This window comes from Chiloscyllium plagiosum, unplaced genomic scaffold (genome assembly GCF_037043375.1).
Source record: "Chiloscyllium plagiosum isolate Xiang-an unplaced genomic scaffold, Cpla_swu_hap1 HiC_scaffold_51, whole genome shotgun sequence".
NCBI lineage: Eukaryota > Metazoa > Chordata > Chondrichthyes > Orectolobiformes > Hemiscylliidae > Chiloscyllium > Chiloscyllium plagiosum.
Genome location: NW_028270189.1, coordinates 15,973,437 through 16,117,615, shown reverse-complemented (window position 1 = coordinate 16,117,615; position 144,179 = coordinate 15,973,437). Strand labels below are relative to the sequence as shown.

Genomic DNA, 144,179 nt, shown 5'->3' with positions numbered 1-144,179 from the left:
AGTCAGGAGCTGGGGCACAAGATACACCAGGAGATTGAAAAGAATGTGTAGGAAAGGCAAAGCACAGTAATCATGGGTGATTTCAGTATGCAGGGGAACTGGGAACATTAGATGGTAGTGGTTCGCAAGAAAAGGAATTTTAGGAATGTTTATGAGATGGAAAACTTACAAAGACTAAAAGAGGGCAAATATAAGGGACAGAGAAGATGAGATATGGAGCAAGCTAACCAGTAGTAGAAAGGAGACTGTAAGAGGTTCTTTAGATATATAAAGTGCAAAAGAGACGCAAAAGTGAATATGGATCACTGGAAAATGATGCTGGAGAGACGGTAGTGGAAAACAAAGAAAAGAATGAGGAACTTTGCATCAATATTCATGGTGGAAGACACGAGTAATTTACCAACAACTGAAGAGAGTGAGAGGGCAGAACTGAGAATGGTGGTCATCACCAAGAAGAACATGCTAGAAAACTGAATGGCTTGAATTTGGATAAATCACCTGAACCATATGGACTACACCCCAGCATTGTAAGGGGGATAGCTGAAGACGTAGTGAAAGTAAAAGTGGTAATCTTTCAGGAATAATTGAAATCAGGAAAGGCTGGAAAATTGCTAACTTGACACTTCTTTTAATAAGGGAATTAGGCAGAAGATGGAAAATTACAGACTGATTAGCCTAACCTTGGTTGTGGGTAACATCCTGGAATCCATCGTGAAGGATGGGATTTCTGAATACTTGGAAGTATTTTGTAAAATTGTGCAAGGTCAGCATTGTTTTATCAATGGGAGTTCATGCCTGACAAACCTGCTGGAATACTTTGAGGGAGTAACCAGCAGATTTGACCAAGGAGAACCAGTAGATTTTATCCACCTGCTTCTCTAAATTCCATTGATTACGTACCACGCAGGAGGCTATTGAGAAAGCTTAGGGCCCCTGGTATTACAGGCAAGGTGCTGGCTTGGATAGATGCATGGCTGTCTGACGGAAAGCAGAGAGTGGGGATAAAAGTGGCCTTCTCAGGATGGCATCCAGTGACAAGTGGTATTCCTCAAAACTCAGTGTTGGGACCATAACATTCGCTTTGTGTATTAATGGCCTACACGAAGGAACTGAGGGCATTCTGGCTAAGTTTTCAAACAGTGCAAAGATGGAATAGAGGGATAGGTAGCATCGAAGAGGTGGTTCGGCTGTAGGAGGGTGCAGTACCACTCTCTAGCACCCCTCTGATGCTCGCCTTCCAGACCACCAACCTCAGGATACAACGCATCATCCTCCGCCATTTCTGTCACGAACAGTCAGACCACACCACCAGAGATATACTTTCCTCCCCACCCCAATCAGCATTCTGCAGAGACCATTCTCTTCACAACTTCCTCATTAGGTACATGCCCCCCCCCCCCCCCCCCCCCCACATCCCAACAAGCTACCTTCCACTCCCGGCACCTTCGCTTGCCATTACAAGAGGTATGAAACCTGTGCCAACAACTTCCTCCTCACCTCCATCCAAGGCCCAAAAGATCCTTCCACATCAGGCAGAGAATATCCTGTGCGACCAAACACCTCATCTGCACTGTCCATTGCTCCTGGTCTCCTCTACACTGGGGAAACAGGACGTCAACTTGCAGAACGGTTCAGGGAACACTACCCGTCACACACCCAACAACCCCCCTTCCCCTCGGTGCTAGGTTGTCAGCAGTTGGAAAGGCAAATAAAATGATTCCATTTATTTCAAGAAGGCTTGAATATAAATGCAGGAATGTACTACTGAGGCTCTATAAGATTTTGGTCAGGCTACAGCTGGATTATTGTGCACAGTTTTCGGTCCCATATCTCAGGAAGCATGTACTACTCCTGGAGCATTTTCCGATAAGATTCACGAAAGTGGTCCCAGTAATGAAAAGCTTAACATATGAAGAACATCTGAGGGCTCTGAGTCTATATTTCATCGAGTTCAGAAGAATATTAGGAGGTCTAATTGAAACTTACAGAATATTGAATGACTTGAACAGGGTGGATTTTGGGAAGATATTTCCAATGGAGGGGAGATTAGGACCCGAGGGGACAGACTAAAGAGAAGACCTTTTCAAACACAGATAAAGATGAACCTCTTCAGCCAGAGAGTGGTGAATCTAGGGAATTCACTGCTACAGAAGGCTGTCGAGGCCAGGTAATTGAGTATATTTAAGAGTAAGACAGATAGGTTCTTGATTGTAAAGGCGATGAAGGGTTACAGATAGAAAGCGGAAGAATGGGGTTGAGAAGCTTAACAGCCATCATTGAATGGCGGAGCAGGCTCAATGGGCTGAATGGCCAAATTTCTGCTCCAATGTCTTCTGGTCGTATGGTTAATATTGGCTCTCCTCACTCATCATTGGAGATGTCTCCTGGAATTTGATTTTCTTATGATTTATAAAGAGTAACATCCCAGGACTGATGACTCGGAAATATCATGTTCCCTCCCTCCAGTCTCTGCAACCATGTCCCCAGTAACATAAACACACTCAAATTGAAAACCAGTGCATGGTACTTAATCACAGTTGATTGACATCGACAACATTAACAGCATGACACTCACATGCCCTCTCTGATCCTCGACTAACCATCTGAATTGTGTGTCATATCATATTCTCTGTTAACATATCCATGCCATTTGTCTGTTATAGCTCCTGTTGTTGAAGGCAGTGGGCCTCTCAGATTATGGACTAGAAAAGTTATCTCCATTTTTTACTGACATTATAATCACTGATCAGTAGTTACAGACTGGATGTTTCCATTTATAAACGGCGAATCTTGTTTATGTTCTGACAATCCTTTGACATTATTCCCATATCCAAGGCAGATTGAATGATTTCACGCAATCAATCTACCATCTCCAATATTCCCTCCCTCAGCCACCCCCACATATCCCAACCTAAATGAGTAAATTTTAAACGTTCTTTTGAATTTTAATAAAATCAATATTGAACTCAAAGAGGTTAAATGGAGCTATTTGCTCAGTGACTGTGATTAATGTCAATCTCCGTGGATCCCAATTATCCCAGTGAAGAGTTTCCATCGTTGAAAGATAAATGGGCTTTGTTCAATGTGCTATCCCATAGTGTGAGTAGGAGCATCACTTACAGCACTAACAAGGATCAGCAGCTCGAGAGAGAGAGAGGGAGGAGAAATCAGAATCTGAGAACATTAGACATGAACGTTACAATAATGGTTCATATCTGAGGACCATAGATTAGAATGTTCCAACAATGGATCCGAATCTGAGAACATTAGAGTGGAATGTTCCAACAATGGACAAGAGTTTATCCTAGGGTCTTCACTATCTTTCTCAGCCTTGGATATCATTAGCATATCGGATCCAGGATATCCTTTGGATTATTCAAGGTGGTTACTATCCCATCCTCACGAGTTGATGTTCCTGGTAAGTCATTATATTTGTCTACTAATCTGGGTTGAACTGAATTTCGGCTCATGATATGTATATTTTGGAAAGTGCAAGTCAATATCTTCAGTTCCAAACAAATATTAATTTCCTTATATATTATAACTATCAAACTACGATTTATAAATTACTCACTGATATGCGAGAAGGAACCAGACTCTTCTCAAACTCCATAATCCATTTTGTCTTTCACATATTTATATCTCCATGTCCTCCCCACTCACCAATCCTGTCCAATACCACCACTATGATATCCCAGTCTCGTCCTCTGTCTCAGTGCAATATCTGAATAAACCATTTGTGCCTTTGTTCAATCCGGATGCAAAAGTTTCACGTTCTTAGTAACCATGTCCGTTACTAAATAATTGCTATTGAGAATTTTTAACTTGTTCTGTGCACATAAGGGAAGACAGTTTATGGTGGTCAAGCCATTGACTCATAATCTAGAGCCACAGAATAATGGTCTGTTGATATCTCATGAAGGAAATTGGGGAGTTTAAAAGCAACCATTATCATTTGTTATAAAAACCAATCTGCTTGCCTCAAGACCTTTAGGGAAGTCAATGTGTCATGATTCCCTCCTCAGGTTTCCGTGTGACTTCTGTGAAGAACACGTGGGTGTACTGTATCTTTGAGAGAATTAAAAGCCAACAATAACAACCTGACAGCACTAAGAGTTCTGAAAAATAGATATAATGTAACATTTGGTCGAACAACCCGATTAGCTCATTGTCTCGAAACAAATTCAGCAAAACATTTTAAATTATACCCCAAAATACCCACCTCCAACCAAGTTTCAATTTATTATATTGACAAACTTAACAGCAAATGATACAATCCAATAGTTTGGCGGTACAAGACCATGGAAAATTGAAAAATTGAGAGAAGAACTGCCGAGCTACCAGCGTGCAAAGACTGCCTGAAAAATAGCTCTCCTATAGATACCTTTATAGATTCGTGGCTGGTGAAGCAGAGTCCCCAAGAAGAAAAGAAGACAGGAATATGGAGAAGAACCAAAAGCTTCCTGGTTTTTAGATAAGAAGTTTTGTTTTGTAAATCTTAATGAGGACTCTTATCGGACTAGTATTGTGGAGGGGGAAGGTAAAAGACAGGTTAGAGGAAGAAGTTGTAAATAGTCGTTCGTTTATTATTCTCTGTTATACTTTAAGAAATAAAGTTGTTATTTTTTACTTTAAATAGATTTGGACTCTAGAATTATCACAGATTACTGCATGGGATAAATCTTTTCTCTGTTGCTGGTTTTAATTAAGCAGGAAGATGTATCCTGTGTTGTAACACTACAAACCCATAGCTATGCTTTTTATTCTTTATGGTACTGTGGAACAGCTGAACTAGCCACTCAGTTCAAGATCTGCATAACGTGCTGCCCTGACCAGGGCTTCATACATCCTGTGAGAGATGAATAAAGGTAAAGATAGCTCCCTTTCTCTGCCTGTTTTCTGTATTGCTACATCTCATTTCCATTCAGTTGCATGATCATCCCCTATTTTAGGTGTATTCAATCTCATTGAAATTCTCCCCGAGAGTGATGCACATCTCCATAGGTATCTCTGGTGCTGGCTTTATTGATGCTGACGTACAGATGTAAGGGACATATAAATTCCATGTCAGTCGTAGTCCATAGAGAAGGAATGGCTTTTTGTGGCACATGAAATAAATGGAGATGTCTTAATGAGAGAAAATATGTTTTTTGACAATCCCTGAGAGTGTTGTTGAGGCAGTATTTGGGGTACTGGGGATAGACTTTCTCCCAAGTTTCACCAGACTAATCCCTGGGATGATGGCACCATGAGCAGTGACTGAAGATCAGTGAGAGAATAAGAGGTGATTGCATTGAACCTTAAGGGGGATGGACAATCACTCATGATGTTCTAAACAGACACTGAAATGGTGATAAGTTCCATGGCTTTTTTTCCACTCAGATTACATGCTTCTCGATAGTTTCAGTGCCTCTGAGAACGTTCCACCCAATCACCCCCAATCCCTATTTCAAATGAGACAGAGAGAGAGAGAGAGAGAGAGAGAGAGAGAGAGAGGTTCGGCTTTTGAATAAACTCTCCCAACATTAATACAGTTCAGTTGGTGCGTGATCCTGCCATGAACGTCATGTTATCCATAATCCCGACAGCAGCAACAATACTGTCATTATAGAAGTGTTAACTCTTTCCAGCATTGTAGAGAGAAGGAAAGTCTTTTTATGCCACAGGAAAGAAACGGAGATGTCTAAGAGGAAAAAAAGTTATTGTGATCATCGCTGAGAGTGTTGTTGAGGCAATTTTTGGAATATTGTGGACAGACTTTCTCTCCTTTATAAGGAATGATCGCCTTGCCACAGAGAGTGTGCAATGGACTTTCACCAGACTAATCCCTGGGATGTTGGTACCATGAGGAGACAGTGAAGATTAATCTCTGGCGTTGGGAGAGAATGAGAGGCGATTGCATTGAAACTTGAGGGGAAGGGACAGTCACTCACGATGTTCTAAATAGACACTGATACGGTGAAAAATTCCATGGCTTCTTTTTTACTCGGGTTGCATAATTGTCGATAGTGTAAGAGCCTCTGAGAATACTCCCCTCACTCCACACCAAATTCCTATGACGCATGAGAGAGACAGAGGGCCAGTCTTTGAATAAACTCTCCCCGCATTAATACAGTGTATTTGGTGCATGGTCCTGCACTGAAAGTCTCGTTAACCGCAATCCCTACAGCAGCCACATAACCTTCATGCTAAAACAGTTAACTATTCCCACCAGATTCTGACTTCCATGGAGAACATGGGTGTGACATCTCGGCGATGGAAAATATCTCCTTGAAACTTGGCACAAATTATTTAGCTTCCCTCCTCATTGCCAGCAAACTATATTAAAGCAGCACACGTTCTACAAACAATGGAACCATGATTAACATAATGGAGTCCTCTATCAGTGCAGTCTCAATTTCATTGGTTTGTCATATTGGAATATCAATGACCCCCTCTTATTCCTGTATAACTGTCTCGTGGGGATGAATAGCCTCCTCCTGGTCTCATGGAACAGGTTAAAATGTCTGATTGGTTCTGTATGCTCCTATTTAAGAGCTCGATGCACTGAACAGACCACTCTTCTTCCTGTGTATCGGCAGAAGTATTGAACGTGCTGTCACTCTTCCTGTTCCTGAAGCTAGCTCATACCCGTGTGCAACCAGCTTGAGATGCTGAATGATCTCCTCTTTTAACTGTGAAAATGTGCAGTGTCTGGCCGTGCTGTTACATAAATGTTACCGACACTTTAACAACACAAACCGGAATGCTGTCCGGGTCATGCTGCACATGGACACAGAATGGTTCAGGAGCTGATGGGGTCAAAATGTTCTGAACATTCTGTGATCTTCAGTCATCATACCTACTTCCGATCTTATGATGGGGAAATACATTGATGGAGCAGCTGAAGATGTTTGTGCTGAGGAGTCTAACCTGAGGATCTCCTGCAGAGTTGTCCTGGGACTGAGGGGATTGTTGGCGACTGACCCCAAACCTCTTTATTTGTGTTCTGAAAGACTCTGTCCAGTGGGAAGGTTACACCTGATCCACATTCAGCTCAAATAAGTAGGTGCTCCCGATGCCATCCTCAGTCAAATACTGCTTTGGTATCAAAGCCATTCGCTCTTTCCTGAGCCCCTGTGTTCGCCTCTTGTTCATATCAATAGGTGACGGTGTATGTGTAGGGAGGGCTTTCCTCTCACAGAAGGTAATCACTGTGAGGAATGATCTGGGCTGGAGACCTAGGGGAGCTATATCACTGAAAGCATTTCAGGAGGACGTAGATGGATTTTTGACCTGTCAGAGAGCTAAGGGGTGAAGTATTTGGGCATTAAAGAGGAGTTAATGACAACTGTAGATCAGCTATGATGTTATGCAATGGCTTGATCATCAGAATTACCTGATCCTGTTTCTTTTGTCCGCATATTCAGCAATTGCAAAGTTAATGGCTGTAATTTTCCTGAATGTTCTTTTATTGAACGTTGCAATCAGAGAGAGTAAAGTATTTTGTGAGTCATCTCTTGTTGAGGTATGGGGACTGTATTCACAGTGAATCTGGGTCTATAATATCACCAACAAATGAACCACAAGTTGCAGAGAGGAAACACTCTGTAATGAGACCAGAGGCGTCTTTTGAACCAAATAACATTTTCCAACCTACACCAAACCATGTGTGCCAGTCTTGAGGACTGGATGAGATCCTGTGTTACTGTTGACCAGGTATTTGGAGCAAGTGGCCTCCATCTGCTCCTTGCAGGAGCTGTGAGAGGTTGAAGAGAACATAGCAACATAGGATTGAGCAGCAGGAGTGGGCCATTAGATACTTTATCACCGCTCCATTTGCTTTTGGTCACAGCAGCACGTTTCTGTCTGTATACCATTTTACTACATATAACAACAACTTTGAATAAATGCAAACATCTAGGCACGACAATCCTCTGGGGAAGGGAATTTCCACTTGAACAGCCCTTTGATAATTTCTCATTTGTGTTCCAACAAATGTTGAAGGGTCACTATGTTATTTTCCAGTCCCACTCCTCCATTGGTTACACCCATCTTAAATACAGCCAGTTAAGTGAGGTGGTCAATGATTTAGATCTTAGACTAGGCCATTTTCTAGAAAAATGTGAGACACAGAAAGTTGAATTCATAACAAATGGTAAAATGATAGAGTGCCCCAAATGTTATTCTGCCTTTGAAGTCATTTTGCTCACACAAGCTACTGGTAGTGGGATTTCTTTCTGGAACAGTGGGATTTGGCAGAATTCCCTTCGTTTCAGGCAGTGGAGAGATTCCAATGAGTCCTCACCAGGAATCCTTCACAAATGGTAAAGATGACGCAAGGATTTTATGATCTCACACTTTGCTATCGGGCGGAACAAAGTAAGAGAGAGGGATCAATCGGCTGCTGCTTCTCAGGCAGGGAACATTTTTCTCCCTCTTTGTGTTGGAACGTACAATTTTGTCAACTGAACACCAAACTGGACCATTCTCTGGAAAACCTGGTTATGGATTATATGCAGGTGCGTCATTGCTCTTGTTGTACACAATTCCTTCCAATCGCAAATATGTCCCCACTTTATAATTTGATGACATGCTTACATGTATCTGTGTAATTTGTAAATATTGGTAGGTGTCTTCATAGTATGTGCGTTAATATCAATGCAAAACTTTTTCTTAAAGTTTATTCTCTAGCTTTAGTCTCCCTGACAGGAGATAATACGCATCCAGCTGATACACTTTTCAGAAAGTCATGGATGGTTCAATACTATTTCTCAGCTAAGATCAAAACTGCTAATCCCCTATAACAAAAGACCTGCATTCCAGGAATGAGTAAAGGGAAACCTCTTTGAAAATCTTCGAAAATAATTATATCTTTTTAATTAAGTTTAGGGGATCAATCCTGCACACAGTGCATCAGGTGTGGTCTCAGCAATGCCCTGTACAGATGCAGTAAAACATTCCTGCGATTAATCCTGATACCTTTTGACAAAACAGCATCATTCCACTTACCTTCCAAATCACTTGCTGCATCTGCAGACTGACGTCATATGATTCATGTCGCAAGAACATGGAAACCTCCTGTATCACAGAGTTCGGCAATCTCTCTCCATTTAAATTTTTTACCATTGTTTCATCCTTCATGCCAAAATAGACAACTTACCTTATGTTATTTCTGCTGAAGGTTTGCTCACTAACCTTCCCTGCCTGTAACACATTGCAGACTCACTACCTCCATTTGTCGACACGTTGAATGACCATCTTGGTGTACGAGCTAATTGAACTCTAAGCCACTCGCTCCCCTTCCTCCAGATTTTTGATACAGATTATTGATCACTGATGACCCCACAGGGATCTCTGAGGCACTCCATCTGTTACAGCCTGAAAATAACCATTTACCTCCACTCTCTATTTCCTGTGAGTGACAGCTTCCCTGTTCCTGTGCAGCGGCTCAGGTGGGTTGAATGGCCATCTCCTGGACTGTGTAGTGTACTGCTCGAGCTGAATTATTTCATTCTATATTCCTGTGTAATTCCTTAGAGGGTCGGAATGGTCTCCTCCTGTGTCATTGTAACGATCCTGTCTAACTGAATGGTGTGTTCCCCAACCCTGTTGGATTGAGGGAACAAAACATGGGATTGGGGCAGAAGTTGCCCATTCGGCTGCACCATTCAGAATGCTCATGGCTGATCCGAGTGTGTCTGACCATCCATTTCCTGTCTGTTCCCAATAAACACTGACTCTTCTGTCCAGTAAAGATCAGTCGAGCTCAGCCTTGAATATCTTCAATAACTGAGTCTTCACTGCTCCTTGAGGATGAGGACACCACAGGTAGCACAACACTAAAGTGAAAGGGACATCCTTATTTCATTGTGGGACTGTTGTTCTAAAACTGTGTTAACTGAACAGCAAATCACTACCTCTTGTCAGACATAAGAACAGAATAATTTGGAATAATTAGGAACATAATCCATTCCAGACTCCAAACCTATCCCACATTCCCACTGTCCCTTTCCAATCAAATATGTATCGTACCCAGCCTCTGCTGCTGTTTCAGGAAGAGAATGCCTGATAGCAGAAGACCGCAGGAGCATTAAGGAAATGAGCAGATTGAGGCCATTCAGCCTATCGAGTCGGAAATTCCGGACAATAATTTCTTATATGTACCTCGACCTTATTCTTCTGCCTTCTCCCTAGTATCTTTGATCCCCTTACAAATCAAAACACATCGATTTATGTCTTAATGACACTAGTGTCTGTGCCTCTGTGTATCTGTATGTAAGTGTTTGTGCGTGTGTCTGTGTGTATGTGTGTCTATGCCTCTGTTTGTGTGTGTCTGTATGTGTGTGTGTGTGCCTGTGTGTGCGTGTGTGTGTCCATGTGCTTGTAATCTGTGTGTTTGCGTGTCTACACCTGTCTGTCTGTGTTTCAGCTTGTGTTTCTATCTGTATTTATGTCGATTTGTATGTGACTGTATATGTATTTTTGTGTTTATACGTTTATGTATACCTATCTCCTTGTAGGTATTGTGTGTGTTCGTCTGTGTATTTCTGTGTCTGCGTCTCTGTGCAGTGAGGTATCTGTGTTTTTGTTTTTGGAACTGGCAGTGGGTTTAAACTGAGAATTGTCTTTCATTGAACATTGCTCCGTAACTGGTCAGTAAGACATGGTTGTTTCAGATTCTCCACAGGAGGCGTCCTGGTCCTCTCCAGCTCTTTAAGAGTCCTTCCCACATGACGGGGGGAGGGGAGTGAGGGAACGGATATCGGGCACTCCACTACCCGGATTGGCCCTTTCTATCCTATTCCAGGCTGTTTCTCCTGGAATGGGCAAAAGGGATGGAGGGCGAGTGGGAATGGGTGACCCTGCTCTTTGTCCTGGTGTAGGTGGGGGGAGTTGTGAGGTGTCTGGAATGAGTAGTCGACAGTTTTTAATCCGTATGGTATTATTGGTTTCTGAATTCAATAGTGAGAGTGGTACTGCCTGAGCCTTATTTGGAGACAGAGCGTGAACCTTGTTCTGGGTTAGGTGCTATAACAGATATACAGTGAGTGTGAGGGAGCAGAGAGTATATGGGAACTCATATCCTAACAGAGCGAGGAGGATATTGTTGCTTGTCCAGTATTGTGGGACATTTCTTCAGATCATCTCAGCTTTGAGGTGAGCCTCCCTGAATGTCTTGTCCAAGTCTGTCACTCATAACGACACAGATGTGTCCCTCAGGTTCCACAGTATCAGTTGAGGTAGAGTTTACAGATAGCAAGGAGAAGCAAATATTGGTGTATTATATATCGACACCAAAACGGTAGCAGAAAATCTGAGCATCATATGTTCTGGAAATTAGATAGGCAAGTATTGTGGATACCGCAGTCTTATTGAATGGTCTCAAGTTGTATCTAAACTGCGTTAAGTAAGTGACTGCTGAAGCTGTGAAAAATAAGTTCTGTAAGTTTATATGAGATGGGTTGAAGAGTATGTTGCGAAGCAAACTAGAGGGCAGGTTATTTCGGATTTGATGTTGTGTGGTCAGAAGGACGAATTATTAACCTTGGTCTGAAGCAGCTTTTGAGGAATAATGGCATTTAAAAGGTGCATTTTACAAGGTGTCTGCATACAATATAGAATGCTTGAATAGTCCAGTCAAACATCATTGAAGATTGGAGGCTAGAGTTCAAGATATCTACAGTGAATTTGGAAAGTACAATATAACATTCAGTGGGAGACAAGCAATGGTTGTTAGAGTCATAGAGTCCGACATCACGGAGACAGGCCCTTAAGCCCAGTTTGGTCCATTCCGACCGAAATGCCCATCCACGCTAAACCCATTTCCCTGCCATTGTCCCGTATCTTTCTAATCTTTTCCTATTCATGTATTTGTTCAAATGCCTTTAAAATATTGTCAATGTATCTGCCTCAACCACTTCTCATTCCATATGCATAACAGCCCCTGTGTTAAAAAATTGTTCCTCAGATTCCCTTTTATTGTGTCCCCTCTGACCTTAAACTGATGCTCTCTAGTCTGTGATTGCCCAACCCTGGGAAAAAGACTGTGTGCATTCACTCTATCCATGGCTGACATGATCTTATAAAATACAATATGATCCTCATCATCCTCATGCACACAAAAGTAAAAAGTCCTAGCTTGTCCAACCTCTTTCTATAACTCAGACCATTGAGACCTTGGCAACATCATTGTATTTTTTTTCTGCACTCTTTCCAGTTTAATAAAATCCTTGCTATAGCAAAGTGAACAAAACTGAACATAACGCTACCAATATGGCCTCACCAGCATCCTGTATAACTGCAACATAACTCCCTAATTTCGATACTCAGTGATATAAACCAATTAAGGCCACTGTGCCAGAAGCTTTCTTCAATGTCTACCTCTGAATCAACTTTCAGAGAACCATGCACCTGAATTCCAAGGTCCCTCTGTTCCACGACACTCCTTAGGACCCAACCATTCACGATTAAACTCCAAACTTGATTTGACTTTCTAAAATGCAAGAACTTATACTGATCTATATTAAAATCCATTTGCTATTTCTCAGCCCACTTCTCCAGCTGATCAAGATACTGCTGTAATTTCTGAAATTTCTGATAACCTTCCTCAGTCTCCATGATGCCGCCTGTTTTAGTGCCGTCTTCAAACTTACAAATCATGCCTGTACATTATCATCTAAATCAGAGGTATATGTAATATGTAGTGGTCGCAGCATCAACCCCTGAGGCATTCCACTATTCCAGTCTGACCAGCATGTTTCCAGTATTACTCTCTGTTTCCTACCCTCAAGGCAATTTTGTACCTAATTTGCCAGTTCCCCCTCAATTCCATGCGACCTTACCTTCCAGAGCGGCATACCACGTGGAACCTTATTGAAGGCTTTACTGGAATCCATTCAGACTACGTATACCACCCGGATCTCCTCAACGTTGCTGGTTACTTTATCAAAGAACTCAAAAAAAAATGTGAGTCATGATCTCCCTTGCACAAACTCCTGTGCTGAATTTCATGAAGGGCTTTTGCCCGAAACATCGGTTTTCCTGGTCCTCGGGTGCTGCTTGATCTGCTCTGCTTTTCCAGCACCATTCTAATCTTAGTCTGAACCACACCCTGTCTTTCCAAATGCATGTATATCCAATCTCTCCGAATCTTCTAAAGTAACCTACCCACTAGATTTTAGGATTACTGGTCTTTAGTTCCCAGGTTTATCTTTGTAGCATTTCTTGAACACGGGCTCAGCTTTCGCTCTGCTCCAGTCGTCCGGGACCTCACTCGTTGGCCAGCGATGATAGAAAACAGCCAAGTAGTGCACCCGCATTTTCTTCTCTATCCTCCCGCGGTGTTCCTGAATATAACTGGTCAGGACCAGGAGTTTTTAGAAATACTGTAAAGTCTGCAACATACATCTATTTATTTCAGGTACAAACACCAAAGAGTGAGCAAGTGACTCAATGATGGTTAACATAACAAATTAGAAAATATGTTAATCATAGGAAGTGACTTCAGAAGAATTCCAGCTATTGTGGAAACCTGAGAATTCTCAGAAATTAACGATCCAAAAAAGGAAGGCCATGAAACTGAAAAGGAAATCAAAAAGCGAACATACATGCTAACAACCAGGAACACAAAGACTGCATCAATCTGCGATCTATATTTCAAATGAAACAAAATAAAAGCAAGGTCAAATGTGGAAATTTGTAATTGACAGAGGAGAGGTGATTGTTGAGAACAGGGAAATGGCCGAGAAATAACCAGTTACTTTGCATCTGTCTTCATGGTGGAAGAGCCAGAAAGTCACCCAGTAATACCAAGTGATCATATCGGACTTTTGGAGCTAAAGACATAAAGTCAATTCATATCAGAAACAAGGTAGTTCTTGAACATGGAGCTGGATTGAGCATTGCTAAGTCTGACGAAACAGATGTACGTCCTATCAAAATGTCGGAAATAAATCACCAATAGCAGTATTAATTGTGCTGTCGATGACTGTGTTTTATTTTCCTGTACATTCTGCAGAGACCGGAAACTGTTGTGGATAAACGTGATCCAAGAACGACCGACGAATGGAAGGGATTCAAACAGCTACAAAGGGAAAAATACATTATGTGGATAACTGCACACCGGTTAACTTGACATTTGTAGGGAAACTGTTGGAATCTATTTCACAGGATGGCATTTTTGCTATTTAGAAATTAACAGCAACAATGGAGAGAATCAGCATGCATTTCTGATAGAGAAATCATACTTGATAAACTTTGGAATTGTTTGAAGTTGTTCCTAACAGCATAGATAATGGGGAATCAGTAGAAGTGGCATAGATTGGATTTTCCGAAGGGTTTCTATAAGAACTCAAAAAATGAGGTTGTAAATGCAATGAATGTGAAGGGTATTTGGAGGAATATATGTAAGTGGAAAGTCAAAGTTTGGTTCGCCTTCATATAAGATAGTCAGAACATCGATGCAAAGACATTTTGAAGCAGATTCACAGCGTGTTGGTGGGACTGTACCTGGAGTATTGTGCACAGTTTTGGTGACTGAATCTCAGGAAGGTTATACTGACCACAGAGGAAGTGCAATGGACCTTCTCCAGATTAATTCCTCAGGTGGTGAGATTGCCTGATGAGGAAACTCGGCCTGTGATCTCGAGAGTTTGAAATAATGAGAGGTGGGTCACAGTGAAATTTAGAAAATTCACAAAACATATGACAAGTTGAAAATCAACAGAACGCTTCCCTTGCTGTCTATTCCACGTTCAAGGCAAATAATGGCAGGATCTGGGACAGGCCAGTTAAGACTGCAATAAGGAGGAAATTCTTCACTTGGAGGAGACTAACAAACACAGGGTCATGGAAACCTACTGGCAGGCAAGATTATGGAGATGTCCTGATATTCTACAAGTGTCTCCAGTAGAACAGAATAACCAGGGAACAGGTAGGACTCATTAGTGACTTGACAAGTTGCATCCAAATCAACTTTAGTGATAGGAGACAGAGGCTAGTAGTAGAAGGTTGTTTGTGTGATTGGAGGCTAGTATCCAATGGTGTACCACAGGGATCAGTGTTGTGTCTCTTATTATTTCTGATTCAAAGGTGTTGGTGTTGGACTGGGGTGGACAAAGCTAAAAATTGCATAACACCAGGTTATACTCCAAAAGGTTCATTTGGTGGCACTAGCTTTCGAAGCGCTTTATCAAAGCGCACAACCACCTGATGAAGATGCAGCACTTTGAAAGCTCGTACCTCCAAATAAACCTGTTGGACTATAAGCTGATGTTTTCCGATTTTAAACCTTATCCTAAAGGATGCATCTGTGAATATGGACGCGGGGTGGGGAGTGTCATAAGTAAGTTTGTTATTGATACGAAGATTGGCCGCGTGGTTGACAGTGAAGAGGAAGGCCTTATGTTTCAGGAAGATACAGATGGAATGGTCAGGTGGTCACATCAAGACAGAGAAAATGGTCAGATGGGTGGATCAATGGCAGATGGAATATAACTCTGATAAATATGAAGTGATGTACTTTGCAAGAAGGAACCACACAGGGGAGGACTCAATGAATGACAGCACACTAGGAAGCTCAGAGGGTGTTTCTCCACACATCCCTGAATGTGACTGGACAGGTTATTGCACAACTTGGGAACGCATAGGGGAGCGTAAACACAGCCTTTATACATCGAAGCATAGATTATAAGAGCTATGTGGAACTTTGGTTAGGCCAAGATGGAATACTGTGTGTAGTTATGGGGGCCACATTACAGGAAGGATGCGATTGTACTGGAGGGAGTGCAGAGGAGATTCGCTAGGATGTTCCCTGGGATGGAGTATATCAGTATGGAGAGAGGCTGGATAAGCTCGGGTTGTTTACTTTGGAGCAGAAAAGGCTGAAGGGGATGTGAATCAGAAGGATAAGATTCAGGGTGGATAGACAGCAGCTGTTCCTTTTAGTCAAATGGCCACATTTTTAAAGTGAAGGGCTTGAGGTTTAGTGAGGATTTGAGGACTGTTTTTCACCCAGAGTTTGTGGGGTCTGGAATGCACTGATTGAGAGGGGAGTTGGCATGGTAACCTCAAATTCTTTAGAAAATACATGGTTGTGCAGTTGAAATGCCATAAGATTCACAGGTATAGGTCTTGTTCGGAAAGTGGGCCTAATGTAGACCGTACTGTATTTCTGAAGGAACAGAGACTGTGCTTCTGTTATTGTATGGATGTGGGAGGTCAATCATTGAGTAGCTTAAGATAAGAATTGATGGGTTTCTGAAGAATATCTTACCAAAGTATGTAAGAGGGAACTTGTAATATCTTCTCAAAATATGTCAATGGCAAAATTAACAGAAAAAGTTGCAGCTTTCTTACAGTCTGATACCAGAGAATTGAGGACAGGGAAATAGCAGATCAGTGGAGCAAATACTTCAGTTATGCCTTCACAGAAGATAAAAAAACAAAACAAAATCTTTCTAGAAATACTAGAGAACTTTAGTCGGGTGAGAAAAAGGGAATAGCAACTAAATTAGCAACTAAACAGTTTTAGAGAGAAATATTGGAGTGAAATTAATGGGCATAGACCAAGTCAACAGAGATTTATGAAATGGGAATCATATTTGAGAAAGTGGCTTTTAACAAAATTATGAGAAGGTATCAATGCAATACGATTGGAATCTCAGAAAGATTTTTGATAAAGCCCCAAGCCTATTTTGCTAATTCGAATTCTGTGGGACTGGGGCAAATATATGGTCATGGTTTTAGAATGGGAGAGCTGGCAGGAAAGAATGAGTAAGAATAGAACCATGTTTTTTTCTGAATGGAACACTTTGAGGATATAACAAGGATACATCGAGATTTGACATCCACCTATTCCCAATACACATCATATCTTTGGTTGAGGGGCTCATATGCTATATTCCCCAGTCTGCTGACAGTACTAAACGATGTCAGCTTGTGAGTGGATGAGGAGGATGTAAAAAAGATTCCAAGGTGATTGAGATATGTGGAGAGACTGGGCAAGTACGTGGTAGATGGAGAGCAATGGGAGAGATGAGATGTTGTACACTTTGATGGGAACAATAGAGTGGCATCCTATCATTTGCAAAGGGAGTGGTTGAAAAATGTTGCTCTATAAATGAACTTAAGCTGCATTTTTATTTTATTTCTGCGCAGCCCTCCGAGTCCATGTAAGGCAGTGAGTTCTGAAGCCAGAAGTCAATACTAGGAATAGCATTGGCACGTTGACCAGTGTATATATACCCAACAAGTGGGGAGCTGTAACGTTGAAAACGATCTGTATGTCCCTGTCCACCAATCAGTGAAAGTAATATTGCAGGAGCAGAAAGCAGGTAGGCAGATAAATGGTGTATTCACCTTCATTTCAGGGAGATTTGAATACAGGAGTAAGGGTGATTTACTGCAGCTGTATGGAGCCTTAGTGGGGCCCCATCTCGAACATTGTGCAATATTGTTCGCAGTTTTGGTCTCCTTGCCTAGTAAAGGATATTGAGGGAGAGCAAACTGATCTCTGGGATGACAGGCTTGTTGAGGGACCAGCGATTTGGGGTGACTGGGCCTGTATTTTATGGGGTTTAGGAAAATGAGTGGATATATCATTAGACAATAGACAACAGACAATAGGAGCAGGAGTAGGCCATTCTGCCTTTCGAGCCTGCACCACCATTCATTATGATCATGGCCGATCATCCTCAGTCAGTATCCTATTCCTGCTTTATCTCCATAACCCTTGATTCCTCTATCCTTGAGAGCTCTATCCAACTCTTTCTTAAATGAATCCAGAGACTGGGCCTCCACTGCCCTCTGGGGTAGAGCATTCCACACAGACACCACTCTTTGGTTGAAGAAGTTTCTCCTCATCTCTGTCCTAAATGGTCGACTTAGTATTTTTAAGCTGTGTCCTCTGGTTTGGCACTCACCCATCAGCGGAAACATGTTTCCTGCCTCCAGAGTGTCCAATCATTTCATAAATAATCTTATATGTCTCAATCAGATCCCCTCTCAGTCTTCTAAACTCAAGGGTATACAAGCCCAGTCGCTCTAGTCTTTCCGCACAAGGTAGTCCCGCCATTCCAGGAATTGACCCCGTGAACCTACGCTGCGCTCCCTCAATAGCCAGAATGTCTTTGCTCAAATTTGGAGACCAGAACTGCACACAATACTCCAGGTGTGCTCTCACCAGGACCCTGTACAGCTGCAGAAGAATCTTTTTGCTTCTATACCGAATCCCTCTTGTTATGGAGGCCACAATGCTATTAGCTTTCTTCACTACCTGCTGTACCTGCATGCTTGCCTTCATTGACTGGTGTACAAGAACACCCAGATCTCTCTGTACTGCCCCTTTACCCAAATTGATTCCATTTAGGTAGTAATCTGCCTTCCTGTTCTTACCACAAAGTGGATAACCATACATTTTTCCACATTAAACTGCATCTGCCATGCATCTGACCACTCACCTAACCTGTCCAGGTCACCCTGTAATCTTCTAACATCCTCCTCACATATCACCCTGCCATCCAGCTTAGTATCTAAGCAAATTTGCTACTGTTATTACTCATACCATCTTCTATATCATTAATATATATTGTAAAAAGCTGCAGTCCCAGCACTGATCCCTGCAGTACCCCACTGGTCACTGCCTGCCATACTGAAATGGAGCTGTTTATCACTACTCTTTGTTTCCTGTCAGCCAACCAACTTTCAATCCAAGTTCGTACTTTGCCCCCAATACCATGCGCCCTAACTTTGCTGACTAACCTCCTATGTGGGACTTTATCAAAAGCTTTCTGAAAGTCCAGGTACACTACATCTACTGGATCTCTCTCGTCCATCTTCAGAGTTACATCCTCAAAAAAATCCAGAAAATTAGATTTCCCCTTCATAAATCCATGCTGACTCTGACCTATGCAGATGTGTCGTAATTTCGTCCTTTATAATAGACGCCAGCACCTTTCCCACCACTGAGGTCAGACTAACTGGTCTATAATTTCCTGTTTTCTCTCTCCCACCTTTCTTAAAAAGTGGTACAACATTAGGTACCCTACAATCCGCAGGAACTGATCCCAAATCTATGAATTTCTGGAAAATAATCACCAACACATCCACGATTTCTCAAGCCACCTCCTTCAGTACCCTGGGATGTAGACCATCAGGCCCCGGGAACTTATCAACCTTCAGACCGAACAGTCTCTCCAACACCAATTCCTGGCAAATATAAATTCGCTTAAGTTCAGGTCCTTCAGCCACTGTTATCTCAGGGAGATTGATTGTGTCTTCCCCAGTGAACACAGATCTAAAGTACCAATTCAATTCTTCTGCCATTTCTTAGTTCCCTGTAATATATTCCCCTGTTTCTGTCTTCAAGGGCCCACTTTTAGTCTTAACCATTTTTTTGCCTTGCACATACCTAAAAAAACTTTTACTACCCTCCTTTATATTTTTGGCTAGTTTACCTTCGTACCTCATTTTTTCTCTGCGTATTTCCTTCTTAGTAATCCTCTGTTGATCTTTAAAACCGTCCCAGTCCTCCGTTTTCCCACTTATCTTTGCTACCTTATACTTTTTCTCTTTTAACTTTATATGTTTCTTAACTTCCCTCGTCAGCCACGGCCACCCATGCCTCCTCCTAGGATCTTTCTTCCTTTTTTTGGAATGAACTGATCCCGCAACTTCTGCATTATACACAGAAATATCCGCCATTGCTACTCCACTGTGATCCCGACTAAGGTATTGCACCATTGAACTTTGGCCAGCTCCTCCATCATAGCTCCATAGTTCCCTTTATTCAACTGAAATATTGTCACTTCCGATTGTACCCTCTCCCTTTCAAATTGCAGATTGAAGCTTATGGTCACTACTTCCTAATGGCTCCTTCATTTGGTCCCTTCAAGAGGTCCCTGATCAGTTCTGGTTTGTTGCATAATACCAGATCCAGAATTACCTTCTCTCTGGTAGCCTCCAGCACCTGCTGTTCTAAGAATCCATCTTGGAATCACTCCACAAAGTCTCTTTCTTGAGGTCCAATACAATCCTGATTCTCCCAGTCTACCTGCATGTTGAAATCCCCCATAACATTTGTAGTAACATCTTTGCAACAGGCCAATTTCAGCTCCTGATTCAACTTACATCCGATATCCAGACTACTGTTTGGGGGCCTGTAGATAATTCCCAAGAAGGTCTTTTTACCCTTAGAATTTCTCAGCTCTATCCATACTGACTCTCCATCCCCTGATTCTAGGGCACCGCAAGGGACTGAATATCCTCCCTTACCAGCATGGCAACCCCACCCCCTCTGCCCGTCAGTCTGTCCTTATGATAGCACGTGTAGCCTTGAATATTCATTTCCCAGGCCCTGTCCACTTGAAGCCACGTCTCAGTTACCCCCACAATATACGGTGGCACAGTGGTTAGCACTGCTGCCTCGCAGCGCCAGAGAACCGGGTTCAATTCCCGACTCAGGCGACTGTGTGGAGTTTGCACGTTCTCCCCGTGTCTGCGTGGGTTTCCTCCGGGGGCTCCGGTTTCCTCCCACAGTCCAAAGATGTGCAAGTCAGGTGAATTGGCCATGCTAAATTGCCCGTAGTGTTAGGTAAAGGGGTAAATGTAGGGGTATGGGTGGGTTACGCTTCGGCGGGTCGGTGTGGACTTGTCGGACCGAAGGGCCTGTTTCCACACTGTAAGTAATCTAAACAATATCGTATCTGCCAACTTCCAAAAGAGCCTCAAGCTCATCCATCTTATTTCTAATGCTTCGTGCATTCATACATTGTATTTTTAATTTGTTACTATCCTTACCCTTCCCAAAAACTCCTATTTCACTCAACCTTACAGCATGATCCCTTTTTGAGTTTTCTGCATCATTGATACAGTTGTGTTTCTTGACTTCCCTTTTTCTAACTTTCCCTTCAATTTCCTTCTTAAACATCCAGTTAGTCCCCTCCCCCTCGCTACTTAGTTTAAATGCAGCTGTGTTGCAGTAGCAAACCTGCCTGCCAGAATGCTGGTCCCCAACCTATTAAGGTGCAAACCGTCTCTCTTGTATAATTTATGCTTACCACAAAACATACCCCAGTGATCCAAGAATTTAAATCCCTGCTTCCTGTGCCAGTTCCCCAGCCACACGTTCAAGTCCATTATCGCCCTGTTTCTGGCCTCACCAGCCCGAGGAAATATATCAAATACTGACAGTGTGAGACAGCTTGGAAGGAGGATGATAGTTCACTTTAAAGAAAACAGTCAAATCGTATTTAATACACAAGCGTTATCAAAGAACCGCGTGTATATTGAATGGAGAAGCAAACTTGATGGGCCAAAAGGACTACATCAGTTCTCGGTTTATATTTCATAATGTGAAAACATATTATGGGATATGAACATTGTATGGGGAAAATTGCATTGAGGAGATATTCGGTCATGAACTAGCATGAGGAAATCTCAATTGAATGACCTCCTGCTTTCCCAATATTTGTGTGCAGTCTGTGGGAATGCTCTGTAAATGTTGTCACAAGCTCTCAGATGTTAGGAAGGAGGCCTCTGCAGGATCGATAGGATTGTGTTTCCCGTTCCATTTTCTGATAACGAGGCTGGTGCCAGGTGTTCAGTCCGGTTTTATCCTTTAAGACCTCAGAGCACTTTGATACAATTGAGTGTCTTACTTGGCCGATTCAGAGACCATTGAAGAGTTGATCACATGTCTGTGCGTCTGGAGTCACTTTTAGGCCAGACTAGGAAAGCACAGGAGATTCACTTCCTGAAAATACATTGGGGAAGGAGATCAATGTTTAAAATCAACATTGGGCACGAGATCACTATTACTGACACCAGATTTTCGGACTCGATATTTTATTAATTACTTTTAACTTCCACCAGCTGCCAGAGCATTATCCTGGTCTGGATTCGGAATACAATGATATTTCCACAACAACATCATCTCCACATGGAGACCTATCGGAAACCATACTGACCTGATTATTTCGGTGCTACTTGACAGCTCTGTCAAAAATATTCCCACCAATTTGACTGTCGTGATGGGAGTTCGAGGTGGCAATTGGTCAGATTGTAATTATTCTCCTCTTCGGGGACTGGACATAGCTGAGTAATTTTCCACATTGCCAGGGAGATGTCACAGTTGGAGCTGGAATGAAACAGCTTCCCCAGGGACGTGGCTTGTTGTGCAGCACATGTCTTCAGTCCCATTGCAGGAATGGTTTCAGGGCCCATTGCCTTTATCGTATCTACTGTGTCCAGCTGTTATTTCATGTCACGTAGAGCAAATCGAATTGCTTGAATACTGGCATCTGTAAGTCTGTGGTCATCATGATGAGTGTGAGTTGGATCATCCAGTCAACACCTCTAGCTGAGGGTAGTGCAGACACCATATTCTTGACTTCTTTTTCACTGATTTAGAGTTGTTCCGATATTTAGAATGAGGATATTTGTGGCGTCCTCTGCTCCAGTAAATTGTTTAATAATCCATCGACATTTAGCAGGATTTAGCAGGATGACAGAGCTTAGATCCGATCTGTTAGTCTTGGGATCATTTCCCCTTCTCCATCAGAAGTTATTTCTGCTGTTTGGAATGCAACCAGTCATGTGTGGGTTGTCAACAGGTTTAGGTGCACATGATTCCAACCTTGGCATCAGCCCTGTATTCAGTGACCTCACCTGGTTTCTGATGCGGTAACACTTCCATTTTCATATTCTCATTCTGCTGAGGGCATCTCCCTGGTGTCACGCCTCCAATTTGTTACTTTATCTTAATCCATTTAAGATAATAATCTAAATCGTTTCTTTTCCACAATGTCAACTTCGACATTTGAAGTGAATGTGTTCCCTCTGTTTTTCTCCCTGACATGATTAAAAGCTCTGAAGTTTCAGTGATGTCAGTCTCATGCAGTTTCAGAATCTAGTAACTTGTGCACCACGCACTATCATTCAGACCCCAGTGTACGGCGCTCCAGGTTGGACGGGATGTTTGAGCATCATTGACGTCCTCCTTTGGAAATTGTCCAAAAACAGAAAATGGTGAAGAAATTACTGAAAATGTTGCAGCATCTTCTGGAATGAATGCAGAGGTAAACTTTCATGTCCAGTGACCCTTTTCAAAGCTCCCAGTTTATCCAGAAATTCTTGTATTTTTATTTCCAGTATCCATAGTTATTTGTTTTAGTGAAAATTTGTTCTGTGCCTATTCATTTCTGGAGAAACTCACCAGGTCTATCACCATCTGCAGAGACAGAGAAACAGCGTTAGCATTTCAAACCCAGTGTGGCACTTCTTCAGAACTGAAAAGGATTGGAACCTGGGATTTTTAATCCCTTGTCAGAGGTGGGGGAATGGATGACAGGGAAAATAGGGTATGGCAAAGATAAACGGGCTTTTAGCACTGCTGAACGAGTGGATGATGTAAAATGTGTTTAAATTAAGGTGTGAATGAGGGAAAGGGGTTCTCTGAATTGAGTGCAAGATTAAGAAGACACAACCACACAAGGTCATAGGGAGGCCAGGAGGGAGAATGTTGACTCTGTGGCATTATATAGATCTGACCATGGATACGTTTTCACTGACGAGATCATCGCCCCCTTTAGACAAAGGAATCCATGTGTTTGACTTCTTATTGGCACTAGTAAGCATTTCATGCTGCCTTAGTCTTGTAATATGGAGAAAAACAAATCACCATATGAAGTTGATCTGAGTATTGTTTACCTGTCATGTTTAATATTGTTTAAATTTGCAGTGCTTATCTTTAAATGCTTGTTCTTAAAATTAGTATCAGATGGAGTGTAGGAGGTTGGGTGGTGACATTGTAAAAGCTTCAAAAATCATGAGAGATATGGATAGGGTGAATAGCCAAGATTTTTCCAACGGCATGGAGAGTTCAGCCATAGAAGGCATAGGTTTAAGGTGAAAGAGGAAAGATTTAAAAGGAACGAAGGGGCAACTTTTTTATACAGAGGGTGTTGTGGTTATGGAATAAGCTGTCAGAGGAAGAGTGGTAGATGCCAGTACAGGTACAACATTTAAAACTCATTTGGACAAACATATGAATGGGAAAGATTTCGAGGCATATGGGCCAATTGAAAGCAGGTGGGACGCGCTTAATTTGGAAAACTTGGCCAGCATGGACATTTAGAAAAGCTTCACGCAGGGTCCGAGTGTTTTGTGAAAGAGAAATTATACTTTGCCGTGTAAAATTAGGCAAAGTATTTCTGGAGATGCCTGAGAATGTAACAATCAGACTTGATAAAGGGGATCTGGTAGACATCAGGCTTTCCAGAGATTTTCCACAAGGTATTACAAAATAAAAGTTCTTACACATTACAGAAGGTCGTAGGATGATGGATAATGTATTAACATGGGATGATGATTGGTTCGCACATAGAAATCGGAGAGTCAGGATTAATGAATCTTCATGATAAAGGTGTATCTGCTGGAGTACCACAGCTATGAGTCCGATGGCATCAGATATTTACAATCTATACTGATAGCCTGAAAGAGGGAGTTGAGTGCAACATACATCCGAATTTGTGGATGACACTGAGAACCAAAGGCAGGCTATTATTTAATGGAGAATACTTCCAGAAAAGGAGCAGTACAAAGGGATTGGAGTCTTCCTGTGTATGAAACATAAAGTCAGCATGCTGGTGCAGCAAGTAACTGGGTTGTTTCAAAAGATGGGTTCCTGGGACGAAAGGTTTGTGTTAATGAGAATCTCTAAAATGGTGAGGCGATCATTCATTGTCGTTTAAACGAATGAGGAGTGATACTGCTGAAAAATACAAGACACAGAGAGGGGTTGACACTGAAGATGTTGAGAAGTTGTTACCATTCCTGGGTGGAGTCCCGAACTTGAGGACATAGATACCGAATAGGGAACATCGATTTCAGTCTGAGATGCAAAGTGATGTCTTCTCTCAGAATGTCTGGAATTCCTTAACACGGAGAGGTGTGGAGGGACAACAAATTTGGACTACACAAACACCCAGCGGGTATATATAACTCATTCACTCTCCTCAAGGAGTCGGCAAGAAAGTGGAGTCGAGTCCTGGAGTAGATCAGCCATGTCCGTATTAAATGACAGGGCAAGCTTGAGGGGCCGAATAGCCGACTGTTCCTACTGTTATTAATTTCACATGTTATGCTTTTGGAAAGTAACTGGTCATTTTCCTGGAAGTTGTGTTCTGTAATGCTACATTCGGATGAGCAGAGGATTTGTTTGAGTTTATCCTGGGTGGGGTATGGGGGGTTTAGTCACAGCGAATCTGGGTCTGGGACATGGCTTAAATTTGGAGCAGAAGTTACAGAGATGGGAAGCCTGGAAACAGGGATTGAGGGTGAGGTTCACTTCCTGATCCAGGCTAGATTTTCCAAGTACATTTCCAAAACTACACCTAACCATCGGAGTGGCCTCAATTTGCAGGTCCGAAGGGCTGAATGGAACATCAGAACACAGGGCTGAGGGATAGGAGTGGGCCATTCGGCCCTTTGACACTACTCCACCAGTAAATGAGATCGTGGCTCATCTTATTGTTGTCCCAGCTGCACTTTTCTCTCCAAGTACCATTATCCCTTATTCACCGGTCTATGGAAAATCACATGAAGCCAGCCTCGATCTCATATCAAGATTCAGCCATCCCAAACTTCTGGGAAAGAGGATTTCCACTCGACTGAATTCCCACTTTGTGAATTTCTTCTCACTCCATTTGTGACTGAAGATGAAGGGTGTCACTATTTCCTTTTCTATTCCCACTCCTCCACTGCTCACAACAAATTTTAAAGGTAACTAGGTTGGTGATATGGCCGATAATAAAGGTCTCAGACTGGGTTAGGTTCAGTGATAAGAAGTCAGGCCGATTTCTTTAGTCAGCCACAAGTTACTAACAGAACTAACAGAGGAGTATGGTGGATCTGTGGGTGGCACTGCTTCCTCACATCACCAAGGAGCTGGGTTGAATTCCAACCTCGGGCGACCCTCTATGTGGAATTTGAACATTCTCCCCGTGACTGTGTGGGTTTCCTCCCAGTGCTCCAGTTTCCTGCCACAGTCCAAAGATGTGTATTTTAAAGTGGTTGCCCATAGTGCCCAGGGATGTGTAGGTTAGGTGGGTTAGTTATGGGAAATGTAGGGTTACATGGATAAGGTAGGGGGCCACGTCCAGGTAGGATGCTGTTTGGTGCATCAGTGCAGACTTAATGGACGGAATGTCCTGCCTCCACACTGCAGAGGTTCTATGACAATTACAACAAATTTGGCCTATACAAACACCCAGCGGGTATATACCTAATCCACACTTATCAAGGTCTTGTATGTTTCATTCTCATTCCAAGAGTACCCTGTTCAAGCCTTCATAATGTACTCCCTTCACCCCAGGAATACGTGAAATGAAATATCTCTGAACTGCTTTCAATGTAATTATATCCTTTCCCAGATAAGGAGACAGAAAAAAAAATACTCTCACACTCAGATCATAAAGTTTATATTTGTTTTCTCAAAGTGCTGAGAGTCTTTGGAACACTCTTCCCCACAGATGGATTTTCCCCACAGAATTAAGGACTTTCGAGGAATGCGCAACAATTTGCAGCGTAGAGGAAAATGTAGACAGTGGTATCAAATTACACGGGTCCGCAAACTAGTAGAGACTTCTTCTGTTTTTTTACCAGATTAGAGATTTGATTTTTAAAAAAAACAGAGACCGATAGATCCGATACAGAGAAGTGGATACTTTTTGCTAAGAATACACTCTCTGTCAGTCCCCTTTGTCATCAGTTGGATAATGTCCCCTCAGATAAAGCTATGCAGCTTCGTGACGTCTGTGCGAGAGAGTTGGGGGTTTAGATCTCTTCGGAGACATGGGAGAATATTTGTGAAAATGCTCAAAGGATTTTGATCTGTAACAGGACACATTCCATGCAGTTGTAAATTCTTCAGAGGGTGAATCTGACACCAGTGTCAGATTCTCTCAAAATTCAAAGTAGGAGTATCTTCAGCATGTCCTAAATGCAGAATGACTACAGACACTCTTGCTCATTGCATGTGGTCCTGCTGCAGGCTTCATATATATTGGAGCACTGTGTTAGGTTTGACAGAGTGGGCTTTGTGGACCGAATTGGAGATGGACGCGGTTTCCCTTTTCCTGGGCCTGCCCAGAGTACCTTATGCATGGGGAAAAAAATCCTTACTTTTTGTGCTAGGAAACTTATTGTGTTGTGTTGGATGTCTGAAAACTCCTTGGGGCTGTTGGTCTTTGTAAGCTCCTCATGGAAAATATCCGTTTGGACTGTCTCACCAGTATGGTGCACCAAAGAACAGAGATTAGTATAAGTCATAGAGTCATAGAGATGTAAAGCATGGAAATCTTCGGTCCAACCCATCCATGCCGACCACATATCCCAAACCAATCTAGTCCCACCTGCCAGCACCCGGCCCATAACCCTCCAAAGCAGTCGTATTCATATACCCACCCAAATGCCTCTTAAATTTTGCACTTGTATCAGCTTCCCCCACCTCACCTGGCAGCTCATTCCATACACGTACTACCCTCTATGTGAAATAATTGCCCCGTAGGTCTCTTTTATATCTTTCGCCTCTCACCCTAAACCTATGCCTTCTCTTTCTGGACTCCCCGACCCCAGGGAAAAGACTTTACCTATTTACCCTATCCATGCCCATCATAATTTTGTAAACCTCTATAATGTCACCCCTCAGCCTCGGACGCTCCAGGGAATACAGCCCCAGCCTGTTCAGCCTCTCTCTGTAGCTCAAATCCTCTAACCCTGGCAACATCCTTGTAAATCTTTTCGGAACCCTTTCAAGTTTCACAACATATTTCTGATAGGAAGGAGACCAGAATTGCATGCAATATTACAACAGTGGCCTATCCAATGTCGTGTACGGTCGCAGCATGATCTTCAAACTCCTGTACTCAATACTCTGACCAATAAAGGAAAGCATATCAAACGCCTTCTTCACTATCCTATCTACCTGCGACTCCACTTTCAAGGAGCTATGAACCTGCACTCCAAGGTCTCTTTGTTCAGCAACACTCCCTGCGACCTGACCATTAAGTGCATAAGTCCTGCTAAGATTTGCTTTCCCAAAATGCAGCACATTGCATTTATCTCAATTAAACGCCATCTGCCACTTTTCAGCCCATTGGCAATTTGGTCCAGTTCCTGTTGTAATCTGAGGTGACCTTCTTCGCTGTCCACTACACCTCCAATTTTGGTGTCATCTGCAAACTCACTAACTGTACCTCTTATGCTCACATCCAAACCATTTATGTCAATGACAAAAAGTAGTGAATCCAGCACCGATCCTTGTGGCACTGCACTGGTCACAGGCCTCCAGTTTGAAAAACAACCCTCCACCACCACTCTCTATCTTCTACCTTTTAGCCAGTTATGTATCCAAATGGCTAGCTCTCCACGCATTCCATGAGATATAACCTTGCTAATCAGTCTCCCATGGGGAACCTTATGAAAACCCTTACTAAAGTCCATATAGATCACATCTACCCCTTTGCCCTCATCAATCCTCATTGTTACTTCCTCAAAAACTCAATCAAGTTTGTGAGACATGATTTCTCACGCACAAAGCCATGTTGACTATCCCTAATCAGTCCTTGCCTTTCTAAATACATGCACATCCTGTCCCTCAGGATTCCTTCCAAGAACTTGCCCACCACGAACGTCAGGCTCTCTAGTCTATAGTCCCCTGGCGTGTCCTTACCACCCTTCTTAAACTGTGGCACCACGTTATCCAACATCCAGTCTTCCAGCACCTCACCTGTGACTTTTCATGTTACAAATATCTCAAGCAAGAGGCCCAGCAATCACTCTCTAGCTTCCCATAGAGTTCTAGGGTATACCTGATCAGGCCCTGGGGACCCGTTTCAAGACATCCTTGGGTATTTATCCACCTTTACCCATTTTAATACATCCAGCACTTCCTCCTCTGTAATATGGACATTTTGCAAAGTGTCATCATCTATTTCCCTACCTTTTATGTCTTCCACAATAAATACTGATGCAAAATACTCGTTTAATATCTCCTGTGCTGGGAAAAATATTCTGTTATGTTGGATGTCTGAAACCCCCCCGGACCTGTTGGGTGGTTGTAAGCTTGTCATGGAGAATATCCCTTTGGACGTTCTCACTAGTATGGTGCACCAAAAAGCAGAGATTTATATAAAATATGGCAATCCTTTTTGGATTACCGCGATACAAGCTTCTCTGCTACTCTAAAAGGGGCTTTTATATAGCCGTGAGGATATTGTCTCATGAATCTTTTATGAAGAATTATGAACATATGAATGTGTAATGCTCTCGAAGAACGAGAACTATGGTTTTGTCATGCTGAGCCGTATTATTTATTTATTATTTATTCTTTTTTTTTTTTTTCTTCTGTCCATTTAGAGATTTCAACTTGTTTTGTATGTACATGCATATGGGTGTAATTTTGTTCAGTTATTTGAGTTGTTTTGTTATTGGTTTAATATAATAATAAAAAAAAATCTTTTTCAATAAAAAAATGTTTGTTAAAAAGTTAAAATGCCAGAATTGATAGAATAGAGTCCCGAAGAACTCTCATTACAAAGACTACTCATGGTGGTTCACCCTGAGGGTCACCACACCCTAGTGACAGGGTGAGGTTGAGAGACCGTCCCCTTCATGGTAACCGCTATCAGTGTGGGGAATTGAACCTGCGCTGGTGTCCTCCCTCTGCATCACAAACTGTATAACTGTTACACACAGAATCAGTCACAAAGAGCAAGAGAAACTTTCATGACAAGGTAAAAGGTATATTTGAGATAAACGTCATGATAACGGCTGAGGATAAAAATGTTCTCTGCCAGAAATTGCATTTTATAATGAGTCAAGTTTTTGGAAGCTGCCTTTGGCTGAATACAATAAGGCGAGTGAAATAACCAGAATGACTAATTGTGGTTTGATACCGATAACCATAAAATAAGTGTATGTTTTTGATTGGTCTGTGGAAAGCATGATGACTGTTGCATGAATTTATAAAGTAGATGAAATGTATTGTAAGGAGAGTCCGTCCCCATGGGAAATGCCTTCTGAACACATGCTAGAAGAAATCCGGGGTAAAAAGTGTCTGAGAATCGTCTGCTCAGTAACAGGAACCTGGGGGTTGAATGACTGAATGTTCCTCTAACACAGAGCTGAGAAAACCATCGGATCACCCCCGAACGTATTGAATGTTGGAGCATATTTGAAGTACTGAATCCGGATGATGGATTTTAATTGTGTGTGATTTGAAAAACGTACATCTCTACTCCACCATTTTACGTGATACACACTGGGGCACAGCCATTTTTCTGTAAGTGGGAATAAGTTGGAACATTATCTGGAACATTCCATAATTGGCATCCTCCAGAATATTTTAGAACTGTGTGGAGGGGCATTAGAAAGGCAAGAGAGAAAGAGAGGAAAGGTGATGCATGCAGTAGTGAGAGTGGTGGAGCATGAGCCTTGTTCGGGGGCCGGTGCTATAACAGATATACAGTGAGTGTGAGGAAGCAGAGAGAATACGGTGACCCTTATCCTGACAGAGCGGGGAAGGTTATTGATGCTTGTTCTGTATTGCTGGACATTTCCTCAGACCGCACACTGCACTGAGCTGGGTGAGGAGTTCAGACCATGCTTGGTGGGTCTGTTGGTGTGAACCCTCTGGGAAGAGAATGGTCCCCCTCTGTACTAGCCCATCTACCAGGACCTCTGTGCCCCCGTTGACAATCCGTGGTGTAATTTCCACTTAGCTGCCATGCTCGAGGTAAACTGTGCAGGGCAGACCTGAATTGAGAAAGCACAACCGTGTACCCATTGGCCTTTTTAAGATGGCACAAGTGCCAGGCATCACAGAATATCCGGGGCCTCCCGGCGATGGTGAGTACCTCCAGTCATGATGGGTTGGAGAATCGGGATGGCATTGTATGAGGGGGACACTATGGAGTGGGGTGGGTAGTTAATGAAGTGAGTTTGGTAAGATACCACCAGGAAACTAGCTCGGCCTTGTGCAGACAATCCCTCTGTCACACTTAATGAAAATGTAACTGCGACAGTTTTTTTGTCAGATTCAGTCCAGTGAGGCAAAGACCCTGCTGTCCTCACTCCCAGTTACAAAGCTGCAGAACCAAATGCTCATCCAAAACTCTGCATCGCCTGAACTCACAGCAATATCCCTTTCACTCATAATTCTTCGAAATACTTACCCATGTTGCAGGATACGATCGAAATGTCTTCATTTCAGCATTCTGAAACCTGTGAACATATCCTTGCATGACATTTTTTCTCAGTCTCCCCCCGACCCTGTCTCCACCCCAAAACACACTCATTTACAGTCATACTGCACGAGACTGCCAGTGTAACTGGTCATTTGGTCCAGCTGGTCCATGATAACCAAAATGTCAATCAACACTCACCCCATTTCCCTGCCTGTGCTCTGTATCCCTCGAATCCTTTCCTATCTGTGTATTTATCCAAATGCCTTTTCAATGTTGTTATTGTACCCACCTCAATCACTTCCACTGGCTGCTCAGTCCATATGCGTACCACACTCTGTGTAAAAAGGTTGCCCCTCAGTTTCTTTTTTCTATTTTTTATCCTTTCCAATCATTAATGGATGTCCGCTAGTCCTTGATTCCCCATCCTTGGAAAAAAATTTGAAGTATTCACCACATGCACGCCTCTCATGATTTTATAAGAGCTACACTTCTATAAGAATTCCCTCAGTTTCCTATGCTGTAAAGAAATAAGTTCTAACGTGTCCAACCTCTGCCTATAACTTTGAGCCTTTAGCCCAGGAAACATCTTTCGAAATTTTTTCCACGCTCTTTCTAGTTCAATGATATCCTTTCGAAAGCAAGGTGAACGAAACTGAACACAATACTCCAACTGCAGCCTTACCAACATCCTGTTCAACTGCAACATAACGTCCCAACGTCAATACGCAATGTGCTGATGAAGACCACTTAGCCAACAACCTTCTTCATTGTCCTGCGTACTTGTGACTCAAATTTCAGACAACCGTGCACCTGATCTCCAACGTCCTTTTGTTCCACTACACTCCTTAAGGGTCTCAAATTCATCATTGAAATCCTACTTCGATTTAACTTTCCAAAATGCAAGACGCCACACTTCTGTGTATTAAACTCAAATTGCTATTTCTGAGCCTACTTCCTCAGCATACCAAGGTACTGCTGCAATTTCTGATAATGTTTCTCATTGTAAATGATGCCTCCTAATTTAGAGTCATCTGCAAACTTACTAACCTTGCGTTGTGCACTCTGGTCCAAATCATTGGTATAAGATAACGAACAGCAATGGACCCAGAACCGACCACTGAGGCACTCCACTAATCACAGGCCTCCAGTCTGACAAGCATACCTCCACCATAGCCATTTGCTTCATGACGTCAAGCCAACTGTGTCACCAGTTTGCAGGTTTAAATTGGCGTCCATGCCATCTAACCTTCCAGAGCGACCTACCATGTGGAACCTTATCAAAGGCCATACTGAAATCCATATGGACTATGTCCACCACCCTGCACTTGTCAGCGTTCCTGGTCACTTCCTCAAAAATCTCTAACAAAATTTGTAAGGCATGATCCACCACGCACAAAGCTATGCTGACTGCTCCAAGTCAAACTCTGTCTTTCCAAATGCATGCATATCTTATTTCTCAGAAGCTTCTCAAGCGGTTTACTGAAAACAGATGCGAAGCCTACTTGTCTATCTTTCCCAGGCTTTTCTTTGCAACCCTTCTTCAATAAGTATTACAGTAGTATTACAGTGGTGGAAAGGACGATGGATGAGGACTTGCCATCTGAGGTAGTTTGGGCTGAGGTTCGGAATAGGAAAGGTGAGGTCACCCTGTTAGGAGTCTTTTACAGGCCTCCCAATAGTCCTAGAAACGTAGAAGAAAGGATAGGGAAGGTGATTCAGGAGATGAGTGACAGTAATAGGGTGGTGGTTATGGGGGACTTTAACTTTCCTGATATTGATTGGGAAAGCTATAGCTCAAGTTCGTTAGATGGGTCAGTGTTTGTTCAATGTGTGCAGGAGAGTTTCCTGACACAATATGTAGACAGGCCAACAAGAGGTGAGGCCAGACTGGATTTGGTTCTGGGTAACGAACCAGGCCAGGTGTTAGAATTAGAGGTAGGTGAGCACTTTGGGGATAGTGACCATAATTCGGTGATTTTTACTCTCGTGATGGAGAGGGATAAGTGTGTACTACAGGGCAAGAGTTATAGCTGGGGTCAGGGAAATTATGATGCGGTGAGGCATGACTTAGGATGTGTGGCTTGGAAAAGTAGACTCCAAGGCAAGAGTGTAAATGATATGTGGAGCTTGTTCAAGGAGCAACTATTGAGTGTCCTTGATAATTATGTACCTGTCAGGCAGGGAGGAAGGGTCGTGCGAGGGAGCCGTGGTTTAATAAGGAATTGGAATCCCTTGTTAAATGGAAGAGGGCGGCCTATCTCAAGATGAGACGTGAAGGTTCAATTGGGGCGATTGAGAGTTATAGGGTAGCCAGGAAGGACCTGAAGAGAGAGCTAAGAGCAGCAAGGAGGGGACATGAAAGGTCCTTAGTCGGTAGGATTAGGGAAAACCCTAAGACTTTCTATAGGTATGTTAGGAATAAAAGAATGACTAGGGTAGGAATAGGTCCAGTCAAGGATAGTAGTGGGAAGTTGCGTGTGGAGGCGGAAGAGATTGGGGAGACACTGAATGAATACTTTTCTTCAGTATTTACTCAGGAACAGGGCATTGTCGTCGATGTGAATACTGAGTCACAAATAAGTAGAATGGATGGCTTTGAGGTATGTAGAGAAGAGGTGTTGGAAATCCTGGAAAAGGTGAAAATAGATAAGTCCCCTGGGCCTGATGGCATTTATCCTAGGATTCTCTGGGAAGCAAGGGAGGAGATTGCAGAGCCATTGGCCTTGATTTTTATGTCCTCTTTGTCTACAGGAGTAGTGCCAGAAGACGGGAGGATAGCAAATGTGGTTCCCTTGTTCAAAAAGGGGAGTCGGGATAACCCTAGTAACTATAGGCCGGTGAGTCTCACTTCTGTTGTGGGCAAAGTCTTAGAGAGAATTGTAAGGGATAGGATTTATGCACATCTGGATAGGAATAATGTGATCAAGGATAGTCAGCATGGTTTTGTGAAGGGCAGGTCGTGCCTCACAAACCTTATTGAATTCTTTGAAAAGGTGACGAAGGAGGTTGATGAGGGGAAAGCGGTAGATGTGGTATATATGGATTTTAGTAAGGCGTTTGATAAGGTTCCCCATGGTAGGCTACTGCAGAAAATACGGAGATATGGCATTGAGGGTGAGTTGGAGGTTTGGATTAGGAATTGGCTGGATGGAAGAAGACAGAGGGTAGTAGTTGATGGCAAAGTGTCTTCATGGAGTGCCGTCACTAGCGGTGTTCCGCAAGGATCTGTTTTGGGACCATTGTGTTTGTCATTTTTATAAATGACCTGGAAGAGGGGTTAGAAGGTTGGGTGAGCAAGTTTGCGGATGATACGAAAGTCGGAGGAGTTGTTGACAGTGAGGAAGGATGTGGCAGGTTACAGCAGGATATAGAGAAGCTGCAGAGCTGGGCAGAAAGGTGGCAAATGGAATTCAATGTAGCTAAATGTGAGGTGATTCACTTTGGGAAGAATAACAAAAAGATGGGGTACTGGGCTAATGGTCGGATACTTGGTAGTGTGGATGAGCAGAGGGATCTTGGTGTCCATGTACAGAGATCTCTGAAAGTTGCCACCCAGGTAAATAGTGCGGTGAGGAAGGCATATGGCGTACTGGCTTTTATTGGTAGAGGAATTGAGTTCCGGAGTCCTGAGGTCATGATGCAGTTGTATAAAACTCTGGTGCGGCCGCATCTGGAATATTGTGTGCAGTTTTGGTCGCCATACTATAGGAAGGATGTGGAGGCACTGGAACGGGTGCAGAGGAGGTTTACCAGGATGTTGCCTGGTATGGAAGGAAGATCGTATGAGGATAGACTGAGACACTTGGGGCTGTTTTCATTAGAGAAAAGAAGGTTTAGGGGTGACTTGATTGAGGTGTACAAGATGATTAGGGGGTTAGATAGGGTTGACAGTGTGAACCTTTTCCCGCGTATGGAGTCGGGTATTACAAGGGGGCATAGCTTTAAATTAAGGGGGGGGGTAGATATAGGACTGAAGTTAGGGGTAGGTTCTTCACTCAGCGAGTCGTAAGTTCATGGAATGCCCTGCCAGCAGCAGTGGTGGACTCTCCCTCTTTATGGGCATTTAAGCGGGCATTGGATAGGTATATGGAGGATAGTGGGTTAGTATAGGTTAGGTGGGCTTGGATCGGCGCAACATCGAGGGCCAAAGGGCCTGTACTGCGCTGTATTCTTCTATGTTCTATGTTCTAATAAGGGCACATTTGTTACCGCCCAGTCTTCCGGGTCCTTGGCCCCTGAACTGTCTTCTCTCGCCTCTTGCAGTGCTCTTGGATATATCTGGTCAGGACCAAGAGATTTGTCTGACTTTATGATTTCTAATATGTCCATCAGCACCTCTGCTGTGATATGGACTTTACCAAGATATCACAACTAACCTCCCAAAGGTCACAGGTCTTCATGTCTTTCTTCATGATAAACACAGAGGAGAAAATGAGGACCTCATCCATCTCTTGAGGTTTTACATATGCGTGCCAATTTTGGATTTAAAGGCGTCCTATTCTCTCTCTGGTTGTTCTTTTTCTTTACTATAATGAATTTGGATTCACCCTAATCTGCTCAGCCAAGGCTATCTCATACCCCACTTTAGCCCTGCTGATTTCCTTCTTCAGTAAACTCCTGTATCCCCTGTGTACCTCCAGGGATTCCCTTGGTCCCAGCTGCCTGAGCCACGCCTCCTTTTTTTCTGGTCAGAGCCTCAATATTTCTTGTTATCCAGGGTTCTCTCTTCCAGCCTCACTTTCCCTTCATCCTCACAGGAACATATAGGAACATGTCTCACTTTTGAAGCCCTCCCACTTTCCCGGGATCCTTTTACCTTGAAACAAACTACTCCAATCATCCCCTGCAATCCCCTGTCTAATTCCAACAAAATACGCCTTTCCCCTATTTAGAACTTGATTCTGTGGACCAATTTTGTCCCAACCATTACTATTTTAAAACTAATACCGCTCTAGTCACTCTTCCCAAAATGCTCGCCCACTTTACCTCTGTCACCTATGCGACCTTATTTCCCAACAGTAGGTCGAGTTTGTCCCTTTCCCAATAGGAACCTCTCTATATTGCTTGTGGAAGCTTTCCTGAACACACTTAAGAAATTACGTTCCATCTAAGTTCCTAACCCTCTGGAAGGGTTTAATAGGAAAATTTTAATAGGAAAATTAAAATCACCTATTATGACAACCCTATTGCTCCTGCAAGTCTCACCAATCTCCCTGAATATTTGTTCCTCTTGTTCCTTTGATTATTTGGAGGCTTATAGTGCAACCACGATCACATCACCATCCCCCTCTTACTTCTTTGCACCGTTCACATAACCTCATTGGATATTATCTCAGTTATTTCAACTTTAAATACTAGAGTGATATGCGCCTTAATCAGAACTATTGGTATTTAAATTGTTTCCATTTATATCTCTTCCTCACATTGATTTTCACATTTGCAGCACCCCTTGTCAAGGTACAGTGCAGATATGGAGCTAGAAATGGATGGGAACTGCACATTCTGTCACTTCCAGCATTGGTTACTTGTTTCTGCACACTGGGCAGTGATCTAACACAGTGTTATCGAACAATGCAACAGCCTGGGTTTGGATATGAATGAACCAGTTCGGACTGCACAGCTCCCCACACCGAACATTTAGTCCAGGATTATAGAACATTTAGTCCAGCAAGGAGGGGACATGAAAGGTCCTTAGTCGGTAGGATTAGGGAAAACCCTAAGGCTTTCAATAGCTCTGTTAGGAATAAAAGAATGACTAGGGTAGGAATAGGTCCAGTCAAGGATAGTAGTGGAAAGTTGCGTGTGGAGGCGGAAGAGATTGGGGAGACACTGAATGAATACTTTTCTTCAGTATTTACTCAGGAACAGGGCATTGTCGTCGATGTGAATACTGAGTCACAAATAAGTAGAATGGATTGCTTTGAGATATGTAGAGAAGAGGTGTTGGAAATCCTGGAAAAGGTGAAAATAGATAAGTCCCCTGGGCCTGATGGCATTTATCCTAGGATTCTCTGGGAAGCAAGGGAGGAGATTGCAGAGCCATTGGCCTTGATTTTTATGTCCTCTTTGTCTACAGGAGTAGTGCCAGAAGACTGTAGGATAGCAAATGTGGTTCCCTTGTTCAAAAAGGGGAGTAGGGATAACCCTAGTAACTATAGGCCGGTGAGTCTCACTTCTGTTGTGGGCAAAGTCTTAGAGAGAATTGTAAGGGATAGGATTTATGCACATCTGGATAGGAATAATGTGATCAAGGATAGTCAGCATGGTTTTGTGAAGGGCAGGTCGTGCCTCACAAACCTTATTGAATTCTTTGAAAAGGTGACGAAGGAGGTTGATGAGGGGAAAGTGGTAGATGTGGTATATATGGATTTTAGTACTCGTTTGATAAGGTTCCCCATGGTAGGCTACTGCAGAAAATACGGAGATATGGCATTGAGGGTGAGTTGGAGGTTTGGATTAGGAATTGGCTGGATGGAAGAAGACAGAAGGTAGTAGTTGATGGCAAAGTGTCTTCATGGAGTGCCGTCTCTAGCGGTGTTCCGCAAGGATCTGTTTTGGGACCATTGTTGTTTGTCATTTTTATAAATGACCTGGAAGAGGGGTTAGAAGGTTGGGTGAGCAAGTTTGCGGATGATACGAAAGTCGGAGGAGTTGTTGACAGTGAGGAAGGATGTGGCAGGTTACAGCAGGATATAGAGAAGCTGCAGAGCTGGGCAGAAAGGTGGCAAATGGAATTCAATGTAGCTAAGTGTGAGGTGTTTCACTTTGGGAAGAATAACAAAAAGATGGGGTACTGGGCTAATGGTCGGATACTTGGTAGTGTGGATGAGCAGAGGGATCTTGGTGTCCAAGTACAGAGATCTCTGAAAGTTGCCACCCAGGTAAATAGTGCGGTGAGGAAGGCATATGGCGTACTGGCTTTTATTGGTAGAGGAATTGAGTTCCGGAGTCCTGAGGTCATGATGCAGTTGTATAAGACTCTGGTGCGGCCGCATCTGGAATATTGTGTGCAGTTTTGGTCGCCATACTATAGGAAGGATATGGAGACACTGGAACGGGTGCAGAGGAGGTTTACCAGGATGTTGCCTGGTATGGAAGGAAGATCGTATGAGGAAAGACTGAGACACTTGGGGCTGTTTTCATTAGAGAAAAGAAGGTTTAGGGGTGACTTGATTGAGGTGTACAAGATGATTAGGGGGTTAGATAGGTTTGACAGTGTGAACCTTTTCCCGCGTATGGAGTCGGGTATTACAAGGGGGCATAGCTTTAAATTAAGGGGGGGTAGATATAGGACTGAAGTTAGGGGTAGGTTCTTCACTCAGCGAGTCGTAAGTTCATGGAATGCCCTGCCAGTAGCAGTGGTGGACTCTCCCTCTTTATGGGCATTTAAGCGGGCATTGGATAGGTATATGGAGGATAGTGGGTTAGTATAGGTTAGGTGGGCTTGGATCGGCGCAACATTGAGGGCCAAAGGGCCTGTACTGCGCTGTATTCTTCTATGTTCTATGTTCTAGATCAAGCATTGGTGTGGGCTGCATAGTGTTTCACTCTGGACATTGCTGGGTTGCATACAGCTGTACACGAGCCGGATCGACACAGTGCTCCATCCTGAATATGTCATGGATGGGCTGGTTATGCGAGTTGGATTGTGAATGTGAGAGTACGAAACATCTGACAATACCTTTACGTTGTGTTTTCATTCTTGTCATTGGACCCCTCAAATCCTGACTCATCCGGTTAGACCCATCCTTCTGGATGAGTCATGGTGAGTGTTGTTGCAGCATCTGAGTCTGCAACATGACCAAGAAACGGAGCAGAGGCTGCAGAGAGGGGCGTCTCCGTAAAATGGAATGAGGGAATCACAATCAGATCAGCCGTGGTCTTAGTGAATGTTGGGCCAGGATTGAATGGACCACTAATGCAACCTATTCATATATTTCTATTTGTTCCAAGCAAACTCCCCTTCTCTCCCAGTGTCCCATACTGGAGGGGAGTGAGTCACATCCTGCTGTCCTTGCACAACAGGATGCTGGGGCCTCACTAACCTCATATTTCCCTGTACCCTAGTTTCGAGCTCTGAGTGACTCCCTCCTGTCCCTGTGTCACAGTCTCAAGCAGTTGAATGACTGCATCCTGTTCCTGTGTCCCAATCTTGAGTAGCTGTGTGACTGCCTCCTGATCCATGGTTTGCGAAAATAGACGTCCTCTTCCTGCTACTGACTAACAGGTTCCAATAGCTCTGCACTCACCTGCTGCTCCTGTGGAATGGAGTTGAGGGCCTGAATGGCCTCTTCACATTCCTTACAGCTTCTCTTGACTAAAAGCCTTTCTCCTGTTTTTGTAAAACACCGTCAAAATTTGAATGATGTATTTTTGTATTTTACTCTCAGCAATTGAACAAACAAGCTGACTGACAGAATTCAGAAGCTGAATAGCCTCCTCCTGTTCCTGTGTTATACACTCAAGAGGCAATAGAGTCTCAGAGATGTACAGCACGGACAAATACATTTCGGTCTGGTCGTCCGTACCAATCAAATATACTAGATAAATCTCGTCCCGCTTGCCAGCACTTGGCCCATCTCCCTCTAAACACTTCCCATGCATGTATCCATCCAATTTCCTTTTAAATGGTGTACTTCTACCTGCCTCCACCACCTCTTTTTAGCTGTTCAATCCATACACACAGTAGTCTCTGTGTGAAAATGTTGTCCCTCATGTTCCTTTTTAAATCTTTCTCCTCTCACCTTAAACCTTTGTCTTCTAATTTTGGACTTGCCTATCCTGGGTAAAAGACGTTGACTGTTTACCTTATCTATGCCCCTCATGCTTTTATAAACGTCTTTAAGGTCACCCCTCAGCCTCAACGCTTGAAAATCGTCACAGCCTATTCAAACTCTCCCTGTAACTCTAACCATCCAACACCTGCAACATTATTTTAAGTCACTTCTGCACCCTTTCAGATTTCACAACATCTTTCCGACAGCAGGGAGACCAGCATTAAAGGCAGTATTACAAAAGTGGCCAAACCAATGTCCTGTACAGATGTAACATGTAGTGAAAATGTTTAGACTCAAAGCACGGACCAAAAAGGGAAGATCACCAAGTGCCTTTTTTCACGGCGCTATCTACCTGTAACGGCAGTGTCAAGGAACGAAGAACCTGCACCACAAGATGACACAGCAGCTCACTGACTAGCATTGCTGCTTCAGAGCGCAGCAATCTGGGTTTAATTCCATCCTTGATTGGCTGTGTGGAGTTTGCACATCCACCCTATGTCTGCATGAGTTTCCTCCGGATGTTAAGTTTTCCTCTGACAGTATAAAGATATACAGGTAAGGGTAGGTTGGCCATGCTAGATTGCGTGAAGTACCCAGGGATGTGTAGACGAGGTGGATCAGCCATGGGAAATGCAAGCTCAGAGGGATAGGGTCGGGGGTGTCCAGTGGTATACTGTTTAGAGGTTCGGTGTGGCCTCGATGGGCCGAAAAGCCTATTTCCTAACTGTAGGAATTCGATAATTTCGATGGAGTTCTTCTTGATTGGCAGCTTTCGTCATAACCCTACCTATATGTCTTGCCTTGATTTGTCTTGCCAAAATGTAATAGTTCACATTTAACTAAAATAAACTCCATCTACCACTCCTCGGCTCACCTAAGCAAAGTTCCGTTATAGTCTGAGAGATCATTCTTCACTGTCGACTACACCACCAAATTTGGTATTATCTACAAACTTACTGACCATACTTCATATACTCAAATGCAAATGATTGTATAAGTGACAAAGGGCAGTGGACCCATTAATGATCTTTGCGGCACGCCACTGGTCACAGGCCTCCAAGTTTAAAGAACAAATGTCCACTGTCACTCCCTGTTTCCAATATTCAAGAAAATTTTGGATCTAACAGGCGAGCTCTCCCTGGATTCCAGGCAGTCTGACCTTGCTAACCAGTCTACCATGCAGAACATTTTGCTTTTCTTACTGAATTCCATAAAGACAACATCCACTGTCCTGCCTTCATCAATCATCTTCATCACTTCCTCAAAAAATTCCACCAAGTCAGTGGGATGTGATCTACAAAGCCCTCTTCAGTCCATGTCTTTCCAAATGCATATCGATCTTTTTCCTCGAAATCCCCTCCAACGATTTCGTCACCATTGACGTCAGGCTGATCGATCTATGGTTACCTGTTTTTCCCTTACTTTCTTAAATAATAACACTATGTTAGCAGCCCTCTAGTCTTTTGATGCCTCACCTGTGGAAATCAATGTTACAAATATATCAGCAAAATGCTGAGCAATCTATCTTCTATCTTCTCACAAATATGTGGGAAGCAACTGATCAGGTCCCAGAGATTTGTTCACCTTTATGTGTTTTAAAATGTCCACCACGTCCTTGTAATATAGACACTTTCAAGGTAACACTATATATTTCTTCATTCTCTCGCTCTTGTAACCTCCTCCACATTAAATACTGAGGACAAATACTTGTTTTGTATCCCTCCAATCTCCTGTGGTTCCATACATAGGTAGCCTTACTGATCTTAAAGGGGCCCTATTCTCTCCCTAGTTAATCTTTTCACATTAAAGGATTTGTATAATTTCTTCAATGCCTCGTTAACCGTATTTCTAAAGCCATCCCTTGTCCACATTTTTCTGGCCTGATATCCCCATTGACTGTACACTTGCTGCCCTTACACACCTCTCCGGATTCACTTGATCTCAGCTCTGTTTATCTGACATATGCCTCCTTCCTTACCTTGATCAGACCATCAATATATCTAGACATCCAGCACTCCCCGCACCCACCAGCCTTGATCCTCTCACTAATGGGAACACGTTGGCTCTGGACTCACTGAAACCAAGTTTTGATGGCCTTGCGTTTTCCAACCATCCCTTTACCTGTGAATAGGGTATTCCAATCAGCCTTTCACAGGGCTCGCCTCCCTCTTTCAAAGTTGGCCGTATTCAAAGTTAGAACCTTAATGTTTACATCAGGTCTTTCCTATTCCAAAACTAATTTAAAACTAATATTTATGCGTAACAGACTTGAAAGTTACATTTACACTTCCTGCCCCTCTATAACAGGGTCGAGAGGCTGAATGGGCTCCTCGTGGCCCTCTGTAATAGACTGGAAAGCATGAATGGCCTCCTCCTGTCTTTGTATAACAGACCCGAGACATTAAATGACGCAGCAACCCGTGGATTATGAGCAGCCATTAAACTGTATCTGATGGAGGTCCATCCCTTCTCAGTTACAGAAACACAAACAACACAATGTACTCCAGGTGCCCTCTCAGTAACACCTCATACAGCTGCAGCGACACATCTCTTCGTTTTGAATGATTCTGTCGGCAAAATGTGCCAATATTTTAGATTTCCATCTTTTCAAGTAGCAACAGGCTAATATGGGCTGAATGGCCTTCTCGTATCCATTTGTAAGAGGCCCATAGAGACAGAAATGCTTCGGCCTGTTGCTGAGCAGCAATCTCAATGCTCTGTCTCAAGGTAATAAAAGGATTTGATAACAGGGCACTTAAAACCAGGAGCAGCCTCATACTGGTCAATAAATATTATACTTTGGGGTAAGGTATCTAGAAACTTGCCTACCTGACTTCTTTTTATGCAACCGATCTGTTATTTTATAACTGCGTCCTTTCATAAACAGAGTGGAACATATATAGACCACTGCAGTGCCTTTTAATACTCTCATATACAAGTTTTAAAAAAAGATGCAAAACATTTTAAAATCTTTGGTCTATCCCTCAGCAACCCTCATCCATTCCTTCCAAACCCGGTAAATGTTCCCTTTTATAGTGATATGAAAAATGATGTGTGGAACTGGTTAACTGAGCCTGTTTGTTTAGTCATGATTTGGAGAATCCGGTGTTGGCCTGTGGTGTACAAAGTCAAAAATCACACAACACCAGGTTTTCATCCGACAGTTTTAATTGGAAGTACATTAGCTTTCAGAGCGTTGCCCTTCATCGGGTGATAGTGGAGGACACACTTGTAAGGCACAGAATTTATCGCAAAAATTTACAGTGTAATGTAACTGAAATTATACATTGAAAAATACCTTGATTGTTTGTTGAGTCTTTCATCTGTTCGAATATCATGATAGTTTCATTTCTTTCATGTGTCTACCACAAAACCATTTTCTTTTAAAGTTTCATTCTCAGGTTAGCAGTAACAACGAGTGTTAGTTAGACAATATTTTGAAGCTGTTAGCCTCTGTGTTCTCTGTCTATACCATAATCTTTAGATTGACTCTAATCTAAAAAGTAAGATAACAGAGTTTTACATGAATTCATGCAGCTTTTGAGTTCAGATTTCTACAGGAATGCATGCAGTTTTTGAGCAAAGTACAATGTAACTCTGCAAGTACAAATTCACCCCACAAAATATATGTTTGCATGTGGGTCTTTGTTTGTATGTGTGTGTTTGTCTTGGTTGGGGGTTGTGAGTGTGAGAGGGAGTGTATATGTGTGTGTAGTGATGTAGAGTGTCTGAAGTCTGTGAGGGGTGCATGTGTGAGTGTGGGAGTGTGAGTGTGTGTGTCTGGGGTGGGGGGACTTGAGTATCAGTGAGAGAGTGTATATGTGTGTGCATGAGTGTAGAGTGGTCTAAGTCTCTGAGCGGATGCCTGTGAGAGTGTGTGTGTCTGTAAGGTTGCGTGTGTGTCTGTGTGCGTGTCTGCGTATATATATGTCCGTACGTATGTGTGTGTATAGGAGTACGTGTGTGTGTGTGTGTGTGTGTATAATGCAATGGTGGTCACCTGCAATGTGACATGAACCCAAGGCCCCAGTTCAGGCCCTCCCTATGGGTACCGAAAGTTGTAATCAGCTTCTGCTCGGCCACTTTTCTATGCTGCCTGTCCTGAAATGCGCCTTGAAGGATGGTCACCAGAAGGTCCGAGGTTGAATGTGTGGGACCACTGAAGTGTTTCCCAACTGGGAGGGAACACTCCTGTCAGTTGATTGTTGTGCGGTGCCCATTCATCTGTTGTCGTAGCCTTGCTAATTTTCCCAGTGTTTGTTCAGTGACTGTGCTTAATGCCAATCTCCATGGATTCTAATTATCCCAGTGGAGTGTTTCCATCTTTTAATGATAAATGGGCGCCGTTAAATGTGGTATCCCATAACATGAGCGGGAACATCACAGACAGCACTGATAGGGAACAACAGACCCAGAGAGAGGGGGAGGAGAGATCAGTATCTGAGAACATTAGACTGGAATGTTCCAAACATGGATCAGAATCTGAGAACATTAGACTAGAATGTTCCAAAAATATATCATAATATGGGAACATTAGGCTGGCAAGTTCCAACAATAGACAGGAGTTTATACATTTATGTTTGGCGTCTTTCTGCATATTACTGGTTGTCATTATCTAGGCGGATCTATTACGCTCTTCTCATTATTCAAAACTTTTATTATCCTTTCCTAGCTATCGTTGGTGTTCCTGGTAAGTGTCAACGTCCAGATTTTTTTGTTCTAAAAACAGGTTGTGACTGTATTACTGTTCTTTTATATAGTCTACACTTCTTGTCACTATTATTTTCCTGTTGAAATTCTCATTCCAGATATTTACTCTACAGACCACTACTAAATACAGAAAGGAATGTGTTCAATGACTGTCTCCCTCTCTGAGCTGGCATTGTTACTCTCTATGTTGACCTATTCTGTTCCAGCGGAGAACTGCAATTTACTGTATCATTGCCTTTGTTATTTAAATATTAAGAGCATGGAGGTCACTCTCTACTGTTCTGGTTACAAACTCCACTTCCTTCCACTGTTTCCATCTCATCCCTGGCCAATATCTGCGACTGAAGCAGACAAGTCACAGCTGTGGGAGATCCCTTTGACCATGAGCTGATTCATGACACCATATCCTGACCATTTCTGACTTGAAATTCTCACCACCCCAGACTATATCTCACTGGTTTATTCCATCTGCTGTTTGAACCTTGAGCTATGAAGCCACAGTCTTAATGAAGCCAATAATCTGCTGCTGACGCTCCCGGCTTCAAACCTGCCGAAGCAAATCTGATTCGAACTCACACCAAACTCCCATCCGTCTGTCACTCATGTGCACGCAGATGTATATTGCTGGTTTTTTTCTGGCAATACCTTTATTTTGACATTCTCAAACTTTACCGTATCTGTCCATGAAACGTCTCTCGTTCTCTCTGTTGATTAACAAAAAGCCTGCCAGTTGTTCTTATTTAAAATAGTTTCCTCCATGTGCGTTCCTTCTCAAACAATGAGTTTTGCATTCAACCACGCCAATCGCGCGCAAACACACACTCCCTCAGTCTCTGATGAATACACACACAGCAGACCTTCTCATTGTCGACATTGTAGCAATTTGATGCGAGTATAGTTAGCATATGATAGTAAAGTTTGCAATACTCTTTATGCTGGACAGACAGTGCAGTTTACTGAGCAACACACTAGCATGGTCTGCACAGCTCTCCATGCTGGGCTGTCATCTTGTCCCAGTTTATGTTGTTTCTGGTGTTCTGTCAAGCAGATTCTGAATTTGATGTAACAAACCATTCCAGCTGATCTGACAATGCCTTTATTCAATGTTCTCATTCTTTTCAGTTTACTCTCGAAGATTCTCACTTTTCCAGTTAGTCCCACTGCCCTGTCTTTTTCCCCATATTTCCACAACATCTTTTCAGTTAATTAACTGTCTCTTTCTGTCTTTAATGTGAATCTTTCTGTCCCTCTGTTTCTTTCCCTGGCCTTTGTTTATGGTTCTCTAGTGTATCGAGTGCTGGCATTGTGCAGCTCAGAAACAGTGAAATGGTGTGTGTCAGGCTGTTGTTCACTTCCCGGTATGTCCCATGTGATGGTCCATGGACAGGGGTGTTTCAGAAGTTATGAGACACATCCTTGTAACTGTATTTGTCCCTCTCATGTGATCTTCCGATCGCTGAAACCCCTGAAGTAAAGGGCCAGGGATCTAAAGTGTGTGACAACGCTGTCACTTGAAAAAAAAGATTATTTTCTCCTTTCTTTAAATAAGAGATCTTAAAGGCCAAACTGCCTACTGAAAACGGCTCAAGTAAATGACTTACGACACTTTTAGAGTTTATAATAAATAGCAGTAACGACGGCCGAGTAACTTATCCCCAACTCCGACTCTCTCTGAAACCTGACTTGATGCTGTTTCCTCCTGAATTGGAGAACTGTATGCAAGTCTGAATGTATATCTGAATGTTCTATTTTTCCAAGAGATGTGTTGATGGGATGTTGGTATGTTGGAAGAGTTCATTTGTAGAAGGTACCGTATCCATTATTCGGTTATGGTTTCCAATAGTTAAATTATTCTAAATTCCTCTTCATTTTGTATTGATTTTCATTAGATTCTTTAAGTATGTTGTGTTTTGCTTAATGGTGAGTGGTTTAACTAGTAGCATCACATCTGGAACTCCCACTTCACATCTACCTTTAAAATAAGGAAAGTTTGGCATCCAGCTTCTTAAAATAGTTTGAGGCAGTCTGGTTGGTCTATTGCAAACTGGGGTCTCTTGTCTGGTTCTAAATCAATATTACCAAACTGGTTTAGAATTACAATCCCTACAGTCTGCAAACAAGCCATGCGACCCAACAAGTCCACACCAACCCTCCGAGAAGTAACCTACCCAGACCCATTCCATTACCGTATTATTCCACATTTACCCCAACTAAGGCACCTAACCCACACAACCCTGAAAACTTTGAACAACTAACAATGACCAATTTACCTGACATGCACATCTTTGGACTGTGGGAGAAAACCAGAGCATCCAGAATAAGCTCATGCAGACACTGAAAAGTATGCACCAAGAAACTATTGGGTTCAAAGGTCACGTATGGTAGTTGTTAGTGTCTTTGGTTCCGGATGTTGAATCCTGTTGGTTTAAAGACTGTTTTGTGTATAAAGATTCTTTCAGTCACTGAGAGTTCTCTGGGTGTGGAAGAAGTGAAGTTGGGGGTTTTACAAAAGGTAATGAAGACAAAGCTGTAGGAATTGACAGACAAGCTGGAGTTGGGGATGCGTTTGTCTGTGAGAAAATGAGAGATGATTACAGCTAAAGCTCAGCAATTACATTTGGTGGAAGCGCCATCAGAGTCTTTGGAAATGGCTAGAATTCAATTTCAAATGAGGCGCCTTGAACATGAGAAGGAATTGAAACAGTTTGAATTATGATGAAAAGTAGAAATAAAATAAAAGGAAATGAAGAAGAAAGAAAGAAAAGAGAGAAGAAAAGCAGAGAGATTCAACTTCAAAAGTTAGTGATTAGAGAGGAAAGTTGACATATAGGGTCGAGATGAAGGTAGACGATAGGCTGGATGAGGAGGATAGTGAGGATGAGCAACCCCATAGTAGCCAAAGGCTTGATGGGGATCTGTTTAAATACAGTCAGGCATTATCTAAATTTGATGAGAAGATTGGGGGAGCCTTTTTAATTTCAGTTGAGAAAGTGGCTAAACAAATGCAGTGCCCAGTGAACATGTGGATTTAGTTGATCCAAACAAAGCTGATAGGTATTTGCATCCCTATCGCAGGCAGTGTCTGAGGAGGAGGAGGTGAAGAAAGCCTTCTGAAGTGGATATGAGCTTGTGCCAGAAGCCGACAGACAGTGTTTCAGGATTCTAAAATAGCGTCCATGATTAAATGCACATTGAGTTTCAAAGAATCAAACAAAGTAATTTTGAAAGGTGGGGAAGGGTATTAAAAACAGAGCAAACCTATGACACTGTTAGAGAGATTCTTATTTTGGAGAAGTTCAACAATTCACTTCCTGCAGTCATGAGAACTCGTGTGGAAGGGCAGAGAGTTACAATGGCAAGATTAGAAGCTGAAATGGCTGATGATGATGATTGAGTTCCGAAATCAAAGGCTGGTTTCTGTGAGAGATGGAGAAGAATGTGCGAGATCTTCTTAAAACATATCCCTGTGAGAGTAAAGTTTATTGGCATAGGCCAGGAGTAGCAGTTAAAGGGGTTACAGCATTAAGAGGCAAAGAAGGACTATTAGAGAGATGAGAAGTGCTCCATTACGTAATGTGTGGTTGGAGCGTCCAGTGGAAACATCAACAGATTTATTCCACAATGGGGAAGGAGGCCTTGAGCTTGGTGTTAGCGTTACAACGTTTCAGCATTTCAATTGCCAATAACATACCTGAGACAAATCTTTATCACTGATCGTGACCCCTTAAAGTTTTTTGGAGAATTTTAGGGAGAGAATCAAATCTGCCATTCAATTTGAACTTTTACAGTTGACAGGGCAAGAAAACCTAAGATTTGACACGTTGTGGAGACTTGGATGAAGAAAGACAAAGGCATTCTGTGGCAGGAGTAAAATGACTGAAATCGAATCTAGTTGTGAACATTTGTATGCTCAGAGTCAATGAAATATATATGCATTTCAGTCTACTAATAGAGGAAGGTGAGCAGGTCTAAAATTAATCCATTTTTGTATCTTGATGGATCATTTTATTAAAGCTGAGTTGTGAGTTTACTATCACTGTAAAGAGGTTATGTTCTCTTAGGTTGTTTTTGAAGGGATGTTATTAAGGCAGAGATGCAGAACTGCAGTCTGCACACAGTTTAAGTAAATAACTGAGGAGGCCTTTAGGTTTCATTAAATGGTGGTAACAATCGAAGGGCAGTGGCCAGCTCTCCCAGACCAGATTTTCTCGTTTTCTTTTTATGTGCAGTATTCAGAAGCTGTTGGAGATCCTCGAAGGGTTGGAAGTATCAATACATGATCCCCAGCTGCTTTTCTCTCTGGGATCTATGTTGATGTTGTTTCCCCCTGGATCAGAATACTGCAATGTAAGGATCTGTATTTGAGTATATCTTTGTGCCAAGCGGTGTAAACCAAGTAGGTACGGTATCTATTGTTTGTGCAAGTGTTCCAACATATAAGCTATCCCAAAATGTTCTTTTCTTTGATTGTATTTTAACTAAAGCATTTGAATAGATTATATTTTGCTTAATGTCGAGTGGTTTGACCAGTCACAACATATCTGGAACGCACACTTCACATCTATGTTTTAAATAAGGAGGTTTGGGTCTAAGCGGCCTTCTTAAAATACTTTGCGGGGATCTGGTCTGGTCCACAACACTTGCACAGAGGGGTTTCTGACTGACTCCTGTTATTGAAAATTTAGTGCAGGGGCTGGGGATGGTTTGCTGGAGGTTGTGCTGTGAGCTGCCTCAGACATTCAGGGAGACCTGAGGATTTGGTGACTCAAATCTGGATGGAGCATGGGGACTGTATTTACAGCATCTGAGCCTGCAACATGAACAACAAATGAAGCAGAGGCTGCAGAGAAGGCAAACTCCGAAACCACGGAGTGAGTGTGTGTGGGGAAAGGATCTGCTGTATCCACCCCAAGTATTCCAGGAATAGCTTCCCAAGCTACACGTAACCCAGGAGCAGAGAGTGAGGGGACCCTGACTGAAAAAGGAGCTGGTCACAGAGTGGTGTCACCTCCTTCAACACGACCTGCAGCTTCACACCAGGGGGAGGATGGTGCTGCCAGTGGCTGTGAGGGTCACTGTTTCATTCAGCTTCCATGATCCATAACTTTCCAGGCAGGACTAGGTAACATATCCATCATTTCCCAGTATCTCAACATCAAAGTCACCATTCGGTGATGGAGGATATATTTGGTGGATGAGGTAAATAGATTGTTTCTCCCAGAACAGGAAGCTGCCGGGTGTATCCAGTATAGTGGTATTCACGATGGTGTACATGGCATCTGCAGAATACCCATGTCAATGGGGAGAGGTAGAGGAACTGAAGGAGCTCTCTCTCTATTAATGTTACAGTGTGCCCATGCACAGTACATCATGTTGGTGAATACCCACTGTCCTGGCAGCAGTCACGGCCTCTTCATTCAGAAGCAGTCAGCCATTCCCATCGTCATCGGGTCTCCACGTAGAAAGAAATGAATATATCTTGGATAGTTGCAGAATGCACATTTCAAAACACCATCCCCACCACCAATCAACCACATTAAAGTATTCCATGTGTACGGAGAGCAATTGGGTCACTTGGAGTGTCTGGGAGCAGAGGATCAGGGATGGTGCAAAACCTGCCATGTCTGAACGGGTTTGAGTGAACCCCTTAGTACACAGTATCAATAAGTCCTAAAATCCCTCTCCATTTCAGTAACATACTGCTTTCCATTATTCCTGTAAATGAAATTACAGATTATATCATGTTAAATTCCACCTGCCAAACTATTATCTATTGCTTTTACCTCTCTGAATCTATTTGCAGACCCTCCACCCTCTCTTGATAATTTAATCTCTTGCTTACCACAGCGACATCACCAAACGCAGCATCTGTATGTCTGTTCCATCCTCCTGATCATTAATATAGATTGTAAATAGTTGAGAACCAAGTACTGGTCACTCTGTGACCTCACTGGTTACGTTCTGTCTAACTGATTGAGACTGGTTTATCCTGAGTGCCTGCTCCTGTATGATACACTCTCCTTCCCATTCCTGAGCAACACAGTGGAAGGATTGAAAAAGAACAAGGAGCATCTGTGAGGAATCCAACCCCTCGATGAGGCTGATGTCAACGCGGCCTCTTTTCCACTTTCCTGCTATCTCTCCATCCTAAAACTCTAGTCTCTTGTTGTAGATTGCGCCACATGAAAAAAAAAAATCCACTCCATATCTACACATTCAATGAATTTTAGCATTTTACAGGCCTCAATGAAATCTCCTTTCATTCTTATAAACTGGAGAGTATAGGCCTAAACTGCTCAATTTCTCTTCATAAGACAAACACTTCAAATATGGAATCAATCTAATGAAGTTCTTCTGAATTGCCTCCAATGGAAATACCTCATTCTGCAGAACACCCAAACTGTACTCCAGTTGCAGCCTCACTAATGCCTTGCATAGCTGCACCAACACCCCCTACCTTCCTACTCTATCCTTTTATAAATCACCACTGAAATTATGCTTGCATTTCTCATTATTTGCAGTATCCGCAGGCAGGTTCTCTGTGATATGCAAGCAGACACCCAGATCCCTCTGCACCTAAACACTTTGAAGTTTATCTCCAATTAGATAATAATTTGTCTTTCTATTATACTGGCCAACTTGAATAGCCCCATATTTATTCACTTTAATTTTCCATGCCAAATGTTGGCCCATTCACCCAACCTATCCATATAGTTTTAAAATCTCTTACATCAAATTCCGAAGTAATTTCCTACCAATGTTAGTGTCATCTGAAAATGTGGCATCGTATTTTCTATCCCATCAACTGAGTACAGTACTACCATCGATCGCAAATGGGTGAGGCATGAGTACTGAAATCAATGGCACCCCACAAATTGCATTTGCTAAAAGAAAATGACACATTTAATTCATATGACTCCATTTTGTTTGTTAACCAATCCTCCATCCAAGCTAATAAATTACTCCTAAACCCATGTTGTCTGATCTTACCACTTATTCTTTGGAGAAGCGACATATCCGATGCCTTCAGGAAGACTAGATATGTTCTATCTCCAGGATTCACACGCTCCACTTTGTTTATGACATCTTCAAATAACTCAAGCAAACAATTCAAACACGATTTAGCCCTCGTAAAACCATGTTGACTCTGATGGATTGTGGTTTAACTTTGCAAATGTCCTGAGCAATGGACTCTAACAATTAGCCTTAAATTACAATAGTTTATTGTTACACTTTAGTCCCTAATGTATATCATTATTATAAGTTCTTCCCTTTCGAAAGCCTTTACGTTTTCTTTGAATTCCTATTTAATGGGCACAAGAATTTAAGAGATCAATTGCTGTGTAAGAGCCATGTGTGACTGAATGGATTCATCATCCTGCTGGTGTACAAATTGGATGGGCTGGCGTCTTTCTGGTGCTCCCATGTTGTCATCTCCAGGGCCAGAATGACCTGCTCCTGTTGATGCTTCAGAGGATTTGGAGATTATGGAATCTTCCTGTTGCTGTGTAACATTTTGAGGAGCTGATGGGGCTTCTCATACTTCTCCATAACAGATGGAAACACTGAACGGTCTCCTCATGTATCCCGGAGATGGGACCGAGGGAATGATTGGTCTTCTCTTGTTCCCATACAACAGACATGTGTCGAAATTATATTTTCCTTTCTCATGAAAGGAATCTCAGATAGTTTTTATTCTTATCCAATTCCCTTGCAATAGGCTCGGTGGGTCTGAATGGCCTCCTGTTATCCCAGCGTAACAAATCTCCAATCACTGTGTGACCTCTTCCAGTTCCTATGTTACAGACTTGAGGAGGCTGAATGGACTGATCCTGTTGCTGTTTAACAGTATACTGATGCAGTATGGTCTACTGTTATAGGCTCGAGTGGTTGATTGGCCTCCTTCTGTAAATGTATATCAGGCTCCAGGGGCTGAATAGCCTCATCCTGTTTTGGTGTAACAGGGTCGAAGGCCTGAATATCCTCCTGTTGTTCCTGTGTAACAGGATGGAGAACGGAATGGTTCCTCCACTATCTGTGTAATTCACATCACTTGTTGACTCCTTCTGTCATCTATGTCCAAGTAAGATCATCTTTATTTTTTGTAAACTCCAATGGCTACTGGGTCAACCTGATCATCCTTTCGTTACAAGCTAGCACCTTCATTGCAGGAATCAGTTGAGGGAACCATCTCTGAGCTGCTTCCAAAATAACAAAACATTTTCTTCATTGAAGAGATTAAATCTGTACACACGACTCCAGATGTGATCTCACTAAGACCCTGTATAGCAGCAGCAACACATTACCAGCCTGCTGTAAAGTTCCCACCCAGGTTAGAGCTGTCTCAGCTCTCTGGGGGAATATAGAGCATTGTTGGAAGATCATTGTCCTTCTCTACTCCATCAGCATAACTGGAGATCTGGAGAAATTAACGTTTGAGAAGATCATAAATGATGTGGCAAGATGATCTCTACCATTAATCTCCCCAGAGCCCACGTCGCACAGATTCTACAGAATCTAGTAAAGTGAAGCGCAAAAACAGCAAGGAGGAGCAAACATTGATGGGAGTTATATATCAAAGTGAAAGCTGCAATACAAATGCTGGAGATGTTATAAAACAGGAAATGAGCTATACACATTTGTGGGTACTGCAGTAAAAATGTACTGTTTATGTTATATCTGAACTGTGTTAACCCAGTTGAATGCTAATGCTGAGAAAAATGAGTTTCATGACCACGTGTGCGATGGTTTACATGAATATAATGTTGAGCACTGAGCTCGAGATCAGGTTATTTCGGAATTCGTGTTGAATGATCAGAAGAGCACATTGAAAATTTTGCTGTCAAGGACCTTTTGGGAACAGTGAACACAATGAATTGTTTTTTTTAATGCTGTTTAAGTACACGATAGTTTTTGTTGTATTTGAAGAAACCGTTATAAAAATGAGTCAGGCAAGCCATCAAGGTGTGAGGAGAAAGTGGGGACTATAGATGCTGGAGATCAGAGTCGAAGAGTGTGGTGCTGGAAAAGCACAGTCAGGCAGCATACTAAGAGTAGATAAATCTATGTTTCAGGCAGAAGCCCTTCATCAGGAATGATGCTTATGGGCCAAGGAGGCTGAGAGATAAATGAGAAGGGGGTGCGGCAGGGGGGAGGTAACTGGGATTGCCGTAGGTAGATGAAGGTGGGGTTGAAAGAGTTACGTGATGAAGGGAGACAGAACGCCCCATCTACTGCATCCATTAAACCCAATGTAGTCTTCTTTACATTGGCGAGGCAGGAGGTCAACTTGTGGATCATTTCAGAGAACATCTCTGGGACAGCATACATTGAACAACTCCATCGCATTGTGGCTGAGCACTTTAACTCCCCTTCCCACTCTGCCAAGGACATGAGGGCCCTTGGCCTGCTCCATCACCAAACCCGAGCCACCAGAAGACTGGAGGAAGAAAACCTCCTCATCTGCCTTGGGACCCTCCAACCACAGGGGATCACAGTGGATTTCCCCATTTCCCCATTTTCCCTAATCCCACCTTATCTCGCTCCAACCTTCAAAGTCAGCACAGCCCTTTTGAATGTTCCTATGTGTCCACCTTCCTTCCTATCAATCTGGGCCACCCTCCTCTCCGACTATTACTTTCAACCCCACCTTCATCTACCTATTAGATGAAAGGAGACAGCTTAGAAAAATGCCAAGTGTTGCAGTAAGCCAGTGGATTCAGATAAATGTAAGACCCAGCAAAGGATGACCAAGAAACTGGGAAGAAAATCAGAAAGAGACAAAGCGTGCAAACGAAAGAAAAACATGCAGACTGCTAAAAAGCGTCTATCAATGTATGAAACAAAACTAAAAACAAGGTCAAATGTGGAACTGTTGGTGTGCGTTCAGGATAATTTATTGCAGAGAACAGAGAAATTGCAGGGCAAAGAAACAGTTTCTTTGTGTCTATCTTCATGGAAGAATGTCCAGAAATTCTTCCAGAAATACCAAGTGACCCTGGGACTTGTGTAATTAAAGTCTAAGACCATTCTTATCAGTGTTGGGGTCATCTTTGAAAAGAAAGCTGGATTAAGTATTTATTAATCTGACAGACTGGATGTACTTCATACAAGAATTTCAGAGGAAGCAGCAATAGACATGCTGATTGAAAGCGGATTGTCATTTTATTTTCCAACACATGCCCGAAAGGCATTTAGCCAATCTGGATAAGGCAAAGGTTATAAATATTATCCAACAGATTAAGAAGAGATGAAGATGGAGACTGGTGAACTACAGATCAACTAACTTGTCATCCGCAGTCGGGTGTCTGTTGGACTCGATTACAAAGAACATGCTACTAGGTATATAGAAGATAATAACATAACTGGGGAGTGTGAGAATGGACCGATGAAAGGAAAACCGGAAGTGGCAAACATATTTTTGGAATGGTTTGAAGATGATTCTTGTGAACAAAGGCAATGATGAAACAATGTATAACGTATAGTTGGAGATTCATGAGCTTTTTTAAAGAACTCACACAGTAAGCTCATAAGAAAAGTGAAAGCGAGAGGTATTAGGAAGAACATATGCAAATAGGAAAGTAAAAACCAAGTTTACATTCATGTGAATGGAAGATAGAGGATGCCGTGCACCAGTTGTATCGAGTGTTCATGCGAATATACTTAGAGTATTGTGTACCGTTCGGAGTCCCAATCTAAGAAAGAATGTACTGACTACAGAGGAACTGCAAAATGTATTATCCAAGATAACCCCTAAAATGGCAAGATTGTCTGACAGGGAAACTCAGCCTGTGATCTCGAGTGTCAAAACATGAGAGGTGATTGCAGTGAAACCTAGAAACATAACGGGGATTGAATAACAGAGGGTCAAGTACACTAGGCGAGATAAGGGAGAATCCCACGATATTCTACACGGACAAGTAGAACAGAATAATCAACAAACAGTCAGTGTCCATTAGAAAGCAAAGGGGCAATACGTGTGTCAAGCTGGAGTACATTGATGGATTGTTCCATGAGACCTTCGCATCTATTTTACTTGGGAGAAGGAGGAGGCAGGTACAGAATTCAAGACGATGGACTAGGAAGCTCTTGAACAGTATGATGTAAAATGCGAGTAGGGATTTGAGGTTTTGTTCTGTACAAATTTGGACCAATCTCCAGGTCTGAATGATTTGTATCACAGGCGGCTGTTGGGGTCGAGGGAGGAAAGACCCTGACTGAATATTTTAATTAGAATCTGACCATAGGGGAGGTGCCAGAGAACTGGAGAACTGCTAATACGATTCCACTTCACAATAAGGGTGGGAGAGATAGACCAGGGAACTATAGACGAGTGAGTATTAGATCACTGTTAAGGAAACTACTGGAGAAAACAGGGAAGGAGAAAATCGAACTCCAATTAGAGTCACAAGGTTTGATCAGGGATAATCAACATGACGTTATCAGGAGGAAGTCACATCCAATGGATTTGATTGAATTAGTTTGAGGAGGTCGATTATTTAGTTTTGTAGGAAGGCCTTTGACAAATTTCCACCTGGAAACTGGAAAATAAAGTAAAATCTCGCAATATGAAGGATAACTTGACAAGTTACAACGAAAATTGTCTTAGTAGCAGGAAATAGAAGGCGGTGAGAGAAGGCTGTTTGTGTGACTGGAGACCAGTGTACCCTGGTGTACCACAGGGATCAGTGTTGTGTTCCTTATTGTTTGTGTTATTCATAACAAAATATAGATCTGAATGTGGCGGGGGCTAAGTGGAGAGTGGGGAAGGTGTGATAAGTAAGTGTATGTTTGACATAAAGATTGTCTGGGTGGTTCGCAGTGAGGAGGGAACGCCTTAAGTTACAGGAAGATGCAGATGGAATGGTCAGATGGGCACATCAATGACATGTAACCCTGATAAATATGAGGTGATGCACTTTGGGAGATGGAACCAGGCAGTGGAAGACTCAATGAATGGCAGCACACTAGGAAGCTCAGATTGTGCTTCTCCACACATCCCTGAATGTGACTGGACAGGTTAATGTTTAAAAATGCGTTGCTGGAAAAGCGCAGCTGGTCAGGCAGCATCAAAGGAGCAGGAGAATCGATGTTTATGGCAGATTCCTGAAGAAGGCTTATTCCCGAAACATTGATTCTGCTGCTCCTTTGATGCTGCCTGACCTGCTGCGCTTTTCCAGCAACACATTTTTTAAGCTCTGATCTCTAGCATCTGCATTCCTCACTTTCTCCTGGACAGTTTAATGGACTAGTTAAGAATTGGACCTGAGGTGTAGCGTTTCCTAATCAGGGTGTAGATTATAAGAGCAATACAGGGCCTTGGTTCAGCCAAAATGGAATACTGTATGTTGTACCGGGAGCACATTCCAGGAAGAATGTGATTGTACAGGAGAGGGTGCAGAGGTGATTCACCAGGATGTTCCCTGGGATGGAGCATATCAGCTATGGAGAGAGGCTGGATAAGCTCGGGTTTTTTACTTTGGAGCAGAGAAACTGAGGGGTCAGTGATCAGAAGGATACGATGATAAGCGACACGGACAGGGTGGATAGACCGCAGCTGTTCCTTTTAGTCAGAGGGTCAAGAACAAAGGAGCACACTTTTAAAGTGAAGGGTTTGGGGTTCAGAGAGGATTTAAACATTTATTCACCTCGACGTGTGGGATTCTGGGATTACTTCCTGAGAGGGGAATGATCACCTCACGATCATTAAAAAGTACTTGGACGAGCAATTGGAAGTGTCATAACATTCCAGGCTATGGGCCTGGTGTAGGAAAGTGGGACTAATATAGATCGTGCTGTATTTCTATTGGAACAGAGTCTATGTTCTTGTGAGTGTATGGTGTGGAAGGTCAATTATTGAGCAGTTTAAGGCAGGAATTGATGGATTTCTGAAGAGTTATATTCATAAGGGTTATAAGAGTGAACTGTATTAGCTTGTTAAATTATGTCAATGTGAGAAATATGAGAAAACAAGTGCAGTTTCCTTACAGTTTGAAACCAGAGAATGGAGAATGGGGAACAGGGAAATGGCAGAACTATGAAGCCACTACTTCAGTTCTGTCTTCACAAAACTTTCTAACAATACAAGGAAAACCCAGTCTGGAGTGGGAAAATGATAGAATACATGGAACAATAAACTTAGTAAGTAAATGGTTTAGCAGACATTATTGTTGCTGAAAGTAATGGTCATAGACAACACTAAGATAGATTTATGAAATGGGAATTATGTTTGAGAAACAGACTGGAAGACAAATGAAAGAGAAGCAATGGATGTAAAACGTTTTGATTTTTAGAAAATGTTGGTAAAGCTCCAAGCCCAATTTGCAAAATCAAATCTGAGTGGGGCTAATATATGAATATGTTTCTAGAATGGGACAGCTGGCAGGAAACAGTGAATAGAAATAAACAGACTCGTCAAGCAACAGTCTGACATTTTCTGAAAGGTATGATTCTGTGAGTATGACTATGTCCCAGACTCCCCATTACCTTCCCCAGATATCTCCTGTCTCATCAGCAGGACGGACACAGCAGAAGTGGCTGTGCAGTGGGATACAGTTGGAAGGACATTGCTCTTGGAGTCCTCAACAGTGACTCCGTATCCCATGAAGTCTCATGGCATTAGTTTGCACATGGGAAAGGAAACCTCCTGCTGATTACCATGTACCAGGCTCTCTCAACTGATAAATCAGTACTCCTCCATGCTGACCAACACTTGGAGGAAGCACTGAGGGGAGCACGGACGCAAGATGTACTCTGGGTGGGGGATTTCAATGTTCACCACCAACAGTATCTCAGCTACAGCATTACTGATCGAGCTGGCCGGGTCCTAAAGGATATAACTGGCGGCAGGTGGTGAAGGAACCAACAAGAGGAAAATACATACTTGACCACAGCCTTACTAATCTGCCAGTTGCAGAAGTATCTGTCCATGACAGTATCGGTAAGAGTGACCACGCATAGTCATTGTGGAGACAAAGTCACACCTGCATATTGAGAATAATCTCGACCAATTTGGGTGGTACTATCACGGTGCTAAATAGGACAGACTTCGATCAGATCTAGCAGCTCAAATCTGGATGTCCATAAGGTGTTGTGGGTCATCAAAGCAGTGGAATTGTACTCCCGCATAACCTCATGGCCTGGCATATCCCCCTCGCAACAATTACCATCAATCCAGAGGATGAACATTGGTTCAATGGAGTGTGCAGGAGGGCAGGAGCAGCACCAGGCATACCTGACAATGAGGTGTCAGCCTGGTGAAGCCACCAAAAAGGACTACTTGTCCGCCAAACAGCATAAGCAGTGATTGATAGACAGAGCTAAGTGATCCCACAAGCAACGGTTCAGATGTAAGCTCTGCCGTCCTTCCACATCTAGTCGACAAACGTTGAGGACAATTAAACAACTCACTGGAGGAAGAGATTCCACAAATAACCCCTTCCTCCATGATGGAAGAGCCCAGCACTTCAATGTATAAGATAAGGCTGGTCCATTCGCAACAATCTTCAGTCAGAAGTGCTGTGTGGATGATCCATTTCAGCCTCCTCCAGTGATCCTCAGCAATTCAGTTACCAGTCAACAACCAATTTGATTCAGTCCACGCGATATCCAGAAACGTTTGGAGATACTGGATACACCATAGGGTCCATAATCTGACAACATTCTGGCAATAGTACTGAAAACTCGTGCTCCATAACTTGCCGCTCCATAACTTGCCACTCCCCTAGCCAAACTGTTTCAATACAGTTACAACAATGGCTTTCCCCGATTACGTGGAAAATTACCCCAAGTATCTCCTGTATATAAAAAGTAGAACAAATCCAATCCGGCCAATTACCACCCCATCAGTCTACTCTCGATCATCAGTAAAGTGGGGGAATGTCTCAGTGCTTTTAAGCAGCACCTGCTCAGCAATACCGTGGTCAATGGCGCCCAGTTTGGGCTCCACCAGGGCCACTCAGCTCCTGACCTCATTACTGTGGTTCAAACATGGACAAAAGAGCTGAATTCCAGAGGTAGGATGAGAGTGACAGCCCTTTAGGTCAAGGCTGCATACGACCCTGTGTGGTATCAAGGGCCCTTCGCAACACTGGAATCAATGGGTATCAGAGGCAAAATCCCTGCTGGTTAGATTCAAACCTGACACGTAGGAAGGTGGTCAATGTTGATGAAGATCAGTCAACTCAGCTCCAAATCTGTAGGAGTCCCTCGAGCAGTGACCAAAAACTTCTTCAGGGCTGCTTCATCAATGACCTTCCCTCCATTTTAAGGTCAGAAGTGGGGATGTTCGCCAATGATTATACAATGTTCTGCAACATTTGTGGCTCCTCAGATACTGAAGCAATCCATGTTCAAACGCGACAAGATCTGAAGAGTATCCAGGCTGACAAGTGGCAAGTAATATTCAGCCCACAGGAATGCCAGACCATGACCATCACCAATAAAATACAATCTAACCTGCCCCTTGGCATTCAATGGTGTTACTATCACTGAAACCCCCCAGTATCAGATTCCTGGTGGGTAATCATTACTCAGAAACTCACTGGTCTCGCCACATGAACACAGTAACTATAAGAGCAGGTCCGAAGCTAGGAATACTGCGGCGAATAACTCACATCCTGACTTCCAAACGTCTGTCCATCGTCGACATAAGTCAGAAGTGTGATAGGAGACTCCCAATTTGCCTTGATGAGTGCAGCCCCAACAACACTCAAGAAGCTTTATACCATCCAGGACAAAGCAGCCAGTTTGACTGTCCCTTCATCCACAATGTTCCACCATCAACGCTCAGCAGCAGCAGCAGTGTTTTACTATCTACATGCTGCAATGAAATGATTCACTAAAGATCCTCAGATAGTATCTTCCCAACTCACGACTATGTCTATCTAGAAGGAGAAGGGCTACAGATGTATGGGAATACCATCATCCCTCCAAGCCAGTCACCATCCTGACTTGGAAATATATCACTGCTCCTTCACAGTCACTGGGTCAGAATCCTGAGATTCCCTCCCTAATGGCATTGGAGGTTAACAGCAGCAGGTGGACTGCAGCGTTCAACAAGGCAGCTCACCACCACCTTCTCAAGGGCAACTAGGGACAGGCAATAACTGCTGGCCCCGCCAGTGCTACCCAGATTCACGAAATAAATAAATAGAAATTAACAGAGGAAGGTTGCTGAGGTGTCGCAGGGATCGGTGCTTGGGGCCCAGCTGTTCACAATACCCATTAAACATTGGGTTTGCTGGAATCAGATACAATATATCCCAGCCTGCTGACAGCACTAACGGATGTGGGATTGTCAGTGGGTGAGGAGGATGTATAAAAGCACCGAGAAGACTAAGACAAGTGGAGTGAAAGGGTAAATACGTGACAGAGGGAGAACAATGTGGATAGAGGTGACAGTGTGCCCTTTGATGGAAATGATAAATTGGCAGCCTACCATTTGAAAAGGATGGGTTGAAACATGTTGATCCACAAAGGGATGTATGTTCCTTCTTGTTGTTTCCTTCTGCACAAACATCTGAGGCCCATGCACCGCAGTGGGTTCTGCAACCAGAAGTCAATACTGGGCATGGCATTGGCACGCTGTCCAGTGTACACAGACCCACCAAGTGGGGAGCTGCAACACAGAAAAAGATCTCCATTTCCTTGTACACCAGTCGCTGAAAGTAATATTGCAGAAACAGAAAGTAGTGAGGAAGGTAAATGGTGTGTTGACCTTCATTTCTTGGGGATGTGAGCCCAGGAGAAAAGGTGTCTTACTGCAGCTGTACAGGGCCTTGGTGAGATATCATCTTGAACATTGTGCAGTATTGTGTGCAGTTTTGGTCTCCTTACCTAATAAAGGACAAACCTGACATTGATGGAGAGCAGTGAAGGATGAGCAGACTGATCTCTGGGATGACGGGCTTGTTGTGGGAGCAGAGTTTGGGGTAAGTGGGCCAGTGTTCCATGGGGTTTAGGAAGATTAGTGGAGATCTCAGTGAAATATACAAAACTCTGACAGGGTTAGACAGATTGGAAGCAGGGACGATAATTCCCCTGGCTGGGACTTCTAAAGCAAGGGGCCACAGTATTAGGTACAGGCAGTCATTCTGCACTGAGATGAGAATAAATGTCTGCACTCACTGACTGGGGAACCTGGGGAATTCACTCGCACCTGGAAACCGAGACACTGATTATAAATAAGGATTTAGAAACAGTAAAGGAATGGTGGGAGAGCAGGGGTACGGTATGGAAATGAAGAGCCAACCATCATTATATTGAATTGGTTAGCAAACTCGATGGACCAAACGTACTACTGCACCGCCTATTTAAGAGCTTCCCAAGGTTACTCACATTAATGGATATGTATATCGTGTGGGGTAAGTGCATGGAGGAGATTTTTTCCATGAACTAGAATGGGGAGGCTAAATGTGTTTTCCATTCCCGATGTTTCTGTGCAGTGTATGGGAAAGCTCTGTAAATGCTGTCACAAGCTCTCAGATGTTATGAAGGAGGTTTCTGCAGGGTCGACATGACTATGTTCCCATTCCCTTTTCCGACATTGATGCTGAGTCCGGGTGTTCTGTCCGGTTTCATCCTTTCAGACCTCGGAGTAGTTTGATACAAATGAGTGCCCTTGCTTGGCAATTTCAGAGACCATTGAAATGTTTACAACATGTCAGGGTCTTTGGAGTCACTTTTAGGTCAGCCCAGGAAATCACGGGAGATTCACTTCCTAAAAGTACATTGGAGAAGGAATTTCTGTTTATAATCCATATTGGCTTCAAGGTCACTGTTACTGACCCCAGATTTTAGATCTCGATATTTTATTAATTGTCTTTAACTTCCATCCGCTGCCAGAGCATTAGCCTGGTCTGTCAAAAACCACACTGAGCAGGTCATTTCTGTGCTGCTTGACAGCTCTGTCAAAAAGAACTCCCACCTATTTGACTGTCATGGTGGGACTGAGGAGGTGGTAATTGGTCAGATTGTAATTATTCCCGTCTTAAGGAACGGGACATAGCTGAGTAATTTTCCACATTGCCAGGGAGATGTCAGATTTGGAGCTGGAATGGAAAAGATTCCCTTGGGACACAGCTTGTTGTGCAGCACAAGTCTGCAGTCCTATTGCAGGAATGGAGTCAGGACCCATTCTCTGTGTCGTATCTACTGTGTTCACCAGTTTCTTCATGTCACGTGCAGCGAATCAAATTGGTTGAAGACTGGCATCTGTGATTTTGTGGGCATCATGATGAGGGTGAGGTGTATCATCGACTCAACACTTCTGGCAGAGGATGGTGCAGAAAAAACATCCTTCTCTTTTACACTGATGTGCAGGTCTGTTCCATTATTTAGGATGGGGAATGTTTGTGGAACCCTCTCCTCCAGTCATTTGTTTAATCGTCCATCACCATTTATGACTGAATGTGACAGGACTGCAGGACTTCGTTCAGATTTGTTGGTCATGTCTGGTAGCTTTAATGAGTTAGCATCAGTTGGTGTGGTTCTGTTCGCCGAGCTCGAAATTTTTGTTGCAAACGTTTCGTCCCCTGTCTAGGTGACATCCTCAGTGCTTGGGAGCCTCCTGTGAAGCGATTCTGTGGTGTTTCCTCCGGCATCTATAGTGGCCTGTCCCTGCCGCTTCTGGTTGTCAGTTTCAGCTGTCTGCTGTAGTGGCCGGTATATTGGGTCCAGGTCGATGTGTTTGTTGATGGAGTTTGTGGATGAGTGCCATGCTTCTAGGAATTCCCTGGCTGTTCTTTGTTTGGCTTGCCCTATAATGGTAGTGTTGTCCCAGTTGAATTCATGTTGCTTGTCGTCTGCGTGTGTGGCTACTAAGGATAGCTGGTCGTGTCGTTTCGTGGCTAGTTGGTGTTCATGGATGCGGATCGTTAGCTGTCTTCCTGTTTGTCCTATGTAGTGTTTTGTGCAGTCCTTGCATGGGATTTTGTACAAATCTTCACCCAAACTTTGAGTTAGCATCAGATTAAGGTTCATGTGATTCTGACTCTGCCATGTTCACCCACACTCGTCACTGAGCCATAGATGGTGTTGATGGTAATGACAGACTGAGGTGCTATCCTGGCAAAACGTTACAGATTGTGGTTGAATGCAGGTCTGCCTCTCCTGCTGCTGTGGTCTACAGCACTACATGAATACGCAGTTCGAGCTGCAATACCTGCAATGCAATTCTGTTGTCTGTTCCCCAATTCTCACTGACACCCATTCACCCATCAGCCCTGCAGTCAGTGACCTAACCTGGTTACTGATGTGGAAATACTTCCATTTTCATACTCTCATTCTGCTGAGGGTCTGTCTCCCCGGGTCATGCTTCCAAACTGACACAATCCGCAAAAGCATTTAACTGATCTTAATTCAAATGTTTAATTCACCTGAATCTTTTTCCTTGAGAAATACCATCTTCTGTGTTTAAAGTCAATGTGTTTCCTCTGTTTCTTTCCCTGACCATGGTTAAGAGCTTTGTAGTGTCAGTGATGCCAGCATTATGTAGTTTCAGAGCCAATAACTTCTTTGGATTCCCAATCATCTTCACCACATTGTAAATTTTCTCTTTTGGTTTGATGCCTTATCACTCATGGCTGCCTTGTTCTCCCATGAGTATGTTTCAATTTCTTGGGGTTGCATTTCTGGTATTATCTTCTGAATTATCCCCCGAACCTCCTCTCATTGCTGCTCCATGGTCTTACCTGCTCAGCTCCCCTTCCAATTAACTCTGGCCAGCTCCACCCGCATGTCCTTGTAGTTACATTGCTTAATTATAACCACATTACCTCTTGACGAGAGCATTAGATATAAACTGAAAGAAGGAGTTTTGGGAGATGGGGCACGAAGAATAATTCGTGGATTTCTTAACTAGATACAAAGGGACAATGAGAGAGAGGATATCGATATGGAGATGTGGAAAATGAGAAAACGACATTATCGAAAGAAGTAGATGAACATCCCTCAATGTTTTGGCAATGCCTGTGTGTTGTGGTCCTTTGTACAGTGCATGCACAACAGAGTAATATGTTCAAATGCTGAGTCTGATGCCAGAATATTTATCTCCAATAATATGACAGACACTAGCTTTGGAAAGAACACAGCAGGCCAACATATTGAAAGCCCGGAAGAAAGGGGATTAACTAAAATAAGTTGGGACACCAGAATCAAGAATTTGGAGCACACTTCCTGGGTAAGAATGTGAGACTAGAATTGGGAATCCCAGAAAAGGAGGAAACGCTGAGAGGATCAAATCATGTTTTAATGTTTTATCAATTTTATACATCATATGCATCATTTTTCGTTAACTGTGTCTCTGTTGTTCATTGACAATGTGTTGTGCACATATGAAAAATGCTACTTATCTGCACACACACATTGATTAAACAGTGTATATAAAATCATTTTTCCACCATTGAAACTGTCCTGTTGTCGTGTTACGAGGATACATGAACACCAACTAGCCACCAAAAGTCATGACGCACTATCACTATGTTCCATAAATACAGACAAAGAAGGTCACCACTTTGACTGAGACAAAGCACACACACATACTAAGACACGCAAGGACCTTCTTAAAGGAATGGTATTCTAACCAGAAATCCATCAATAAACGCATCAATTTAGATACTGTCTGCATTCTCTTGTTAAAATAACCGGAAATGTCATCACCCACTTTAAGAAACCAAGACCTATAAATAGAGAGGCGGGACATACCACCAGAGCTTCAACAGATACTCTCACTGATGATGTCACCTAGTGGAATTTATGAGTTCTCTGTCTCTCACGTTTTGACAGATTATGATGTGAGGTGAGCTTTTCTAGGCGTGTGGTTTTAATTTACAGAGGGATTCGACATTGATGTCATAACAGTTTGGGGCCTTGCCATTTGGCACTTGGACCAACGTGAACAGATTTGAGATACAACAGGCACCAGAAAATTCCAACTCATTGCAATTAGTGACTTTGATCTTCAAATAAAACCAGTGGGAAAATTCGTTTTATTTTGTTACTTGTGGTTGGTTAAATGAAAAGTGAGGGAAATGGCTTTAAACATTACTAAAGAGGTTCCCAAATTTTCCAAGGAGGTTTAGAAAGACAGAAGGAGGACATTTTTTAGAATTAGCAAATAGGTTGGAATTGTGTTTAACAAGGGATAAAAGAGAAGTTGAAATTGTAATGGAGATGGTCAAGCACTTTGATGTATCAGAGAAACAGGCAACTGCAGTAGAGTTATAAAAACTTAAATTGCAAATGTGGCAACTGGAGTTAGAAGATAAATAAAGGGACGGAAACAGAGAGAGAGAGACGAAAGTGAAAGAGAAGAAAAAGAAAGAGAGAGGGGATTTGAAATTCAGAAGTTGGGAATTAGACAAGAAAGTTAAATTAACAGGATGGAAGTGAAGGGAGAACGTAGGGATGAATACAACTAGGTTAGTAACTTGCCATATTTCGGTGAGAAAAATGTCATAATCTTTTTTATTTCATTTGAAAAAATGGCTAGGCAGATGACGTGTACAGTGAACTTGTGGGTAATGCTAGCTCAGACTAAGCTGGTGGGCACAGCTGGTGAGGTATGTGCAGCGCTGTCAGATGGGGGGTCAAGAGATTATCAAGATGTCAAACTGGCTATTTTGATTGGTTATGAATTGGTACTAGAAGCATATAGACAGAAGTTCAGAAAAATAGAGAAGGAACCAGGTCAGACTTATATTGAGTTTGAAAGAATTAACCAGTCATTTTGACAGGTGGGTACTGGCCTTAAAAATGGATAAGACCTGTGAGGCTTGTGGGGAGATTATTCTGCTGGAGAAGTTAAAAGACTCACTTCTAGGGATAGTAAGAATTCATGTGAATGAATAGAAAGTTCAAGAAGTGAGAAGTGCGGCAGAAATGGCAGGTAAATATGTATTGTGGCATGTGATGAAATTTAGCTTCTGGCAGGAATTTCATCCTGTGAGGGATAGACATTTGGAGAATGGACGATCACACATTACAAAGCGAACAGTAGCTCACAATAGTTTACCACAGGTGAAGAAAGAAGCCCAAGAGGGTTGAAAGATGGTGAAAGGCCTCCGGTGCTCTCACTACAACGGAGTGGAACACATAAACTTACAGTGCTGGTAGTTTAAAAAGGGCACAGGGAAAAAGTTGTTTTCACTGCAGTAAGCTGGGACACACCGTGCTGGGCGTTAAAGGAAAACACTTTGGGGAAAGATGCGGTAGAAGAGGCTAAGCCCAGTGGCATTAGTGAAACTGGTAAAGGAGACGCCAAGTGGAGCCGAGGAGCTGCAGGAAATTGCACAGCCTAGGCAAGGGCTGGGTATGGAGGCAGTGCCTGATCTCTCTAAAGAATTCACCTCTGTCGATAAAGTTTACACAGAAAGAACGGGGGAGTTGGACAAGAAGTTAGAATTTTGTGAGATACGGGATCTGCTCAGTCTCTAATAGTTGAGAAGTGAGGCGCCGGAAAAGCACAACAGATCAGGCAGCATCCAAACAGCAGGACAATCGAATATCAGGTAAAAACCCATCGTCAGGAATATGGTGGTGGACAAGGGGGCTGAAAGATAAATACGAGGGTAGTAGCTGAGCTGGTGGGAGGATCACTGGGAAGGCGATAAGAAGATGTAGGTGGGAGTGATAGTGATATGTCGGAGGGTAGGGTGGAGTCGGTAGATGGAAAGGAAGATGGCTAGTTAGGGTAGTCCGAGAGGGCAGTGCTAGCTTGAACAGTTGGATCTGGGAAAGGTTGGTGGAGGGGAGATTTGGAATTTGGTGAAGTCAACGTTGATGCTATACAGTTTGATTATTCCAGCTGTTCTACCACCGATAGGAGTCCTATCATCCTCCTGTCCGACCTACCACCATCATACCCCGCTTGCATCTACCTAACGCCTTCCAAGCTCCCTTCCACCTATCTCCACCCCCACCCTCCCATTTATTTCTCAAACTCCTTCCCCCTCCCTTACCTCCCACTTTCCTGATGAAAAGCATTTATGCCTGAAACGTCAACGCCCCTGCAACTCGGATGCTGCCGACGTGCTGTGCTTTTCCAGCCCTACACTTTTCAAGTCTCGTCTCCAGCATCTGCAGCCCTCACTTTCTCTCACCCTCTAATAGTAAGAAATGAAAGTTTTTTTCACTCTTTCTGGCATGTTAATCAAGAGCATGTTAATTTGTGGAATGGGGACAGAAATTAAGCATTCCCTTGTGTAACATCAGAATGGGATGCCAAATCAAAATAAGGGAAGTAACAGTAACAGTGAGTAACATAGTGTCAGTTCCAGGAATACAGTTTATTCTTGGGAACGATTTAGCAGGAGGCGAGGAGCGATAGGCACCCCTTGTGGTGGAGCAGCCAAAGGAAGACTAGGGAATTGGTGAGTTAAAAGAAAATTAACTAGGAATTTATTCAGACTGTGTAGTAACAAGGTCCCACTGTCATAAACTACAGCAGGAAGGAAAAAAGAACGAAAAAGACAAATGGGTTGATGCTCAATGAACTGACCCCCCTGTTTGATGTAACGGTGCAGGAAAAACCTGAACAGGCACAGAAAAGGAATCAGAATATATTGTTGAACGTTATTAACTTAAAGATAGAATCATAAAATTAAAATGGAGACCCCGATAGGTTACTGCAGAAGGGAAATGGGCCGATGTGCACCAGATTGTGTTCGCAGTAACGTACAGTGTTACGCGTAGCTCATAAACTAACAGCAGGCCGTCACTTAGGTGTACAGAAGACTCAGGCTAAGGTACAGAAGCATTTCTAGTGGCCTGGAATGCGCAAGGACGCTGTTAATTTTTGTTGTACGTGACATACATACCAAATGGTCGGTAAGTAACAGGCAGTAATAAAACCAGCACCTTTCTTGCCAATTCCTGCATTGGAAGAACCTTGCCCGTGGGTTATGATTACTTGTGTAGCTCCCCTTTCTCAAGTAAAAGTGGAAACCAATATTTGCTGACCATAGTGGATGCGTCTACCAGATTTCCAGAGGCAATTACATTATTGGAGTGTCAAGGCAAAAAGGGAGGTGGAGGAGTTGGTACCTTTCTTTACTCACTGTGGACTGCCCAGAGAGATTCAGTCAGACCAAGGGTCTCATTTTACCACTCAACTGTTTAAGGAAGTCATGGATGGCTTAGGAATACAACACTTCAAATCATGGGCGTCCCATCCTGAATCCCAGGGAGCCTTGGAAAGTTAGCATCAGACGCTGAAGACTATGTTAACAGCGTACTGTCAGGGTTGGCCAAATGATTGGGATAAAGGTGCCCCATTAAATTGTTTGCAATTAGAGATGCCCCAAATAAATCTATTCACTTTACTTCCTTTGAGTTAATATTCGTGCAAGAAGTGAGAGCTCCTTTGAAATTAATTAAATAAAAATTGACAGGACCGAAGTCGGAAATCTCACACTTGGATTATGTGTATGAGGTGAAGGAGGGAGTAGATGGAGTAGGTGAGTTTGCTAAACAGTATCTGAAGAGCACAGCATAGAGTGAAGCAGGTGGCAGATAAAAACACTGAAACTTTGAAGATTTCCTGTGGGGATGACGTATTAGTATTGCCACCAGTGGTAAGAAATCTCTTCAAAGCCAGGTTTAGTGGCCCCTTTCAAACTAAAAAAAAATGTGGAGTCAGTTAAACTATCTAGTAAAGATACCAGAGATGACAAAAAAACTTTACCGAGTATTTCATATGAATTAATAATGCACCACCACATTTAAGACTCAGGAACAGAGCTGTGGCCAGATGAACAAATTGTGCAGGTTATCTGTATGATGTAGTGATCTTTAGCAAGTGATTGAAAGCTCCCATGTTACAGTTGACAGAGCATGTTGAACGATTACAAAAAGCAAACTTGGGAATAAACTTAAAGAAAACAGAATTCTTGAAAGCAGAGGGGACGTTCCTGGGACATTACATTGGCCATGGAAGGTTGCCTCCATGGAACACAAAGACGAAGGGCTTTGAGGAATTTCCACGACCATCCTCGAAGAAAGAGGTGCTTCGATGTTTGGAACTGAGTGGATTCTATCAGAAGTTTGTTCCAAACTTCAGCAGCGTATGGGCACCACTGATGGATTTATTAATGAAGAACACAGAATTGTGGTGGACAGAACAATGCCAGGAGGCATTTGAGAATTTTAAAGCAGGATTAATCACCGCACAAGTTTTAGCTGCACCAAATATTCTGAAACCCTTTGAAAATTCTGTTTGATTTTCGGGATATAGGGCTCGGAGATGTATTGATACAGAAAGATGATGATGGAACTGAATGGCTAATTGGCTACTTGTCGAAAAACTCAATATCCACCAGAAAAAAAAATACAAAATCTCCATTATTGAACAAGAATGATTAAGTTTCACACTGGCCTGACAATACTTTAATGTGTATATGACAAACAAATTGTCGGAGATGGTTGTGGACAATGACAAATCTCTCGCATTTTTTGGAATAGGTAAAGTGCAGAATATGAGACTATTTAATTGGAGTCTTACCTTACCGACTTTAAACTCACAAAATGTACATGCTGTGGCTCCTACAATGTGATAGCAGATGTGTTTTCACGGATTTAAAGGAAAAAGTATAAGTAAGATTTGACTTATTCCAGTGTGCAGAATTAATATGAATGATATAACTGAGATCAATACTTTTGTATTTCATAAAATTGGGATTAAGAATTAGAGGAAAAGAAATGTAGCCATCTTTTCATTCTGCTGTTTCATTTTATTTCCTGAAGTGGGGAGATGTTACGAAGCCAAAAACATGTAGGGTACTTTAAAACAGAACGGGTTTTGCCGAATAGAAATTAAAGCCACAGATGCCAGCTAAATGTCACACTGTTCCACACGTCACCATTAGCTGAGAAATAGATACCTGAGTTTTGGTTGCTGTTTTGACAGCCATTCAAATGAAACCAAAGAGTTTAAATAACGCTCAGGAAACCAGAAGCCAACAGAATTGAATATTATTGTTTGGATAGCTGTACAGCAACCAAATTATGAGAATTACTATATCATGAGGAGTATACAAACCCAGCATTTTGAACACTGGTGGGAGAGCTACTGCCATCCAACAGCAGAGCCACTGCTGTAGAGCAGGAGTGCTAACTGGCCATCTCAAACACTCTCTATCAAAGATACATGTTCATACAAACGTACTTGCAATAAAAAAAATGACCAGGGAGATCAGCAGCTGAAAGAGTGAACACAGTGGGGAAGATAGAGACTGTGTGGTCTTGAGATTGTAATGTTTAATATGTGGGCTGTTGGAACAGCATATTTTTACAGAGTTGGAGTCAGATAGTAAGTAGCTTGTATCTGTGAATAGTTGATGTTTAGTGTTCACTATTAAAGTTAAGAAACAAACTTGTTAATTTTTGTTTAAATAGTCGAATATAGGAGATCTGTGTCACTCATATTTTAACAGATTACGAGGTGAGGCGAGCTTTTCTGGGTGTTTGGTTTTAATTAACAGAGGGGTTCATCTCCACCTTGTAAATGTCCATCCACGTTAGCCCCATTTCCCTGCAGTTGGCCCATATCCTTCCAATCCTTTCCTATCGAATATGTATCCAAATGCATTGAAATGTTGTTAATGTTCACCCCCCAACCACATCTTCTGGCAGCTCATCCATGTGCCAGCCTCTGTGTAAAGAAGTGGCCCCTCAGGTTCCCTTTTATTCCTTCCCCTCGAACCTTACACTGATCCCCTCTAATCCTCAATTCTGTACACCTGGGAAAAAGACTGAGATCATTAACCCTATCCATATCCCTCGTGATTTTATACATCACTATAAGGACTCCCTCAGTCTCCTACACTTTAACGAAAAGGTCCTAGCTTGTCCAACCTCTCCCTGTAACTCAGACTATTGGGTCCTAGCAACGTCTTTGTAAATTTCTTCTGCACTCTTTCTAATTTAATAACATCTTCCCTATAACAAGGTTACAAAAACTGAACACAATACTCCAAGTGCGGCCGTACCAAAGTCCTGTGTAACTGTAGCTTAAGTTCCCAAATTCTATACTCAATATCCTGCCTGATGAAGGCCAATGTGCTAAAAGCCTTCTTCACTGCCCTGTCTACCTGTGACTCTACTCTTAGAGAACCGTGCCCGTGAAAACCAAGGTCTCTCTGCCCAATGCACCCCTTAAGACCCTCCCATTCACCGTGAAACTCCTACCTTGATTTGAGTTTCCAAAATGCAAGACGTCACACATCTATATTAAATTTCATTTGCCATATCTCGGCCCACTTCCCCACCTGATTAAAGTCCTGCTGCAATTTCTGATAAAGTTCCTCACTGATCACGCTACCACTTATTTTAGTGTCATCTGCAAACGTACTAATCATGCCTTGCACATTCTCAACCAAATCATAGATAACAAACAGCAATGGACACAGCCTCCAGTCTGACTATCATCCTTCCACTAAACCCTCTACTTCCGATCATCAACCCAACTGTGTATCCGACTGGCCAGTTCCCCCAGCATTCCACGTGATGGAACTTTCCAGAGCAGCCTGTCATGTGGAAACTTATCAAAGGCCTTACTGAAATCCATAGAGACTAAATTTACAGCTTTGTCCTCGCAAACCTTCCTGGTCACTTTATCAAAGAACGCTAACAAATTTGGGAAGCATGATCGCCCACTCACAAGTCTACTGTGAATGCTCTGAATCAAACCCTGTGTAAGTAACGGGTGCAGTCAATGGTATGCTGTCCTTCATTGTAAGATGATTCGAGTACATAAGCAAAGCCATCTTCCTGCTGTTGTAGAGCCTTGCGGAGAGAGCTTTTGGGACACTCTCTACAGATTTGATCTCCTTTGTAAGGAATGATCTCCTTCCCACAGATACAGATGGCGGTATCATGAGGGTAGAGTGAAGAACCTGAGAGTTTAATCTGCAGAGCTGTGAAATACGAAGCAATGGTGATGCTGAAACGAGGTGTAGCAGGTGTATTTCCAAAAGACACATTGATAGGGTGAGAAATTCCATACTTTACCCAGGACAGATTGGTGTGATTTATTGTCACGTGTACCTCAGTACAAGGAAACACTTTCTTTCTGAGCAGTGGAGGCAGATCATAGTAAGCATGGCCAGACATAGTGTGGAAATAGATTTCGACAGAGTAAGGCATACAGGTTACACTGCACAAGACAAGCACTCGACAAGATCAACATGAGCAAGATCAACATTATTTGAACATAGAGAGTCGATTCATCAGTCTAACGTGACTTTCCTAATAGTTTATATGCCTAAATTAACTATCCCCATGTTATTGTGCAGTCGGCATGTGAGCCCGTACTGAACGTCAGGTTGCATATAATCCCCAACAGCAGCCACAGTACCTTCGATCTGAAACAGGACACCAACTTCCGCCCTACATAGAGAACACCAGGCTGGCTTCTTGGAAATGGAAGGTGCCTTCTTGAGACTTCACACAAGACATATGGCTTCCCTCCTCACCACTAGAAAACCACGTTAAAGTCCCACGTGTGTATCATGAGCAACGCAGCCAGAAGGAACAACGTGGAGCAGTCTGTCTGTGCAGCCTCTGCTCCACTTGTTCATCATGTTGGAGCATCAATCTGGAGACAGTGAGGACTGCTGATGCTGGAGATTGTAGTAGAGAGTAGATTGCTGGAATAGCACAGCAGGTCAGGCAGCTCCGAGGAGCAAGGGAATCCACGTTTTGGGCATAAGCCATTCATCAGGAATCAGCATCAATTACCTCATTCTGTCCCTTTGCAAGTGCGTTGAGGGGAAATGGCCTCGTACTGTTCCTGTGTAAGTGACTTAAGGGCTGAATGGCCTCCTTCTGTTCCTGTGTAATAGACTGAAGGAGCTGAATGGCCTCATCGTGTTGCTGTGGAAGTGGCTTTAGGGGCCGAATGGCCTTCCCCTGTTCCCGTGTAAGAGACTCCAGGGGCTGAATGGCCTCCTCCTATTCCTGTGTAAGTGACGCAACGGACTGAATGGCTTCTTCCTCTTCTGATTGGACAGGACCAAGGACCTGATTGGGTTACCCCTAGTTCCTGTTTGACAGCTCGATGTGCTGACAAGTGTGATGATGCTGCAGGCTTTGAGAGGTTCTTTTGTCCTGGTTTCTTTTCAGAGAGAGATTGAATGATCGTTAACAAACTGGTTAGTTAAGGCCACTGAGTAAACAGCTAGGGAGATTTTGGGTTAATTTTAATGCAGACTGAATGGGTGTGGCCAGCTCTCACAAATTACGATCTCTGGGTTTTGGTTTCTAAGTAGCATCAGAAACTATTGGGATCTCCACAGAGTTGGAAGCTTCAGTGACTATCTCCTGGCTGCTACTCTCTCTGAATTTTCTCTTGGTGCTGTTTTTAATTCCTGGATTAGAGAAATGTTTGTGACAATCTGTGTCTGAATTTTCCTTTTTGCCAGGGGCTGTGTTTATGGGATTTTCCTATATTGGTTCAGTTAATTAGTAATAGTTCCTAGATTTGTTATTCTGTTAACTTGTCCAATAGAACTACATTTTTCTAAATTCCTCTTTCTTTGCTTTCATTTTATCTTTCGTATTTCAATAAATGGTGTTTAGCTTTACACCGAGTAGTTTGACCTGTCACATTGCATCTGGAACAATCACTTTATATTCCGTTTAAAATATTAAAAAAAGAGTCTAGGTTACAGCCTTCCAATATTTTCGAGGGGCTCTGGTGTGGTCCATCACACTAGACTCCTTCTCTTCCTGAGTAATATGCTGGAGGCACTGAATGGGCTGTCCCTGTTCTTCTCCAATAGTGTCAATGGGCTGAATGGCTTCCCCATATTCCTGTGAAACCAGCGTGAGGTGCTGAATGAACTCTTATTTTACTGTGGCAATGTGCAGTGTCAGGCAGTGCTGGTAGATGAATGTTACGGACCATTTAACAGCACATGTCTCAATGGAGTCTGCGTCTTGCTGCACATTGACACAGACCAGTTCAGGAGCTGAAGGGGGTACAAAATGTTCTGAACATTGTGGAATCTTCAGTGACCATCCCCACATTCTGATCTTATGTTGGTGAGGGTGGGGACGGGAGACATTGATGAAGCAGCTGAAGCTGTTTGTGAAGAGGAAACTACCCTGAGGATCTCGCACAGAGGTGACCCAGGACTGAGATGATGAACATCTTCCTTTGTGCCATGTTTGACTCCAAACACTGGAGAGTTTACTCTGATTCCCATTAAGTCCAGTTTTGTTTAGCTCCTTGATGTCAGCAGACGTCAACCACTGCCTTGATATCAGGGCCAGTCATTTGTACCTGAACCCTTGTCTCAACCTCTTTTGTTCATATCAATAAACCATGATATAGGAGCAGCAAGTGTTTTCTTCAAACAGGTGGGATTGAATGTCAGGATTTCTCGTCTCAAGAATGTTGGGGAGAAAAAAATGACTGAAAGTATTTGAAGAGGAGGTAGATAGATATTGACCTGTCAGAGAGTTGAGGGCAATGATAAATTGGGTATGAAAGAGGATTTGAGACAGAGAGCAGATCAGTCATGATCTTAGTGAAAGGCAAGGCAGGCTTGGGGAGTGAACGACCTGTTCCTGTTTCTGATGTTCGCACATTCTGTTATTGGAAAGTTAGTGGGTGTTATTTTCATGAATGTCTGTATTGGAATGTTGCACGCAGGGAGACCAGAGGAATTTGTGAGCCATCGCTGAGTGAGGCATGGCGGCTGTATTCTCAGTGAATCTGAGTCTAAACATGATCAACAAATGAAGCATAAGTTGCAGAGAGGGGAAGCTCTGTAAAGAGAGATGAGGGGCGTCTTTCATACCCGTGCCTGGATTTTCCAATTGCATTTCCCAAATCACTTCAAAGCGTGTGTGACAGTCTTGAGAGGCTGAATAGTCTCCTCTGTTTCTATGCAACAGGTTATAGGAGTAAGTGGCCTCCAACTGTTCCTGTCCAGCAAGTATGCGGGGCTGGATGGAATGCAGAAACATGGGACTGAGGAGCAGGAGAGGGACATTAGATATTTTGAGCCTTCTCCACCAGGGTCTAAGATTGTGGACTCAGCCCCACTTTCCTGTTTGTACACTATTACCCGTGACTCACTTCCCTGTCAAATATTTAACTAAACAGCTTTCAATCCATGTGAACATAGAGGCACAATAAACTTCCAGTGAAGAGAATTCACCCTTGAAAGGTCCTTTCAGAATCTTTCGCCATCCCTCTTATAGAATCTGACAGTCATGCAGAACGGAAACAGACCCGTTAGTCCAATCTGTTCACACCGATCAGATATCAAATCTGACCTAGTCCTATTTGCCAGCATTTGGCCAATATCCCTCCTCTTTCAGATACATTTTAAATGTGCAATTGTAGCCGCCTTCACCACTTCCTCTGGCAGCACGTTCTGCACACACACCACTCTCTGTGTGAAACATTTACCTTCAGGTCCATTCTAAATTATTCGCCCTCCCATTTTCAAACTATGCCCTCTTGTTCGGGACTCCCCTATCTTGGGGAGCAGAACATGGCTGTTCAGAATATCCATGCCTCTGATGATTCCACAAACCTCTATAATGTCACCCTTCAGCCTCTGACACTCCAGAGGGAAACACCTCAACCTAATCAACCTATCCCTGAAGCTTAAACCTCCAGTTCTACAACCGAGTTGTACGCAGTATTCTTAAACTGGCCTCACCAACATCCTGTACAGAGGCAACATGCCACCACAACTCCTATACTCAATACTCAGACTGATTAAGGCAAATGTGCCAAATGTGTTCTGCACTACTCTGTCTCCCTGCGACTCCACTTCCAAGGAACTATGTACCGGCAGCCCTATGTCCCTTTGATCCACAACAGGACCTGACAATTCAGTGTATAATTTCTGCCCTGATTTGCCTTCCCAAAATGCAAAAGCTCGTATTTATCTAAATTTAACTATATCTGTCACTCCTTGTCCCTTTGTCCCATCTAATTGTGGTCTCGTTGTACTCTGAGATAATCTACCACACCACCTTGCTGATGTAATCTGTAACCTTACTAACTTTGGCCCCAGTATTCACATCTAAATCTTTTACCTAAATGATGAAATGCAGTGAAGTCAGTACCGATTCTTACAGCACACTGCTGCTCACAAGCCTCCAGTCTGAAAAATATCCCTCTTCCTTCAAGCCAATTGTGACTAGCTTCCTCCGTATCTCGTGTGACCGAACCTTACTCATCTGCCTACCAATTGGAATGTTGTGAGCACCTTACTGAGGTCCATGTAGACAATGTCTACCAAACTGCCCTCATCAATCTTCTTTGTCACCTCTTCATAAAACTCAATCAAGTTCATGAGACATGATTTCCCATGGAGAAAGCCACGTTGACTAACCCGATCAGCCCTTGCCTTCCCAAATGTATGAGCTGAAAAATGTGTTGCTGGAAAAGCGCAGCAGGTCAGGCAGCATTCAAGGAGCAGGCATAAATATGTATGTAAATCCTTTCCCTCAGAATACCCTTCAAGAACTGACCCACCACTGACATCAGGCTCACCGGTCTATAGTTCCCCGACTTTTCGGGTCATGTTTCCTTTTCAATTCCCAATGCTGCACTGCTCACAACAAATGTCAAATGTAACCAGGTTTGTGATAAGGCCGATGATATCGATCTCAGACTGGATCAGAGTCAGTTTTAGCAACAAGTCAGGCTAGTTTCTTTAATCTGCTAAAATAAGCACGTTTATGATCCAGAGCAATGTTACTCAAACTATCTTGGAAAGATGAATGGCAAACTGTTTGGAAATTGCAAATAAAGAATCGATATTTCCCTTTCTAAAAACACTGACACACACACACAAACAAACATCTCTGCAATTTCAAGTTGAACGCGCTTTGTCCATATATTATTGTAACTCATGACAAAAGGAACAATTGAGAGATTGTTCAAAATGTTATTCTGCTTCTGAAGACATTCTACTCACGCAAGCTGCTAGCAATGGGATTTCATCCTGGAACAGTTGGATTTGGCTGAAATCCCTTTACATTAGGCAGTGGAGAGATTCCAATGAATTCTGGCCAGGGATCGCCCAAGGGTATCACAGTGGCTCAGTGGTTAGCACTGCTGCCTCACAGCACGAGGAACCTGCGTTCAATTCCAGACTCGGGTGACTATTTGTGTAGAGGTTGCACATTCTCCCCTTCTAATGGTTGTTCCAGTTTCCTTCCACAGTCCAAAGCTGTGGTGGTTAGATGGATTGGTCATGATAATTTGTCCGAAGTGTTCAGGGGTTTCTAGGTTAGGTGCATCGGTTAGAGTAAATGTAAGGGAGCTGGCCTGGGAAGGTTGGTATGGACGTTTTGTGCCGAAGAGCATGTTTGCACACTGTAGGGATTCTATAAAAATAAGAATGGTAACGATGACTGTAGATTTTTTGTTTTAGCTCGCACACATTGCTGTCATGAGGAACAATGAAGGAGAGAGAGTGTAATCGGCCATTCCTTCTCGGGCAGATTACATTTTCTCTCTATCTGAGCTGAATCACACAATAATGTCATCCTCTCCCAAACTGGACCATGTGAGGTCTCCTTGTACGTTGTCCAAACCAAGTCTCCATCACATTCCCTGTTCCATGTTGATGCATCATTGCTACTGTCATACACAGAGGCATACCCTTAGCAGAAAATGGTCTCGGTCTATTTGAAGGTATGTTTATATGTCGCTGCGTCATTAAAAAAATAAAATGTTTAATATATTCCGAATATTGTGTTAAAATGAATGCATTTTGCAACAAATACAGTCATTGCTGGAAAAGCTCGGCAGGTCTGTCAGCATCCAGATGTCTTTTACATGCTGTATTTGTACCAGCCTCCACCACTTCCTCTGGCAGCTCATTCCACATGCACACCCTCTCTGTGAAATGGTGCTCGTGGGTTCGTCAAAAACGTTCCCCTCTCAATTTCAACCAATGCCCTCTAGTTTTGTATGCCCCAATCTGGGGAAAAAACCCTGACTACTCACCCTATCCGTGACGATTTTGATTTTATAAACCTTTACTGCTGCAAAATGTGACTCCAATCAACACGAATGGCTGTACTTTCAGTCATCCTGGGCCTAAATTCTGAAATGCAATACTGACACCTCTTCCTTCTCCATCAAGCCACAATTCTAAATCCGTTTTAATCAGTTTGTTCAGGTGCGTTATGAAACACTTCTGTGGTATTTGCACCTGGACCTTTGTGCCCGGAGGTAGGGACACTAGCATCACTCGGCAATATCCATAAAGCTGTACCATTATTCTCCTGTGTGTTTGCTCATCAGCCTCTTCTGACATGCTGTGACATACCTCTGCAACAGGCAGGACTTGAATCCAGAACTTCTAGTCCAGAGCTTGGAACACCATCACGCACGTTCAGGAATCAAATCCAGACCTCTGGCTCAGAGGTAGGGACATTACCCACGACACTACCATATCCAGATTTTGGGTCATATTTTAAGCGTCAGCTTTCAGCTCGGTGTGGATTTATTATAATCAGATTACCAATACAGAATTATACAAAACACTTTGTATTAAACAAGTGCAAAATATTTGTCTTAACTGTAGGATGTTGAGTGTACGGGATGAGTGGTGCTGGAAGAGCACAGCAGTTCAGGCAGCATCCGAGGTGCAGTAAAATCGACGTTTCGGGCAAAAGCACTTCCTGATGATTTTACTGCTCCTCGGATGCTGCCTGAACTGCTGTGCTCCTCCAGCACCACTAATCCAGAATCTGGTTTCCAGCATCTGAAGTCATTGCTTTTACCTTGTTGGGTGTACGTGCTGTGCCATCGAATTTAACTATGAACAGCTTTAATCGCTATTATCTGTAGTCTGCAATATTAGGGAAAGAAATCCTGCCGACACACTCTGGACAATGAAGGGTCTCGAATAGATTTTCATTACTGAACACCAGAGACGGAAAAAGACCATAATATCTGGCCCCAAAAAACCGATCAGTATAACCCAAGTCTCACGTGTGACTGCCTTCTTCCTAAAACCATGAAGTGATACCAGGCCGCTGATTACTGTTCAGCCTCTCCTCCCCACTGACTGTGTCTGCAATCTGTCCCTCCTCCCCCTAACCACACAAGGCAAACCAAGCTCAGGGTCTTTGTGAAAATCAAGGCCGGAGTGTGCAGGCCTCCTGGAGAGGGGAAGGTGAGGTGGCAGTAATATCACTCACTGGGTGAGGAGTGGCAGATGGAGTTTAGTTTGGATTAATGCGAGGTATTGGATTTGGTAAATCAAACAAGAGCAGGACCTATACAATTAAAAGCAGGGCCTTTGTCAGTGTTGTGGAACAGAGATCTAGGCCGTCAGCGTCCCCATTGGGCGGTGGGGGGTAAAAACCCTATCAAGTGTCATTGGTACTTTGGATTTTGTTTCGTTCTTTTTTTTATGGTTTTAGCTTTGGAAAGTTTTGAGAGCTTGTGAGTTGCAGTAGTTTTAGTTTGTACAGATTTAAGGCTCGATGAGTCTTTTGTCATTAATGCTCATTCGATATGAAATTCTCTGGAGTTCAAATGTTGCTGCAGTGTGTTATGGATAATGATGTGCTTAAATGGTGTACCTGGAACATTAAGGGGAGCCATCTGCCAGTCAAGAGGAAAAATATACTTTCTCATCTTAAAAAAGAGAGAGTTGTCCTATTGCAGGAGATGTACCTTGATGACACAAACATTTGACGTTACAGCAGGGCGGGTTCGATCCGGTTTATTTCTCGTCTTTTAATACTAAGAGTGGGGGTAAAGTCATAATGGATAGGAAGAATCTTCCATTTAAATTATTAGATTGTATTAAACACCCATGGAAAGATCATAATCGCAAAGTCTTGAACTACGGGAATTAATACAGTATTTTAAATGTTTATTGCCACCCGGTGCACCCTTTTAAAATCCTGGTAGATGCATTTTTAAATTCACTTATCTTGCATCATGGCACATGATTGCAGAAGGAAATTTCGACTGTCTTATGGCCCCACGATGGACAGAATGTCCAAAGCTCCCCCAATGCCCTCGTTATAATGTAAGCAATTAATGGATATGTGTCTAGAACGAGAGCTGGTGGATGTCTGGAGGCAGATCTACCTCACAAGTAGGGATTTTATTTTCTTCTTTAACCCGCAGAAATGGCACACGAGGGTTGATCTCTTCCCCATCCCTGCAACAATCTTAGATTCGGTGGCATCCTGCACAATTGGGAATATTACCCCAACATGCCTGCCCCAGAAGTGGGATAAAAGTCACATAAAATTATCTTGTATGCAGATGGTCTTATGTTTTTGTCAAATCCCGCAATTTCGGCAGCTCACGTGATGCAAAGCAATAATTCGCTTGCCGCCTTTTCGGGCTCTATGATTAATTTTACAACATTGGAGGCCATGCCTGTGGGAGGTCTTGGGGAAATTCCTGATGAGGGCAAATCCTGGTTTCCTTTTCAATGGTCACAGGGGTGTAGGGGGGCGAGGTTCTCTATTTCAGTATATTCATTACATCCGTCTTTGATCATTTATTTAACGTGAACTATGTCCATTTGTTTGACAAAATTAAACAAAACCTTCAAAGATGGGAGGCACTTCCAATATCCTGGCGAGGTCGGATAGCTCTTATTAAAGAATGTCCTTCCTCATTTACTATACCCCGTGTGAATGCTTCCTTTGATGTTTCCCACATAGGTATTTAGGAGACATAATGGCTGGTTTAGCTATTCTATTTGGCAGCATGAGCGACTCTTTATCAAGCTAACCAAATTGCAACTAACCCACAGATTGTGGGGAGTAGATCGCCCAGATAAAAGCTATCAATTAAGCTCTTTTTTATCCTATGTTAGTGCCTGGGCTGCTGAGGACTCGGCTTCAATACTATGAGATATTGAACCCTATCAGATAAAGTGAACCCTTATTAGTCTGTTTTTCTTAACTAAATTGACAACATTTATGAAGCATTGTCATAACCCAATAATTATCAATATTGTTAAAGCATGAATGACAATGCGTCAGATTGGGGCAATACAGCCAAAATCATGTTTCTTACCCCTGTCATTGGCACACCGGGCTGTCATCCGGGAATAATGGAATCCAGGTTTAAACTGTCGACAGCAAGGGGTGCACCTTGCTTGAGTGATTTAGAATTAGTAGAATCCCTACAGTGTGGATACAAACCCTTGGGCCCAACAAGTCCACTTCGACCTTCTGAAGAGTAACCCACCCAGACGCATTCCCCTACCATCCCATATTTACCATGATTAATGCCCAAACCGACACATCCCTGAACACTATGGGTGATTCATCAATCACCAATTTATCTAACATGCGCATCTTTGTACTGTGGGAGGAAACCCACACAGACACGGCGAGAATGTTAACTCCACACAGCCAGTCACCCAAGGCCAGAACCAAAGCCGAGACCCTGGTGCTGTGAGGCAACAATGCTCACAAATGAGCCACCACGTGTTATTTGATGGAGAAACAATTATATCATTTGATCAAATAACTCGTGCGTATGGACTACCTAGTAGAGATCTCTTCTGTTTTCTTTTCCAGATCAGAGATTTGATTAAAGAAAAACACACTTTTACCACACTCTTACAGATCCGATAAAGGGAAGAGGGCGCTTACTGCTTAGAATACACTCTCTGTCAGTACCCTTTATCATTAGTTGGAGAGTGTCCCCTCAGATGAGACTGTGCAGCGTTGTGATGTCTGCGAGAGAGAGTTGGGGTTCAGAACACCTCGGAGACATGGGACGATATTTGTGAAAATGATCGAAGGATTTTGATCTGTAATAGGACCCATTCCATGCAGTTGAAAATTCTTCGTAGTGTCTATCTGACCCCAAATTGTCTCTCAAAATGCAAAGTGGGATTATCTTCAGCATGTCCTAAATGCAGAATGTCTACAGGCACTCTTACTCATTGCTTGTGGTCCTGCTGCAGACTTCATCTATATTGGAGCACTGTGTCAGATGTGATAGGGTGTGTATTGGGGACTGAATTGGAGATGGACTTGGTTTCTGTTTTCCTGGGCCTGCCCAGGGTACTTTCCACAGATGAATATGGGAACAAAGTTATATCCTATCATTCTGTACTTTCCGTGCTAGGAAAAATATTCTGTTGCGATGGATGTCTGAACTCCCCCACCCCCAGAGAGGAAGAACTATGAACATAAAAATGTGTATCAGTTAATGCTCTTGATGAACAAGAGCTGTCCTTTTGTTATGTTGAGCTGTATTATTTATTCATTATTGTTTGTTTAGTTTTGTTTTTTCTTCTGTCTGTGTAGTGTTTTAATTTGTTTTGTATGTACATGAAATTGGATGTTATTTTGTTTTCAGTTAGTTGAGTTGTGTTGTTATTGGTTTATTATAATACTAAAAATCTCTTCTTAAATATTTTTTAAATTAAAATGCTAACATTGATAGAATACAGTCCCAAAAAACTCTCATTAGAAAGACCACTCATGGTGGTTTATCCTGAGGATCACCACATCTCGGGTGATGGGGTGAGGCTGAGAGACTGTCCCCTTCATGGTAATCTTTGTCAGTGTGAGGAACTGAACCTGCGCTGTTGCTCTGCCTCTACATCACAAACCTGCCGTCCTGCCAACTGAATGGGAGACTGTGTAACTGTTACAGACAGAAACAGTCACAGACAAATTTTAAGAGAAACATGCATAATAAGGAAAGTGGTACAGTTCAGATAACGGTCAAGATAACGCCTGAGGGTAAAAATGTATTTTTGGTCGAAATTGTATTTATAACGAGACGTGTTTAGAATTTGTTTTTGGTTTAATATCATTAAGGTGAGTCAAGTAACTCTTATGTGTTACACACTGGCACACTACCATTTTCCTGAAACTGGGAAATATTTGGAACATTATCTGGAACATTCTATAATCGGCATTCTCCAGAATATTCTATGACTGTGTGGGAGGTATTGCAAAGGAGAGAGAGAGAGAAGGTGTTGCATGCGGTAGTGAGAGTGGGGGACCACGAGCCTTGTTCGGGGGTAGTTGCAATCACAGATATACAGTGATTGTGAGGGAGCAGACAGAATACGGTGACCCTTATCCTGACAGAGCGGGGAAGGTTATTGATGCTTATCCTGTATTGCTGGACATTTCATCAGACCTCAAATACTGCACTGAACTCGGTAGTGAGCACAGACCATGCTCGGTGGGTCTGGTGGTGTGGCACCTTCTGGGATGGGAATGTTCCCCCTCTGTACTCGCCCATCCAATACGCCCACCGTGCTCTGTCAACAAACCATGGTGTAATTGCACCTTATCTACCAATTTGCCATTTCCCTGTCTTTGCTCTGTATCCATCTAATCCTTTACTATCATTGTATTTGTCCAAATGCCTTTTCAATGTTGTTATTGTACCGACTTCAACCACTTCCACTGGCAGCTCAGTCTAATTTGACAGTTCACCTTGGATTCCATGCGATCTAGCCTTCTAGAGCGGCCTACTATGTGAAACCTTATCAAAGGCCTTACTGAAATCCATATATAATATGTCTACAACCCTGCTCTCATCAACCTTCCTGGTCACTTCCTCAAAAATCTCTAACAAAATTTGTAAGGCATGATCCGCCATGCACAAAGCCATGCTGACTGCTCCAAGTCAAACTCTGTCTTTCCAAATGCATGCACATCTTATTTCTCAGAACCTTCTCAAGTGGTTCACCGAAAACAGGTGTGAAGCTTACGGGTCCATATTTCCCAGGCTTTTCTTCGCAGCCTTTCTTGAATAAGGGCACAACATTTGCCACCGCCCAGTCTTCCGGGATCTCGGTCCCTTAGCTTTTTCTCTCGCCTCTTACAGTGCTCTTAGATATATCTGGTCAGGACCAAGAGATTTGTCTGACTTTCTGCGTTCTAATATGTCCAACAGCACCTCTACTGTGATATGGACTGTACCAAGATATGACAACTAACCTCCTAAAGGTCACAGATCTTCATGTCTTTCTTTGTGATAAACACCGAGGGGAAATTGAGGACTTCACCCATCTCTTGAGGTTTTACGCATGCATGCCGGTTTTAGATTTTAAAGCATCCTATTCTCTCTCTAGTTGCTCTTTATCTTTCCTATACTGAATTTGGACTCACTCTAATCTTCTCAGCCATGACTACCTCATACCCCCTTATGGTCCTGCTGATTTCCTTCTTCAGTAATCTCCTCTATCCCCTGTAATACTCCAGGGATTCCCTTGATACGAGCTGCCTGAACATGAGCCACGCCTCCTTTTTTCTGGTCAAAGCCTCAATATCTCTTGACATCCAGGGTTCTCTCTTCCAGTCTCACATAACCTTCACCCTCAAGAGTCAATCGACTCTCAGAGATGTATAACATGGAAGAAGATCCTTCGGGTCTGGTCATCTATACCAACCAAATATCCTAAATTTATCTCGACCCCCTAGCCAGCAGTTGGCCCATCTCCCTCCAAACACTTCCCGTGCACATACCCATCCAAATGGTGTAACTGTACCTGCCTCCACCACCTCTTTGGGCTGTTCAATCCATACACGCAGCAGTTCTGTGTGAAAATGTTGTCCCTCACGTCCCTTTTTAAATCTTTCTCCTCTCACCTTAAGCCTTTATATTCTATATTTGGAATCGTCTATCCTGGGAAAATACATTGACTGTTTACTTTTTCTATGCCCCTCATGATTTTATAAACCTCTTTAAGGTCCACCCTCAGCCTCAACACTTGAAAATAGCCACAGCCTATTCAAACTCTCCCTGTAACTCCAACCCTCCAACACCTGCAACATTCTTTTAAATCTCTTCTGCACCCTTTCAAGTTTGACAACATCTTTCCGACAGCAGGTTGACCAGAATTAAAGGCAATATTACACAAGTGGCCAAACCAATGTCCTGTACAGATGCAACGTTTCATGCAATTGCTTAGACTCAAAGCACGCACCAATAAAGGAAAGATCACCAAGTGCCTTCTTCACTGCACTGTCTACCTGTGATGGCACTTTCAAGGAACTGAGAACACAGTAGCTCAGTGGCTAGCATTGCTGCTTCAGAGCGCAGCGATCTTGGTTTAATTCCATCCTTGAATGAGTGGCTGTGTGGAGTTTGTACATTCTCCCCATGTCTGTGTGAGCTTCCTCGGGTGCTATGTTTCCCTCCGACAGTATAACAATATACAGGTAAGGGTAGATTGGCCATCCTAAATTGTGCATAGTACCTTTGGATGTGAGGGAGACGGGCATTAGCCATGGGAAATGCAGGCTGAGAGGGATAGGGTGGTGGTTTGTCCAGTGGGATACTGTTTATAGGGACGGTGTGGCCTCGATGGGCCGAAAATCTGTCTCCTAACTGTAGGGATTCTATAATTTCTATGGAGTTCTCCTTGATTGGCAACTTTCGACAGATCCCTACCTATATGTCTGGCCCTGACGTTTCTTGCCAAAATGCAATACCTCACATTTATCTAAAATAAACTCCATCTGCCACTCCTCAGCTCACCTAACTAAGTTCCCATTATATTCTGAGAGATCATTCTTCATGTCGACTACACCACCAAATTTGGAATTATCTACAAACTTACTGACAATACGTCATATACTCAAGTGCAAATGATTTGTATAAGTAACAAAAGGCAGTGGACCCACTATTGATCTTTGCGAGCAGCGCCACTGGTCACAGGTCTCCAAGTTAATGAACAAATGCCAACTGTCACACCCTGTCTCCGATATTCAAGAAAAGTTTGGATCTAAATTGCACGCTGTCCCTGGATCCCAGGCAGTCTAACTTTGCTAACCAGTCTACCATGTAGAACATTTTGGTTTTCTTACTGAATTCCATAAAGACAGCATTCACTGTCCTGCCGTCATCAACCATCTTCATCACTTCCTCAAAATATTCCACCGAGTCAGTGAGACGTGATCTCCAATGTACAAAGCCCTCTTCACTCCTTGTCTTTCCAAATGCATATATATCGTTTCCCTCAAAATCCCCTCCAACAATGTAGTCACCATTGACGTCAGGCTCACCGATCTATAGTTACCTGGGTTTTCCTTAATTTCTGAAATAATGATACTATGTTAGCAACTCTCCAGTCTCTTGCCACCTCATCTGTGGAAATCAATGTTACAGATATATCAGCAAAAGGCTGAGCAATTTCTTTCCTAGCTTCCCACAATATTCTGGGATACAACTGATCAGGTCCCTGGGCTTTGTTCACCTTTATATGTTTTTAAATGTCCAACATCTCCTTGTAATATAGATACTTTTCAAGATATCACTATGTATTTCTTCATTCTCTCGCTCTTGTAACCTCTTCTACATTAAATACGAGGCAAAATACTTGTTTAGTATCCCTTCCATCTCCTATGGTTCCACACATAGGTAGCCTTACTGACCTTTAAGGTGCCCTATTGTCTCCCTAGTTAATATTCTGCCAGTAAAGGATTTGTAGAATTTCTTCAATGCCTGATTAACACTATTTCTGAAGCCATCTCATGTCCACAATTTTCTGGCCCAATTTCCCCCTTGACAATACACTTTTTGCCCTTACACTCCCCTCGGGATTCACTTAATCTCAGCTCTGTTTTCCTGACATATGCCTCCTTCCTTACCTTGACCATAACATCAATATATCTAGCCATCCAGCACTCCCTGCACCCACCAGCCTTGCCCCTCTCACTAATAGGAACATGTTGGCTCTGGACTCTCTGAAACCACGTTTTGATGGCCTTGCATTTTCCAACCATCCCTTTACCTGTGAATAGGGTATTCCAATCTGCCTTTCACAGGGCTCGCCTAACACTTTCAAAATTGGCCTTATTCAAAGTTAGAACTTTAATGTTTACATCAGGTCTTTCCTATTCCACAACTAGTTTGAAACTAACATTTATGCGAAACAGACTTGAATGTTAAATAAACATTTCCTGCCCCTCTGCAACATGCTCGAGAGGCTGAGTGGACTCCTTGTGTCCCTCTGTAATAGACTGGAAAGGCTAAATGACCTCCTCTTGTCCCTCTGAAATAGACTCAAGAGGCTTCATGGCCTCCTCCTGTCCCTGTGTAACAGATCCGAGACATTAAATGAGATAGCAACCCGTGGATTACGAGCAGCCGTTAAACTGTATCTGATGGAGTTACAGAAACACAAACAACACAATGTACTCCAGGTGCCCTCTCAGTAACACTTTATACAGATGCAGCGACACATCTCTTTGTTTTGAATGAATCTTTCGGCAAAATGTGCCAATATTCCAGCTTTCCACCTTTTCAAGTAGCACTAGGCTAATATGGGCTTAATGGCCTTCTCTTATCCCTCTGTAAGAGGCCCATAGGGACAGAATTGCTTCGGTCTGTTCCTGAGCAGCAGTCTCAATGCACTGTCTCAAGGTTATGAAAGGATTTGACAACAGGGCATTAACACCAGGAGTAGCCTCACACTGGTCAACAAGTACCGTAATTTTTGTTCAGGTATCGAGAAACTTGCCCACCCGACTTTTTTTGATGCGGCCGATCTGTTATTTTATAACTGCCTCCATTCATAAACAGAGTGGAACATATATTGACCCCTGCAGTGTCCTGTTAATACTCTCACGTACAAATTAATAAAAAGAGTTAAAAGATTGAAAGGTTTATGATCCATCCCTCAGCAACCCTCATCCATTCCATCCAAACCCAATAAATGAAAAGTGATGTTTTGAACAGGTTAACTGAGCCTATTTGTTCAGTGACTGCGATTAATGCCAATCTCCATGGATTCTAATTATGCCAGTAGAGGGTTTCGATCTTTTAATGATAAATGGGGTCCGTTCAATGTGTTATTCCATAACATGAGCGGGAGCATCACCGACAGCACTGATCGGGATCAGCAGATCCAGAGAGAGGGAGAGGAGAGATCAGAATCTGAGAACATTAGACTGGAATGTGCCAACAATGGATCAGGATATGAGAACATTAGACTGGAATATTCAAACAATGGATCAGAATCTGAGAACATTAGACTGGCATGTTCCAACAATAGACAGTCGCTTATCCAATTATGTTTGGTATCTTTCTGCATTTGATTGGTTGTCATTATCATTGCGGATCTATTACGCTCTTCTCATTATTCAATATTTTTATTATCCCTTCCTGGCTATCATTGGTGTTCCTGGTGAGTGTCACTGTCCAGATTTTGTTTCTATAAACCAGTTATGACTGTATTACTGTTACTCCATGTAGTCTACACTTCCTGCCACTATTATTGTTCCTGTTGAATCTCTCAATCCAGATATTCACTCTACAGACCACTACTAACTACATGAATGAATGCGTTCAATTACTGTCTCGCTCTCTGCTCTGGCAGTGTTACTCCGGGTCTCTATGTTGATCTATTCAGTTTCAGGGGAGAACCACAATGCATTGTAGCATTGCCTTTGCTGTTAAGAGTATAGAGGTCACCGTCTACTGCTCTGGTTACAAATTCCACTTCCTTCCACTGTTTCCATCCCATCCCTGGCCAATATCTACAGCTGAAGCAGACAAGTCACAACTGTGGGAGATCCCTTTGACCACGAGCTGATTCCTGACACCATGTCCTGACCATTTCTAACTTGAAATACTCACCACTCCAGAATATATCTCACTGCTTATTCCATCTGCTGTTTGAATCTTGAGCTATGAAATGCAGGCTTAATGAAGGCAATAATCTGCTGCTGACGCTCCCGGCTTCAAACCTGCCGAAGCAAATCTGATTCGAATTCACACCAAACCCCCATCCATCTGTCATTCATGTGCACACCGATGTATATTGCTGTTGTGTCTGGCAATGACTTTATTTTAATATTCTCAAACACTTTATCTCATCTGTCCATGAAACTTCCCTCGTTCTCTCTGTTGATTAACAAAAAGCCTGCCACTTGTTCGTATTTAAAAGTTTCCTCCATGTGCGTTCCTTCTCAAACAGTGAGTTTCGCATTCAACCACGCCAATCGCGCGCACACACACAGAGAGCAAACCTTCCCATTGCAAGCAGTAATCTGATGCGAGGAAAGTTAGCATATGATAGTAACGTTTGCAATACTCTCTATGCTGGGCAAATAGTGCAGTTCACTGAACAACACACTAGCATGGTCTGCACAGCTCTCCATGCTGCGCTGTCATCTTGTCCCAGTTTATGTTGTTTGTGATGTTCTGTGAAGCAGATAGAGAATTTGATGTGACAAACCAATCCAGCTGATCTGACAATGCCTTTATTCAATGTTGTCATTCTTGTAAATTTACTCACGAAGATCCCACTTCTCCAGTTAGTCCCACTGCCCTTTCTTTTTCCCCATATTTCCACAACATCTTTTCAGTTAATTAATTGTCTGTTTCTGTCTTTAATGTGAATCTCTCTGTCCCTCTGTATCTTTCCCTGGCCTTGGGTTTTGGCTCCCTGGTGTATCGAGTGCTGGCATTGTGTAGCTCAGAAATACTGAAATGGTGTGTGTCAAACTGTTGTTCACTTCCTGGTATGTTCCATGTTATGGTCCATGGGCAGGTGTGTTTCAGAAGTTATGAGACACATCCTTGTAACTTGGTCTGTACCTGTGGTTGTCCCTCTCAGGTGACCTTCCGATCAGTAACACGAGCAAGCCCATTGAGTGAAGGACCAGGCATCTAAATTGCCTGACAATGCTGTTACTTTTTAATTAAAACGTTAGCTTCTCATTTTTTTTAGTAAGAGGTCTTAAAAGCCAAAGTGCCTACTGAAAACGGCTCAAGCAAATAACTCACGGGGCTTTTAGGGTTTTTAATAAATAGTAGTAACAATGGACAGCTCACACAGACCAGGCTTTCTAGTTTGTTTTTTCTTGCAGCTGTAACAATCACGGGGTGCTTGGGGTCCCAGAGGGGTTGGAAGTTTTAGTAAATTATCCCTAGCTGTTACTCTCTCTAAAGCCTCACTTGATGGTGTTTCCTCCTGGATTGGAGAACTGTATGCAAGAATGCATGTCTGAATGTTCCTTTTTGCCAAGGGGTGTGTTTAGATGATTTTAATAGATTGAACAGTTCATTTGCAGAACGCACTGTATCCATTATTCGCTTAAGGTTTACAATAGTTAAGCTATTCTAAATTCCTCTTCATTTGGTATGGATTTTCATTAGAGGATAGTGAGGTTGAGCAACCCTATAGTAGCCAAAGGCCTGATCAGGATCTGTTTAAATACATCCAGGCATTATCTAAATTTGATGAGAATGATGGGGGAGCCTTTTTAATTTCATTTCAGAAAGTGGCTAAACAAGTGCAGTGGCCAGAGAACATGTGGATTTAGTTTATCCAAACAAAGCTGATAGGTATTTGCATCCTTATCGGAGGAGGTGAAGAAAGCCATCTGAAGTGCATATGAGCTTGTGCCAAAAGCCGAAAGTGTTTCAGGAATCTAAAATAGCATCCCTGGTTAAACGCACGTTGTGTTTGAAAGAATCAAACAAAGTAATTTTGAAAGGTGGGGAAGGGTATTAAAACAGAGCAAAGTTATGGCACTCTGAGAGAGACTCTAATTTTGGAGAAGTTAACAATTCACTTCCTGCAGTCGTGAGAACTCGTGTGGAAGAGCAGAGAGTTACTATGGCAAGATTAGAAGCTGAATGGCTGATAATGATGATTGGGTTCAGAAATCAAAGTTTGGTTTCTGTGAGGGATTGAGAAGAATGTGCGAGATCTTCTTAAAACATATCCCTGTGAGAGTAAGGTTTACTGGTGTAGGCCAGCATTAGCAGGTGAAGCGGTTACATCACGAAGTGGTACATAAGGATGTAATATTTTTATGCTGAGACATGAGGAGCTATGTCATTCAGAAGGAGTATTGGAGAGATGAGAAGTGCTCCATTATGTAACGTGTGGTTGGAGTGTCCAGTAGAAACATCAACAGATTTATTCCACAATGGGGAAGGAGGCCTTGAGCTTGGCGTTGGCATTACAACATTTCAGCATTTAAATTGCCAATAACATACATGGGACAAATCTTTATCACTGATCGTGACCCTTAAAGATTTTGGAGAAGTTTAGGGAGAAAAATACCAGTCCGTTTTTATTGAGCTTATTGAAATTATAAAGTTGACAGGGCGAGAAAACCTAAGTTTTGACATGTTGTAGAGACTTGGATGAAGAAAGACAAAAGGCATTCTGTGGCAGGAGTGAAATGACTGAAATCGAATCGAGTTGTGAACATTTGTATGCTCAGAGTCAATGTAATATATGTTCATTCCAGTCTACTAATAGTGGAAGATTAGGCGGTCTAAAATGAATCCATTTGTATATATTGATGGATCATTTTATTAAAGGTGGAGTTGTGAGAATACTATCACTGTAAAAAGGTTATTTTCTATTCGGTTTTTTTTTTTTGATGAGAGCTTTTAAAGGCAGAGGTGCAGAACTGCTGTCTGAAAACAGTTTAAGTAAATAACTGAGAAAGCCTTTAGGTTTCATTAAAACGGTGGTAACGATGGAAGGGCAGTGGTCAGCTCTCCCAGACCAGTTTTCTTTGTTTTGTTTTTAGCTGCAGCATTCAGAAGCTGTTCGGTTCCCAGAATGGTTGGAAGTGTCAATACTTGATCCCCAGCTGCCTTTCTCTCTGAGATATCTATTTATGTTGATTTCTCCTGGATCAGAAAACTACAATGTAAGAATCTGTATTTGAATATATCTTTGTGCCAAGCAGTGTATACCATTAAGGTATGGTATCTATTGTATGTGTAATTGTTCCAACATATAAGTCATCCCGAAATGTTCTTTTCTTTGATTGTATTTTAACTAAAGCATTTAAATAGATTATATTTTGCCTAATGTCGAGTGGTATGACCAATCACAACATATCTGGCAAGCACACTTCCCATCTATATTCACAATAAGGAAAGGTTTGGGTCTAAGCGGCCTTCTTAAAATATTTTGCGGGAATCCGGTCTGTTCTAACTGACTCCTGTTATTGAAAAGTTAGTGCAGCAGCTGGGGATGGTTTGCTGGAAGTTATGCTGTGAGCTGCCTCAGAGATTCAGGGAGACCTGAGGATTTGGTGACCCTGTGGACTCTTGGATGGAGCCTGGGGACTGGAGTTACAACATCTGGGTCTGCAACATGAACAACAAATGGAGCAGAGGTTGCAGAGAGGGGAGGCTCTGAAACCACGCAGTGAGTGTGTGTGGGGAAAGAGAACTGCTGCTTCCACCCCGGAATTTTCCGGAACAGCTTCCCAAGCTCCACTTAACCCAGTAGCAGAGTGTGAGGGGACTCTGATTGAATATGGAGCTGGTCACAGAGCGGTGTCAACTCCTTTAACACGTCCTGCAGCTTCACACCAGGGGGAAGGACGGTGCTGCCAGTGGCTGTTCGGGTCACAGTTTCATTCAGCTTCTATCTTCTGGAACTTTTCAAACAGGACTAGGTGACATATTCATCATCTCCCAGTATGTTGCCATCAATGTAACCATTCAGTGACGGAGGATATATATGGTGAGGTAAATACATTGTTTCTCCCTCAGCAGGGAGCTGCCGGGTGTATCCAGTATAGTGGGATTCTCGATGGTCTACATGGCATCTGCGGAGTAGCCGTGTCAATGGGGAGAGGTAGAGGAACTGAAGGCGCACTCTCTGTATTAATCTTGCAGCGTGCCCATCACAGTACATCATGTTGGTGAATACCCCTGTCCAGACAGCAACCACAGCCTCTTCATTCACAAGCAGGCAGCCATTCCCATCGTCTTCAGATCTCCATGTAGAAAGGAATGAATGTATCTTGGATAAAGACCATCCCCTTGATACACGTTTGATAACAGCATCCCCCATCACCAATCAAACACTTCAAAGTATTCCATGTGCACGGAGAGCAATGGGGTCACTTGGAGCGTCAAGGAGCAGACAATCAGGGATGGAGTAAAACCTCCCCTGTCTGAACGGGTCAGAGTGAACCCCCCAATACACAGTATTATTAATCCCTGTGATCCCTCTCCATTTCAGTAACATACTGCCTTCCGTTATTCCTGTAAATGAAATGACAGATTATATCATGTTATATTGCAGCTGCCAAATTATTATCCATTGCCTTTACCTCTCTGCATTTATCTGTAGACCCTCCACCCTCTCTTGATAATTTAATCTCTTGCTTATCACAGCAACATGACCAAACTCAGTATCTGTATATCTGTTCCATCCTCCTGATCATTGATATAGATTGTAAATAGTTGAGGACCCAGCACTGGTCACTGTGTGACTCCTCTGGTGACGTTCTGTCAAACTGATTTAGACTGATTTATCCGGAGTGCCTGGTTCCTGTTTGATACATAATTCTACCCCATTACTGTGTAACACAGCCGTAAAGCTGAATATGAACAAGGAGCATCAGTCAGGAATCCAACCCTTCGAACTTGCTCTGCCATGGAATACAATCATGGCTGATGTCATCGCGTCCTCTGTTCCACTTTCCTGCCATCTCTCGCTCTCAAACTCTCGTCTCTTATTGTAGATTGCGCCACATGAAAAAATATCCACTCCACATCTACACTTTCAATTACGTTTAGCATTTTACAGACCTCAATGAGATCTCATTTCATTCTTATGAACTCGACAGTATAGGCCTGAACTGGTCAATTTCTCTTCATAAAACAAACACTTCAAATATGGAATCAATCTGATGAAGCTCTTCTGAATTGCCTCCAATAGAAATACCTCATTCTGCAGGACACCCAAACTGTCCTCCAGTTGCAGCCTCACTAACACCTTGCATAGCTACAGCAACCTTTCTACTCTATCCTTTTACAAATAAACACTCAAGTTATGCTTGCATTCCTCATTACTTCAAGTACCCGCAAGTAAGTTTTCTGTGATATGCAAGCAGACACCCAAATCCCTCTGCACTTAAGCACTTTGAAGTTTCTCTCCATTTAGATAATAATTTGCCTTTTTATTAGGCTGGCCAACTTGAATAACCCCATATTTATCCACTTTAATTTTCATTGGCAAATGTTTGCCCATTCACCCAATCTATACATATTGTTTTTAAATCTCTTGCATCATCATTCCGAAGTAATTTCCCACCAATATTAGTGTCATCTGAAAATGTAGCTATAGCATTTTCTATCCCGTCAACCGAGTAATAATGTCGATCACAAATGGTTGAAGCATGAGAACTGAAATCTATGGCACCCAACAAATTGCATTTTCCAATAGAAAATGACACAATTAATTCATCTGACTGCACTTTGTTGGTTAACCAATCCTCCATCCAAGCCAATACATTACTCCTAAACCGATGCTCTCTGATCTTACCACGCACTCTTTGGAGAAGCAACGTATTTGAATCCTTCACGAAGACCAGATATATTCCATTTCCAGGATTCCCACTATCCACCTTGTTTGTCACATCTTTAAATAACTCAAGAAAACACTTCAATCATGATTTATCCTTTGTAAAACCACGTTGACTCCGATGAATTGTGGTTTACGTTTGCAAATGTCCACAACAATGGATTCTAATAATTTGCCTTAAATTACAATACTTTATTGTTACATTTTACTCCCTAATGTATTCAGTTATTATAAGTTCTTCCCTTTCTAAAACCTTTACGTTTTCTTTGAATTCCTATTTGATTGGCAAAAGGGTTTTAAGAGATGTGCTCCACTTGCTGCATAAGCGGTATGTGTGGCTGACTGGACCCATCCTCCTGCTGGTGTACAAAATCGATGGGATGAAGTCTTTCTGGCGTTCCCATGTTATCATCTCCAAGGCCAGAATGACCACTCCCTGTTGATGCGTTAGAGGAGTGGGGGATTATGGAAACTTCCCGTTGCTGTGCAACATTTTGAGGGGCTGATGGGTCTTCTCATATTTCTCCATAATAGGTGGAGGTACTGAACGGTCTCCTCTTGTATCCCAGAGATGGGACTAAGATGGCGATTGGTCTTCTCTTGTTCCCATACAACAGACACGTGTCTGAATTACCTCCTCTTTTCTCATGAAATAAGTCTCAAATAGTTTTTATCCTTATCCAATTCTCTTGCAACAGACTCGGTGGGTATGAATGGCTTCCTGCTATCCCAGTGTAACAAATCTCCAGTCACTGTGTGACCGCTTTCAGTTCCTATGTTACAGACTTGAGGAGGCTGAATGGACTTATCCTGTTGCTGTGTAATAGGATACTGGTGCAGCATGGCCTACTCTGGGGCCAGTGTTGTAGATTAGAGGGGCTGATTGGCCTCCTCCTGTAAATATACATCAGGCTCCAGGGGCTGAACAGGTGTAACAGGGTCAAAGGCCTGAATATCCTTCTGTTGTTCGTGTGTAACAGGCTGAAGAACGGAATGGATTCCTCCATTATCTGTGTAATTCGCTTCAGTTGTTGACTCCTTCCTGTCATCTATGTTGAAATAAGATCTTCTTTCATTTTTGTAAACTCCAATGGCTATTGGATCAACCTGATCTTCCTTTCGTTATAAGTTAGCACCCTCATTGCAGGAATCAGTTGAGGGGACCATCTCTGAGCTGCTTCCAAGATAATAACATCCTTTCTTCATCCAAGAGACCAAATCTGTACACACTACTCCAGATGTGATCTCACTAAGATCCTGTACAGCAGCAGCAATGCTTTACCAGCCTGCCGTAAGGTTCCCACCCAGGTTAGAGCAGTCTCAGCTCTCTGGGGGAAATACAGAGCATTGTTGAACGATCATTGTCCTTCTCTACTCCACTAGCATAACGGGAGGTCTGGAGAAAATGTCACGATGATGCTTAAGAAGATCATAAATGATGTGGCAAGATGATCTCTACCATTAATCTCCCCAAAGTCCACGTCACTCAGATTCTACAGAATCTTGTAATGTGGAGCGTAAAAACAGCAAGGAGCAGGAAACATTGATGGGGGTTATATATCAAAGTGATAGCTGCAATACAAATGTTGGGCAGGTTATAAAACAGGAAAATGAGATATACACAATTGTGGCTACTGCAGTAATAATGCACTGTTTACATTATATATAAACTGTGTTAACCAAACTGAATGCTCATGCTGGGAAAAATGGATTTCATGAGCATGTGTTAGATAGCTGGCATTAACATTTTGTTGAGCACAGAGCTAGAGATCAGGTTATTTAGAAATTGATGTTGGATGATCATAAAAGCTAATTGAAAACTTTACTTTAAAAGGACCTTTTGGGAATAGTGACCACAATACATTGGTTTTCTTTTATGCTGTTTGAGTACACGGTAGTTTTTGTTTTATTTGAAGTAACTGTTATAAATCTGAATCATGCAAGCCCTGAAGGTGTGAGGAGAAAGTGGGCACTGCAGCTGCTGGAGATCAGTGGCGCTGGAAAAGCACAGTCAGGCAGCGTACGAGGAGCAGGAGCATTGTCGTTTCGGGCACAACCCTTCACCAGGAATGAGGCTTCTGGGTCAAGGGAGCTGAGAGTTAAATGAGAAGGGGGTGTGGCAGGAGGCAGGTAGCTAGGAATGCGATAGGTAGATGAAGGTGATGTTGAAAGTGATAGGTGATTAAGGGAGACAGAACGCCTTATCTACTGCATCCTTTAAACTCAGTGTGGTCTTCTCCACATTGGCGAGACACACGTGGATCATTTCAGAGAACATCGCTGGAACAGCCACATTGACCAACACCACAACCTTGTGACTGAACACTTTACCTCTCCTTTCCACTCTGCCAAGGACATGAGAGTCCTGGGCCTCCTCCATCGCCAAAACCTAACCACCCGAAGCATGGATGGAGAAAGGTTGTTCTTCTGCCTTGGGACCCTCCAACCACAGGGGATTAATGTAGATTTCACCAGTTTCCCCATTTCCCCTAACTCCACCTTATCCCAGTCCAATCTTCCAACTCAGCACACTCCCCCCTTTTGAACGTTCCTATGTGTTCATCTTCCTTCCCATCAATCTGGTCCACCCTCCTCTCCGACCTAACCCTTTCAGCCTCACCTTTAACTACCTATTAGGTCAATAGAAGCAGCTTAGAAAAATGCCAAGTGTTGTAGTAAGCCAGTGGATTCGGAGAAATGTAGGACCCAGCAACGGATGACCAAGAAACCGAGAAGGAAATAAAAAAGCGAAACAGCATGCAAACAAAAGAAAAACATACAAACTGCGAAAGAAAAACATAAAGACTGCTAATAAAACATAAAGACTGCTAAAAAAAAGTACATCAGTGTATGAAACTAATGTAAAAACAAGGTCAAATATGGAACAGTATGCGTGCGAGCAGGGTACTTTATTGTAGAGAACAGAGAAATCACAGGAGAAAGAAACAGTTTCTTTGTGTCTATCTTCAAGATAGAATATCCAGAAATTCTCCCAGAAATACCAAGTGACCACGGGACTTGTGCAAGTAAAGTTTAAGATCATTCTTATCAGTGTTGAGGTCATCTTTGAAAAGAAAACTGGATTGAGTATTTATAAATCTGACAGATCAGATGTACTTCATACAAGAATATCAGAGGAAGCAGCAATAGACGTATTGATTCCATTGCGAATTTTCATGTTTTTTTCCAATATATTCCTGAACGACATTTAGCCATTCTGGATATGGCAAAAGTTATAAATATTATCCAACAGTTTAAGAACGGATGAAGATGGAGAGTGGTGAACTACAGATCAGTTAACTTGTAATCCGCGGTCGGGTGTCTCTTGGGCTGAATTACAAAGAACGTTGTTACTGGATATATAGAAGATAATGGGAAAACTGGGGAGGATGATCATGCATCGATGAAACGAAAACCATACGTGGCAAACATTTTTTGGAACGGTTTGAAGATGATTCTTGTGGACGTATGCAACAAGGAGCTAATGGATAACGTATGGTTGGATATTCAGGAGGATCTTTTTTAAGAACTCTCCCACTAACTTCATAAGAAAAGTTAAAGTGAAAGGAATTGGGAAGAACGCGTGCAAATAGGAAACGCAAAATTAGGTTAACATTCATGTGTATGTAATTGAAATATAGAAGATGTCATGCACCAGCTGCATAGAGAGTTGCTGAGACTGAAATTAAAGTATTGCGGACCATTTGGAGTCCCAATCTAAGATAGAATATATTGACTACAGAGGAACTGCAAAACGTATTTTCCAGACTAATCCATAAAATGGCAAGATTGTCTGATGGGGAAACACAGCCTGTGATCTCCAGTTTCAAAAGATGAGAGGTGATTGTAGTGAAACTTAGAAGCTTAGGAACATATAGGGGACTGAATAACAGAGGGACATGGAGAAGTGCAAGCAGGCGATATTAGGGAGAATCCCACGGTATTCTACACGGACAAGTAGAACAGAATAATCAGCAAACAGTTAGTGTCCATTAGAAACCAAAGGGGCAATCAGTGCGTCAACCCGGAGAACATTGATAGATTGGTACATGTAAACATCACAGCTGTTTTACTTGGGAGAAGGAGGATGCAGGTACAGAATTGGAGAAGATGGACCGGAAAGCTCTTGAAGAGATTGATGTAAAATACGAGCAGGTGTTTGAGGCTTTGTCTGGTATAAAATTGGACAAATCCGCAGGTCTGGACACTGTTGGAGTCAAGGGAAGAAATTTTAATTGGAATCTGACCCCAGGGGAGGTGCCAGAGGACTGGAGAGCAGCTATTATGATTCCACTTCACAGTAAGCGTGGTAGATATTTTCCAAGGTAACTACGGATGAGCAAGTATTAGATCACTGTTCGGGAAACTACTGGAGAAAATAGAGAAGGAGAAAATCCAACTCCAATCAGAATCGCAAGGTTTGATCAGGGATAATCATCAGGACTTTATCAGAGTGAAGTCACACCTAATGAATTTGATTGAATTAGTCTGAGAAGGTCGCTTATTTAGTTTTGCAGCAAGGCCTTTGACAAAGTCCCACATGGAAAATTGAAAAAATAATGTAAAATCTCACAATATCAAGGATAACTTGACAAGCTACAACGAAAATTGGCTTAGTGTCAGGAGGCAGAGGGTGGTGGGAGAAGTCTGTTTGTGTGACTGGAGACCAGTGTCCCCTGGTGTACCACAGAGATCAGTGCAGTGTCCCTTATTATTTGTAGCATTCATAAATGGTATAGATGTGAACCTGGAGGGGGGCTGTGTTGGTGGGTGGAGGGTTGGGAGTTGTGATAAGTAAGTTTGTGTTTGACACAAAGATTGGCCGGGTGGTTGGCAGTGAGGAGGAAGTTCTGATTTTACAAGTGGAATGATCAGATGGGCAGATCAATGGCAGATGGAATGTGATCCTGATAAATATGAGGTGATGTACTTTGGAAGGAGGAACCAGACATGGGGTGTACACAATGATTGGCAGCACACTAGGAAGCTCACAGGGTGTTTCTCCACACATCCCTGAATGTGACTGAACAGGGTAATGGACTAGTTAAGAATTGAACCTTGGGTGTAGCGTTTATTAATCAGGGAGTAGATTATAAGTGCTATACGGGGCTTGGTTTAGTCCATGATGGAGTACTGCATGTCGTTCTGGGAGCCAGATTACAGGAAGGATGTGATTGTACTGGAGTGGTTGCAGAGGAGATTCACCAGGATGATCCCTGGGATGGAGCATATCAGCTATGGAGAGAGGCTGGATAAGCTCAGGTTGTTTACATTGGAGCAGAGGAGGCTGCGGAGGATGTGATTCAGAAGGATAAATTAACAAGGGGCATGGACAGGGTGGATAGACAGCAGCTGTTCCTTTTAGACAGAGGGTCAAGAACCAGGGAGCACAATTTTAAAGTGGACGGCACGGTGGCACAGTGGTTAGCACTGCTGCCTCACAGCGCCAGAACCCGGGTTCAATTCCCGACTCAGGCGACTGACTGTGTGGCGTTTGCACATTCTCCCCGTGTCTGCATGGGTTTCCTCCAGGTGCTCCGGTTTCCTCCCACAGTCCAAAGATGTGCAGGTCAGGTGAATTGGCCATGCTAAATTGCCCGTAGTGTTCGGTAAGGGGTAAATGTAGGGGTATGGGTGGGTTGCGCTTCGGCGGGGCGGTGTGGACTTATTGGGCCGAAGGGCCTGTCTCCACAATGTAAGAAATCTAATCTAAAAGTGAAGGTTTCGAGGTTCAGAGAGGGTACTTCCTGAGAGGGGAGTTATCACGGCTAACCTCTCAACCGTTAAAAGTACCTGGAAGCTTCATAACATTCCAGGCTATGGGCCTGGTGTTGGAAAGTGGGACAACTGTATTTCTGTTGGTACAGAAACTATGCTCCTGTGAGTATATGATGTGGAGCTGAGCAGCTTAAGACATGAATTGGTGGGTTTCTGAAGATAATGTTTACAAAGTTTATAAGAGTGAACTGTTGTAGCTTGTCAAATTATATCAATGTGAGAAGTATGAAAAAACAGTGCAGGTTTTTTTCCAGTTTGAAACCAGAGAATGGGGAATGGGAAACAGGGAAATGGCAAAACTATGAATCCACAACTTCAGTTCTGTCTTCACAGAACTTTCTGACAATACCAGGAAAACCAAGTCTGGTGTGGGAAAACGAAATAGTACATGGAACATAGAACATAGTAAGTAAATTGTTTGGGAGAAATTATTGGGGCTGAAAGTAATGGTCATAGACAACACTAACATAGATTTATGAAATGGGAATTATGTTTGAGAAACTGACGGGGAGACAAATGAAAGAGAAACAATGGATGTTGAACACGTGGATTTTCAGAAAAAATGTTGATAAATCTCCCAGCCTAGTTTGCAAAATCAAATCTTAGTGGATTGGGGCGAATATATGGCCATGTTTCTAGAATGGGACAGCTGGCAGGAAACAGAGAATAGAAAAAAACAGACACGTGAAGCAACAGCCTGACCTGGTATTAAAGGTCTGATTCTGTGAGGATGACTATGTCCCAGACACCCCATCACCTTCCCCGGATATCTACTGTTTCACCATCAGGACTGACAAAGCAGACGTGATGGCACAGTGGGATACAGTTGGAAGGGAATTGCTCTGGGAGTCCACAACAGTGAACTGTATCCCAGGAAGACTCATGGCATTAGTTTACACATGAGAAAGGAAACCTCCTGCTAATTACGATGTACCAGCCTCTCCCAACTGATGAGTCAGTACTCCTCCAAGCTGACCAACACTTGGAGGAAGCACTGAGGGTGGCAAAGGTACAAAATGTACTCTGGGTAGGGGATGTCAATGTCCACAAAAAGAGTGGTTCAGCAGCAGAATTACTGCTTGAGCTGGCCGAGTCCTAAAGGATATACCAGATAGACTGGGTCTACGGCAGGTGGTGAAGGAACCCACAAGAGGGAAAAGCCATATTTGACCACAGCCTTACTAATCTGCCAGTTGCAGAAGTATCTGTCCATGACATTATCGTGAAGAATGACCACTGCATAGTTATTGTGGAGATAAAGTCACACCTGCACATTGAGAATAAGCTCCACCAGCATAGGTGGCACTGTCACCGTGCTAACTGGGACAGACTTCGAACAGATCTATCTGGGTTTCCATAACGTGTTGCAAGTCATCAATAGCAGCAGAATTGTACTGCAGCACAACCTCATGGCCTGGCATATCCCCCTCACAACAATTACCATCAAACCAGAGGATCAAACTTGGTTCAATGGAGTGTGCAGGAGGGCAGGAGCAGCACCAGGCATTCCTGACAATGAGGTGTCAGCCTGATGAAGTCACCAAACAGGACAACTTGTGCGCCAGACAGCATAAGCACTAAGTGATAGACAAAACTAAGTGATCCCACAAGCAACGGTTCAGATCTAAGCTCTGCAGTCCTTCTAGTTCTAGATGAGAATAGTTATGGACAATTAAACATGTCATTGGAGGAGGAGATTCCACGAGTATCCCAATCCTTAATGATGGAAAAGCCCAGCACTTCAGTGTATAAGATTAGGCTGGTGCATTCACAACAATCTTCAATCAGAAGTACTGAGTGGATGATGCACCTCAGCCTCCTCCAGTGGTCCTCAGCAATCCAGTTACCAGCCATCAGCCAATTTGATTCACTCCACGCGATATCCAGATTCAGTTGGAGATACTGGATACACCAGAGGGTACATACTCTGACAACATTCTGTCAATAGTACTGAAAAGTTGTTCTCCAGACCTTGTCACTGCCCTCACCAAGCTGTTCCAATACCGTTACAATTACATTTCCCCGATTACATGGGAAATTACCCCAAGTATCTCCTGTATATAAAAAGTAGAACAAATCCAATCCGGCCAATTACCACTCCATCAGTCTACTCTCGATCATCAGTAAAGTGGTGGAATGTCTCAGTGCTTTCAAGCTGCACCTGCTCAGCAATAACCTGGTCAATGACGCCCAGTTTGGGCTGCCCCAGGGCCACTCAGCTCCTGACCTCATTACCTTGGTTCAAACATGGACAAAAGAGCTGAATTCCAGAGGTGGGGTGAGAGTGACAGTCCTTTAAAACAAGGCTGTCTTCTCCCAAGTGTGGCATCAAGGGGCGTAAACAAAACTGGAATCAATGGGTATCAGGGGCAAACTCCCCGCTGGTTAGAATCATACCTGACACGGAGGAAGATGGTCATGGTTGATAAAGGCCAGTCAACTCAGCTCCAGGACAAGTCTGTTGGAGTCCCTCGGGCAGTGGCCTAGGCCCAAACATCTTCAGGGCTGCTTCATCAATGACATTGCCTCTATTCTAAGATCATAAGTGGGGATGTTTGCCAATGATTGCACAATATTCAGCAACATTTGTGGCTCCTAAGATACTGAAGCAGTCCATGTCCAAATGCAACAAGATCTGGACAGTATCCAGGCTGAAAAGTGGCAAGTAATATTCACATAACACAAATGTCACACCGTGACCATCACCACTAAAATACAATCTAACCACCGTCCCTTGGCATTCAATGGTGTTACTATCACTGAATCCACAGTGGGCTGCAGCTGTTCAACAAGGCAGCTCACCACCACCTTCTCAAGGGGCAACCAGGGACAGGCAATAAATGCTGGCCCAGCCAGTCACACCCAGATTCACGAAATAAATAAATTGAAAAAAACAGATTTTTTTTTAACAGAGGAAGGTTGCTGAGGTATCATAGGGATCGGTGCTCGGGTACCAGCTGTTCACAATATCCATTAAAAATGTGGTTGTGGGAATCAAATACAATATATCACAACCTGCTGAGAAAACTAAAGGATGTTGCATTGCGAGTGGGTGAGGAGGTTGTAAAAATTTTTTAAGGTGACTAAGGCAAGTGGAGTGAATGGGCAAATATGTGGCAGATGGAGAGCAATATGGGTAGAGGTGACGGTGTGCCCTTTGGTGGGAACAAGAGATTGGCAGCTTTTCATTTGAAAAGGGATTGTTTGAAACATGTTGATCTAAAAAGCGACATATGCTCCTTTTTATTGTTTCTTTCTGCGCAGACCTCCGAGGTCCCTGCAGCACAGTGAGGTCTGAAGCCAGAAGTCAACACTGGGAATGGCATTCACACGCTGCCCAGTGTACATAGACCCACCAAGTGGGGAGCTGTAACATTGCAAAGGATGTGGATCTCCCTGTGGACCAGTCACTGAAAGCAATATTGCAGGAGCAGAAAGCAGGCAGGAAGATCAATGATGTGCTGACCTTCATTTCAGGGGGATTTGAATCCAGGAGTAAGGGTGTCTAACTGCAGCTGTACAGAGTGTTGTTGAGACACCGTCTCAAACACTGTGCAGTATTGTGTGCAGGTTTGGTCTCAGTACCTAATAAAGGACAAACCTAACATTGAGGGAGAGCAGTGAAGGATGACCAGACGGATCTCTGTGATGACAGGCTTGTTGTGGGAGCAGAGTTTGGGGCGACTGGGCCTGTATTCCATGGGGTTTAGGAAAATGGGTGGAGATCTCAGTGAGATATATAAAGCTCTGACAGGGTGAGACGGATTGGAAGCAGGGATAATAATTCCCCAGGCTCTGGTGTCTAAAACAAGGGTCCACAGTATTAGATACAGACAGACCATTCTGCAATGAGATGACAATAAATGTCTGCCCTCAGCGTCTGGTGAACCTGGGGAATGCACTCGAATCTGGAAGCCAAGACACCGAATATAAATACGGACGTAGAGACAGTAAAGGAATGGTGGGAGAGAAGGAGAACGATATGGAAATAAAGGGTCAGGTATCATTATATTGAATTGGGTAGGAAACTCGACAGACCAAATGGCCTACTGCACTTCCTACTTTATCGCTTCCCACGGTTAAACACATTTAGGGATGTGTACAGTGTGTCGGAAAAGTGCATTGAGGAGATGTTTGAACATGAACTGGAATGGAGAAGGCTCAATGTGTTGTATGGCCTACTCCATTCCCGATGTTTCTGTGCAGTCTGTAAATGTTGTCACAAGCTCTCAGATATTAGGAAGGAGGTCTCTGCAGGGTCAACAGGACTGTGTTTCTCATTGCCTTTTCCGATACTGAGGCTGGGCCCGGGTGTTCTTTCTGGTTTTATCCTTTAGACCTCGGAACAGTTTGATACAATAGAATGTCCTGGTTGGCGGAATCAGAGACCATTGAAAAGTTTACCACATGTCTGTGTGTCTGTAGTCACGTTTAGGCCAGACCAGGAAAGCACGGGAGATCCACTTTCTGAAAGTACATTTGTGAAGCAAATTGGTGTGTACAATCGACATTGGCTTGAAGGTCATTATTTACGGACACCAGATTTTGCATCTTAAATATTTTGTCAATTGTGTTTAACTTACACAAGCTGCCAGAGCATTAGCCTGGTCTGGATTAGTAATCCAGTGACCTTTCCACAGCAGCACCATCTCTACACGGGGACCTGTCTGAAATCAAATTGAGCAGGTTATTTCTGTGCTGTTTGATAACTCTGTCAAAAAGAACTCCCACCAATTTGACAGTCGTGGTGGGTCTGAGGGGGAGGTAACTGTTCAGATTGTAATTATAATCCTCTTAGGAACTGGACATAGTTGAGTAATTTTCCAAATTGCCAGGGCGATGTCAGAGTTGGAGCTGGAATGAAACAGCTTCCCCAGGAACACGGCTTGTTGTGCAGCACAAGTCTTCAGTCCTATTGCAGGAATGGGGTCAGGGACCATTGTCTTTTTCGTACGTACTGTGTTCAGCTGTTTCTTCATGTCACATACAGCAAATTGACTTGGTTGAAGACTGGCATCTGTGATTCTGTGGGTATCATGGCGAGGGTGAGGTGGTTCATCAACTCAACACTTCTGGCTGAGCTTGGTGCAGCTACCACATCCTGGTCTTTTACACTGATGTGCAGAGCTGTTTGATTACTGAGGATGGGGATATTTGTGGATCCCTTTGCTCCAGTCATTTGTTTAATCATTCATCACCATTTATGACAGAATGTGACAGGACTGCGGAGCTTCGACCAGATCTGTTAGTCAAGTGTGGTAGCTTTAATGGGTTCGCGTCAGGTTTAGGTTCACGTGGTTCTGATCCAGTCATGTTCACCCACAGTCATTACTGAAACGTAGATCGTATTGATGGCAATGGCAGACTGAGGAAATTATTCGAGGCTAAATGTTACAGGCTGTGTTTGAATGCTGTTCTGCTTCTCCTGCTGCTGTAGTCTACAGCACTACATAAATACGCAGTTTTGAGCTGCAATACCTGCAATGCAATTCTGCTGTCTGTCCCTTAGTTCACATCGATACCCATTCACCCATCAGTCATGTACTCAGTGACCTACTCTGGTTTCTGATGTGGAAATACTTCCATTTTCATACTCTCATTCTGCTGAGGGTCTCTCCCCGGGTCATGCCTTCAATCTGACACATTCTGCAAAACCAATTAACTGATTTTAATTCAATTGTTTAATTCATCTGAATCTTTTTCCTTAGTAATACCATCTTCTGTGTTTAAAGTGAATGCATTTCCCTCTGTTTCTCTCCCTGACCATGATTAAGAGCTCTGCAGTGTCAGTGATGTCAGCCTTATGTAGTTTCAGAGCCAATGCATTCTCTGGATTCCCAATCATCTTCACCACATTGTATGTTTCCTCTTTTGGTTTGATGCCTTATCGCTCATGGCTGCCTTGTCCTGCCATGAGTATGTTTCATCTCCTTTGGGAGAATTTCTGATATCCTCCGAAATATCCCCAGAGATTCCAGCTTTTGCTGTTACATGGTCTGCCCTGCTCAGTTCCCCTTCCAATTGACTGTGACCAGCTCCTTCCAAATGTCTTTTTAGTTACATTGCTCAATTATAATCACATTACATCAAGAAGAGAGCAATAGATATAAACCTAAAGAAGGAGCTTTGAGAGAAGGGACGCAAAGAATAATTGGTAAATTTCTTAACTAGATACAAAGAGAGAAAGAACGAGACAACATAGATGATGAAATGTGAAATATGAGAAAACTAGATCATCGAAAGAAAGGAGATGAACATCCCCCAATGTTTTGACAATTCCTGTGTGCTGTGGTCCTATGTACAGTGCATGTACAACAGAGCAATATGTTCAAATGCTGGGTCTGATGCCAGAATTTTTATCTCCAATAATGTGACAGACACTAGCTTTGGAAAGTACCCAACAGGCCAATATATTGAATTCTGGTAGAAAGGGGATTAACTGAAATAAGCTGGGACACCAGAAGGAAGAATTTATAATACACATCCTGATAAGAATGAGAGATTGGCGTAGAGGATTCCAGAAAAGGAGGGAACGTTGAGAGAAGGGGAACATATCATTTTAGATGAGAATCAAATGATGTTTTAATGTTTTATAAATTTTATACATCATATGCATCACTTTCAGTTAACTGTGTCTCCATTGTTCATTTAGAATGTGTTGTGCACATATGAAAAATGTTACATATCTGCACAACACATTAATTAAACAGTGAGTATAAAATCATTTTTCTGCCATTGAAACTGTCCTGTTGTCGTGTTACCAGGATACATGAACACCAACTGGCCACCAAAAGACATGACCCATTATCACTATGTTCCATACATACAGACAAAGAAGGGCACCACTTTGATTGGGACAACGCACGCACATACTAAGACATGCAAGGACGTTCTTAGAGGAATGGCATTCTGACCAGAAGTCCGTCAATAAACACATCAATTTGATCCTATCTACCTTCTCTTGTAAAACTAAACAACTGGAAATGACATCACCCATCTTAAGAACCCAAGACCTATAAATAGAGAGGCGCGACATACCACCAGCGCTTCAGCAGAGCCTCTCACTGATGATGTTAATTAGTCATAGTGTCGAATCATCAGAAAACAAACCTTCAAGCACAGCGAGCTAACTTGCATACATGCAAACTGTTATTTTTCTTTTATTAGTGGAATTTGAGAGTTCTTGTCACTCATGTATTAACAGATTACGAGGTGAGGTGAGCTTTTTTGGGTTTGTGGTTTTAATTAACAGAAGTGCTCGACATAGATGTCTTCACAGTTCGGGGCCCTGCCATAAGGGACTTGGGTAGATTTGAACAGATTTCGGGTACAAAATGTCCCAGCAAATTCCAACACGTTGCAATTAGTGACCTAGTTCTTCAAATAAAACCGGTCGCAAAATCTGTTTAATTTTGTTTACTGGTGGTTGTTTAAATTAAAACTGAGGGAAATGGCTCTTAAAATTACGAAAGAGGTTCCCAAATTTGCCAAGAAAGTTCAGAAAGACAGAAGCAGGACATTTATTAGAATTAGCAAATAGGTTGGGATTGGGTTTAACCACGGACAGAAGGAAAGCTGAAATTATAATGTAGTTGGTCAAGCACATTGATGTATCAGAGAAACAGACAAGTGCAATCGAGTTAGAAAAAACTTAAATTGCAAATATGGCAACTGAAGTTAGAAGATAAAGAAAGAGACGGAAACAGAGTTAGAAAAAAGAGGAGAGGAAAAAGAAAGAGAGAGAGAATTTGAGATTTAGAAGTTGTGAATTAGACAAGAAAGTTAAATTAACAGGATGGAGATGAAGGGAGAACATCGGGATGTATACAACTATGTTAGTACTTTGCCATATTTCGGTGAGAAAAATGTCAAAACCTTTTTTATCTCATTTGAAAAAAATAACTCGGCAGATGACGTGTCCAGTGAACTTGTGGGTAATGCTAGTTTAGACTAAGCTGGTGGGCACAGCTGGTGAGGCATGTGCAGCACTGTCAGATGGGGGGTCAAGAGATTGTGCAAATGTCAAATTGGCTATTTTGATTGGCTATGAAATGGTACCAGAACCACATAGACAGAAGTTCATAAAAATTGAGGAACTTGGTCAGACTTATGTTAAGTTTGAAAGAATTAACCACAGTCATTTTCATAGATGGGTGCTAGCCTTAAAAATAGATAAGACTTGTGAGGCTCGAAGGGAGATTATTCTGCTGGGGAAGTTTAAAGACTCACTTCCAGAGATGGTAAGATTTCATGTGCACGAACAGAAAGTTCAAGAAGTGAGAAGCGTGGCAGAAATGGCAGGTAAATATGTATTGGTGCATGAGATGGAATTTAGCTTCTGGGAGAATTTTCATGCTATGAGGGATAGAAATTGGGAGAAGGGAAGTTCACACATTACAAAGCGAACAGTAGCGCACAATGGTTTACCACAAGTGAAAAAAGAAGCCCAAAGGGGTTGAAAGGAGGTGAAAGGCTTCAGGTGTTCTCAGTATAAGGCAGTGTAAGACATAAAATGACAGTGCCGATGGTTTAAGAAGGGCACTGGGAAAAGGTGTTTTCACTGCAGTGGTCGTTGAAGAAAGGCATTTTGGGGAAAGATGTGGTAGAAGAGGCTAAGCCCAGTGGCATTAGTGAAACTGGTAAAGGAGACCCCAAGTAGAGCCGAGGAGCTGCAGGAGAGTATACAGCCAAGGCAGGGGCGGGGTATGGAGTCAGTACCTGATCGCTATAAAGAATTCACCTCTGTAGATAAAGTTTACTCAGAAAGATCAGGGGGAGAAGGACAAGAAGTTATAATTTTGTGAGATATGGGATCTGCTCAGTCTCTAATAGTTGAGAAGTGAGGCTCCGGAAAAGCACAACAGATCTGGCAGCATCCGAAAAGCAGGACAATCGAATATCAGGCAGAAACCCATCGTCAGGAATGTGGTGGGGGGACAATGGGGCTGAAAGATAAATACGAGGGTAGTAGCTGGGCCTGTGGGAGGGTCACTGGGAAGACGATAAGAAGATGTAGGTGGAGTAATAATGATATGTCGGTTAGGAGGATGGTGTCGGTAGGTGGGAAGCAAGCTGGCCAGTTAGGGCGGTTCAAGAGGGCAGTGCTAGGTTGAACGGTTGGATCTCGGAGAGGTTGGTGGAGGGGAGATTTGGAATTTGGTGAAGTCAACGTTGATGATGGTTCTAGTTTGAGGGTTCCAGCTGTCCTACCACTGATAGGTGTCCTATCACCCTCCTGTCCGACCTAGCACCATCACACCCCACCTGCATCTACCTATCGCCTTCCAAGCTATCTTACACCCAGCTCCACCCCCACCCTCCTATTTATTTCTCGGCCCCCTTCCCCCTCCGTTTCCCCATCCCCCACTTTCCTGAGAAGGATTTATGCCTGAAAAGTCAACTCTTCTGCCCCTCGGATGCTGCCTGGTTGGCTATGCTTTTCCAACCCCACACTTTTCAACTCTCATCTCCAGCATCTGCAGCCCTCACTTTCTCTCGGCCTCTAATAGTGAGAGATGAAAGTATTTTCACTCTTTCTGACGTACTAATCAAGATCGTGACAATTTGTGGAATGGGGTTAGAAATTAAGCATTCCCTTGTGTAACATCAGGTTGGAATGCCAAATCAAGGTTGGGGAAGTAACAGTGACAGTGAGTAACAGAGTGTCATTTCCAGGAATACAGTTTGTTCTTATGAACGATTTAACAGGATCCAAGTTGGGCGTGGCAGCCCTTGTGTTGGAGAAGGCAAAAGGAAAACAAGGGAATTGGGGAGTTAAAAGAAAAATACCCAGGATTTTTCCAGACTGTATAGTAACAAGATTGTGGACGGCACAGTGGTTAGCACTGCTGCCTCACAGTGCCAGAGACCCGGGTTCAAGTCCCACCTCAGGCAACTGTCTGTGTGGAGTTTGCGCATTCTCCCCGTGTCTGCGTGGGTTAACTCCCACAGTCCGAAAATGTGCAGGTCATGAATTGGCCATACTAAATTGTCCCTAATGTTAGGTAAGGGGTAAATGTAGGGGTATGGGTGGGTTGCGCTTCGGCGGGTCGGTGTGGACTTGTTGGGCCGAAGCGCCTGTTTCCACACTGTAATGTAATCTGTAATCTAATCTACAATTCCACTGTCATTAGTTAGAGCAGGAAGGAAAAATAAAAAGCCAAAGGAGATGATGCTCAGTGAACTGACACACTGCTTGATGTCACGGTGCAGAAAAACACCTGAACAGGCAGAGGATCAGGCAGGGGTGTTTAGTCCTGAAAGGCTAATGGACTTACAACAGATACATATATATATATACAACAGATATATATATACACACACATACACATACACACACACAAAAAAAGGAATCAAAATATATTGTCGAACGTTATTAACTTAAAGATAGAATGCTAAAATTAAAATGGAGACCCCGATAGGTTAGTGCAGAAGGGAAATGGGCCGAAGTGCATCACATTGTTTTCGGAATAGCGTAAAGTGTTATGGGTAGCACATAAACTAACTGCAGGGGGTCACCTAGGTGTACAGAAGACTCAGGCTAAGGTACAGAGGCATTTCTAGTGGCCTGGAATGCACACGGACGTGGTTATTTTTTGATGTACATGTCCAACATTCTAAATGGTAGGGAAGTCACAGACAGTACTAAAGCCAGCACCTTTGTTACCAATTCCTGCATTCGAAGAACATTTCATGTGGGTTATGATTAGTTGTGTAGCTCCCCTATCTAAAATAAAAGTGCAAACCAATATTTGCTAGCCATAATGGATGTGTCTACCAGATTCCCAGAGGCAATTCTATTATGGAGTCATGATTCGGAGATGCCGGTGTTGGACTGGGGTGTACAAAGTTAAAAATCACACAACACCAGGTTATAGTCCAACAGGTTTAATTGGAAGCACACTAGCTTTCGGAGCGACGCTCCTTCATCAGGTGATTGTGCAATTTCCTGATGAAGGAGCGTCGCTCCGAAAGCTAGTGTGCTTCCAATTAAAAGTGTTGCACTATAACCTGGTGTTGTGTGATTTTTAACTATTATGGAGTGTTAAGGTAAACAGGGAGGTGGAGGAGTTGGTAGCTTTCTTTACTCACTGTGGGCTCCGCAGAGAGATTCAGTCAGACCAAGGTCTCATTTTACCGCTCCGCTGTTCAAGGAAGTCATGGATAGTTTAAGGAAGTCATGGATAGCTTAGGCATACAGCACTTCAAATCAAGGGTGTCCCATCCTGAATCCCAGGCACCCTTGGAAAGTTAGCATCAGGTGCTGAAGACCATATTAACAGCGTACTGTCAGGATTACCGGAATGATTGGAATGAAGGTGTCTCATTAAATTGTTTGCCATTAGACAAAAATTATTTGCCCCAAATAAATCTACTCAGTTTACTTCCTTTGAGTTAATATTTGAAGTCAGAGGTCCTTTGGAATTAATTGAATATAAATTGACAGGACCGAAGTCAGAGATCTCACACTCGGATTATATATGTGAGGTGAGGGAGAGATTAGATGGAGTAGGTGAGTTAGCTAAACAACACCTGAAGGGCACAGTATAGAATGAAGCACGTGGCAGATAAAAACTCTGAAATTTTAACGATTTCCTGTGGGGATGACGTATTAGTATTGTCACCAGTGATAGGAATCCCCTTCAATGCCAGGTTTAGGGACTCAGGAACAGAGTTATGGTCAGATGGACAAATTGTGTAGTTTATCTGTATGATGTAGTGATTTTTAGCAAGTGATTGAAAGCTCACGTGTTGCAGCTGCCAGAGCATGTTGAACGTTTACAAGAAGCAAACTTTGTAATAAACTTAAAGAAAACTGAATTCGCGAAGGCAGAGGTGACGTTCGTGGGACATTACATTGGACATGGAAGGTTGACCCCCGTGGAACACAAAGACAACGGGCTTTGAGGAATTTACACGACCATCCTCGATGAAAGAGTGAATTCGATCGGAAGTTTGTTCCAAACTTCAGCAGCGTATTAGCACTACTGATGGACTTAGTAAAGAAGGAAACATAATTGTGGTGGACAGAACAATGCCAGGAGGCATTTGAGAATTTTAAAGCAGGATTAATCACCGCACCAGTTTTAGCTACACCAAATATTTTGAAACCCTTTCAAAATTCTATTTGCTTCTAGGGATATAGGGGTTGGAGTTGTATTGATACAGTAAGATGATGATGGAATTGAATTGCTAATTGGCTACTTGTCGAAAAAACGCAATATCCACCAGAAAGAAAAATACAACATTCTCCATTATTGAAAAAGGATGATTAAGTTTCGCACTGACCTGACAATATTTTAATGTTTATGTGACAAATAAATTGTCGGAGATGGTTGTGGACAACGACAAACCTCTCGCGTTTTTTGGAATATTTAAAGACCAGAATATGAGAGCATTTCATTGGAGTCTTATCATACCTCCTTTAAACTTACAAAATGTACATGCTGTGGGTCCTAAAATGTGATAGCAGATGTGTTATCGTGGATTTAAAGGAAAAAGTTTAGATAAGATTTGACTTATTCCAGTTTATATAGGTGTGTAAGATTAATATGACTGATATAACTGAGATTAATACTTTTGTATTTCATAATAATGGGATTAAGAATTAGAAGAAAAGAAACGAAGCCATCTTTTCATTCTGATGGGTTTTTTTTCTGAAGGAGGGAGGTCTTATGAAGCAGAAAGCATGTCAGCTCACTTTAAGACAGAACAGGTTTTGTTGAATAGAAAGTACAGCACAGATGCCAGCTAAATGTCAGATTGTTCCATATGTCACAGTTAGCTGTGAAATGGATACCTGAGTTTTGGTTGCTGTTTTGACAACAATTCAAATACAACCAAAGCGTTTAAATAATGGTCAGGATACCAGAAGCCAACGGATTTTGAATATTATTGTTTAGACACCTGGAAAGCAATCAAATTATGAGAATTGTTGTATCATGGGGAGTATATAAACCCAGCATTTGAACACTAGAGGGAGAGCCACTGCCATCCAACAACAGAGTAACTGCTGTAGAGGAGGAGTGCTAACTGGCCATCTCAAACTCTCTCTTTCAAAGATACATGTTCATGTCAAACAGACTTGCAATAAAAAATGACCCAGGGAGATCAGCAGCTGGAAGAGTGAACACAGCGGGGAAGATGGATTCTGTGTGGTCTTGAGATTGTAATGTTTAATATGTGGGCTGTTGGAACAGAATATTTTTACAGAGACGGAGTCAGATAATAAGTAGCTAAGAAAAGAGGGGCTTGTATTTGTGAATAGTTGTTGTTTAGTGTTCACTTTTAAAGTTAAGAAACTAACTTGTTAATTTTTGTATAAAACGTGGAACGTAGGAGATCTGTGTCGATCATAATTTAACAGATTACGAGGTGAGGTGAGCTTTTCTGGGTGTTTGTTTTTAATTAACAGAAGAGTGTGACTCCACCTTGTAAATGTCCATCCACGCTAACCCCAATTCCCTGCAGTTCGCCCATATCCTTCCAGTCCATTCCTATTCACATATTTATCCAAATCCGTTTGAAATGTTGTTAATGTACCCCCCAACCACATCTGCTGGCAGCTCATCCGTACACCAGCCATTTATGTAAATAAGTGGTCCCTCAGATTCCCTTTTAATCCTTTCCCTTTAACCTTAAACTGATTGTCTCTCGTTCTCGATTCTCTCAACCTTGGAAAAAGACAGAGAGCATGAACCCTACCACTGTGATCTTATTCAGCTCTATAACGACTCCCTCAGTCTCCTACGCTCTAAAGAAAAGGTCCGAGCTTGTCCAACCCCTCCCTATAACTCAGACCATTGGGTCCTGGCAACGTCCTTGAAAATTTCTTCTGCACTCTTTCTAATTTAATAGCATCCTCCCTATAACAACGTGTCTAAACTGAACACAATACTCCAAGTGCGGCCTTACCAAAGTCCTGTGTACCTGCAACATAAATTCCCAACTTCTATCCACAATGTCCCACCTGATGAAGGCCAATGTGCCAAAAGCTTTCTTCACTGCCCTGTCTACCTGTGACTCCACTCTCAGAGAACCGTGCAGCTGAACTCCAAGGTCTCTCTGCCCACTACACCCTTGAAGATCCTCCCATTCGCCATGAAACTCCTAACTTGCTTTGAGTTCCCAAAATATAAGACATCACGCATCTATATTAAATTCCATTTGCCATTTCTCGGGCCACTTCCCCACCTGATTAAGGTCCTGCTGCAATTTCTGATAAACTTCCTCACTGACCATGCTCCCACTTACTTTAGTGTCATCTGCAAACTTACTAATCATAATTTGTACATTCTCAACCAATTCATAGATAACAAACAACAATGGACCCAGCCTCCAGTCTGACAAGCATCCTTGCACTAAACCATTTGCTTTCTACCATCAAACCAACTGTGTATCCAATTGGCCAGTTCCCCCAGCATTCCACGTGATGGAAACTTGCAGAGCAGCCTGCCGTGTGGGACCTTATCAAAGGACTTACTGAAATCTACAGAGACTATGTCTACCGCTCTGTCCTTAACAACCTTCCTGGTCACTTCATCAAAGAACTCTCACAAATTTGGGAAGCACGATCTCCCACTCACAAGTCTATGCTGACTGCTCCGAATCAAACCCTGTGCAAGTAATTGGTGCAGTCAATTGTGTGCTTTCCTTCACTGTAAGATGATTCGAGTACATAAGTAAAGCCATCTTTCTGCTGTTGTAGAGCCTTGCTGAGAGAGCATTTGGGGCACTCTGTACAGATTTAATCTCCTTTGTAAGGAATGATCTCCTTACCACAGACATGGGTGATGGCAATATGAGGATAGAGTAAAGAAACTAAGTGTTTAACGCGTAGAGCTGTGAGAGACGCAGAAGTGGTGACGCTGAAACACGATGAAAGGGTGAGAAATTCCATACTTTGCCCAGGATTGATTGGTTTGATTTATTGTCACGTGTATCTCAGTACAGGGGAACACTTTATTTATGAGCAGTGGGGGCAGGTCATAGTAAGCATGGCCAGGCAGATCATAGGGTGGAAATAGACTTGGACAGAGTAAGGCATACAGGATACACTGCACAGGACAAGCATGTGACAAGATGAACATGAGCAAGATCGCCATTATTTGAACTTAGAGAGTCCATTCGTCAGTCTAACACGGCTTTCCGAACAGTTTCTTTGCCTTTACTAACTCTCGCCATGTTATTGTGCAGTCGGTGTGTGCCCCTGTACTGGACGCCATGTTTTCACAATCCCCAACAGCAGCCACAATACCTTCATTCTGAAACAGGTAGCCATTGCCACCAGCTTCCGTCCTACATACAGAACACCAGGCTGGCATTTCGGAGATGGAAGGTGCCTTCTTGAGACTTCACACAGGACATATGGCTTCCCTCCTCACCATGGTAAAGTCCCAAGTGTGTATCATGAGTAACGGAGCCAGGTGGAACAACATGGAGCACTCTGTCTGTGCAGCCTCTGCTCCACTTGTTCATCATGTTGGAGCATCAATCTGGAGACACATAAGACTGCCGGTGCTGGTGATCAGAGTAGAGCGTCGATTGCTGGAAAAGCACAGCAGGTCAGGCAGCATCCGAGAAGCAGGAGAATTGACGTTTTGGGCATAAGACCTTCATCAGGAATCAGCATCAATTACCACATTCTGCACCCCCGTGTAAGTGCATTGAGTTGAGTATGGCCTCCTACTGTTCCTGGATAAGTGACTCAAGGGGCTGATTGACTTCTTCCTCGTCCGATTGGACAGGGCCAAGGGCCTGACTGGTTACTCCTGGTTCCTGTTTGACAGCTCATTGTACTGACAAGTGTGATGATGCTGTAGCTTTAAGAGGTTATTTTGTCCTGATTTCTTTTAAGAGAGAGATTGAACGATCGTTACCAAGCTGGTTAGTTAAGACCACAGGAGTAAACAGCGAGGGAGGCCTTGGTGTTGTTTTAATGCAGCCTGAATGGGTGTAGCCAGCTCTTACAGATTAGGGTCTATGGGTTTTGGTTTCTCAGTAACATCAGAAACTATTGGCGTCTCCACAGAGTTGGAAGCTTGAGTGTATATCTCCTGACTGCTACCCTCTCTGAAATTTCTCTTGATGCTGTCACATTTCATCTGAAAAAGACACTTTAAATTCCCTGTAAAATAATAAAACATTAGCGTCTAGGCTATTGCCTTCAATTTTTTTCGAAGGGCTCTGGTGTGGTCCATCACACTGTACTCCTTCTCTTCCTGAGTAATAGGCTGGAGGCACTGAATGGGCTGTCCTTTTCTTCTCCAATAGTGTCAATGGGCTGAATGGCTTCCTCATATTCCTGTGAAACCAGCGTGAGGTGCTGAATGAACTCTTATTTTACTGTGGCAATGTGCAGTGTCCGGCAGTGCTGCTACATGAATGTTACAGACACTTTAACAGCACAAGCCTGAGTGGTGTCCGGGTCTTGCTGCACATGGACACAGACCAGTTCAGGAGCTGAGTGGGCACAAAATGTTCTGAACATTGTGGAATCTCCAGAGACCATCCCCACTTCTGATCTTATGGTGGGGAGGGTGGGGGCGGGGAGATATTGATGAAACAGCTGAAGATGTTTGTGAAGGGGAAGCTACCCTGAGGATCTCGCACAGAGGTGACCCAGGACTGAGATGATGAAATCTTCCTTTGTGCCATGCTTGACTCCAAACACTGGAGAGTTTACTCTGATTCCCTTTATGTCCAGTTTTGTTAAACTCCTTGATGTCAACAGAAGTCAACCACAGCCTTAATATTGGGGCCAGTCATTTTTCCTGAACCCTTGTGTCAACCTCTTTTGTTCACATCAATAAACCATGATATAGGAGCAGCAAGTGTTTTCTTCAAACAGATGGGATTGAATGTCAGGATTTCTCTTCTCAAGAGTGTTCTGGGAGCGAGATGACTGAAATTATTTGAAGAGGAGGTAGATGGATATTGATCTGTCAGAGAGCTGAGGGCTATGACGAATTGCTTATTAAAGAGGATTTCAGACAGGGAGCAGATCAGCCAAGATTTTTGTGAAGGGCAAGGCAGGCATGGGGAATGAACGACCTGCCCCTGTTTCAGATGTTCTCACATTCTGTTATTGAAAAGTTAGTGGTTGTTATTTCCATGAATGCTCTGTTATTGAATATTGCAGTCAGGGAGACCAGAGGATTCTGTGAGCCATCTCTGGGTGAGCTATAGGGGCTGTATTCACAGTGAATTTAGGTCTACAACATGACCAACAAATGAAGCACAAGTTGCAGATAGGGGAAGATCTGTAAAGAGAGATGAGGGTCCTCGTTTATACCCGTGCCTGGGTTTTCCAATTACATTTCATAAATCACCTCAAAGCGTGTGGGACAGTTATGAAGGACTGAATAGACTCCTCGGTTTCTGTGCACCAGTTTATCGCAGTAAGTAGCCTCCAACTGCTCCTGTCTAGCAGGTTTGAGGGGCTGAATGGAACACAGAAGCATGGGACTGAGGAGCAGAAGTGGGTCATTACATACTTTGAGCCTTCTCCACCAGGCACTAAGATTGTGACTGATCAGGTTGTGGTCTCAGCCCCACTTTCCTGTCGATATCCCATTATGCATGACTCACTTCTCTGTCAAATATTTACCTAATGCAGCTTTCAATCAATGTGAGCATAGAGGCATGATAAACTTTCAGTGAAGAGAATTCCCACTTGAAAGGTCCTTTCAGAATTATTCGTCATCCTTTTTATAGAATCAGAGAGTCATGCAGAACGGAAACAGACGCGTTAGTCCAATCTGTTCACTCCGATCAGATATCAAATCTGATCCAGTCCCATTTGCCAGCATTTGGCCAATATCCCTCCTCTTTCAGATACTTTTTAAATGTGCGATTGTAACCGCCTTCAGCACTTCCTCTGACAGCACTTTCCGTACACACACCACTCTCTGTGTGAAACATTTACCTTAAGGTCCCTTCTAAATCATTCGCCCTCTCCCCTTCAACCTATGCCCTCTTTTTCTGGACTCCCCTATCCTGGGGAGCAGAACATGGCTGTTCAGAATATCAATGCCCCTGATGATTTTATAAACCTCTATAATGTCACCCCTCAATCTCTGACACTCCAGGGGGAAACCTCTCCCTAAAGCTCAAACTTCCACTCCTGGAACATCTGTGTCTAAATCATTAATGCAGAAAACCGAGTTGTACGCAGTGTTCTTAAAATGGACTCACCAACATCCTGTACAGATGTAACATGCCACAACAACCCCTGTACGCAATGCTCTGACTGATTAATTGAAATGTCCCAAATGTGTTCTGTCCCACTCTGTCTACCTCGACTCCACTTTCAAGGAACAATGTACCTGCAGTCCAAGGTCCCTTTGTTCCACAACACGCCCCAGGACCTTACCATTAAGTGTATAATTCCTGCTCTGGTTTGCGTTCACAAAATGCAAAGCCTCGTATTTATCTAAATTGAACTTCATCTCTCACTCCTTGCCCCTTTGTCCCATCTAATTGTGGTCTCGTTGTACTCTGAGATAATCGACTACACCACCTTTCTGATGTCATCTGTAACCTAACGAACTATGGCCCCAATATTCACATCTAAATCCTTTACATAAATGATGAAATGCTGTGAACTCAGTACTGATTCTTACAGCACACTGCTGCTCACAAGCCTCCAGTCTGAAAAATATCCCTCTTCCTTCAAGCCAATTGTGACTGTGTTCCCCTGTATCCCATGTGACTGAAACTTACTCATTTGTCTACCAATCAGAATGAAATACTTGCTATGAAGTGGGGCTGAGTAGGTTAGGTTTATTTTCACTGGAAAAAAGGGGATTGAGGGGGGACTTGATTGAGGTTTACAAAATCATGATGGGTTGAGACAGGATGGATAGAGAGGGGACTTTTCCCAGGGTGAAGGATTCAGTAATGAGGGGTCGTGCTTTCAAGGTGAGAGATGGAATGTGTAAGGGAGATACACGCGGTAAATACTTCACACAGAGGGTAGTGGGCATTTGGAACACGTTGGTAGCAGAGGTGGTAGAGGCAGACACGGTAGATTCATTTAAGATGCGTCGGGACAGAAGCATGAGTAGGTGTGGAGCAGAGGGATACAGATGTTGAGGAATTGACCAACAGATTTAGACAGTACATTTGGATCGGCTCAGGCTTGGAGCTGTAAATTTTCTTTGCTCTTTGTTCTTTAAATGAACACCTTGCTGAAGTCCATATAGACAATGTCAACCAAACTGTCTTCATCAATCTTCTTTGTCACCTGTTCAAAAAACTTAACCAAATTAACGAGCCATGATTTCCCATGCAGAAAGCTACGTTGTCTACCTCGATCAGCCCTTGCCTTCCCAAATGTATGTAAATGCTATCCCTCAGAATCCCCTCCAACAACTTACCCACCACTGACATCAGGCTCACCGGTGTATAATTCCCCGGCTTTTTGGGTCATTGTTTCCTTTTCTCGTCCCACCCCTCCACTGCTCACAACAAATATTAAATGTAACCAGGTTGGTGAGATGGCCGATGATATCGGTCTCAGACTGGGTCAGGATCAGTTTTAGGAACAAGTCAGGCTAGTTTATTTAATCTGCTCAAATAGCACGTTTATGATCCAGGGCAATGGTACTCAAACTATGATGGAAAGATGAATGGCAAACTGTTTGGGTATTGCAAGAATATAATCAATATTTCCCTTTCTAAAAACACTGACACACACACACACACAGCTGCTAGCAATGGGATTCCATCCTGGGACAGTTGGATTTGGCTTAATTCCCTTTGCTTTCGGCAGAGGAGATTCCAGTGAATTCTGGTCAGTGATCACTCAAAGGGTAGCACGGTGGTTAGCACTGCTACCTCACAGCACTAGGAACTTGGGTTCGATTCCAGCCTTGGGTGACTGTCTGTGTGCAGTTTACGCATTCACCACTTTTCTGTGTGAGCTCTAATTGGTGATCCAGTTTCCGACCACAAACTGTGTAGGTTCGGTGGATTGGTCATGCTGTAGTGTTCAGGGATTTCTAGGTTAGGTGAATTAGTCAGGGGTGAATATTGAGGAATGGGTTGGGAAGTTTGGTATAGACTTGTTGGGCCGAAGGGCCTGTTTCAACACTGCAGGGATTCCATAAAAAATAAGAATGGTAATGACGACTGTAGATTTTTTTTTTTTGCTCGCACACATTGCTGTGATGAGGAACAATGAAGGAAAGAGAGTGCAATAGGCCGTTCCTTCTCGGACAGATTACGTTTTCTCCCTCTCTGAGCTGAATCACACAGTAATGTCATCCTTTCCCAAACTGGAGCATGTGAGGTCTCCTTGTACATTGTCAAAACTATGTCCTCCATCACATTCCCTGTTCCATGTAGGTGCATCATTGCTGCTGTCATACACAGAGCCATACCCTTAGCAGAAAATTGTCTCGTTTGATTTGAAATATGTTTACATGGCCCTGCATCATTAAAAAAATAAAATGTTGAATTTATTCAGAATACCTGTGTTAAAATGAATGCATTTTTAAAGAAATGCAGAAATTGCTGGTAAAGCTCGCCAGGTCTCTCAGTTCCCAGATGCTGTCTTTGTCCCAGCCTCCACCACTTCCTCTGGCAGCTCATTCCATACACACACCACCCTCTGTGTGAAAAGGTGCCCTTTAGGCCTCATCAAAACTTTTCCTCTCTCACTTTCCACCAATCCTCTGTGGTTCTTGACACGCTTAAACTGGGGGAAAACCTTGACTACTCACCCTATCCATGACCATTCTGATTTTATAAACCTTTACTGCTGCAAAATGTGACTTTAATCAACATGAATAGCTGTACTTTCAGTCACCCTGGGCCTAAATTCTGAAATGCAATACTGACACCTCCTCCTTCTCCATCAGGTCACAATTCTAAATCCATTTTAATCAGTTTGTTCAGATGTATCAGGAGACACATCTGTGAGCTTTACACCGAGACCTTTGTGCCCGGACGGACACTAGCACCACTCAGCAATACCCATAAAGCTGGAACAGTATTCTCCTGTGTGTTTGCTCATCAACCTGTTCTGATATGCTGTGACATAGCTCTGCAACAGGCAGGACTTGAATCCAGGCCTTCTAGTCCAGAGCAAGGAACACTACCACACAAGTTCAGGAATTGGAATTAAATTCAGAGCACTGACTGAGAGGCAGGGACACTACGCACTACACTACCATACCCAGATTTTGGGACATATTTTAGTGCCCGCTTTCAGCTCACTGTGGGTTTATTATTATCAGAGCTGAAAAATGTGTTGCTGGAAAAGCACAGCAGGTCAGACAGCATCCAAGGAGCAGGAGAATCGACGTTTCAGGCATAAGCACTTTTCAGGAATGAGGCTGGTGTGCCAAGGAGGCTAAGATAAAAGGTAGGGAGGAGGGTCTTGCGGGAGGGGCATTGGGAATGTGATACGTGGAAGGAGGTGAGGGTGACGGAGATAGGCCGGAGAGGGGGTGGGGGTGGAGAGGTCGGGAAGAACATTGCAGGTCAAGAAGGTGGTGCTGAATCTGAGGGTTGGGACTGAGATAAGGTGGGTGAAGGGGAAATGAGGATGCTGGAGAAATCCACATTCAACCCTTGTGGTTGGAGGGTTCCTCGGCAGAAGATGAGGTGCTCCTCCTCCAGGCGTCTTGTTGCCATGGTCTGGCGATGGAGGAGGCCAAGGACCTGCATGTCGTTGGTTGGGTGAGAGGGGGAGTTAAAGTGTTGAACAATGGGACGGTTGGGTTGGTTGGTACGGGTATCCCAGAGGTCTTCTCTGAAACGTTCCGCAAGTAGGCGGCCTGTCTCTCCAATGTAGAGGAGACCACATCGGGTGCAGCGGATGCAGTAAATGATGTGTTTGGAGGTGCAGGTGAATTTGTGGCAGATATCGAAGGATCCCTTGGGGCCTTGGAGGGAAGTGAGGGGTGAGGTGTGAGCGAGGTTTTGCATTTCTTTCGGTTGCAGGGGAAGCTGCCAGGAGTGGAGGTTGGGTTGGTGGGGATTGTGGACCTGACGAGGGAAAGGTGGAAGGAGTGTTTTTTCCGGAACACTGATAGTGGAGGGGAGGGAAATATATCCTTGGTGGTGGGGTCTGTTTGGAGGTGGCGGAAATGACGAAGGATGATACGATGTATCTGGAGGTTGGTGGGGTGGTAGGTGAGGACCAATGGGGTTCTGTCCTTGTGGTGATTGGAGGGGCGGGGTTCAACGGCGGAGGAGCGGGAAGTGGAGGAGATGTGGTGGAGGGCATCGTCGACCACGTCTGAGGAGAAGTTGCGGTCTTTGAAGAAGGACACCATCTGGGTTGTTCGGTATTGGAATTGGCCCTCCTGGGAGCAGTTGCAGCCCAGGCGAAGGAATTTGAAATATGGATGGCGTTTTTACAGGGGGCAAGGTGGGAGGAGGTGTAATCTAGGCAGCTGTGGGAGTCAGTCGGTTTATAGAAAATGTCCGTGTTGAGTCGGTCGCCCAAGATAGAAATGGAGAGGTCTCGGAAGGGGAGGGAGGATTCTGAGACGGTCCAGGTGAAGTTGAGGTCGGGGTGGAAGGTGTTAGTAAAGTGGATGAAATGTTCAACCGCCTCGTGGGAGCACGAGGTAGCGCCAATACAGTCATCGATGTAGCGGAGGAAAAGGTGGGGGGTGGTGCCTGTGTAGCTGCGGTAGGCCAGTGTCCGGCCTATCACCGTCACCCTCGCCTCCTTCCACCTATCACATTCCCAATGCCCCTCCCCAAGTCCCTCCTCCCTACCTTTTATACTAGCCTGCTTGGCACACCAGCCTCATTCCTGAAGAAGGGCTTATGCTCGAAACGTCGATTATCCTGCTCCTTGGATGCTGCCTGACCTGCTGCGCTTTTCCAGAAACACATTTTTCAGCTCTGATCTCTAGCATCTGCCACCCTCACTTTCTCCTATTTATTATAATCAGGTTATCATTACTCAATTACAAAAAAAACACTTTGTAGTGTTAAACAAATGCAAGATATTTGTCTCAACTGTAGGATATTGAGTGTACATTCTGTGCCATCGAAATTAACTATGAACGGCATTAATTGCTATTATCTATTGTCTGCAATATTAGGGAAAGTAATCCTGCAGACACACTCTGCCCAATGAAGGGTCTCAAATGGATATTTATTACTGAACACCAGAGACGAAGAAGAGCTTACTTTCTGGCCCCAAAGCACTGAGCGGTATTACCCACCTCTAACGTGCGACTGCCCACTTCCTAAAGCCATGAAATGATGCCAGGCCGGTGATTACTGTCCAGCCTCTCCTCCCCACTGACTGTATCTGCAATCTGTACCTCCTCCCACGAACCACACAAGGCTACCCACGCTCAGGGTCTTTGTGAAACTCAAGGCCGGAGTGTGCAGGCATCCTGGAGAGGGGGATGGGCACTTTAACATTGAAGGGGGAGGGTGAGATTGCAGTAATATCACACACTGAGCTGAGGGGTGGCTGATGGAGTTTAGTTTGGATTACTGCGAGGTATTGGGTTTGGTAAATCAAACAAAAGCAGGACCTATACAGTTAAAAGTAGAGCCTTTGGCAGTGTTGTAGGACAGAGACCTAGGCCGTCAGGTATAATTCTTTAAAATTTGCATCTCATACAGATAGTGTGGTTAAGAAAGTGTTGAACACACTTGTCTTCATCGGTCAGACCTTTGAGTATCGGAATTGAGACGTCATGTTGTGGTTGTACAGGACATTGGTGAGACCCCTTCTGGAATAGTGTGTCCAGTCTGGTCATCCTGCCCGATCATTCCATAGGCGCACCACCCTCTGGGTGAAAAAGATGCCCCTTAGGTCACTTTTAAATGTTTCCCCTCTCACATTAAGCCTATGTCCTTCCCGTACCCTTAGAAAACACCTTGACTATTCACTTTGATATTACTGACGTTGATATTATTAAACTGGAGAGGGTTCAGAAGAGATTAACCTGAATGTTGTTGGGAATGGAGGGAGTGAGCGAAAAGGAGAGGCTGGATTGGCTGGGACTTTTTTCACTGGAGAGTATGAGATTAAGGGGTAACTTCACAGAAGTTTACAAAATCGTGAGGGGTACAGATAAGCAGAAGGGCTGATGTCTTTTCCCTAGAGTTGGGAATTTAAAACTGAGGGATATTTTAAGATGCGAGGAAAAATGATTCACAAATGTCATGAGAGGTAATTATTTCAGACAGGGTCTGGCTTGTGTGTGGAATGAACTTCCAGAGGAAGCGGTGAAAGCAGTGACAGTTACAATGTTTGAAGGACATTTAGATCAGTCCATGGATAAGACATCAATTTGGATAGTGCTGGGAGCAGCTGCCCTCTCCCTCCGCCTCTCTGAACGAATCCCTGTTGGTTTTCACCCTCTGCCAATGCCGGTGAAGTGGCCTGTGGAGGCCAGCAGAGGGTGGCATTGCATCACTTTAAACACCACAGAGACTGCCAGACCTGCCCCACACAGACACACACAGATACACTGACAAGAATTGTTAGGAATTGAAGCTCATCTGGTAATTTCAATTAAACATAAAGAAATGCTCAATTCACCTTGTAAACTGTTCAAATATGAATGGCAGAGAACTCCCAAATTCAACAGTTTAAATAAAAAACATCAATTTATTTTTTACCTCTGAAAGTGAACATTTTGTATCAACTATTCACAACTCTGAGACCCCCAATCTCTTAACTGCTTATTACCCAACTCCAGTTCTCTTGCAATATGTGTTTCTGGGTCTGCCATTCTCTCATATCTCAGGTGCTTGTAAGCTCTCAGTTCAGAACAGCATTCACCTACTCCTAAAGGTACAGTGCACGCTTTCAACTTCATCACATCATACCTGATTAATACAGATGAGTGGAACCTATCCAGATCTCTCTTGCTCTGTGGTTTGTTAATATTTCATTCAGACCGTCTGGATTTTTGTTGCTCCGTTTACAGCAGGTCATTATTCGACACCGTCCATGGAGCAATATTTCACTTGCTCACACTCGTGAGTGTGGCAGGATTTCAGATGTTTCATGGGGACTGTGACGCTAGGACAATCTCAATGTTTGTAGATGGCATCGAACCTGGAAGAATTGTAAAATCTATCGAGGGCAGTGTGGAACTTTAACAGTAAAATCACACATTGGTGTCGTGTTCAGGTATATAGCAGATGGGGATCAATGCAGAGCAATGTGAGGTGATGCAGATTGGTACGAAAGATAAATAAAGACAGTCTAAAGCAGGCTGTGCCATTAAAAAGGGGCTGCAGGAGCAGAGAGCGCTGCGTGTATATGAGCACAGATTGTTGAAGATGTCAGGACAAGTGGGGAGAACAGTTACTATCACAGATTAGTTTCAGTATCTGAGCTGTTTACAGGAGGAGGTGTAGGAGGGAATCTCAGTGCTCCTCTCGTGGGAGGTGGGGGTGACGATGTGTTGTGAGCCCACCCTCCTGCCCACCGAGACCGTGGGGATTCCATTTGTACCAGCTCGACACAAAAGGGAGATGGCATCAGGGCCACGGCTTCTAAGTTGTGTCAGGGGGAAACGGAGCTGCCAGTGGGTTTAAAGTGAGAATTGCCCTTCACTGAACATTGCTCCTTACTCGGTCGGTGGGACGTGCATGTTTCAGAATCTCCACAAGAGACGTCCTGATCCTCTCCGGCTCGTACCAGGGTCCTCCCCACATGGCGGGAGGGAGGGGGGTGAGGGAACGGATATCGGGCACTCCACCACCGGGTTTGGCCATTTCTGTCCTATTCCAGGCTGTTTCTCCTGGAATGGTAGAAGGGGAGGGAGGGAGTGAGGGTGGGTGTGGGTGGCCCTGCTGTTAGCTGGTATAGGTAGGAGACGTGGTCATGGTGAGGTGTCCGGAGGGAGTCAGTCCACAGTGTTGTATCCATGCAGTGTTATTAATGTTGTGGGTGGGGTGTGGGTAAAGTGGAGGGGAAGAGAGAGAGAGAGAAAGAGAGACAGACAGAGACAGAGAGAGACACAGAGAGAGAGAAGGTGCTGCATGCAGCAGTGAGAGTGGTGGAGCATGAGCCTTGTTCGGGGGTCGGTGCTATAACAGATATACAGTGAATGTGAGGGAGCAGAGAAGATATGGTGACCCTTATCCTGACAGAGTGGGGAAGGTTATTGATGCTTGTCCTGTATTGCTGGACATTTCCACAGTTACTGCACTGAGCTGGGTTGTGAGCTCAGATCATGCTCGGTGGGTCTGATGGTGTGGCCCCACTGGGAAGAGAATGGTCCCCCTCTGTACTAGCCCAATCACCAGGCTCTCCGTGCCCCTGTCGACAAACCGGGGTGTAATTACACCTTATCTGCCATGCTCGGGGTAAACTGCAGGGCAGCTCCGGACTGAGAAAGCTCAACCGTATGCCCCTTGGCCTTTTAAAGATGACCCCAGTGTCAGGGGTCATGGAATATCCAGGGGCAACCAGGCGATGGTGAGTACCTCCAGCCATGATGGGTGGGAGTGTCGGGCTGGTATTGAATGAGAGGGACACCATGGGGTAGGGTGGGTAGTTAATGAGGTGAGTTCGATAGGATAGCACCAGGAAAGTAGCTCGGCCCCGTGTGGATGATCCCTCTGTCACACTCAATGGAAATGGCACTGAGACAAATTATTGTTATATTTAGCTCAATGAGCCAAAGACTCTGCTGACCCTACACCCAGATACAAAGCTGCAGAACAAATACTCATCCAAAACTCTGCATCATCTGAACTCCCACCAATATCCTGTTCACCTACCATTCTTGGAAATACTTATGTTACACGATGCTGTTGAAATGTTTTCATTTCTGCATTCTGAAACCTGGGAACACATCCTTCCATAACACTGTCTCTCTGTCTCCCCCTCTGTGTCTATTTCCCACAGCCCTCCCATTTGTTATTGTTTAAACTGATTCCCCCTCCATCTCTGTATCTCTGTGGCAATCTTGTTCACACCCACAGCATCCCCTTGTCAGGACACAATGGAGAGATGGAGCTGGAAATGGGTGGGAGCTGCACATCCTTTCACTTCCAGCATGGGCTGCAAGTTTCCCCACGCTGGGCAGGGATCTAACACAGTGCTACTGAGCAATTCACTGTGGTGGTGTACACAGTCCTACATGCTGGGAGGGTAACTGCTCCTGGGTTACAGATCAATGCACTGGGGTGGAGTACAGAGTCCTAGATGCTGGGAGGGTAACTGCTCCTGCTTTATAGATCAATGCACTGGGATGGTGTACACAATCCTATATGCTAGGAGCGTAACAGTACCTGGTTTACAGATCAATGCGTTGGGGTGCAGTACAGTGTCCTACATGCTGGGAGGGTAACTGCTCCTGGTTTACAGATCAATGCACTGGGTTGGGGTACACAGTCCTACATGCTTGGAGGGTAACTGCTCCTGGTTAACAGATCAATGCAGTGGGGTGGTGTACACAGTCCTACATGCTGGGAGGGTAACTGCTCCTGGTTTACAGATCAATGCACTGGGGCGCTGTACACAGTCCTTCATGCTTGGAGGGTAACTGCTCCAGGTTACAAATTGGTGATCACTGCGCAGCTCCTGGTGATGAACAGATGTTTAAACCGGGTTTATCGATCAATTCATGGGTGTGGTCTCCACTGCTTCTCACACTTAACAGGCAGGCGGCTGGATGAACACAGCAAGCCAGGCAGCATTGGAAGGTGTGGAATTTGACATTTCCCGTGTAAACCTTCTTCAGGACACCTTCAGCAGTGTTACTCCCAAAACGTCGATTTCTCCACCTCCTGATGCTGCCTGGCTTGCTGTGTTCTTCCAGCCTCCTGCCTGTCTACTTTGGATTTCAGCATCAGAAGGGTTTTTTTTGTCTCTATCCCAGCTTCCCATACTCGACCGATGATTTAAAGGTAAATGCTCTGACATGATCTGTGCAGTGTTTCACTCTGGACAGATTGCTGGGTTGTACTGACCAGTGCAATGGATGAATCTGGACAGATTGCTGGCTTGCACTGAGCAGTACACTGGCCTGATCTGCACAGTGTTCCACAGTGAACAGACATCTCCTCTGGGTTTATGGTGTCTGGGCTGGTTCTGTGAGGTGGATTGAGAGTGTGGAATATCTAACCATTTCAGCTGATCTGGTAATACCTTTAGTTTCCATTCCTGTGATTGGACCCTCCGTCTCTCACCCCCTTAACGTTTCAGTGGGCCCAGGTACAGTTCATCATGTTGTTGAATACTCGCTGTCCTGGGAGCAGGCAAAGCCTCTTCATTCAGAAGCAGGCAGCCATTCCCATTGTCCTCGCGTCTCCACGCAGAAAGGAATGATAGCCTTTTAGATAAAGGCTGTCCCAGTTGTACAGGGCTCAAAACATCCTCCCCCTCACCAAGTCCCACCACCAACCAACCACATCAGAATATCCGGTATGTACTGAGAGTAATGGGGCCACTGAGAACATCAGGGAGCAGACCATCAGAGTGATGGGGCCACCCTTCCCATGTCTGGACAGATAAGAGTGAACCCTCCAGTACACATGGTATCACTAAGTCCTGTAATCCCTCTCCATCTATGTAATACACAGCCTGTTATTCTTCCTGAAAAAAGATCACAGGTTCACAGTTACCCACATTATATTCGATCTACCAAGTTGTTGTCTGTTACTTATCCATTTACAGAGTCTCTACCTCCCCTTGATAACTTCAGTTTATCTCAATCTTACTATCAGTTCAAATTTAGTTAGAACATGTTTGTTCCATTTCTGGAAACCATTGATGTAATTTGCAAATAGTTGAGGTCCCAGCACTGGTCACTGCAGTCAATAACTTGTGTTAAACTGATAGAGACTGATTTCTCCCTAATTCATTCTTGCTCCTGGCTCAGTATCCCCCCTCCTCCCCGTATTCCTATGTAGCAGCTTTGAAAGGCTGTATCTTCCCTGCATTTCCTGTGTAACAGGTTGGAAAGATTAAAAGATCTGCTCCAATAGCTGAGTAACAGCATCTAAGGGCCGAATGGCGTCATTCTGTTCCTGTTTAAATCTCTTGTTTTTTTTAGTGAACATGGTGTCTGACACTTCAGTTTATTTTTAGTGCTTATTTTTCCCCAGCATCCATGTTGTGTGTGTACAGGTGTGAGACACAGTGAGAGACACAAGGTGCACGAATCTTTATTCAAATTTCCACCACCAGGAAGAAAGGAAAGTGACAAGCAGTGCCCCTCACATCAAAGGGCAATGCTGTGTGATCAAACAGTGAAGGGGAGGGCAGGGATTAAATCAAAATAGAGTTGGAGGGGGAAATAATGCACTCCACTCCCTGCGGCGCCCACCTCTCCCTGAACAACTCCAGGATGTTGGTGTACACCGTGTATTCCTTCTCCAAGGACACCCGGGCTCTAACATAGCAGAAGAGGGGCAGGCTGTAGTCCCTAAGGACCCCCTCCACGGCCCGCTGCCTGGTCCTGTTTATGGCCAGTTCAACCAGGCCCAGGAGCAGACCCATGAGGAGGTCTTCAGACCTGCCCTCCCTCCTCCATACCGGGTGCCCAAAGATCAGGAGCGTGGGACTGAAGTGCAGCCAAAAGCAGAGGAGGAGGTTTTTCAGGAAATCAAAAAGGGAGTGCAAACGCCCACACCCAATATACACGTGATCCACGGACTCCATAGCGCCACAGAACAAGCAGTTGGGCTGGGAGTCCGTGAACTACCGCAATCTGCAGTTGCAGGGGACCCTCCACGCCATCTCCCCGGGAGAAAGGGGAGGACTCCCGCCTAGAGAGCCCTCCATTGGGATCCCCACCGCCCAGTCGCAAATGGGCAGGCCAAGGCGCTTCCGGACGGTGGATGAGGGAGAAGAGATGGACGATGTGCAGCAGCAGTCGGTATAGGACCTGCATTTTTACGTCCTTAAAAGGGACAAAATTAAACTTTCAGAGGCAGCTCAGGTTGTGGGGCACAGGCTCCCGCGGGAAGTACAGGACCTTGGGACCAATGTGAAATTCCGTCCGGGCTGGGGTGAGCCTGGACGGAATGCCACTGCACACCTGAGCAACCTCCAACTGGTGCACTACGTCAGGTCCGAGCATTGCCGTTTTAAAGCGTCGGATGGCGGTGGCCACGTACCGGACGTCTACCGCTTCCCTGCTCGCTATGTCATGCTGCAGCGTCCAGCCCGGGCTCCCAGCACCCAGCACGTCCCCGACCCTTGTCACCCTCGCCACCACGGCCCTCCCCTCTGACAGCCACTCGAACCCGCGAGTACGGAGGTGAGGAGTCCTGAGCAATGGCTCCCTGATGACAGCCACTACTCCTGCTGGAGGGTAGCGGCGACGCGATTCGACCATGTTCCAGATAGTGATCAGGTCCTGGTAAGAGATAGGCAGTGTCCTGAGGGTCACCTCCAAACCGTCACGGTCGACAAACAGGAGCTGCGTGTCGTAATTGAGGTTACACACCTGGTGGAAAGAATATGTAGCCAGTACGCCCCACCGAGAAGGAGGCTCGACGTAAATGTATTGCTGCAAGGTCTGAAGGTGGAACGTCGTGACCTGGGTGCAGACGCACACCAGCGATTGACCGCCCTCCTCAATAGGGAGACTCAGAACCTGCGCAGCGACCCAGTGCATCTTTTTGTTCCAGAAGAAGTCGACCAACGTTCTCTGGATGTCAGCGACAAAGCCAGGAGTAGGGACCAAAGTGACCAGCCGGTACCATAGCATGGCGACCACCAGCTGGTTTATGACCAGCACTCGTCTCCTGTAAGATAGCACTCAGAGCAGTCCTGTCCAGCGGCCTAGGCAAGCCGAGACTTTGGCCTCCAGCTCCTGCCAGTTGGCCGGCCAGGATTCCTCAGCCGGGCTTAGGTAGACCCCCAGGTAATGGAGATGGTGGTACTCCAGCTGAACCCCCGCAACTCCTCCGGCAGAGTCCATCCGCCACGGATCGACCAGTAGTCTGGAACATTTGGCCCAGTTTATCTTGGTGGAAGACGCTGCCGAGTACATGACCTGGCACTCGCGCATCCTCCCCAGGACAGCCGGGTCGATGAAAGAGAAGAGAACATCGGCGGCATAAGCCGAGAGGACCAACCCAGTACCCACACCATGCAGAACCAGCCCCGACAACCTCCCCCGCAAGAGGCGCAGGAAAGGCTCCACGCACAGGGAATACAGATGGCTTGACGGGGGCAGCCTTGATGTTCTCCTCTCCCGAAGTGAAGGGGCGCCGTCAGGGAACCGTTAACTTTAACCAGACACTCTGCAGTGGCTGCAAAAGTTGAATCGGGGCGAGGAACAGCATCCCGAACCCAAATGCCCGCAGAGTCCCGAGCAGGTATTCGTGATCGACCCTGTTGAACACCTTCTCCTGGTCGAGAGCAGGAAGGCGCTCGGCAGACCAGCCCGTCGACAGAAATGGATCAGGTCCCGGACCAGGTGGATGTTGTCTTGAATAAAACTCTTGATGGGCTGAATAGCCTGCTTCAGTACAGGTGAAGTGGGATTAGTGCAGAACATTTTGGAACCATCAGTGAATAGGCCACTTCTGACTTTATGGTGGAGAGATGGCCATTGATGCTGCAGCTTCTGCTAGCCCACAGTGTCTCATGGATGGCTAGCTTCCATGTGCTTGGTCCTTTAGACGTATGTCCCTACTTCACAGGAGGGAGTGCCACATCACACAGTGGGCAGGGTCTTCAATATGAGGCTGAGACTTTCCGTCCACCAGGACTGTGTGCTGGCTGCTCCTACAGGTACTGTTAGGGACAGATCTCTCTGGGACAAGGGGTTTGGTGAGAATATTTCCCTCTTGTTGGTTCCCCTATCGCTTCGCCCCAGTCTGACCGCTGTGTATGTGAGGCCATTCACTGCTCAGTCAGGGGTGGGCCTGTGGATACACTCTTGGTGATGAACATTGAAGTCCCACACCCAGAGGACGGTCTGTCTCCTTGTCACCCTCAGTGCTTCCTCTGATTTGTTTCTAACATCGAGGGGAACTGAGTTATCACCGAGAGGAGGGGTGGGGGGCAGGAGATATCCATCCTCAGGCGATTTCCTTGAACATGATCTGTTACTATGAGATTTCCTGGGTTCTGGAATTAATGTTGGGGAATTGCAGGGTAACTCCTTCCCTGACTGTATCCCAGGGAGTCCCCATCACTGGTGTGTCTATCCTGCCGGTGGGACAGGATTACCCAGTGATGGTGATGGGGCTTCATGAAACATGAAACATCAGGCCTGGTCCCGTGAGTATGACGATGTCGGACTGTTTCCTGACTGGGAGTGTGGTGCTGGAAAAGCACAGCAGGTCAGGCAGTGTCCGTGGAGCAGGGGAATGAACGTTTCAGGCATAATCTTTTCATCAGGAATGAGACTTGTGGACCGGGGAGCTGAGAGATAAATGGGAGGGGACTGGGGCTTTGGCTGGGGGGAAGGAAGCTGGGAATGTGATCAGAAGATGGAGGTGGGGGAGAAGTGATAGGTCAGAGAGGAGGGTGGGGTGGATGGGGGAAAAGGTGATGGACAGGTCAAGGTGTTCCCCTGAACTTTATGTCCCCAACATCGTATAAGTGATGTTCCTTGGAAGGTTCTGTCCCTGACATTCTGTAACTGACAATCCCCGGAACGTTCTGTCCCTGACATTGTTTGTGAACGGCCGGACGTCAGTGAATTGAACAAACGATAAGATCCCGAGGGAAGAGATCCCGTTCCAGGGAGAAGGAGACACTGTTCCGAAGGCCTCTCAGGCAGTTAAAGGGGTGAATACGTTTTCCCTGCATTTACATTTCTCCACGACATAATATCAACCACAATTTAGACCAAAATACAGGAATTCCCAAACTCCGTTTGTCTTCAGGAAACTGGGAGAGAATCCTTCAGGACAGCAACATTTCCACCTTCCGTATTAGGAACTGGGAAGGAGTGACCTGTGTTTGCTCTCGAGTGATCGAGTGTTTGGGAATGTTATAAAACCATCTGTCCTTATGGATGTGTCTCTGTGTGTTTGGGGAGGGAGGGTTTCTTGTGGTTTATGTCACATTTTTGTCAGTAATTCCGACCTTCCCATTTGTTATTCCAGCTCCAATTATTTTAATAAATCCCTGAATACAGGAACACATTTGGAAATCTCACTGGGTCCCCGATCAAACGGGTCCCTTTGCCTCCAGGCTGATGGATAATGGGTTTGTTTTCCTTCCTCACAGTTAACGTAGTGACCATCTACGTCATGCTTTATAAAGATTGTGGATTGTCTCCATGTGTCAGACGTTACCTGGGGGCCATGGCAGCGGCGGATCTCCTGGTCATTATCCTCGACCTGATCCTGAGACACATTCCCATTGTTTATTGGGAACAGTTTTATTTCCTGAGGGACTCCGTCCCCGTGTGTAATATCCACGCCGCCCTGCTTTATGCAGCCACTGACTGCTCTGTCTGGTTCACCGTCACTTTCACCTTTGATCGGTTTGTGGCCATTTGTTGCCAGAAGCTGAAGAGTAAATATTGCAGTGAGAAAACGGCGGCTGTGGTTCTGGGAGCAGTGACTGTGCTGAGCTGTTTAAAGGACATTTCCTGGTATTTTATGTTCACGACTTGGTATTATCTGGGGAACCTCCCCTGGTTTTGTACTGTAACAGGCGCTGTTGCAGTCTCCAGTGTCTGGGTCACAATCGAGTTCCTCCACCACATTCTAACCCCGGGTGTCCCATTTCTCCTGATTCTGCTGCTCAATGTTCTCACCGTCAGACACATTGTAGTGACCAGCAGAGCCCGCAGGAGACTCCGCGCTCACACCAATGGAGACGCTCAGTCTGACACTGAAATGAGAAACCGAACAAAATCCATCATTTTACTGTTTGTGATCTCGGCCAATTTCATCCTGTTATGGTCAACGTTCATGCTGTATTCTATATGGAGTCGGATGTGGTTTATTGGGTATCGGTCTGTGATTCTCCATCGATTTGTGCAGGAATTGGGCTTCATGCTGCAGCTCCTCAGTTGCTGCACAAACACCGCGATTTATGCCGTGACCCAGACTAAGTTCAGGCAGCAGCTGAAGAATGTGCTGAAATATCCCTTCACCAAAATCCATCAATCAATCAAATTCCCTCATTAATCAATCCATCCGGGATTTTCTCATTTCAGTTCAGTGTTTCAGCGATGGAGCAGCCTGTCGCTATGGTAACAGACTGAGGGTACTGCTGGTTTGTCCATCCTTATCCCACAGGGGGGTTACAGGGACACATTTCAATGTTTCTCACAACTCAGGGGCCAGTGAGAAAAGGCACCATCCCACTGACTGTATCCATCACTTCCATTTGTAAACAATAAAAATGTTGATTAAAGCGTGCCGAGCAGCAGAGTGACCGATGTTGTTGCGTGTCTTTGTGTTGGAGAAGCTGAGGTGGAGAGAGACAGACTCAGCCCCAAGTCCTGGTCCTCAGGGAAGGGGAGGGTACCGTGCCCTGAGCTCAGGAGCTGGGTTTAACTCCCTCTGTCCCCACCACTACAACCTGGCCTCCCCATTTCCTCTCCCCTACTCTTTCTCATCACTTCTTCCCCTCTCCCTCTCTTTCTGCACACTGTCTCTTTCTCACCACCTCTCCCTTTCACGCTCTCGTCCCCTCTCAGACACCCCCCAACCCCGATTTCTCCACCTGCCTCCACTACTGTTTCTCCCTCTCACACTTACTCTCTCTCTGTCTCTCCTGCCGTCTTTGTCTCCCTCCCGCAATTCCATCTCCGCCCCATTTTCCCCTCCTCCCACTTCCCACATCTCTCTATCATCTCACCCCACACCCCACACGCAGACTCACTACCAATTCCCAGTCTCTGGGTTAGTGGGAGAGGGAAGGACCAGGGAGACAGAGAGTGTCAGAGAGAGAGGGAGGGACAGGAGGAAGAGAGATTCAGTCAGAGAGAAACGGAGGGAGGTCGGGAGAGAGAGACACCGAGGGAGGGGGATCGAGAGTGAGAGAAGGTGGAGAGAGAGTGAAGGCGCAGACAGAGAGAGAGCAGGGGGCAAGAGAGAGATTTGGTGAAGTAGGGAGAGAGAGAGAAACAGGGGAGAAGATAATGAGAGACAGAGGCAAGAGAGAGAAAGAGAGACAGAGAGGTTCGAGGGAGGGAGCGAGAGAGAATGGGGGCAAGTCTTAGAGAGAGAGGGAACAGGAGAGAGAAAGTGGATGAGATAGATGGGGAGGGGGGAGAAAGAGAGAGAGAAGAGGAGAGAGGGAAGAGAGAGAGAATGAGGGTTGAGAGAATGAGAGAGAGGCAGGGGTGAGAGATAGAGAGAGGGGCAAAAAAGCGGGAGGTCGAGAGAGATAGAGGCGGCAAGAGAGAGAGGGTCGAGAGAGAGGTGTTCGAGAGAGAGAGAGAGAGAGCGGGGGATCGAGAGAGAGAGGGGCAAGGAGGCAGGCGGGACAGTGAGTGAGAGGGCGAGTGAGAGAGAGTTTGTGAGGGCGAGAGAGACTGGGCAAGAGAGAGTTAGAGTGGGTGAGAGAGTGATGAGGTGAATGAGAGAGAGAAAAACGGGATGAGAGAGACAGAGGTGGGAGAGGGGGAGTGAGAGAGGGGAGGGCAAGACAGAGAGAAGGAGGGGCAAGGAGAGGGGGGTGAGAGAAAGAAGAAGCGAGAGAGGGAGGCGTTAAGAGAGCAAGAAAGAGAGATGGGTAGGAGAGATTGAGGAGCGAGAGAGGGAGAGGGAGCAAGAGAGACAGAAGGTGCAAGAGAGAGAGAAACGGGGTTCGAGAGAGATGGAGGCAAAAGAGAGATAGAGGGGGTGAGAGAGAGGGGGCGAGGGAGAGAGAAAGGGGTTGAGAGAGAGCGCGCAAGGGCAAGAATGAGAGTGAGGGCGAGAGAGAGAGAGGATGAGAGAGAGTGTTGTGTTGGGAGAGATCGAGGGCAGAAGAGACGAGAGAGAGAGAGAGGAAGATCAAGAAGGAGAGAGGACTCCGTGAGAGGGGGTTTGACAGAGAGGGGGTGGGAAGAGAGAAAGGGTGACAGCGAGAGCGCAGGGACAAGACAGGGCCAGACAGAAAGAGAGAAAGAGAGAGAGAGAGACAGAGTGAGAGGGAGGGAGAAAAGAAACTGGAGAGAGAGAATAAGGGGACCGAAGAGAGTCAGCGAGAGCAAGGTAGAGAGAGAGAGAGATAGGGGAGAGATAAAGAGACAGGGCGAGTTAGAGACCGATGGAGCGATGGTGAAAGAGAGGAAAGAGTGAGGATGGGTGAGAAGGAGAGAAGGCTGTGAAAGGGTTGTTGAGAGTGAGCGAGAAGGGACGAGGGGGGCAGCGGAAGAGAGAGGATGAGAGCGAGGGAGCGAAAGAGGGGGCGAGAGAGAGGGGGGTGTGAGAGGGAGATAGTGAGAGAGAGAGACATATGAGGAGAGAGAGAGAGAAGGACAGACAGAGGGCGAGCAGTAGAGAGAGACAGGGTGAGAGAGAGGATGAGAGAGAGATATTGAGAGAGAAGGCTGAGCGAGAGAAAGAGAGGAGCAGAGCAATACAGAGAGAGAGGGGGCAAGGGAGGGAAGGGATGGAGGCAAGAGAAAGCGAGACGGGGGCGATAATGAGAGAGAGAAGGGGAGAGAGAGAGAGAGAGATGAGGCGATAGTGACTAGAGAGAGAGTGAGTGAGCAAGGGGGGAGATGGGTCCAGAGAGAGAGTGACAGAGAGAGAAAGAGAGAGACAGACAGACAGACAGACAGACAGAGGGACGAGATGGTGGTTAGAGAGCAACAGAGCGAGAGTGGGCGAAAGGGAGAGAACGTCCAGGGAATGTGAATGTGCAGGGAGAGATAGGGTGGGCGGGAGAAGAGGGGCACAAGAGAGAGGGGGGCAGAGAGAGAGGGGGGTGACAGAGAGGTGGCGAGAGAGAGGGGGCGAGAGAGTGGGGGCGAGAGAGCGGGGGCGAGAGAGAGGGGGCGAGAAAGCGGGGGCGAGAGAGCGGGGGCGAGGAATGGCGAAAGAGACGGGGAGAAAGAGAGAGGCAAAAGAGGGGATGGGAAAAGAGAGGGGAGCGAAAGAGTGGGGCGAAAGAGAGTGGGAGTGAAAGAGAGAGGGGGCGAAAGAGAGGGGGAGTGAAAGAGAGAGTGGGCGAAAGCAAGGGCAAAACAGTTTGTGGTGAAAGGGAGGGGGCGAAAGGAGGGGCAAAACAGGGGGATGAAAGAGGGGGGCAAAAGGGGGGCGAAAATGGGGGGCGAGTGAGAGAGAGAGTGAGGGCGAGAGAGAGAGAGACTTGAGAGAGAGGGAGAGAAGGGGTGGAGATGGAGAGGGAATTGAGAGAGAGAGGGGAGCGAGAGAGTGAGGGGGAGAGAGAGAGGGGAAGAGAGAGATGGGAGAGCGAGAGGGGGAGAGACGGTGTGGAGAGAGCGGAGAGGGAGTGTGAGAGAAGGGGTTGAGGCAGGGGGCGGTGTTGGATGGGGTTGGGGAGGGGGCATTGTTGGACGGGGTTTGGGAGGGGGCGGTGTTGGACAGGGTTGGGGAGGGCGTGATGTTGGACGGAGTTGGGGAGGGGCGGTGATGGACAGGGATGTGGGAAGGTGCGTTGTTGGACAATGTTGGGGGAAGGGGGCGGTGTTGGATGGGTTTGGGGAGGGGGCGGTTTTGGATGTGGTCGGGGAAGTGGGCGGTGTTGGTTGGGTTTGGGGAGGGGGCGGTGTTGGACGGGGTTGGGGGAAGGGGGCGGTGTTGGATTGGGTTTGCGGAGGGTGTGGTGTTGGATGGGGTTGGGGAGGGGGCAGTGTTGGACAGGGTTGTGGGAGGGGTTAGTGTTGGACGGGGTTGTGGGAGGGTGCGGTGTTGGACGGCATTGTGGGAGGGGGCGGTGTTGGACGGGATTGTGGGAGGGGGCGGTTTTGGACGGGGTTGTGGCAGGGGGCGGTGTTGGACGGGATTGTGGGAGGGGGCGGTGTTGGACGGGATTGTGGGAGGGGGCGGTGTTGGACGGGATTGTGGGAGGGAGCGGTGTTGTACAGGGTTGTGGGAGGGGGCGGTGTTGGACGGGATTGTTGAAGGGGGCGGTGTTGGACGGGGTTGTGGGAGGGTGCAGTGTTGGATGGGGTTGGGGAGGGGGTGGTGTTGGACAGGGTTGTGGGAGGGGGCGGTGTTGGACGGGATTGGGGAGGGGGCGTTTTTGGATGGGATTGGGGAGGGGCAGTGATGTACAGGGTTGTGAGGGGATGGTGTTGGACGGGATTGGGGAGGGGGCAGTATTATACAGGGTTGTGGGGGTGCGGTGTTTGATGGGATTGGGGAGAGGGCAGTGTTGGATAGCGTTGTTGGGGGGGCGGCGTTGCACGGGATTGGGGAGGGTGCGGTGTTGGACAGGGTTGTGGGGGAGGCGGTGTTGAACGGGATTGAGGAGCGGGCAGTGTTGTACAGGATTGTGGGAGGGGGCGGTGTTGGCCAGAGTTGGGGCAGGGGGCGGTGTTGGTTTGGATTGTGGGAGGGTGTGGTGTTGGACGGGATTGGGGGAAGGGGCAGTGTTGGACGGGATTGTCGGAGGGGGCAGTGTTGGATTGGGTTGGGGGAGGGTGTGGTGTTGGACGGGGTTGGGGGAAGGGGGCGGTGTTGGACGGGGTTGGGAAGGGGGCGGTGTTGGACGGGGTTGGGGGAAGTGGCGGTGTTGGATGGGTTTGGTGAGGGGTCAGTGGTGGGGAAGTGGGCGGTGTTGGATGGTTTTGGGGAGGGGGCGGTCTTGGACGGGGTTGAGGCAAGGGGGAGGTGTTGTACGGGTTGGGCGAGAGAGTGGTGTTGGACGGGGTTGTGGGAGAGGGCAGTGTTGGACGAGGTTGGGGGAGGGGGCAGTGGTTGATGGATTTGGGGAGGGGGCGGTCTTGGACGGGGTTGGGGCAAGGGGGTGGTGTTGGACGGGATTGTGGGTGGTGGCGCTGTTGGACGGGATTGTGGGAGGGAGCAGTGTTGGACGGGTTTGTGGGCGGGGGCGGTGTTGGACGGGGTTGTGGGAGGGGGCGGTGTTGGACGGTGTTGTGGGAGGGGGCAGTGTTGGACGGGGTTGTGGGAGGGTGCGGTGTTGGATGGGGTTGTGGGAGGGGGCGGTTTTGGACGGGATTGAGGGAGGGGGGGCGCTGTTCGACGGAGTTTTGGGAGGGGGCGCTGTTGGACAGGGTTGTGGGAGAGGGCGCTGTTGGACGGGGTTGTGGGAGGGGAGTATTGGACGGGATTGTGGAAGGCGGAAGAGTTGGACGGGGTTGTGGGAGGGGGCGGTGTTGGACGGGATTGGGGAGGGAGCAGTGTTGGACGGGGTTGTGGTAGGAGGCGGTGTTGGACAGGGTTGTGGGAGGAGGCAGTGTTGGACGGGATTGTGGGAGGTAGCGGTGTTTGACCGGGTTAGGGGAGGGGGCGGTGTTGGACGAGGTTGTGGGAGGGGGCGGTGTTGGACCGGGTTGGGGGAGCGGGCGGTGTTGGACAGGGTTGTGGGGGTCAGTGTTGGACGGAATTGGGAATGGGGCAGTGTTGGATAGGGTTGTGGGGTGGGGCGGTGTCGGACGCGATTTGGGAGGGGGCAGTGTTGGACACGGATGTGGGGTTCGGTGTTGGACGGGATTGGGGAAGGGGCGGGGATGGACAGATTTGTGGGGGGTTGGTGTTGGACGGGGTTGTGGGAGGGGACGGGGTTGGACTGGGTTGGGGGAGGGGGCGGTGTTGGACAGGGTTGAGGGGGGGCGGCGTTGCACGGGATTGGGGAGGGGGCTGCGTTTAACAGGCTTGTGGCGTGGGTCGGTGTTGGACAGGATTGTGGAGGGGCGGTGATGGACAGGGTTGTGGGGGTGCGGTGTTGGACGGGATTGGGGAGGGGGCAGTGTTGGACAGGGTTGTGGCGGCGCGGTATTGGACGGGATTGGGGAGGGGGCAGTGTTGGACAGGGTTGTGGAAGGGGGCGGTGTTGGACGTGTTTGGGGAGGGGGCGGTGTTGGACAGGGTTGTTGGGGGCGGCGTTGCACGGGATTGGGGAGGGGGCAGTTTTAAACAGGGTTGTTGGGGAGGCGGTGTTGGACGGGATTGTGGAAGGCGGAAGAGTTGGACGGGGTTGTGGGAGGGGGCGGTGTTGGACGGGATTGTGGAAGGCGGAAGAGTTGGACGGGGTTGTGGGAGGGGGCGGTTTTGGACGGGATTGGGGAGGGGGCAGTGTTGGACGGGGTTGTGGTAGGAGGCGGTGTTGGACAGGGTTGTGGGAGGAGGCAGTGTTGGACAGGGTTGTGGAATGGGACGGTGTTGGATGGGATTGGGGAGGTGTTGGTGTTGGACAGGATTGTTGGGGGGGCGGCATTGCACGGGTTTGGGGAGAGAGCTGTTGTGGACAGGGTGTTGTGGGGGGCGGTGTTGGAAAGGATTGGGAGGGAGCGGTGTTTTACAGGGATGTGGGGGGCGCGGTGTTGGACGGGATTGTGGAGCGGGCAGTGTTGAACAGGGTTGTTGGGAAGCGGTGTTGGACGGGGTTGGAGGAAGGGGGCGGTGTTGGACGGGTTTGGGTGATGGGGCGCTGTTGGACGGGATTGTAGGCGGGGTTAGTGTTGGACAGAGTTGTGGGAGGGGCGGTGTTGGACGGGATTTTGGGAGGTGTCAGTGTTGGAAGGGATTGTGGGAGGGGGCAGTGTCGGACTGGATTGTCGGAGGGGGCAGTGTTGGACGGGGTTGTGGGGGTGCGGTGTTTGACGGGGTTGGGGAGGGGGCCCTGTTGGACTGGGTTGTAGGAGGGGGCGGTGTTGGACGGGGGTTGTGGGAGGGAGTGATGTTGGATGGGGTTGTGGGAGGGTGCGGTGTTGGATGGGGTTGGGGAGGGGGTGTTGTTGGACAGGGGTGTGGGACGGGGCGATGTTGGATGGGGTTGTGGGGGGGCGGTGTTGAACGGGATTGGTCAGGGGGCAGTGTTGGACAGGGTTGTGGGGGGAACGGTGTTGGACGGGATTATGGGAGGGGGCACTGTTGGACAGGGTTGTGGGAGGGGGCAGTGTTAGACGGGAATGTGGAAGGGGCGGTGTTGGACGGGGTTGTGGGGGGTGTGTTGGACGGGATTGTGGGAGGGGGGCGGTGTTGGACGGGATTGGGAAGGGGGCAGTGTTGGACAGGGTTGTGGGGGGAACGGTGTTGGACGGGATTATGGGAGGGGGCACTGTTGGACAGGGTTGTGGGACGGGCCAGTGTTAGACGGGAATGTGGAAGGGGCAGTGTTGGACGGGGTTGTGGGGGGTGTGTTGGACGGGATTGTGGGAGGGGGCAGTGATGGACGGGGGTTGTGGGAGGGGGCGATGTTGGGTCGGGTTGTAGGAGGGTGCGGTGTTGGATGTGTTTGGGGAGGGGGTGGTGTGGGACAGGGTTGTGGAAGGGGGCGGTGTTGGACGGGATGGGGGAGGGGGCGGTGTTGAACAGGGTTGTGAGAGGGGGCGGTGTTGGACGGGATTGGGGAGGGGGCGGTGTTGAACAGGGTTGTGGGACGGGGCGGTGTTGGACGGGATTGGGGAGGGTGTGGTGTTGGGCAGGGTTGTGGAAGGTAGCAGTGTTGGACGGGATTGGGCAGGGGGCGGTGTTGGACAGGGTTGTGAGGGTGTGGTGCTTGATGGGATTGGGGAGGGGGCGGGGATATACAGGGTTGTGCGGGGGGCGGTGTTGGATGGGATTCGGGAGGGGACAGTGTTGGACAGGGTTGTGGAATGGGGCGGTGTTGGATGGGATTGGGGAGGGGGCGGTGTTGGACAGGGTTCTGCGGGGGTCCGTGTTAGACGGGATTGTGTAGGTGTCACTGTTGGATTGGGTTGGGGGAGGGGATGGTGTTGGACAGGGTTGTGGGATGGGTAGGTGTTGGACGGGATTGGGGAGGTGGCGGGGATGGACAGTTTTGTGAGATGGGTGGTGTTGGACGGGGATGAGGGAGGGGGCGGTGTTCGACGCGGTTGTGGGAGGGGGCAGTGTTGGACGGCGTTGTGGGAGGTGGCGGTTGCGGGAGGGGGTGGTGTTAGACGGCGATGTGGGAGGGGGCAGTGTTGGACAGTGTTGGGTAGGGGGCAGTGTCGGACAGGGTTGTGTGATGGGGCGGTGTTGGATGGGATTGTGGGAGGGGTTAGTGTCAGACGGGGTTGTGGGAGGGGGATGTTGGATGGGGTTGTGGGAGGGGGCGCTGTTGGACAATGTTGGTGGAGGGGGCAGTGTCGGACAGGGTTGTGGGATGGGGCGGTGTTGGATGGGATTGTGGGAGGGGTTAGTGTCAGACAGGGTTGTGGGAGGGGGTGGTATTGGACGGGATTGTGGGAGGGGGCGGTGTTGTACGGGGTTGTTGGAGACGGTGCTGTTGGACGGGGTTGCGGGAGGGGGCGGGGTTGGATGGGGTTGGGGGTGGGGCGGGTTGGACGGGGTTGTTGGAGGGGGCGGTGTTGGACGGGGTTGCGTGAGGGTGCGGTGTTGGACGGGATTGGGGAGGGGGCGGGGATATACAGGGTTGTGCGGGGGGCGGTGTTGGATGGGATTCGGGAGGGGGCAGTGTTGGACAGGGTTGTGGAATGGGGCGGTGTTGGATGGGATTGGGGAGGGGGCGGTGTTGGACAGGGTTCTGCGGGGGTCCGTGTTAGACGGGATTGGGTAGGTGTCACTGTTGGATTGGGTTGGGGGAGGGGGTGGTGTTGGACAGGGTTGTTGGGGGGGCGGCGTTCCATGGGATTGGGGAGGGGGCGATGTTGGACAGGGTTGTGCGGGGGGCGGTGTTAGACGGGATTGGGTAGGGGTCACTGTTGGATTGGTTTGGGGAGGGTGTGGTGTTGGACGGGGTTGGGGGAAGGGTGCGGTGTTGGATGGGTTTGGTGAGGGCTCAGTGTTGGACAGGATCTTGGGAGGGGTCGTTGGTGGATGGGATTGTAGGGGGGGCTGTGTTGGACGGGATTGTGGGAGGGGGCGGTGGAAGACGGGGTTGTGGGCGGGGGCGGTGTTGGATAGGGTTGTGGGAGGGGCGGTGTTGGACGAGATTGTGGGAGGGGGATGTGTTGGCCGGGATTGTGGAGGGGGTGGTGTTGGACAGGATTGTGGGGCGGGCGGCGTTGCACGGGATTGTGGAGGCGGCGGTGTTGGACAGAGTTGTGGGGGGTTCGGTGTTCCATGGTATTGGGGAGGGGGTGGTCTTGGACAGGGTTGTGGGGGCGCGGTGTTGGACGGGATTGGGGAGGGGCAGTTTTAGACCACATTGTGGGGGTCGGTGTTGGATGGGTTTGGGGAGGGGGCAGTGTTGGAGTGGGATGTTGGGGGTGCAGTGTTGGACAGGATTGGGGAGTGGGCAGTGTTGGGCAGGGTTGTTGGGGGTGCGGTGTTGGACGGGATTGGGGAGGGGGCAGTGTTGACAGGTTTCTGCGGGAGGCGGTGTTGGACGGGATTGGGGAGGGGGTGGTGTTGCACAGGGTTGTTGGGGGCGCGGGATTGCACGGGATTGGGGAGGGGGCTGTGTT

At 44.7% G+C, this 144,179-nt stretch overlaps 1 protein-coding gene across 1 annotated transcript; it reads left to right on the top strand.

Annotated features, from left to right (window-relative positions):
• Positions 1 to 30,839: 30,839 nt before the first annotated feature.
• LOC148135024 (putative G protein-coupled receptor 139) lies at positions 30,840 to 134,847 on the top strand. Its single transcript, XM_087985239.1, has 3 exons — positions 30,840 to 30,888; positions 88,522 to 88,839; positions 133,937 to 134,847. Exons 1-3 carry the CDS (start codon positions 30,840 to 30,842, stop codon positions 134,845 to 134,847), a joined length of 1,278 nt encoding a protein of 425 aa, XP_087841365.1.
• Positions 134,848 to 144,179: the final 9,332 nt, after the last annotated feature.

Excerpts from the sequence above, each read along its gene's own strand:
- LOC148135024 (XM_087985239.1), top strand. The coding sequence starts at position 30,840 with ATGGCACAAGTGCCAGGCATCACAGAATATCCGGGGCCTCCCGGCGAT. Across the intron at positions 30,889-88,521 it reads TCCGGGGCCTCCCGGCGATG|CGGGAGCATCACCGACAGCA; the intron begins GTGAGTACCTCC and ends CCATAACATGAG. Across the intron at positions 88,840-133,936 it reads GGCTATCATTGGTGTTCCTG|TTAACGTAGTGACCATCTAC; the intron begins GTGAGTGTCACT and ends CCTTCCTCACAG.